This window comes from Sparus aurata, chromosome 9 (genome assembly GCF_900880675.1).
Source record: "Sparus aurata chromosome 9, fSpaAur1.1, whole genome shotgun sequence".
NCBI classification, from domain to species: Eukaryota; Metazoa; Chordata; class Actinopteri; order Spariformes; family Sparidae; genus Sparus; species Sparus aurata.
The window spans coordinates 12,646,404-12,790,582 of NC_044195.1; the positions used below are offsets into that span (position 1 = coordinate 12,646,404).

The 144,179-nt window shown below is 41.8% G+C and overlaps 1 protein-coding gene across 10 annotated transcripts; it reads right to left on the reverse strand.

The window, feature by feature from the left end:
- Positions 1 to 9,074: 9,074 nt before the first annotated feature.
- dachd (dachshund d) lies at positions 9,075 to 109,323 on the reverse strand. Of its 10 annotated transcripts, none has more exons than XM_030428991.1 (12): positions 108,438 to 109,323; positions 58,916 to 59,031; positions 51,607 to 51,654; positions 50,519 to 50,671; positions 35,919 to 36,091; positions 35,259 to 35,406; positions 34,990 to 35,130; positions 21,866 to 22,011; positions 18,125 to 18,272; positions 17,304 to 17,498; positions 14,788 to 14,856; positions 9,075 to 10,731 (listed from the first exon to the last, which is right to left on the reverse strand). In XM_030428991.1, exons 1-12 carry the CDS (start codon positions 108,986 to 108,988, stop codon positions 10,694 to 10,696), a joined length of 1,926 nt encoding a protein of 641 aa, XP_030284851.1. In that variant the 5' UTR covers positions 108,989 to 109,323; the 3' UTR covers positions 9,075 to 10,693. The 10 variants fall into 10 exon arrangements, with proteins under 10 accessions (XP_030284851.1, XP_030284849.1, XP_030284853.1 ...); XM_030428989.1 differs by having other exon boundaries at positions 35,259 to 35,412; XM_030428993.1 differs by having other exon boundaries at positions 35,259 to 35,394; positions 108,438 to 109,322.
- Positions 109,324 to 144,179: the final 34,856 nt, after the last annotated feature.

Consider the following 144,179-nt stretch of genomic DNA (forward strand, 5'->3'; position numbering starts at 1 on the left):
CCCGGGCCATTGTGCAAGCCTGCCCCGAACAGTGAGTGATATTATGGCAGCTAATGCTAATGCACTCATTTCAGCTGATGTGCATCTAAAGAGAGCTGACTGACAAATTTAATGTAAAAGCAGGTGGAGAGGAAGGGTTGTGTGTGCCTAGGGAAGGGAAGAAAAGGAGGACACTGCTTTAGCCTGTGGTGCTTGTGTGTGTGTGTGTGTGTGTGTGAGAGAGAGAGAGAGAGACACAGAGGAGATGAGGGAGGGAAAGGGTGAGACACAGAGGAATGGAGGGGGAGAGCAAAAAAGAGAGAGGCCTTCCACTTCCTCTGTGTGCACATCACGTCTCCTCTCCCCGAGCTCAATTACAGGATTGATACTCAGAGAGGAAACTTCATCATGTCGTACAGATGTCTTCACTGGGAGGAAGAGGGAGACGACGCATGTTGTCATTTAACGTGACACGGTCGGCGCTCATTCAAAACAAACAAAATGAGAAACAGTTGGACTATAGATTTCATTATAGGCTAATAATAAATATGGAGCGGCGGTTAAAGAGTGGGAACTCACAGGAGGGAGAAAACGACAAACGCTCGCTGGCGGCAGAGCGAACTGGAGGTGGCCATGCCTGTTAGACAGAGAGTTTAACAATTCTGCTGAGTGAATTAATCTAAAACAATAACTTGTAAACAATAATACTCTTTCAGTGAGCCATTCAGCTCCATCATAGTAAACATTTTTTATAACCCAGACAGCTCTATAAAGTGCTTTAGGCATCATTGGGCACAACCGTCATTAGTCAGTGCCTGCGTGTAAATGTGAATAAAACCAGTGTGTCGGTGATGCTGCGCAGACACGAGCCCATATCTATTTTACACTGTTTTATTTCAAACGTGACACAGGCAGAGAACACACTCCACAACAATGGCCATGTTTTGCTTTAATTTGATTAGGTTTTGTCTCAGCAAATGCCAAGTCCTGTTTTGCCTCAAGAACATATCTCTTAATCACGTTCCATCCAGGCTGCGTCTTTCATCTAAATCTCACAGCCGTGGCTCACACCCAACTTTATTTCGCTGAAAGGTAGGGAAAAAAAAAAAAGCGCACTCGCGTGCATGCACACACACACAGGCACACACACACACACACACAGAGACACACAGACACACAGGCAAGCATGTGCACACACACACATCCAACAACAGGGAATACAATGACAAAAGCCCAGCTCTCATCTCTGTCACATGAAGTGATGTTTTGTGTTTAGCTGTGTGCAACTGAGGTGTGCGCGTGTGTGTGTGTGTGCGTGCGTGTGTGTGTGCATGTGCGTCTGTCTGCAGGGCTCAGATCCATGTTGTTTGGTTTGCTTCTCCATTAAGAGAGCTGTAAAGGAGAGGGAACAGATGGCTGCTGGCCCGCTCTGTCCTGCATCCTCTCACAACTGCCACACTTCCTGTGCGTCCATTAATCTTCTCTCACTACTCCTGCAGCACAACTTTATTAAAACAACTCAGGAGAGAGCGAACAACAAGCCCGCGCAGCTGTCAGGAGCAAAAGACAGAACCATTCGTCCACAGAAGAACGGCCTCGGATTTCTCGACGCATCTGTAAAACAGCTCGAGTAGAATCTGGTCGGCTTTGAAGCGGGCTCTGCAAAGCGCCCGCTGTAGTAGAGACACAATAAATGCTCATTAGAACGCAGCTGGAGCTGCTGTTGTTGCGGAGTTCATAGGCATAGTTTGTCAAACTTAAACATGTGAGGCCCCGAGCTCCCTGCCTGGGACAGACTACTGTTTCCTCCTGCTCTAGGAGCACGTGGGAACTGCTGCGTAATGCTAAAGTTTGGCCTGAGTACAGAGAGCCTTATAAACACTAAATCCACAAGCAGTTTGTCTGATACAGAGAAAGTACCTCGGATTACGACTCCGCAATTGAATCGGATTGTGCGTGTTTATTTTCAAAAATTTATAAAATGGCTCTCTTGGCTAATTAGCACGGGCCTATTAAAGAGAAATCAGAGGAACTTTTCCACAGAACACCACATAAACTGAAAAATAAATACCTGAAGCTTTATTCACACAAGGCCTAAATGGTGTTGCCCTACCTGATTGTTCTCATGGGATAGGATATATTACTATGTAGGAGGCCTGTGCAAATTTACATGTTGCGCGTTGTCATGACAAATATTCCGGGAACGAAGCACTATTTGGCCCCACGCTCTGTGTCCGTAGCAGTCAGCGGGTAAATTGAAAAATCAATTCCAATTTAAATTATTGGAATAAAGAACTCCAGGAGCCGGAGACAAAAAAAAAAAGAGAAAGAGAGAGAGAAACCCTCTTCTTCAAGATCCCCTTTAATTGGAAAGTCATTTCTTCAGGGTATTCTAATGGTTCTGAGGGAAGATTGCAAAATAAAGTTGATGAGCTGGGGGGGAGGTTAATAGCGCACGCTTGTGTTTGTGTGTGTTCGACTGACCCTGTGTGTTTTCTTTGCTCTGCCACACAGTGTTCAGTCTTCCCCTCCCTTATGACAGAGGCACCAAATGAAGACTAATCCGGTGGGCTCACACACACTCAGACACACACTCCCTCACGCCTGTGGTCACTTGTCTCATCCATCTGCTATCTGGGGGAGTGTCTGGGGCTCTTGGGTCAAACTAAATTAACCATCCCTCACTCACAATTGTAAAAATGTAATTGACTTAATATAACCAACCCTGGTGATTTGGAAACTCTGTGAGTAATTTTGTCGAAGCGTCCAGACGCCACTTCAGAATTGAAGCATCTTCAAAGTCCAGCATTGCATTGATGTATTGTGATATAAAGGGGCTGCTTGAAAATTCCTATGGTGTTGATACTGTAGCTGCACTTGGTATAAGCATTAGTTAAGTGGTAATAATGACCTTATTAACATTATTGTGTGAAAATAAGACTTGAAGTGTTAATAATAGTGTCATAAACACATATATTGTTGTATTACAAGACGTTTATAAACTCTTTTTTATATACCTATAAAACATTAACTAAAATTAACTCGTGAAAGAAACCCGAAACTTGGATGGAGGATGGGTCAGGGCCCAGAATAGACCCCATTAACTTTTGGATAAAGGGACAGATCCAGGATATGTTTCTCATAACACTGGGAGATAATTGACTAGGCAGTTCCCCAGCTGTAGTAGGTACTTGTCCTGGGTTGTGTTGTAGCTGTGGCATCAGTTCACTAATCGTTTGGGTTTTAAAGCCTTATTTACTGTCAGTGCTTTTAATAGACACCTTTTTAGTGAACCATCTCAAAAGACACACTGGTTAACGCTAAATACCACGAAACACCAGACAAAGTGATATACTAGCTGCTTAACACAGCATTTAGCTGCAAGAAAACCAATATTTACCTCAGAAGTTGGTGATGACCAAAAACAGAGCTAAAAGAGAGTGAATACTGGCCAGAGACACAACTTTAACTTCAACTGCTCACTAAAAGCAGTTGCCTTTACAACTCAAGAGTTGACTTTATGTCAATGTTCAACATGTTGATGTTTTTTATTGGCCCACAGTGGCCAAAATGAATTGGTTATCGCAGGTAAAACAATGCTCACAATTCCTGTAGCTATATGTAATTTATCCAATATGGCAGAGCAACACATCTTACAGAAGATACAAATAAAAGGACACAATTGATGTATTGGATGTAATATATTAAGACTTCTGTCAAAGACTCGGGCAGTCATTAGCATTGGAACAAGCTGGACATTGGTTTACCATTAGCTGAAAATAATTGTTATGAACAAGCTAGATGACCTGTTGAACAGTGACCTGATTCACAATATGAAGGACAATGGTTAAATCAAATCATTACCCAATGATATATCTAAGGCCTATCGCCTCTGCGTGTTTTTGCAAAGAGCTTTATAACCTCCATCCTTCCTGCTGTTTAAACCATTATCACTTCAGGATTGCACAAGTTTAAGCCTTAAATTGGCATGTCACAAATTTACGGAGATCAACATTGGTCGGTATTCTGCCTGCACCAAAAAAAAAACAGTGTGTCTTTCATTATATCAACAAGGCATTATATCATACAATCTTGTGTAAATCAATCTACCTTTCTGTCTGCCTTCTCTCCATCTCATGCCAACCTGGTCTGAGACCTTTCTGCACTGCCTTGTTGACATTAAAGGAGCACTGCGCGGAGACATTTCCATTCAAGAAACTTGTTGACATAGTTATCAGACATCAAAGAGCCTTGTGTCATTTCGAAAGGGCCTTATGAGAGTAATGGAGATGTTAAAGGGCATGTTGGCCCCCAAATATCACAAAAGGATGAGAGGATATGAACACGCTTTGACTGAAAGACTGAAAGGAAGGGAGAGCCCGATAAAAAAAAGGAAAACACTGAAATGCATTCTCTGGAGAGACAGAGCGAGGGAGAGGGGGAAGCGCTCGGCTCCATTTCCGCCTAAGAAGCGCAGAGTTAAAAGGTGGACCCTGTACAAATGAAACTCAATTTCACGCCACATTATCCCTCCCTGTTCTCTTTCCTGGCTTTCATTTTCATTAAGACCAGAGACAATCATAAATTAATAATTACTGCCGAATGTCTAAGCGCAGGCCGCAGTCCAAGCCCACCCCTCGCCTCTGTGGTCTTCCATGTTCACGCTTGCAAAATGTTAATTTAGGTAATGTGGCCTGGCCCTTGTCAGATAAAACTGTTTTGTAGTTTCGCTAATACATAATGGTCTATCTGATTAGGTGACATTAGTCCTATCTTTCAGACGATCAGCCTGCACCCTCCTAATGTCTCTCCACTGACTCAGGGCACCACTCAGTTATCAAGAGACGCGCAGTGCCGCTGCTTTCACTAAATGGCCATCTCCTGGTCGTAATGATGTGCAAGGAATCAGCTCAGTCGGGGTTAACAATGCAACCGACGCCATGCTGAAGTATGAGTTCAGCTCCAGGTAACACTTTATAACGACCATCAATAAATGGTAAATGTCTGACCTCCGCCCAGGGGGATATGTTCTCAGCTCTGTCTGTTGGTTGGCTGGTTGGTTGGTTGGTCTGCAGGATTACACAAAAAGTACTGGACAGATTTCCATGAAACTTTGATGGAGGATGGGTCTAGACCTAAAATACACCTCATTAACGTTTTGGCGTTGATCTGGTTAAACCGACGGATCCAAAAAACATTCATTCGCTTTGTCTATAACATTTCTAGATAGGATTTTTTAATATATATATGTATGTTTTATATTTTGTTATTGAAAAAAATGAAAAAACAATCTGCTGTATTTAGGTGGTTGGGATGTATCAGTGAGTACAATTTCATTTGGTTTCAAATGAACACCTGGATGTAGCAGATTTAAATATGTTTGATGTGATATTAGACTAGTCCTGATTTAATTAAAGGGGACTGTCAGGTCTTGGCAGAGGTATACGCTCTACTGAGTGCCATTCCACTGGTTAATGAAACTTTAGTTATTTCACCGTTACAGTGACCAACAATGAAATGCTTTATGAACCATTAAACACCTCCACCAAGGAGGCCATGTCCTCACCTGTGTCGTTTGTTTGTTAGTTTGGTGGTTTCTTGGCTAGTTGGCTGGTTATATTCCAACTCTATATTCCAGTATTGATCACCGTTTGAGAGTGTTTGGTCAGTGACCCATGTCTCTCCTCCCCCTGCTCCTGCAGTAAAGGAGAAGAGAAATGTTCGGTACCCCTGCCCACTTTATCCAATCAGGGCGGAGAACTCCATAACTGGTGGTGAACGTGCAGAGAAAAGAGCCCTGCTGTTTGCTGATGCGACTGGTGATTACCGCTGTGAGCTCGCGTGGTGATGTAGAGAGGAGGGAGGGGATTGCTAACTGCGAAACGGACAGGAAGTTAGAGAAAATGACAGCGTTTCTCAACATTTTTCGTTTATATTTCAGGGAACAATACATGGAACTTGATGGTGGCTCGTATCTACGAGTGAGTACAATTCGATGCAAAAAATCTACTATTCTCCCTGAACACGTTGGATATCTGGTGAGCATAAATTAAGCAGTTAGCAGCAGTGATACAAGCCGATCAAGGTTGATATTGGTTTAGGTTTGATTGAATTAAATTGGACTGTTTGGCCTTGGCGGAGGTATGCATTCTTCTGAGAGACATTGTAGTTTAGCAATCATTAAGTTGCAGTTGCAGTCGACGTTTATAAACCTTTAGAATCACTTAATAAACTGGTTATCAGCATTGTATTCTTTGTCACCAGTGAAATAACTATTAACTAAAGTTTGATGAACTTTAAATGTACCATTCATTATTGATGGTTGCTATACAGTGTTAGTAAACGTCATGTCTTTCTTGGGAACCTTAGTATCCTGCATAGCGCATAAAAATAATTCTGTCAACAGTGTTGGGATGTTTCTTCAGCCGGTCAAGCAAGCGCAAACAAAAAACAACAACAAATTGTGCAATGTGACGTAAGGCAAGCAGCAAAATAAGAGGCAGGATCATGCGGAATGATCACGTCTGGATGATGTCTCCATGAGCACATCTCAGCGTCAAGCCGAGGAGATAAAACACACGGCTCACGCGGCTCTGAGCGCTTTGAATATGCAACCGGCGCAGTGCTCTCCACACTACAGTGAAGTGAAATGTAACAACACAGCTATAATGCACATTTGGTATTTAAAGTCTCCGTGCCTCATGGTCATATTTGTACCGAATTGAATTTATTACAAAATGTGCAGTGATATGAAACATGTAGCTGCGGGGCCTCTCAGACGCCAGTGCAAGGGGGGAAAAAAGGCATCAGATGGAGAAATAAGCAGAATATCTGAGTAATAGCTGCAAACAGCCCACATCTCACAAGCTCATTGGAGGCGAGCGGAGTGGGTCTTTCACTGCCGCAAAGAGGAAGGAGCGATTGAGTCATTAAATGGATAAAGTGGACGTGATGTCAGAGTTTCTTTCACTCCAGAGCGGGCTCAAGTTTTTGAGAGTCTGAACTCGACGAGAAGCACGGCTTCATGATTGATTGCCCATTGTGTGTCATATTGTTCTTTCAAGGTTGATTGAAACTTTAACCTCATTTTTAATGTTAAAAAAAAAAAAAGAAAGAAAGAAAGAAAGAAAGAAAGAAGAAAAGCTTGAAATATTTCAGGCCTTGAATTTGTACAATGCAGCATTGAATTATGCAGCAATCAGTCAATTATTCATCTCTGTGGCTGTGTTGCGGCCATGCTTTAAAAAGCATGCAGAATGGGCACGGGCCAAGCGCGCTGTGTCAACACATTTCACTCAGAATTGCTTACTAAAGAGATTTGTCTCTCCGTGTCGATTTTGTGTGTTTTTTTTTTCTTCTTATAATGTGTTTTAAGAGCTGTACCTGTTACAGTCGCCATGAAGCGATCCCTGTGGATAAGTGCTGCGTCTCGAGAGAAAAACACAAATAATGACGCTCCAGAAAACAGTCAGCGGAAGTCATCATTAAACACACACAGAGAAAAATGTATGAGGGGCCAAAATTCATTTACAAAACAGGATAATCTGACACATGCAGCTTCAGATTTTTTTTTAACAACTTCCCCCCGAAGCTTAAGTGCTATATAGAGCGGATATTATGATGCACGACCCCGCAGCACGTACGGCTGGTTAAAGGGGTCTTGTTTATTTGATGGTGATATACTGTGAATTAGTGGCGTACACGTGGAAGTGTACATGAATTAATTTATCTACGGCGAGCTCGGTCACACCCTCATTAACATAGCTGATCTAGGATGAGCCTACGCTTTAAAATAAATAAATAAATAAATAAATAAAACACACACTCGCTTTCACACTCGGTGAAAAGAGAGGAAAACACACACAAGATATTCTCATGTTATTTTTGTTTATCTGCTTTACAAAGTGAAGACCAATATCCCCTTTTTTCCCCCACACATCAGTTAACATGTTTCTTTTTACTCAAAACATCTTAATATATCCATTATTAATAAATGATCAGTCAGGTTAATTAACCCTCAAAGATCTGGAGGCACCTGACTCTCCTGTATTTATTTCATTTTTCTCTATTCTGGGACTGTGTCATACATCATTGGATTCATGAGAAACTCGACTGTCAGGCTCATTTAAAGGCCCCAATTTACATTTGTTTTATCTGAGAACAGTTGAATTTACCAGAATAATAATGATTAAAAAAAATGGCAGTCAAAGCTTTGTTTAAAAAGATGTACTTGGACGTTTGAGACTTCTACCGTATATGATTTCGTTGGTCTACATGTGACCTTTCCCAAGCAACTTACAGCTATTTATTATCATATTATCTTGGGTCTTTTTCAGTGAAAGAAAAAAATCAATATAATCAATATGCTGGGTGTTTTAAGTCATAACAGAAGAGAGTGAAGCAAAAGTGCAGTCTTTAAGAGAAATATATTATCCACTGAACACGAACAACAAAAGTAGATTGGCTACAACCGTTGCCCTTTGACCCGGAGGAAGACGCTGTGTGGGCTTTACCTGATGAATCAGTGCTGCAGAACGTGATGTCGTAATCATGCCCAAACAAGACATGTGCCATGTCACTAAAAAACCTGAGAAACTCCTCAGCTGTTCAAAAGTCATTAAACATTTTAGAAACAATGGTTATCTTTTTAGCTGCGGGTATCTCAGTTAACATTTGTTTGACTGTCACTAAACATTTAAATGCTTTATAAACCATTTACTAATGAGTTGTAAAAGTTTTTAAACATCAGCTAAAACTTTATAACGGCCATCCAAATAATGTATATAGATGAACTACAGTGTTTTTCAGACATTTACAATGTATTATAAAGTCTTAAAGACTGGTTTATCAAGCATCTGATTGATCGATGAACGTCAAATACCTATAAATCAAAGTTTATTTAACTATAAATTCACCATAGATTAGTGATGAAGTGTTTGTATGTCATCAATAATACATCAAAATGAGTTGAAGAGGGCTGAAGTTCTCAAAAGTGGTGAAACGATTCATAACAATGAGCTCGTACACAGCTGACACAGAGTCAGATCAATCAGACGTGCACAGGGCGTGTGTGTTGAAACAGACAACTCACAGGGTTTATCATCAACATGTTAACTTTATTTTGAACTTGAAGTACAATGAAGAGATGATTCGAGAAGCTATATAAGTTATCAGTGACAACAGACCTAGACACTCCATTGAGAACATAAAGAACAAACACATTGTGAACATGGGACACTTCTCCTCTTCCTCCTCCGCCTTCTGATTGTAACACATAAGGTCTAAACTGTTTTGCAGTTAAAGGACTGACATCAGCGTATGTCTAGAGAATATACACAGGTGTTTCTCAGCACCGAAATTCAAAAGTCTTCGGGGGAAAGGAAACAAGGAAAATCATAACTTATTATGAGCTTTTTTTTTTTCTTTCTTTCTTTTTCTTTCAGGATATCATGAAACACTCGAAAAAGAAAAGAAAAGTGTGTTTTTGCGTAGGGTTCAACGGGGATTTGAGCAAATGTAGTTAAATGGCATTCAGTTTTTCAAAAAAGTTGTTTTTCGAGCTGATCGTTACTGGTCTGGATCCTTTTTTTTTTTTCTTTTCTTAAAAAAAGCATTGAGAGGTGCTGACTTCGAGTGTGTCTCATGACAAAAAAATGTACAGTAAATTCCAAGAAATATTACCTCTGTTACAAAGATTACAGTACTATTGACAGCAAAAGTCTTCATTTTTGAAAGTGAAATGTTTGATAATTATGTTTTCAAAATCATCTGGGCTTGAGTGAGTCAACCCTAGTATTTGTTCAGCACAATATAGGATTTTATTAAATATCATAATTCCAGGACAAACATTTACATGCCTGCATGCTTTCTCACCAAAAAAATGGCAGCTATAGGAAAGAATGATGGCTCAGAAATAGAACAAAAAACAAAAACTGTAGGTTTATATAAATGGTGGTATTGTTTGCCTAATAGCTCTACTGCATACACAATACCTCTTAACGTTATATACACATACCTTATCAATCCACTCGGGCTCGATAGAGTGAGTTTTTCCTATCATTATCATCAGATCTTGTATATACAACAATGGTAAAAAGGAAACTTGATTGTATTTGTCATCTAATTTAGAAAACATGAGAATCAAACATCAGTCTTCTCTTTTTCGATGAACACGTGGATCGATTCACTTTTTTTTTTTTCTCTCCACAGCATTCATCTTCCACGTTTTTTTTTTTTTTTTTTCTTTTTAGCGTCTTAAAATTCAATTTGAAATACAAAACAAAACTTCAGTCGGATTTCGTTTTTCGAAGCTTTCTCGCTGGCTGAGATACAGTATAAAAATCTTCAGTGCTGAGAATTTATGAGTTATTACCAACAGTGTACCACGGGTACATTTTTACTGTGCTCAATATATGTGTTTATCCTTCACGCTGGCCAACTCGCTACGTCAAAACCTGCCTCATCAAACTATTTAATGTCGGCCTCTTCTTACTCTACATTCAGACACAATCTCCTCCAGCATTTGGGGGTGACCACAGCATTTCCACTGAACTCCTACAAGCAGCTTGACCTCTTTCCTCTACTAAATCAGCCTGGATAAGGGCTCTTGAGAATCTTCATGGGTTTTTCTTTTTTTCCTTCTCTCTTTTTTTTTCTTCTTTTTTTTTGTCAGAATTTCTTTATTTTTTATTTCCTCCAGCTCCTCGCGGCCTTATCAGTACATCACTGTGGTTTTCAGGAACAGTCTTCCATCTGCAACAGAGGACACACAGGAGCCGAGAATTAGCCAACAGCTAACATCCTGCTGACGCAAATGCACTATTCAGGATGTGATCGTTGATGAAACGCTAACTTCAAAATGTTGCCCTCTAGTCTTCCAATTTCAGCAGTGTTACTATGGATTCAGAAACCGATTTAAGGGTGAGATTAGGATAGCAACCATGACAAATGTGATTAAAAATCATTTACTTCATCACATGCAACAAATATATATCATTCATTGGAGAATCCTGATGGTGTCAGGTAGAAAGAAAATAAAGACCAACCAACATACTTTCAGCTGTGTATTTAAGATCATACACTACACCAGTCAGTACATATCAATATAATTACACAGTCACATGCATATTTTATTAGCAACACTGTAAAAGCAGCTATGATAACACACTCCGGGCATGAGAATTGTATGCCACATGTGTTTAAGACATCTCTACTGATACGCTTGTTCGAACATAATACTGCACTCATGATGTTGTGCTCTCTAAAGTGACATTTCCCCTGCATGGAAATAGTGTTTATTGAAAACGGCAGACATCCCTCCGCCGCCTTATCTCTAGACACCTCCAACCTAACGAGCTTTGTCCATTTCCAGCGAAACGCTCTTGTCTGAGGCGTTCGCCTGAGCGAGCAGTGCTGCTCCGACGCTGAGCTGGTAAAAGCATCTGTTAGGCACAGCTCAGGAGCATGTTTGACGTTTATTACCTTCGCGGTTCCTCTCTGCCGGGGAGAATGCTACAGTAATGCCTTTAAGAAAGCACACCTCTCTATGGCAGGGCATCTAAATAATTCAACGTTAAAGAGGAACGCGCACAAAGACGTTTAGCAGCGCAAGTTGTCGGACATGACACAAGCGGCGCAGGACATCAGAGACACAGTTGACTCCGTGTGCACAGAGACGTAGTTACAATGTCTAGAAGGTGTATTCACCTCTGCTGGGACTTTGAGCATCAGGTTGTATTTTTCTATAATTAAAAACTTTTGTCCTTATTTAGCTGAATTCAAAATCTGCACTCATTAAATTATCAATATTCTATCAATTACTGCTCTCCCTCCTAGCCTGTGTTTTATGTACTTCCATGCATGGAGAGTGGAGACAACAAAGGCTTGTTGTGTGTGTGTGTGTGTGTGTTTACAGTATGTGTGTGTTGGAAGGGGGGGGAGGGCTGGGTGGCGTACAAACACACAGGCTAATTACCCGGCACTGCCGTAGGTCTCAAAGGCATTGCACTCTGGCTGCCTCTATTCAAGCAACAACCAGCGAGTTCTGTGTAAAAGTCATTACAGCATGAATGCAGCGCTACGCAGCGCAGACAGCCGGGGAGGGGGGCCGGGGCCGGAGAGCGCCAGGAGTGTGAGGCAGGACGCACAAGTTGATACACACACACACACACACACACACACACACACCCACGCACGAGCAGATGAAACATCACATGCTCACTTCACAGTCTGTCTACCTGCCTGCCCGTCCAGATTCACAGTCGGAGCAGTTTATAGGGGCGTTAATGAAAACGAAGCCAATTTGGTTCTATGACGGATGATGACATATCGTACGTCGTCGAGAGGAGGGTAAGACGTGGAGGCGCTTTTTTGCTTCCAATAGATCGGATCGCCGCGAAGGACTGAAGGTCTGATGAGGAAATCTCCGCTCTTCAAATATTGGAGCAAATGTCGAAACATCTGCTTCACATATGTGACTGGGACAATCTGTGACGTCCTGACACATTGTTCTATGAACGAGCGGCTCATTAAAATATGTTAAAACTTTAGTATTTTTATATTCAAATCAAGATGAAAAGTTCATTAAAGAGAATAAATATTTCATTAGATGCTAAATAAAACAAAGGGAATTTTTGGCTTCTCTCAGCATAAAATTCCTTTGAAAGATTAATTAATACATGTAAATTATGCAAATTATGCCCATGCAAATATTTTATGAAGACAATTAAGGGATCCATTAATTACAGTCTTTTTTGCTTCAGTGACATTCATTCATTTAATTTTAATTTCACTTTAACTGTTTTGATGTTTAATCTTGCAACAAAGAACTTTATCTCTGCGCACAGGGTCGTGTAAACTTGCCGAACACATCGAGTGGGAAGCGGCAGGGAACCAGAGGAGATACTGGGGGAAGATATTCGCGCGCGCACCGTTGCCAGGCAGTACTGGCGAGGTACTAGTCCCAGTAGCTCGCCTGCCTGTGAAAAGAGCCGCGTTCCCTCTTGGACCCGATTCAAAACACTGTAAAAGCAATTAATAAACACAGACTGTGTTAATATCGCAGAATTAGAGAAGTGTGACAAAAGACAAATAGAAATAATTAGTTCTCTAAAATTATGCCCTCATTATTTTTTTTTTCTTTCTCTCCCCTCTCTCCCCCTCTCTCTCCCTCTCTCCTTCCCTCTCTCCTCCTCCATTGGCTTCCCTCAGTTCGGAGTTGAGAATGTACCCACACATTTCTCTCGGCTTTCATGCGAGTGATAGGCTTGTTTTTTCCCCCTTCTGCTTGTGTAATTTATCAACATCATTTTTTGCCATTCGAGGTTAATTATACAGCGAGGCTCGCGGAGTAGAGCAGAGGAGACATGGGTGGCAGACAAATGCTTCTCTAATTGAACAAAAAACACAAAATGCAGCCTGTTATTCAGCCTCCCTCCTTCACACCGCTCTTTGAGGCAATGATCGGAGTGATCGAGAGAAATTGCACGCATCACACTGATTCTAACAGCGATTAGTTTAAAAAAAAAAGAAAGAAAAAAGACACGCTAAAAAGAAAAAAAGTCGTTTTCATTTAACACCAGACTATACATTTACGTGGGACAATGGCTGCTGTCACTGTAAGTGCAGAGCTCTAACACATTTAATTTAATACGATTAGACTACAAAAAGGGCCGAGCTCTTCACACGAGTGTAAAGAAATTAAAGTGGCTAAATATACTAATTTGGTATGAAATAGGGGGCTATAATTGCGCTGTATCTGGAAGTTATCTTCGTGTTTAAATGATGACATATGGATTTCCTTTTTTTGGACATCAAACCGTTTCAGATCCCCGCAGTGACTGAATGACATTTAATTAAGGAGGAGTCATCATTTCTCTCAGTACATTCTCTCTCTTTTTGCCCTTTCACAAAATATCAGTTCAAGTAGACTAATCAAACATTAAGGAGTTAAAAAAGGGAGCCAACTTATTCTCGCATGCAAAGATGAATATTTTCCACTTTCTCCACATCAAATTACACGGAGCATTTTTTTTTTTTTTTCCATCTCTCTCTCTCTCTCTCTCTCTCTCTCTCTCCGGATAAATTGGGACCTCTCCCACTGATAAGGGCGGTTCTGAGCAGACGCAGCTGAGGCGTATTAGAGGAAAGACGTTTCGAGTAATAATGAGGATAGTCAACCTCTGCAAGGTGTCTTGTATCTGGGTAAACACAGATAGCAGACAGTCTACAGAGGTTATCGCCGGAGCGCCCTTCCCCAAACACATACTGCACCCCCAAGGCTAACAAACAAACAAACCATTAAAAATGTACAAGGCTTATTCATAAAATGGATTGATTTGCCCCGTTTATTACTATCAAAGGGGGGATTCCACTGCTTTTTTGTGGTTTTACGACTCATTAATGCTTCCTGAGCTGTAAACAAAACCGCTTCTTTCATACCGTCCCCGGCTCGGCTGTTTCACTTTCGCATCTGCCGCATTGTGCGGAGTTTCGTCGCGACAAAGATCCGTTTCCTAAAAGCATCGCAGCCACTAAAAGTCAGGTAAAAGAACAATATTATTTCGGCCGAAAACCAATGATCTTGACCTAGTGCTGTGGCCCAGATGGTGAGCTGTATGCCCGAACAGCAGGCACAGAAACACTAATGTTCATAAACTGAAGCGTGTGTGTGTGTGTGAGGGAGAGAGAGAGAGAGAGAGAGAGAGAGGAAGCAGGGTGGGGGTAGAAGGGGGGCAGAGGGAGAAAGAGAGCAAGAGTGAGAGCCAGAGAAAGAGAGAGAGATTTATTGTCTCATCTGAGCCCCTGTACCTTGTATTGTCCTTTCAGCATCTGTTCTTCCACTGCTGCGGTCACTCTCCATCTCAGGGGTCAGAGAGTCTGGGAGAAGAGAGGGATCACCGCCGTTAAACATCTCTGACATCCACCTATCACCATGCCAGCTTCACAGCATCGTTCATTCAAAACAAGAGGGCTAAGCCTTCGAGCCGTATCTGCCCCGGCATGGAAGCGCCCGCGTGCGCTGGATGAACTGTGCTTCAGAGCTGCAACGATTAATCGATGTGTTGATAAAAAAAACAAACAAAACAACAACAACAAAAAAAAGCAATTCATCTGTCTTTTTTTTTTTTTTTTTACGCAAACATGTCACACGTCGTCTGGTTCCATAATCGTAAAAGGTTAAGGAAGGTAAAGATTGGTTGCTTTTCTTTGTCAGTTATGGCAGTAAAATGAAGCGTCCCTGGGTGTGGACTGTTGGTTGGACAAACGAAGCAATCTGGAGACGTCACTTTAGGCTCTGAAAAATTTTAATGAGCAGTTTTCACAATGTCTTTTTGACGTTTTGCAAACTAAACGATCAATCATTTTATCGTGAAAATAGTCTACGGATAATCAACATGGCTGGGAAAATAACTGATATTAAATCCGTATCATGATATGACGCTATACATCGTCTAAGACTGACATGGCATAAGTCTCCTCGAATAATTTAAATGCTGTGTTATAGTGAAGTGATGTCATTTTCTGAACTTACCAGACTGTTGTATGTGTCTTGACCAACTCATCATTATATCCACATCACTGATTATTTATGATAAATCTGATTGTTTTAATATTTTGTGGAAGTGCCGATAATCATCCCAACAATACTGTTCCAATATATAGGTACTGGCCCAAAATATCCTGGTATTTGATTTTGTTGCTCAGTTCTAGTATTTATAAATTGCATTAGGAGATTTCAGAATATTTAGATATATTTATAGCCTATCCTGAGATAGCATACAAATATTAAGGCCATATAGTCCAGCCTCATTAATCTGTAATGAATATAATGTTTAGTTGCAGCTCTGTTTGCTTCTCTGTGTGCTTTTTATCAGGGGTGAGTAAAAAAGATATTTAAATTTGTGATTTAACACTTTGGAATAATGATCTGTTAAACGTGACCTTGCACTCAATGGTTTGCTTAAAAAAAGGTGCGTGTGTGGTAAAATGCGCCACAGTGTCAACGCTGAAATTGTATTCATGTTAAATATTAACAGTCATTTTGTAACCGGTCTTATAACTCCGCGCTGTGTACCGAAAGTGGCAGACTCCACCAGCCATCTCGTGATCAATCACTCCACATGCACATTTGATCTGACAGATTTCACGTATGAAAAAAAATAAATCTGCATTACTCACTGACATATTAAAATGACATTTTCTGACTGGTTTAAACTCTGACAGTTAATCATATTTTATGAGCGCAGCATGTTTTGTATGCGACACCTAAACTCTGCAAGGCAGCGGCTCCGGCCAGATAAAAGAAATGAACAAGGACTGTGTTTGAGTTCAGTGCTATCAGTGGTTAGTAACTTTACACCTCCACCCGTCATTGAGGTGCCCTGCAAACATGGATAACATGATCTAACTCGGGATGGGATGGGCTTTGTGTACAGTGGAAACATTTGGTCATTTTTTAAAATGAACATGACAACTCTCTCTCACTCTCTTGCTCCTCCTGCTCTGTTTTCTATCATTGCTAACTGGACATTTTGGGGGATTTGGACTGTTTTTGGACAAAACAAGGCGAAGATGAAGATGTGACCTTAGGAGTGTAATGAGCATTTATTTGAATCTTTATCAAAATGTGTCATTACCTGCACAGGTTGGAAAACTGTATATAAGAACGGAATGCAATCGTACATTTTAACAGCTGAAGAGTTGCACTTTATAGAAGACAGAGTATCTTGAGGAATTTTTTGATGCTATATATTTGAAGATCATGGTGAGATACTAGCTGCGATGTGAGTTATATTATTAGTATTCTTATGGAATAATCATGAATCTAGGGGAAGAGCCATCTGTGCCTTCAAGATATTTGGCTCAGGTAACTTTAATTTCCTGAAAAGTCCTATCTGACCATGGCTGCGACTAATCATTATTTTCATTATCAATTAATCTGATGATTAATCAAATAATCGTTTAGTCTTGAAAATGTTTAACAAAGAGTGTGAAAAAAAGCATATAACAATTTCCAGAGCCCGGAGTGACGTCTTCACACTGCGTCTTTTGTCGGACCAGCAGTCCAAAACTCAAAGACTCTTCGTTTACCGTCAGAAATAACAAGGAAAAGCAGCAAATCCTCACATTTAAGAAGCTGGAACAAGCAAGTGTGTCTTCAAAATGTAACACCTGAAACGATCAATTGTTTTGACAAAATAGTTTGTGACTCGTTTTCTTTTGATTGACTAATAGACTAACCAACTAATAGTTGCAGCTCCCTATCACACACTGACATTTTCCCCACATTTGTCCCATTAGAAATCCACACTAAATGTCTGAACCTGTTAGATGTGAAATGTACAGTAACCGTGTGTCACTGTGGAGCGTCTGACCGTTGAGCGAGCGCATGCTGTCAGAGGGCGAGGGCTGCTTCAGAGTCTGCTCGACCTGCTCTCTCCTCTTGGATTCGTACTCCAGAGCCTCTTGGAGTTTCCTCTTGGCCTTCTTCTCCTTCTTCAGACGCTTCTGAATGATTGCTGGGATGGGGGGGGGGAGGGACCACAGTGACAATTAGCATCACCGTATTTTAGACTGAACTGTGATTACTGAGATAATAACCCCGTCTTTTAAGAATAGCGCACTGTAATATAAGAAAACGGGGAAATCAATTAAAATTTAATATTTTAAAATATATGAAGATCTCCCTTAATAAAAGAAAATATTGGCTGTGACTTAACAAACTGCTGGAGGGAATTAAAGCAAATTGAAAAATTTATTGGGATATTTTTCATGAATTTCTCTCATTTAACATAAACGACACAGTTAGCGTATGAAGCTGCTGCATTTAACATGAGCGGGAGAGTGAATTTCGCCAAGTTGGTGTGTATTACCAATTACGTTAACTGACTGAGAGCGGGAAAAAAACCAGCGCTGAGCCCATCACCGCATGTGTAAGCGAGGAAGCAGCTTATGTCACGGATGCAATAAGAAGCATTAAGCGTACATGCGGAAGTGTGTACGAACATTCAGGTGCTATCAGGCAACGTCTGCCCGTGAATTCTACAAAAACACACACATTTCTGCATGCCCGAACACACACACACACACACACACACACAGGGCTGATGGGAGGATTCAGTGCCAGGCAGTCGTCAGGCAGTACCTCTGTTCTTCTGCTCCATGGCGAGCTGCTTCTCCAGAGTCTCCCTGAGCTCCCTCTCTCTGAACAGCTCCATCTTCAGCTCTGTCTTCTCCAGCTGCACCTGCTTCTCCTGAGCCCGCGCGTTGTCAATCGCCACTTTGAGCAGGCCCTGCGCACACACACACACACACACACACACATATGAGTATATACACACAGAGATGTACAGAAGAAGGGGAGAGCGGGGAGCGGGGAAAGAGAGAGTGATGTGGGCTATTTAAGAGCTTCAAGATGAAGTGACAGCAAACCACACTGAAAGTGTGTCACGGCAGCTCTTTGTGCAGCTGCCCACAGTAGCGAAGCAGAACACAGGGCCAAAAGCTGACTGCTGCGACATGATTCCTTTCAGGCGTATTACCACCTTTGCGGGGCCTTTTATCTGTGAAGATGTCTTTATCTCTTAGCAGCTCCAAAGCTCCCACAAGATCTAGAAACATGAACGTGGATTTAGCGCTTAGGAGTTTTTGGAGTAATCGTTCCTTTTAATATAATGCATGATGATGTGAGAGTGCTGGGCACGTCTGACCCCTTTTGGTCAAAGTCGTGAAATACAAGTAAAGATAGACATTGCACTTCAGAGACATTTGAAGTGAACCAGAGAGCTGGTTTAATAGAGACAGGACCATAACATTCCACCGGTAATTGTAATAACAGGCCAATCAGAATAAAAAAGCCTCGTGCATCCACCTTAATTAGATGAAACTGATCCGATCTGCCCCGATATCAATGGATTTTCAATCAGATGGAGAGAGGTGGTGTAAACCTTTGATAATCCGTTCATAAATAAAAAATCTGCCCCTTATAACCATGTACAAGCTTCAGCAGACAAGCAGATGTCACATGTGTGGAACATTAAGTGATGCTGCTCCTGGGAGGAACAGAAACAGAACTGGTCTGAGGCTGACACAACTTTTTTTGTTGGGGTTTATCAAGACTGACGGATTGTGGAAAGCCTTTGAAAAGACTAATGAAGCTGGAATCCACCGAACCAGAAACACAAATATTGTTCCTGGGACACGATGTGGGTCCATCTTGAAAACTGTGTTAACAGGTGGCGTAAAAGAAAAAAAAAAGTTTTATTCTTCCTCTCCTTCTGTTATATCATGAAATAATTATACTGTGATTAAATGTATTAGATCAATTTAATTTGCGGCCATGTAAACAGTCGGATTTAAGAATTACTGTCCATGTAACCGCAGCTAGTTAGGGGGGGAAAGGAAAGGTTAAGATGGAGCCTCACCTCCTGGTCTATTGAGTGGATGGTAAAAGGTTTATGGGCGGGGTGAGCATCTTTACTCTATAGAGTTTCTTTCTATACTTCTCTGGCATCTTTCCCATTTACCCACACAGCTGATGACTGTAACTGGATTGGTATAAACACACAGAATTAGTCTCTGTGGCACAGTTTCAAGCACCTCAATCAGAAGAGAGACGAATCATATGAATGACAAGTATCTCGTCACGTATCAATTACATCACTGCCATTCCAAACACACCCCTGACAGCCTTCGGACCGAAAGACACCGCGCTCACGTAGAAAAGCCGCACAGCAGCGACGCAGTCATTTTCCTCACAATTATTCCCCGTCCACACGCAATTATATCAAATGCACTGGGCTATATCTTACTAATTGTTGATTCTTCTGACCCCAATTTATTCTAAGTTGCTTTATCTTAATTTTCTGCTTGGTTTCATTTTGTTGATTTGTATATAAATATTCAAGGCGAAGATCATTATCAAAGATGACTTAGTGGAGTGTTTGGGAGCTCGCGACGGGTTTTACTCGTGGCTTTCTAATTACCACGCGGAGCCAAAGGAGAGGCAGGACTCTGATGCCAACGGTACAAGTGCAATGAGAAGGGCAGCAGTGTGCACACATCATTACACTCAGACACAAGGCAAATACATTCATCTTTCTGACTGAGGGTGTTTGAGCTGAAGCCTAAACGGCACTCTGACTAGATGGGTATTGTTAAGGTATGCAGATTTACAGATTGGTCTCTCTGCAGTCCAAATGCTAATGTTAACGCTGTTGGAAAGGACGATGTGGACGAAAGCCACATTTATTGACTAATAATGAGCTTCGGTACAGTGCGCATCATGAAAATGACTTTTAACTGCGAAATTTAAGATTCACCTTGAGTTATTACATTTGCAAAGATCTGGAAAAAATACAATGAAGAAAAACACCTTAGTTTTCTTTAATATATCATTTTACTGTCCTCAAGCATTATTGAGAAAACAGATGCTATTGGACGGTGCCGTTAGTTGAGGGAACTATTACTACTAGGTTAAGTTAAGACAAAAACTCATCCTGCTAGCTTTATTTGGAGATTTCAAAAGCGTCTCTTCGACGAAGGTCTTTTGCAACGGATAGCTTTGTTCAACTGTCAAGGGCAGGAACGGTTTAACAATTTGGAAAAGAGCTACAGCAGTTAGTGGACCTTACTTTGAGATACGGTCAAAGCACTGTCTCCAAGGTCAAGAACAAACTGTCCTGCCCTACTTGGGTAATGTTTGGAAAAGAATGCCACAGTAGATCAATGGAAGACTTTCCATGATGGAGAAAACCTGTCTGTTGGGAGGTCTCTATTGTGTGAGTCATATAATCTGTCTGCCTAATTCTTCAACCTGAACTCAAAGCTCTCATCTAATGCAAGAATGAATCACTACTGGGTGTAAATACGGTGTAAGCTCTTTGAACAAAAGTCCTACAGTCTTGATCTAAGGTATATCAACAATATGTTCTCAAAATAGTGACAATGGAAAGAATTTAGAACTTTGGTGGCCTTCAGGGGGTATTAAGCAAGGGATAATGTATAGAACGGCGGTCATTATCGGGAAAATAAGTCGGGACTTATTTTCCCGATAATGACCGCCGTTCTTATTTTCCCGATAGTGACCACCATTCTATACATTATCCCACGTTTTTTTGCCAACACGAGAAAAAAAAACTTAACACAGTGTGTCTGTTCATAGTGTTTGTCAGCAGAGAAATATAGTTCGCTAAACCGACGCTGTTTCGCTTCTCCCTCTTCGCTGCTTTCCTCTCTTTTTCATTTCTTGACCGGTGACGACAACTCAGCCTTTTGCCAAGAGTTGAAATCACCGTATTTTCCAAAAATATTAAAGTTAATGTGAAACTCATCCATACTAGTGGCCTAAGAGTATGTTTTTTCCGATATGAAGTAGACTAAAGATCAGCTGACGTCGCTTCGTGACCGAAGACGCTGGGGTGGTAAGATACCGGACTGCTTGCGGAGCAAAGATTTTAGAGCGCGGAGTGCTACGAAATACGTGAATCAGAGGCAAAAACGCCCCATTTCCTTGACGACGGTCAAATATGCTTAGCAGCGGTCAATTATATGAAAATAACTGACCGCCAAACGTTGGGAAGGCATTAAGAAGAGCCGTGTCATAAAAACAAATACACTGTATCAGACACATTGTTTGATTATCTTAATTTTCTCTATAACATATTTCAAAAATCAAAAAATATTCCAAAGAGACGGAGCTTGGTAAGAGAGGATACCTCCACCTACTGATGGTTCATCTATTGTAGGAATACTCAGAGACTGGCATGTTGAGTACTAGCAGGCATACGAGGAGTTACCGGAGTGGGTAAGTACACCGGATGCAAGATGCGCCAAGTCAGTCAACTCTGTGTTGTTATGAGGGCACAACTGTGTCAGTGGACGTTACCTGTATGTTGGTGAGGAGAGTCTCTATTGACGACAAGCCGTCTGGGAAGAGGAATGGTGAGGGGAAGCCAGGGGGCAGAGCCTGCCCGGCAAATGACAACCTCTCGTAGCTATCTCTTGCTGTTGGGGTGCACATTGAGTTGTCCTCTGCAAAGAAAATAACATTGGAGATTGATTAGTCATCTGAAGAACATTATTTGTGAAACTTGCAAAGCACACTAAGTGGTAGAATATGTGAGTAGTTTTTGGCGATGCTGACACGTATCGACCCTGACTTGAATTGACCATCAGCAATGACCTGGTCCGTATTGATCTCCAGTAGCCAATCCTGGCTTTGCCCCCCTCCTCGCAGAAATTTAGTGGACTGACTGACTGGTCCCTTGGAGATTCCTTTGTATTGTTTCATCTCAAGGCCTGAGTGTGGGGTTAAACAATATCAACCAGGACATAAATCCAGCTTCCCCCATTTAAGAGATGTCATGTGGACTCCAAAATCAGGAGCAGGCACGCAGTTCGACCCCAGAGGCTCGGGCTTCCTTTGTGTATGCACGCACGGGTGCCTGTCAAACCTAAGATGACATCATCCTCCATTCATCACTGGCGGAGGGGTAGGGCCCTGCCATCTGCTGTCCAGCCTCTCCACCAGGCCTCAGAGGAGGGAAGAGGAGCAGAGGAGGGGAGGGAGGGAAAGCAGGAGGCAGACCGGCAGACACAGATACAGCCTGGTCAAACTAAAACAGTATGTCAGACACTGCCGTTTGTTGCCCCATCAGATCTGACACATGTTTTTGTCCAGCGAGCTTTTATGAAGCCAACAATTTGTAAGTGCTACCATCTTGCAGAGAGCGAGTTTATGAAACGCATCCAGTCTAAAAAGGTCTCGGCAGGAAGTCTGCACCATCAGCTGTTTAATTGTTAATTTAATGAAAGGGGGGAAAAAAGTTTTATTTGTAATGTGGAACCCTGGCTGTGTTGTGCACAGCACCTCTCTGCTCTCATCCAGTATTCATATCTGTTTATGTGGCAGGCTGAATCTTGTACAAACAGCGAGTGGAGCTGAACAGCCCTGCCTCTCCCTCCCATCAATATTCACCAACGCCAGCCAAGTGCTGGGAACAGCTGGTCTTACATTAATTAGTTTAAAGTATTTATTTCACCCATCCTCAGAGCAGATTGAGCAAAAACATTGGAGATTATTTCAAGCATCTGCAAATGCCCTGGAAACATCTCTGCGCCAAAAGTCGAGTGTTAGGATTCACAGTTTAGGTTTGTAATTTGAAGAACCCTTTTTTTCCTCTCTGAGAGGGGAAGATGGTGAAATATGCACCGCTGGTCCGTGGAGAGAGTAAACAACCTTTCTCCTCTTTCAGATGGAGTTCACTCCTGTTGATTAATTAGAATGGATGGTTGCCTAATGGATTAAAATTTGTTTATAATTTGACTTCATAAAAATAATGAATTGCCTACTTTTAAGAAGCCACTCCTGTGGTAATTTGTTTTGTTCGCTGCAGTCCTGTCTGCATTTTGAGGTGGGCGTCTGGGTGGAGATGTAAAAACGTACTCTCCTTATACAGTGGCACAACATGAAAGTCCCATTTTATCTCAATAAAATAACTAATCAAAGATCAAAAGCATTACAGTTGGCTCCAGCTCAGGTTGATATAGATGTATTGCATGCATTATATGCTTGCATCACCCACCTCCAATAAAATCACCATAACAACTAGAGACGTTAGTAGACCTCGGGGAAAGGTCTGCTGTTGTAGCTTTGTAATTGATTTGTACTGTAGGCACTTTGTCCCTTATTTAGTGTTGGCATTAATCATAAATCATTGCTTTAACAAACTCCGGCTTCCCACTCAGCAGGCCTCCCCTCCAACACAATGTTGGATCACACGGAATATTTGATGGCTTTGTTGCAGGGGAAACAACCTGTCATGCTCTGGGAAAAGCAAACAGCGTGTTTTGTTCGACAGACTCCAACTACCGTACAGCACCCCTTGTCAGATAACATTTCCACCAGGAGCGATGCATAAATACAGGCGTTTTCAAAGAAAGGAGCGGGGAAGCTAATAAGTGACTAATTTAATCAATACAATCAAAAGTGGCTTAATGAAACTCAAATGTAAATTCCAGCCGAACACGATCTAGATCTGTGGTTTCCGTGCTTCTAATGTTATTGCCCCCCCCCCCCCCCCCCACACCCCCCCTTTCTCTGTTCCTGGCTGCAAATGCTGGCATGTGTTTGCATGTTTATTTCTCACCATCGCTCCAGAATCATTGACTTCAACTTAATTACAGCGACAGGCGTTGGAGTGATGGGGGCCGGTGGAATGGAGTACTCTGTTTCCAGGTGATATTTCTCCACTAGCAAGGCTGCCAACAGCAGCTGTGACAGCCTCTTGTGCTTACCGTACGGTAAAGGTACAGTTAGGCCCCCCCACCCCCACCGTCCCCCACCGCCCCCTGACTATGAAATACTGTGTGGAAAAACACTCGCGGGTCACCCCTGTCACAAATAACATTTCATGCACAACTGTTTCGGCGGATAATAGGAGCCACAAATAAAAATGGGACGCTGTAAATACAATGCATTCTGAATGAAATGCCATAATTTAAAACAACGCCCCCCCCTCTCTCCGTCCTCCTCCTCCACCCTGCTCTCAATAGCTGCAGAGGGAGTCCTTGACAGTGTGCTAGCAATGATGAATCACCTATCCAGTTAATTTTCTCACTCCTCATGTGTTGTGCTGCTAAAACAGGGGCCCAGGAATTGACTTGACAAACTATGAATGTAAAAAATATCACTTGGAGGGATCTGGGCTTATCTCCAATTTACATGTTATTAGATTTGTGTTGCAAGCGGCACTTGGACCTAGCAAAGTTGAGGCAAAAAAAGATGGGGCACATGATAACCAGAGATAAAACATGTCTAAAACCCACTTGAAAGCCTTTGAAATATTTGACGGAAAGTCACAGCGAGCGGGGAGAAGCAGTGGAAAGTGGCCTGATTTAAAATGTGACAGACACACATTGCAATCTGTGGTAAATCTAGAAGAAACCTTGGGAAATTTAGCTGCAATCTCTGGATAAATAGCTGTAATTGACCTTGGGAGTTGAAAATGTGCCATATGTTTCTAGTTCCTGTGTTTGAAACTGGGTCCCTCAGGACATTTCAGCTGAGTCCTCACACCGAGGCAGTGCAAGCGGGGAGGAGAGGGGAAGATACAGAAAAGACGCACAAAGACAGAGAGAGAGGGAGAGAGGGAGAGAGAGAGAGAGAAAGAGGACGAGAAAGATGCCAGGACCGAGAGATAGATGGTTGAAGACAGAAGATGGATGGATGGATAGATAGGTGAGGCAGAGTCGGAGGAAGAGGAGGCTGGAATAGAATGGGTGTGCAGAGAATGAAAGACTGACAGAGAGGAAGAGGGATAGAGCAGAGAGGGGGTAAGAGAGAGGGAGAGCAGAGGTACATTTGGCTGGCCAGTCAGTGTGATATATTGACAGGTGAAGCCTTTGTCCTTGCAAACCTGTGTTCCTCCCAGCAGGAGAAGTGAATGCTAAACCTGGAGGTTGTCAGCGCAGCCAACACAAAGCAAAGGCGCTGCTTTTTCCGCGGCACAATTACATTTGATCTGACCCTGCCGGGCTGCGGAGAAACCGGCCTCCTTCAAATGGAGTAGTTATGACCTCTCGGACAGCCATTAGCAGCTAACGCAGCATTATTCCACCTGCACTTAAAGGGAAAATCTTGTCAGGGGAAATATCTGTCTTCTGGTGCGCATGCAGCGATGCAGAGCTGAGCAAAAAAAAAAGAAAAAAAAAGTGGTTGCATGCAATTTGAGCACTTTAAAAAAACATGAGCCTGAGCTTATCTTGCAAACGATGTCTGCACTCTGGAGGGTCTTTGAGGCGAAATACATTCAGAAATAACCGTGATAGTTTTAAACAGCTGCTACAGCATATCACAGGCTTATTTTTAATAACTGTAGATGTCTTTATAAGTCTCTTGTTTTCTAAATTGTGAGATATATATATTGTGATATATTTTAATTGCTTACAAAGGCTACAAATTCATCTGTTAAGAATATTTACACAAGTACTTGAGCTGCAATGATAACTCCATTAACCGTTTTTTAGTTGCGGACTAAACCAGACATTTGAGGACGTCATTTTTGGCTTTGGAAAATACAGATCAACATTTTTTTTTTTTACCATTTTCTGACGTATACCAGAAAAGACAACTAATTGATTGATTGAGAAAATGATTGAACGGATTAATGGATAATAAAAAATAATCATTAGTCACAGCCCCTGGTTGGTACATCCGACCGCTGGAGGGTTATATTGACTTGCAGCCACATTTCTCTTCAGCTAAATAAGAGCCTGCAGGACATACTGCGAGAACGCTTGTGATGTTCCATATAAGACAAATTCCTTCAGAATGACTATCGCTTGCATATGTTGTCCACATGTGTGCATAATGCCTTGTATACACTGAGCGGGGGGAAGAGAGAAAACACACGCGCACGCACTCGATGCAAACAAACCCTCTCAGACACCGCACACACTCATTAGGCACACGCGCGGCGCACACACTAATGTGCCCTCATCACATTTAAGCTAATTTCCTTTTCATCACGGAGAGAGGAAAATGAGTGTTTGCCCCATCCCTGCTGGGGGACAAAGTCAAGAGCCCCGGTCGGTTTGGGCTAGATTAACAGGTAACATTTGGCTCCCACTCTCTTATCACAGCATGAAAATCAAACCGCGTGTTTTCCTCTATCGCTCTCTCTTTTCTCCCCTCCCTAATGTTCCCTTCACTTAGAGATGAAATCGCTTGCTGCACAAACCCATTTGGAGAGAGGAGAGAAGGTGAGCGGGATAATCAGGCTGGCCACTGGGCCGTGTTTCCTAAATGCTCTCCAAAACATTACTGTGCACAGGCATAAAATTAGCGCCAGGACCTTAAAATGTTGACATTTAGCATGACTTTTTGGAGAGTGACACCCTCATATTTTCTTGTAGGATATCATTAAATTTCAACTGCCCTATGGCTGTGCCTTTCCATTAATAACCAATTCAGTGTGTCACTTCTCCCTCTCTCTCACTCCCTCTCTTGCCACCTTTTTAAAGTAATGAGTCCATTGCTTTGCCTTAATAAATTGAATCGTATTCTCAAGGCCATATGAAGATAGAGCCACAGATGGACAGGCTGCATGCAGGAAATAACCATAAATCCTTTACTGTCAGAGAGGCGGTCTGAGGTGACAAAAGGAGACAATCGCGATGCTCAATTGGGATCCCACCAAGATCACAAAAGACGGAGTGAAAGGCCGATTCTGTCTGTTAAATCTGTCGTCTGCTGGCGTGATTAGGAATATTTTCACCGCTTTTCACTGCTAAGAAAACACCCATTTGTGATTAAATTTCATGAATCTAATCACGCATGACGATTAGAATACTGACAAACGACTGTCCGTAATACGCTGCAAAGTACATTCATACAACACTGCCACGGCAGAGGGAAATTATGAACTACAAATGGTGCTTTTGGAGCATAGATTACAATATTATGGCGCAAAACAATTAACATTGATTTCATCATTTGTTTAACTGTTAGCCGGAAAAAAAGTGGGAGGGGGAGAAAAAACGAGAGAGAGAGAGAGAGAGAGAGAGAAAGAGAGAGAGGGGGGAAGAGAAATGGAAACAGAGAGAGCAAGAGGCAGGGGAGCAGAATCGTGTTGACTTCCATTCAGGAGGAAGATATCTTGTCTTTTTATGCGGCCCATGTCATATTTATTGCATAAAGGTCAGAGTGTTCATTTGTTCAAAGTCAGCGTTTTCCCTCTCTCCTCTCCTCCATGTAATAAATGCAGGGGCTATGTCATTATCGGACCTCTGAGGATTACAGGCTTGGCTGACTGTGATGACTGCATAAAAGCATACAGGACTTTTGTTTCTGCCAGCGCACACCTTCAAATGAGCTCTTAAAGCGAACAGCAGTGGAGACAAAATGGCATTTTGTAGACAGACGATCGCGGTTAGAGCGGTCGACATTGAAACGGGGCAAGGTGATTAAAGGTCAGGGATCGGAGTAAATCCACGACCTTCGGCTTTTTAGTCTAGGTGTGGGTAGGTGGGTGGGTGGGGGGGGCTGTAAGGCTCGGGTTGGAGGAGCGAAAATAAACTTGTGGCTCAGAAAAGAAAATGACTTGAATAGATTTCTGTAATTCACCTATTGACTGTGAGGCCCATACTGTCAGGAAGATAATACTGAGGGAAGGACATTAAGGTGAGGCACTTTGAAGGTGTTTAGATTGTCTTTGCATATTGACCTCCGTCGACCGGGTCCAGTTATTGACAGAAGAATCCCAGAGATTAAATTGGCCTAAACTATTGATTGGGTATTTTGCCCGAATCATTCCCCATTTCAGAGGGGGATCATTTGTACTGTATACCCCACTAATCTCTCTGACCCACTAATCATCGAGCCATTTATTTCTCCACTCTTTGTTTAGTTCTCCTTTGTTTAGCATTTATTAATTCATTAGAGCAACTTCTCATGCAGCTTAACTTAGACAGTGACTGGGGAGTCCTGTTTCTACCCGATAGCAATGTGCATTCCGGTAAAATATGCCACCGAATATGCACCCGACATCACAATACACATGCCAATTACATATTGATAATTAAGCATTCAAACAAACAAACAGAGAGGAAATCCCCCCGTAATCACTAGGTTTTAATGGAACAAGTATTAGCTTGGTGTGGTTGGCCAGATAGCCTGCTGCTACATCAGAGCTTCTCTGGGTTTGGGAGGGGAGGGGAGGGGAGGCGGGGGGTGCAGGGAGACACATTGGTGTCATTGCCTGGCATTGCAATCCTACAGGGAGAGGCAACGCCGTTCTGTTGCCTGCCGAACGAGTGTCGGCGACGGCTGGCGCTAATCCAGACTGGATATACTGAGCTGCTTTTAAATGAAGATGAAAGAACAAAAGAGGAAATGGGAAATGTAAACTTTAAAAGGCCTGGCTTAGGAGCACTTGCTCTATGGCTGCCTGCTGTGGAAGCTCAAAAATGGATGCAAATCCATTAGTAGTCCCGGTTTCACAGTTATAAAAATACTTAAGGGGTTTTAATAGGAGCGACGTGTTAAACGTGTGGAAATCTGTTTTGATAACATTATTCATAACACTGGCTTTGCGCTGTGTGAATTAATAACACTTCATTTACAGACGGAAGAAAGCTGGCATGGTATTTCCAGTTAAAGAGATTAATTTTTAAACACCTAATTGACAGGCTGGGGTTAGGCAGGATAAGCAACAGACTATAAGGCTGCAGCTGCAAAGTCAAGGTGACTGGAATACTCAGAGAAAGGCTTTCAAAAAGCAGAATAGAGAGCAGAGAGGGAGGGAGTGAAGAGAATTAGTCCTCAAGCACTTTTCCCTCCGCCCACTATTCTTCCGCTCTTTATTAGGAATGATTTACTTTCTCAGTGAAAGGATATAAAAGCTCAAGTATAGCGGCGTAATTATCGCAGAGTGAAAATTTAAAGGTTTGACTCACAATGTCCTCAAGTCAGCGAGTAGACTGCCAGACGATAAGAGTGACTGTGTTCGACGCTCGCCGTCCAATTGGTTGTGTTTTATGGGCTTTGCCAAGGAAGAGCACACAAACAGCACTCTGCTCTGCAAGTCTGTAAACATGATGGACTGTGGCAAACTACTAGGGCTGCTGTTTACCTTGGCAGAGCCTGGCCCTGGCATGTCGGTAGCATCACTTAATTACTGTTTACATGTAAATATTAAATTATACAAACAACCCCGCAGAATGTCTCCAAAAGTACAGAAATACATATTCAGGGTCAACCTTATCTGTCCGCAACAGTTGCCACGGCGAAGATACGAATTGTTTTGAATCGCAAATTTCCCGCATTGTACATAATCTTCATAATTGTTTAACGCCGTTGTCCAAGGGCATTCGTGTAAATACGTTGCCGCAATCTGCATAACAGCAGATGCTCAGATATGTAAAACGCACCTTGTGCTCCGACAGAGGGAGAACAAAAAAAGGAAGGTTATTGTTCCAAACAGTTGTATCCGGAATAAGGACTCTGATCATTAACGTCTCCAGTCGAGACCGGGGAGATGATTGCTTTGATTACGGACCTGTTTTCCTGACAGTCCGGAGCAGCGTATATAGTAGAGCCACCGGTGCCTACTGTGCATCTCTGGTATGGCTGAGTAAAGCACTTGTTCATTTGCAGTGAAGGGTAACATGAAACAGGCCTCAGCCTTCTGATGGACAGGGAGATTTCACCTTCGCCAGTGAATGATAATGCATTATTAAATTTGCCTCTCTGCTCACTAGATACACTTAGCTGACCACAGCATATTTATCTCCCCATCCGAGGCTCACGTCTTGGCAGGAGAAAGCATTCTGTCACTTTTGAGGCATTTCAAAGATTAAAAAGAACCTCTCTCTTTTCAACGTCCCTAAAAGCATCCCCCCTTTTCAGTGAAATGTGATTAGCAGGAGATGGTGTCACGCAATGGAACATTCATGAGGGGGAGAACAAATATCCAAATGAACTCCCGTGTCCTCGAGGAATAGCCCCTCTCTGCACCATCAGCAATCTCTCTCACATGGGCCGGGGAAAATTTGATTGATCCTCTATTGAATTATTTTTTTGCACTCTTTCATTTCAACAGGACGCACTGACAAGTTGTTTGATCATAAAGCATTATTGTCTGCCAAGTCACATTTCAGGGTTGTGATGGCTAATGATCTTGCCTCCTGACTTAGGGAAAGTCAGGTAGTCAGCATGTGTTTGAAGCTCGCAACGCCAAGGACATCGGGAGGACTGAACAAAACACTATGCATTAAAGTCAGGAAGATGAAGAGAAGGAGCTTACACCGAACATATCCAACTTTTAATGATACTGTACGGAGATACCATCAATGTCAGTGAAATATTTACGCCGCGGAAAGCGCGCGGGGAAACTGATGCCCAAACTTTTGCCTGACCCCAAGTCCTCAAACTTCCTTTTTATCGTTGCAAATGCTTATGCAAAGAAGGAGCAGCACAGAGACTACAAAGGCTCAAAATCACTTTTTTGTCTTTTTCATCTTTTCTTCTTTTTTTTTTTTTTTTCAAACCATATCCTCCTCTCTACATGAGTCCATCAGCGTCCACAGGTCCTTGCCCAAAGCAGCTGTACGTAATAGACTGTGACACTGGTACCTGCTCCACTTCATCATTCAGACGGTAAACTGGGACTGCAGACAGTGCAGCAGCCCTGAGCACATCAACTGGACATCTAGGCCGCATCCCGACAAAGAAAAAGGCGTGGCAAATCGACTTCGCCCATTGTGGTCACACGGGGTGCTCGATGCATCAACGATTTGCCCGGTTGATAGCAGGTAAGAACAAATGCCTCTCTAGGTGACATAATACACCACAAGCATCCATTTGTGCTCGGCAGGACATTATGAGTGCATCTCCTGTTGTGTCAACAAGGATATATAACGTTTGCCGGGGAAGTGCCAATATCATATTACCAGTGAATCACCCACTTTTAAAATATGGTTTACAGAATCAGTTTACATACTGTAGTAGCCTCCGAATCTCCTGTCAGGCGTTTTAGCTCAGCGTAAAAGAGATGTGGCATGTTTAACTGCAGAGGGAGGGCCGGGCTAAAGTGGTGAAATTTGTTGTTGGCAAAAAGCTGAAACTGCCACATGGTATTTACAGAAAACTCTTACACTTGGATGTACATACATATGGCTTGCGTTTCAAACACTTTTTCCCCGAGGAAATAAAATGATGTCAAGTGTTTGATGTCCAAAGTGAGTTTACAGCCAAAGGCTTCCGTACCTTTCAAATTTCCCCTTGTTTGTCAGCTACCTGCTGTTTCACGAGACAGAGGCTTGTCGGAAGCTATCGCCACAGACTTTCTGTTTGAAGCAATTCAATTAGTCACATGTGAGATAACACTTAGCTTTCTACTAGCCTTTTTTCTCCCACATCATCTAATCTCGCCTCCTCTTCTCTGGCAAAATTTGGACACAAAATAACCAAGTTCAAACGAACGGCGCCCGACAAAATAAAAAAAACAAAACGGAGTAACCATCTGGTTGCTCTGCTCTGGGTGACACAACTTTGGGAAACAGTCTTTTTTAGACAACAACAAACAGCCTTTGTCCTTCATCAGCAGAGATGACATGAAAAAGATGAGACATGTTCATAGGATATGAGTGATGTGACATTATAGTGGCTGTCTCTGAGGTGTCTGGCTATTTAAATAGCCTCCATATGAGCCGGGGCACCGCACCCTTCCTGTGCGCCCACTGTGCTCTCTTCTAAAAGTGCATTGCGAGAGATTAATTTAATGCTCTGCCAGGATCATAAAGATCAAACAAGTGGAGAGATATCATTAAACCATTGGAATGTTATCTCATTTATCTAAACAAACTGATGCGATGAACAAGCCTAATTAAAAAGCTCACCATAAACAAAGCTCCGGATGGTGGTGCCTCTCCCCTCCTTAACAATGGAACACATTTATTTTATTAATCTAATGCATCATGTATCATATCATTACAGTTCAATATATCTATCATTAATTTTATTCCCTTCACTTAAAGCTTTTATTGGAATTACTTTGGTTATTAGTTGGTTCTAATGTATTGGTTACCTCTGAATCTGGCTGCTACAATCTCTCTTATCTCGCTGCATAAACCTGTGCATGTTATTCAAATTGCCTCATTTATTATGATAGCTTCCTCATGTAAATTGTGCTGACTGCTCGCCCTTGCACAGTCCTCATTAGACTAATGAAAACCTTCAAACGAAAAAACTAAACAACCTGCCAAATAAAGGTCTGGGGTTATTATGAAAATTACAACTGTGGGAGCCGGGAGAAGCTCTCTTCATTAATTCATGCTCAGCAAATTGGTAACTAATTTAGTTGCACTCCTCTGCATTAATGGGTTATTTTATAAAAATGTTTTCCACAGCCCGAGACCTCTGGTGCACACACTGGAGAGCTCAGAATCCTAATCAAGTCCAGTGACATATTAGGAATTGACAATCTCAAAGATAATACAAGCGTGTGTTTGCGGCTGGATGTGTGTGGGTCAACTAGCCAGAATTGGTGTAGATTGCTGGGTCATTTGATTTCTCCACTAATATTGCAAAGAAATTACTGTCCATTTGTGTTGATTATCTGAGTGTGGAGGAGGCACTTCAGAGGAAAGAGTAAGATTTTGCCGCTACTGAGGAAACATTCAGTTGATTCGGTATGTGGATACTTGGTTAATTCTCCCCCCCCGTTCTCCGTTTGTGTTGCTCTGTTTGCCTGACTCTTTTTGTCTCACATACACACACACACACACACACACGCTCAAACACACATGCACACATAGACAGTTAGACAGTTTGTGACCCATAAATTCAGCTCATGATCCCGCTAATTATTACTATTCACTGCTTCACACCCTGTGAGTGAAGGTCTAACACTGATCTTCACGTCAGCCCGGCCAACTGGGAACATACAGCCCAATGATTTCCATAGTGGTTTTAATATCATTATCAGCCTCACCCCACCCTGTCTCACCCAGCACAGAACAGCACAGCACCGCACAGCACCGCCCGCCCCTGCTCTGCTCAAAACCAACAGAGAATACTAAAATCTATTATTTGCTTCATTTTGTATTTAATCTGCCTTGCTTAGTAGATTTCTATCTTTTTTTTCTCTTTTCTTTTTTTTTAACAAGCGCTGCAAAACTCCTAATGAAATAACGCCAGCTATTAATTTAAAAAAAAAAAAAAAAACATTTACTGAGGACAATGAGCTTGGGGTTCTGCATTTTGAATATTTTACCCTCCGAGTTCAGTGTTATTGGAGATATTTATGCACTGATGTCAGAAATAATTTGGTGTATATAGATATGTATGTTTTTAAAAAAATAAAATAATCCAAAATGTGTGTGAACGTCTGAAACCCATTACTAGTGCTAACAATCAGTAGCTGCACTTTAATGTATTTGTAATCACTAAAGTTAGCTTTTTAAGATACGTTTTTTTAATGCTTTGTTAAAATGTTTCCTTCTGTCAACAGAATATTGTGAGCTTTCCACACTTGTAACTGCAGTGTCCTATTACAGCAGAGAACATGGTGATATGTGAATGTCAAATCTGGGTGAAGTAAGCGATCTGACCCTTTCAAAATAAGAAAGACAGTTAAAAACATTGCTGTATCTCTGTATAGCTTTATTCAAATAGGCTGTCATTAAGTGTCATCATATCATGTGCTGTTTCTGTGGATGCTGCTCCAACTGGAATGGTATGTGCTGGTACATTCAAACATTTTTACCCATCCACACACATTTACTCTTACACAGATTATCTCTTCTGAAGTGCACATTTGAATTAGTTCTCGAAAAGTTTAGGATTTTTGTTATGGAGACATGATCTCTAAACCGACGGTTGAATGCAAATCCCATCAAAAGTTTAACATTTATGAAACCGTATTATAAATATTCAAGGTCTCAACTCTGAGAAATCTTAAGTGTTTCTTTTTGTGAAGGAATAAAAAAAAAAAAAGAATATTTTCTGGTGTGTCTGCAGCTGAAATTCCACTTCAGTTGTTTCAAAAATGTTCCTTAATCAAAGTTCGTTCACACTTGACAACCTGACCAACAATCGTCTCACAGAGCTGTTCTGCTTTTTGTGACACATAAGCCAAACGGGCTCGTTGTCTCCTCTGTTGGCTCAGTTGGTCCTCCTGCCTCTAGTGACATTTACTGCACACAACAGACCTGCTCTGCTCTCCACGAGGCCTTCATCTTTGTTAACAGACTTAATTATAAAAATAAAAAAAACAACTTATTACAGGCTCCTTGAACAGAGCCTGTCATAACACCTGTCCTTTTCATACACTGTGAACGCTGAATAGAGGGGAACTAAAACCTGACTTAAGAGTCCTGAACTTCCGATACTGCAAGTTGAAAGAACAGTTTTTTCAGAGGGTGTACTGAAAACCCTTGTCGGCACACGGTGGAACATGTGGGCCGGAACACCATATCAAACTTCCTTTTAAATGAAACCTGACTCACCTTTGTCAGTGTGCATCCTCTTGTGTGCAGCTGCTTCATGGCTCATGTCGTGGGCCAGGTCTCCCTCTTTAGGCCCAGGGGGGATGTTGGGGGACAGGCCTAGCAGGGCGTGGTTCATGGACAGGCCATTGTGGTGTGCGGCTGGAGAGAGGATGAACAAAAAAAAAAGCAGTGACATTGGGAACATCACTCAGAGGACCACTCAGAGGTATTTTCTTCACCATATATTTGGGCGACTGGGTGTGCTGTGAGGTTGAGAAGAGACGTACGTATCCTGTCTGAGGAGCTTTCTGTGTGGGCTGGGGAGCTGGACACACTGCTGCTGCGGTGGGACGATGGGTGACTGCCCGGCCTCCTGTGGTCTTCTAAGGAGGGAGCAGGGGATGGACTGTCCGGCACTCGCTCCTGCAACCCCAGCAGCAACAGAAACAAAAACAAACGCAATATAAGTATCGAGCGCAGGGGCGGGAAGCACAGAGCGACTGATGCGGTGTGATTCAAGACATGGTGCCATGTTGCCAAGATATGTGACAGCATCACATTACAATTTTTGTACATTTTCCCCGTCCGTGTGATCCGTCATTCTAATGTACAATAGCCATGAACTGGCACCAAACTGTTTAGAGGAATTATGGCTATGGCTTTTTCAATCCATGTCAATACATTTGTCAGAAATGTACACCATAGGGAGTCATGAAGTGGTGACTACAGTAAATCACATTGGCGGAGTCATCTGCTTAGAGCACCTGCATGCTTTGATAACAATATTGATAGTTGGTGCCAGTGTATAAATAGGCTTATCTCAAGAGAAAGGGATATGATCTATTGACATTTTGTCCCACCCCTGGTGTAGACTGAAACATTACACCACATGAAGGAGAAACTGTTTAAAATATTGTGATATCGCTGCGTTCCGTATTAAAATTTACCTTTATAACAGAGGTGACCATTCTGGAGGGCAGGCTCTGGCCCTGTGCTGCGGCGGCCATGTTGGCGATGGTGCTGAGGTGGTTCATCTGGCTCATGGCCATGGTGACAGAGGCTGGGGGCAGGCTGACTGGGATCAGGGGGTGTGGCATCATCATGAAGGGGAGTTCCAGGCCTGAGACACATGAAGAGGTCGTTGGTTACTCAATGATGCGTATTATGAGTGAGATAGTCACAGGGGAAACTTCTGCGGGTCTGGCTGCAAACTCAAAACCTGCTGCTGTTAATTCGGCAATCAGTAATTCCCACCACTGAGATACCCTTTAAAATTGGTCTCCAATAACACTAAAGCTTTACACTGCCATCCATTAGGAAGACCCAAAAAAAAAAAAAGTGGAACCGCTTCTCTGGTATCTTTCCATGTTAACATAATACACATAAATGTTTTACAACACACGTTAATAATAGATACTACTGCAATAATAATAAAGAAAACCGGGGATGATAACTATATACACAGTCATTCAAAGACCAAAGTTTACACAGCAATAAAGATGCATCAATTATTCTGCGATGAATAAAAAGGGCACATTATGGAAATTATCTCAATATTTACATATAAAGAAATATCTCTGTAAAAACAAAGGCAATCTTGAAAGCCATTACCCAAATGACTAGTTAAATGTGCTAATGACAAACAAGTAGCGTCAGACCACAGTATGGCAATGACTTTTAGCTAATTATAGCAGCCTATATTCTACACCGGAGAGAGGGAGAGAGAGAGAGAGAGAGAGAAGAAGAAGAAGAAGAGAGCGAGACTAAAAGGAGTGAAGTCACTTTCAGCTCGCACAATAATGGGGGTTTTTCATTTCTTTCTCTTTTATATGCACTAGAAATTATTCCATTACAACATCAGAGATATCTTACAAATGTTTTAAATTATTCAATTGCAGCGCAGCAATGGGCGCCTAATTGGGAAAAATTGAACCATTAGTAGTCGGAAAATGTAAAGAATGTCTAATAAAGATACCATAGGGGGTTCGTAGTTAGTCAAACTGTGGCCGTGCACCGCGCTTCTGACTGGCTTAATGAAAACAAGCCAACTTTCAAAGGACATGAGCGCAGACAGAAGGTCAAAGCTAGGTGTCTGTACCCCCTCCCAGCCACGACACCCCCTCCCTCCACCCTCTGCTCTATGGGGACTTTGAACTGGCAGGATCAAAAGTGACTGGGAACAGTTTGGTCTCATTCCTCCGCCACTCAGATGCTTTCCCCCCCCCCAAATGCTTTAAAGAAAAACCTCATAGACACTATTGGATCTGATTGAGCCTCTCTGTTGATTTTTTCCTCTCTTTTTCTTGGCAGCCCAGTTCAAGGTAAAAAGAAAAAGAAAGAAAAAAGCTGTGTGAAAGAAAGAGGGAAAGAAGAAAAAAAGAAAAAGATACCGCACTACAGAAAGCTGATCCACAAAACAACTCCACTCTTCTTTTCTGACAAAACATCAGTAGCCAAAGGGCAAGGAGATCTGCATGGCGAAGCCTCTAAAGAGAAGGACACTGGTTGAAAATGAAAGGACATGAGAAGTACTCCTCTGTGTCACTCCCCTCCTTCCAAAAGAAGCATTGATTTCCATAAGAAAGATGGCATGCAGTTTCTCAGTGGCGAGTATTCCCAAACAATATAAAGCAGGGGAGATTAAAGAAAGGCGGAAGCCAAGCAGCACCTTGTATCAACGCCTCTGCTGTAGCTCAGACTGAATCAATTACCACTCAGCAGGCTAAGCTCAATTAAAAAACACCACAGAGGGCCTGATTGCGGGGGTACTTACTGTAGGACAACATGGAGAGGTTTAGGCTACCTATCAGCCTTTCAAGGCCACTCAAGGGCCAGAGTGAAGAGACTTATTCTGCCTTTGAGGTGGATACATTACACCCATCCAATCAAACACAGCTACCTTCATAACGCACGTTGACTTTAAGCAGCCGAATTTCCACCAGATCAAGAAAAATATGAGGGGGGAAAAAGAGGAGGGTCACGTCTACTTATGTCTCTGTGGTATCTTGTCTTCGATGCCGTATGAATTTTAGTGATGTGTCTCCACCTGACAGACAGCCTGGTAGGGGGGGAACACTGGACCTCTGTTCGCTCTAAGAGGTATTAGTCTCGCTTTCTGTGCCTGTCCAGCCCCTTTCATGTCACCCCATCCCAAAGCGGTGTTTCTCCCATAAAAGCCCATTCAGGCCACTGTAGGGGAATGTGCCACGGACCAACAAGGGTCCACCAAATCCCTTTATTTGTCGCTGAAAGGAGCCAGGTGAGGAGGATATTGGTTTATTCAAGGAATCTGGCATTTTCGCCGGACAGTCAAGTGTTTTTCGCTTCATTCATATGCAATTTCGTCCCATTTGTTAGACTCATTCCTGCTAAATGAAAGGATCATGAGTAACTGCGGTCCACAATCCTGAACCATTTGTAACTTGGTAACAATAATAAGCATGGATTTTTGTGTTTTGCTTTGCCAAAAACAGAATCAACAAGCCTTAGTCAGACTCATTAATCACCTAGATATTGTGTAGATACTCCAGTGGGCGAACCGTTAGAAACATATTTGTCAGTTTGTGTTTATCTCCAATACAGAAGTTCAGACTTGATGAGAGGTGAATTCCCACAAGCCCCCCCCCCCCTCTCTCCTGAAGGGCATAAACAATGCATTTGGAGTAATTTACCTGAAGTAAGCCGGAGGGACCTGCAAAGGTGAACTCCTATTTACCATCATTAAAACTACAAATCACTTAATACCAATATAAACAGCTCAGCTATTATGTCGTGCAGTGCTTGGGAGTTCACGCATGGATAAGCAAAGATCTGAATCACGGAGGATGAATTGAATGAATTAAAACAGCCCTTGGTAACAACATGATTAAAAAGCTGTTACATCAGACCCAAAACGGCACGGCTGACGGTCGGTCCGATACCTAAAAGAATCACACCGCGGAAGAAAAGATTGAATGTTGAATGTTTTAAAATGATTAAAAAAGAGGGCAGTAATTTATTTTGATGACAGAAATGATAACCTGCAGTGATTTGTGCAGCAGTTAATCTTCATCTAAACAGGACTCCAGCCTTTTCTGGCTGTCTAACCCTACGGAGGAAAATAAGAAAAAAGGAACTAAGCCATTGTCATTGAAAATGGTATGGAGGTAGCAGCCAGCCCCTTACCCTTAACTCTGTTGTGGACAGATTTCCCCTGACAAAAATTAAACTAGCTCCTACTTGGCACTTTATTATCTCTTCAACTGAATGATTTATTGTTTGTGGAGCGAAAGAACCAAAGAGAGGGGGAAGATTACATTTCCAGCCAAAGCTCAGGCTTGATCTCGTTTTTTACTCCCTCTGTCCAGGAAAAAAGCTCCCGACAAACAATAATGTCAGCTGTAATTGATCGGAGGTCGCCGGCTGGGCCTGCAGTAAAAGCGCACTATTTAAGCGACAATCGGCCCTACGCTCTTCAGACGCTGGCTAATGAAGCTGTCTGTCTGGGCTATTTACCTTCTCTTAAATGGAAGGGGAGAGATGTACTGTAGGAGACAGGGCTGGAGAGGATCTGCCTCTCGCTGCCGTGAAATAGGACCTGCACATGCCTCAGGAATGTATAATTGGTTGGCGCAGCCAAAGCTGGGGATCCGGTGCTAATTAAATGACTTGTTTAAAGCCTATCTGTCTTTGTTTGGGAGGCTCTGGGCTTCAGAACAATGCATTGTAAATGCTGTTGTCAAACAAACATTCCTGGTTATCCTTTGATTTGAATTGAACAAGACAAAGGGCTGATTTGCTCAGCCCTAAGGCTTTGGTTTTCGTGGCGTTGAGATATTTTTTTTCCTCTTCTGATCTGTCAAACTGAACAGGACCATTCCAGTCAAGCAGCTAAATGAACTGACTCACTGCACAATGCATATGCAGTCCGCCGCTGCAAAACTAATCTCGGTTTTTCCTCCTAATTGCGCTTGTAAAATGCCCCCATGTCGTGTATGTGTTTCTCCAACAAAGGTGAGGCGGCGGTGCACACACACGGAGAGTCTTTGTTGTGGTCGTATCGAGGGTTTGCACACCGGTCCCTAAAGGAAATGAATGGCTCATGACAAAGTGTCTGTCATGCGGGCAAGACATTTAGAGGTCTCTCCGTAGCGCTAATCAGCTATTCATCTTTACCATAACTGTTAATCTCCCCCCAAAATCTGAAGCCCCTGCCATGTGAGATGGAGGGGAGCCTCGCAGCCATTAGATCAAACATACGACACAGACTCCATAAATATGTTTGCCTGGCATCGCGGTGCCACTTTACACAACGCGAGCACATGCTTCCATATGCACAGAAAACACAAATGCTTCCACGTACATGCACGCACGCGCGCACACACACACAACCACACACGCGTACGCACATGCAAACAAGGAAAAAATAAAAAAAACAGACACACACAGATGGCAGGTTCAGTCAAGGCTGGTGAGTCCTGTTTCTCATTAAAATGGGGGGAGAGAGGAAGGTATTGAGCTTTGATGTAGCCACCCACAGCCCCTCAGTGTCATTGAATGAAACTTTGAAGCCTTTTGTGTTTACGCAGTTAATGTTGATAATAAAGCAAACATCTTGCCTTTGTTAAATACCTGCTGTACACTCTCTCACACGGCGCACACACACAAACGAGCAAACAGACACATAAAAAGAATGTATCTCGTGGTAACGGGGGAGGTAAACATGAAAACATACGGTACGCAGTCAAGACAGTGTGATGCCGTATAGATAATTGTGCACAGGTACGTGTGCGCATCAAGCAGGCCAGACATAGGAAAAAAAAAAACCAAAAAAAAAAAAACACATGCCAAACAATTTCTTTTTTACGTTCCAAGAGCCGCGATGATTGGACACATTTCAATCTAATTCGCATCGGCAAACACAATGTGTTTTGCATGCGAGGATAAAGAGATACACTTCCCAATGATTCAGGTGGGCAAAGATTTCCTGCCAAGATGCCTAATGTAAGAGAAACCATGATAAGAAAACATTTCTGGTTTGATGAGGTAACATAATTGCTTTCCTACCCAAACCACTGGAGTGTAACATGTGGTAGAAATTATCAAGGAGACAGACAGAGGTGTTTGTCCTTTAAGTGTACAAAATCTAAGGCATGCAACTTTTATAGGATAATTTAAATCCACGGCTCTAATGGCACGCATTCCTTATGAAAATTGAAAGATCAATCATGTCTGTGGCAGATCTGTTGCGGAGACGGGAAAAAAAAAGAAAAAGTTCTTCCTATCTTTGAAGAGAAAATGCTAAACACGTTTCGCCGTTGCCCCACCCGCAACCAGCCCCGCTTTTAGCTGTCTATTTGTCTCTTTGCTGAAAATGTTAACGAACAGGGCAATAATCAAGCCATATGCTTGCATGTGGCAAATCTCATTACAGTAAATGACCTTTACCAACCAATGCCAACATCCTTGTGCTTGATAACACAGGGCGTATAGAGTGGGGGGGGGGAGACAATGGTGGGCTTAGTTAACGCAATCATGCACATGGCTGGGGGTGGCCAGGACAGCCAGGCCTTCAGGACACATTAGCTAACGCGGTTCGCTCCTCTAATTTGGGTCGGAACCAGGCTCACTTTACATTTGTCACACATCACTCTTGATGAATACGGCAACATCGGCGCGAGTGCAGCAACATCTGATCGCTGACAATACGGCGCTGCACGGAAAGTGCTGCGAGCAGAAGACGAGAGCAGAAGGAGAGGAGAGATATTGCCAGCAGCTGTTACTACTGCGGCTGCAATATATTCAAGCCCAATCAATAAAGCTCCTACAGACAGTGACACCCAAGCAGACAGAGGAATCATTTTCATCTGATACTTAGCAAAGGCTCCCCTTTTAAAAAGATTGCTTTCAGTCAATGACAACCAGTTGTCATTTGACCAAGGCTCCTGAAATGAAATATATTGACGAGCGTTATCAATCACGGCCCACTCTGCCGTCATATCACTTCGGGTGAGGGAGGGACGGGGGGGATCAGTTTGCATGTGGTCATCAGATCATCTGTTTTAATTACAAAATTAGCATCACTACTGCCTGTACTCTCACATCCGCCATTACAATCGCCTCATGAGAGAAAATCAGTAATGCGGTGTATAGTTTACAGTTTACAGCAGCGCTAATGAGTTCAAGGTGAACTGACTGTAACACGGAAACTTTATTTTATCACTGCAGTCTAAAAAGTGTCATTCGTTTTGGATTGGATTACATTTAAGTATAAGAATAAAATAAAACAAAATAAAAAAAACAACAACAATACTGCGTAGAGGTTATTTCGATTTTTTTTTTCCCGGGACCCTAAACACAACGCATCAAGAAATACCTTCCTCTGTTTGTTCGCGCTATGAAGGACATGCTGAGATTGTGAAAATTCCTTAACACTGTTTGAACTTGCACACTCTCTCCCCCCTTTATCTTGGTCCCAGAGGAGAGGCTGTGCGATGGTGAAGATGTCTGGGCTCAGCGTGGCTGATAGCTCTATTTGGATGAGGGTTCCCATATCATAATTGAGAAGAAACACCTTTCGGTTCAGGCAACCGACAGAGTGCCTTCGTGGAACAGAACCAACTATTTCGATCACATAAATGCTCTTCGATTCCCGCCCTGATTGCGGCACGGCCGGGCAGTGGAACATTTCTACGGGGTAATCGCAGTAAAAGAGATTGTGGTTTTTGTTGTTGTCATCACTGTACTGTCATTACTGTTCCTGCGTGCACGGCAATATCATCACTCTATGCTAATGTTTCCTCTTAGACGTAATCATGGCGAAATGAGAGCGCGCGATATTCGGGGCTCTAATGCCGCGCCACCTTAGCGGTGTATGTCCAAAACTGCTCCGCGTTCTGTGCAATTACACGCCGCGCATATTTCACATTACTCCAACCTGCGAAAGCTCATCATCACTGAAAGGTTGAATGTCATTTATTACACGTATCACATTTACACCAAGTGACATTGTCTTTTCAAATTGTGTTGATCTCTTCACTTTCAAAGGTCAGCCCCTTCCCTGGCTAAATTCAACCTGACAGAGAATAGTGAGGAGGGGACAGCCGCAACGCATGCATCACCCCCGCATCAAAGCGCTCCAAATTAATCTATCCAATTAATGAAGAATGAGGCCTAATGTTGATGAGGGATGACAACTCGACTGGTCAGTTGTTTTTTATAGCTCTGCTCCTGCTATTGTGAACTAACCACAAGAGACAATCAAACAAATATTTCCATGACACGAGGTTTGTCTGGTCCCTCCTCGTGCCTCTTCCCCTCCGTGAAGGCTGCAACTCCGCCGCCACTCAAAGATGATAGGACTTGATATGGATCATTACGGAAATAATGTTTAATCAATTCCCCCTGTTATTGTAATCTATTTCTGCAGTTGTCTGCGTTTGTGTATTTTGTAGCTACATCAGTGTGCCTCACAATTTCCCAATCATGCATATTCAAGTGTTACGCTGATGCTTAACAGCCGACGCAACCGGAATTAGAACGAGGACATTAGACTTCATTAAAAAGAGAAATGATTATCAGGTTTATCTTTTGAAATGTCTATTAAAATGTGTGTGTCGTTCTTCACTTATCTGTCACCTGGCTCCCATGAGCCTGGCAGACTAATAGAGAGATGGTGAGGGCCAAAGCCCAAGAGAGAGACAGAGACCCATCAAGCTCTTTACTCAGGCTGGAAGGCTGTCTGTCTGCTCTGCCACTCTCTTGTCTAGCTCAGTGTGTCGGATTCACTTACTGCCACGACTCCCCTCTTTTTTTCCCAACAACCGCAGCTTAAAGGGACCCTGTTATGTCCGGAGCGGCCTCGATGTCGGACTAAAAGTAAATCAAAACAAACCGCCTTGTAATTTGCGTAAATCAAGCGAGACCGTAATCCGTCGCAGTCAAAGAGGTGTTATGATATGTTCGTGAAATGAATTCCATTCAGCCCATGGCTACAATCTAGTCTCTCTCAAGAGCTTCGGCTGACAAAGGCTCCCACAAGAGAGCTAGAGAGGAAGATGGATGAAGTTGCCCCTAGACACTCATATCAGGTCAGTATGTGCTTTATCCCCTAATGGTTAAGGTTAGGATTGAGTAGGGGGTGATACTAGATCTGAGCCTGAGGGCCATTGTTCCGTCTAGAGGAGCAGGAAGTAGCCACCATCCTCCATCATGGCCCACATTTAGCTACGTCGGGCCACCACCAGCACTAGTGCAGCTAGCAGGTTGGGGCGCGCAGCTAGCTAGTTGGATGTGTCCTTCCACCCAGAGAGCTTTATTATTAGAAAGGACATAAACAGACTAATTAAATCGCAGCAGTGGAGCTGGGCTGACAGCTGGCGCAGAGAGTGTGACCAAACAGATCCCTATCAAAGTGCAGGAGCAGTGTCTCTATATGTGTCCTGCTTTTGTGCGCGCGGCTGAGTCTGTCTGACGACACGCATGCCTCTGTGTTCTGTAAGTATACGTCCGTGCACAGCTGTTAATTTCGCCCATTTTTGGACTCGTGTTTATTTTGTAATTGATGACTATTATTTTTTTCCACTGTAATTGCATTCACGCACACTGTCACCGTAATGTCTTATTTATCTGTCGAGCGCCGAGCACATTGACTCGCCGATATGATCCAAAATGGTACAAATGCTATCCAGCAGAGCAGTAAACACTACAGTAATTAGCGCGTGGTCTCCAGGCTGACTCCACTCAGCTCTGCAGCGTGGCCAAGCACGGACCCCATATAGAGAGGAGCCTAGTTATGCATTGATCTTAGAAAATTAAGGCTAACTGCCCCAGATTGCGGCGTCTTGATGTACCTTCTGGATGAGCAATGTACTATACTTGTATTGTTTGTAGAGTAAACAGGATGATTTGGACACACTGTGCTTTAAAATGAATACATCTTGAATAATTAATGGCGGCCCCCTTAAAGCGGTGTTATCTGTGTGACCGCGAACGCAAAACCACTGATGATGAGAAAATATGGTTTTAACAAGTCAATAATGGTGAGTGCAACAAGAACAGCCTAATCAATGAGGCTGCAACGTTTGCAAACAAGGACTTGAATTATAACGCCAATAATTGATCGCTTCCATTTTTTTCCACCCTCCTCCGTGTGATGTCATTGTTTATTGATTGCTTCCTGCCAGTGAGGGATGATGGGAAGTTTCAGAATTTGTTTTTTGCTATGACTTTTGCCCCCCCCTTCCTCTCCACCTTTCCCTTTCTTTCTCCCCCCCGACTCACACCCCCCTCCCCGTCTCCATTTGAAATTTGCAAGCTGTAGCACCAGCTTAACCAAAAAGGATTAAGTCCCATACCCAACTGAGAACACAGATAATGCTCAGTAATTGGTAAAAAATGAAGATGAATGGGACAGCTAGATAAGGACCAATTAGCTGCTGGGAGTGTACAGCTGTGGTCTCCTCACAGAGCGCTCTCAGGGGCCAAGGCCCCCTCTTTCTCTCTCACGCGAGCATGCACACACGTGCACACGCTAACACACACACACACACACACACACACACACGCCCCAAAACACAAGCGTTAGGGTGGGGCTTGCAGAAATTAGCCTGATGACCCTGGGAAGAGAGAATGATGCCTCCTCATCATCTCACCCAGAACCTCTTCTCTCAACTCTCAGTCAGGCAACACTCCAGGTACCTGTCACCATTCGTCCAGCCTCAGCCTAGCACGCGGCTCTCGGCTCCCCGTTGGGGGCGCAGGCAGCCTGGACCGAAGCCGCAGATGTGATACAGGGGACGGTTAGGATTTGAAGTAGCGTTTGTGCAAAAATGTCACCGCTTATACTGCTAAGTCGTGGTGGTGAAGGGTTGAGGCTTCATTTGAAAAACGTTCGGTCGAATCCGACAGTAAGCAGTGGCTGTTGTGTCTCCTCCGTCTACCGCTCTGTCTGTCTGCGAGTTATTTGGTCGGCATTGTAGAGGCATCATCTGGCTGATGACAGCGGAATTCCCATATCTAATTACAAACAGGATTTCAGCTCCATTAGAGTTGTGTGGTGAGGAGTCAGATGAGTGGCAGGGCAGCACCCAGTGGCCAGAGAGAGACAAGAGGGCGAGAGACGGAGAGGCAAGCGAGACAGAGTCCAAAAAAAAAAAAAAAAAAAAGAGAAGAGAGACGGAGAAAAGAGGACAAGGGTGAACGCCGTCTTATCTTTTCTTCCCACTCCTTCTCTGCAGGTCGAAGAAACACTTTATTTTCCTTCCACGGCTGAAAAAAAAAGGCAATTCCTTCTCTTGAAATTGGCAGGTGTTTGTTAGTGGGCAGCTGACAATATTTTCTCTCCCAGTAATGAAGGTTGTGGCTGGGGTCAATGCACTGGGAGGGAACGGCGGGCTGTTTATCCCCCTCAAGGCCCAGCGCCACACGTGTTTTGCTTGGTCTGTGATCTGTAATTGTGGCATTTCCTGAGAGGCGCAGCAACAATCCACATTGTGCTTTGAGAGGGCTCCCTCTGCCCGACTAAAGAGTGCGAGGGAAAAAAAAAAAAAAAAAAGGCAGCCCCCCCACACAACTCTGACTCCGTCTCTTTTTATATTTTCATGTCACTCCATCCACATTTCTCTCTTTGACAGCCCTTTTTTATCCGTCTCTCCCTAAGCATATCTGCGTCTGTCTCACCTCTCACTCCGGCTTGTTTGGTTATTTTGGCTGTTTTTCCCTTATAATTAATAACACTGATGCAAACAGGAAGGTCTAATTGTGATGAATATTTAATGCGAGGGAGAAATATTAGCCTGTTCAATTTACATCAACACAAAGGCAGCGACAGGCAATCCAACTCTACAAACAGAACAGAGTGTCCTTCACTGGCTGGCTCCGGTTTGCTTTGCTTTAAGCGCTTCACAAAGATCTGCTTCAGACAAACACCGAGATGAGGCACCTGTATTTTAGCCCCGAGGAGGATTTTTTTTTTCAATGGGTTTATGTAGTGGCTCTTTTCTGATTAAATGGATGCGTGTCCTTAGTGGCATTATCAGAAGCCCGCTCATTATCATATCAATTCCTGTCGTGGTCGGTAACATCATTTGTGTAAGTAAACACATCCGTTTGTTGAGTCTCAGTTTAAAGCTGGGTGATTATAAAGCTCCGGTCCGTTTCCTCGGAGCAGCTGTGGTCTGAGTCTCTTAAAAAACAGCATGAAGTCATGCCCCAGTCAGCACTGGGAAACAACAGTCAGTCCAGTCCCAACAAAGCTCCGGCCAAACGCAGTTCCCCTCCTGCCCACTCCATGCTATATCAGTGAAGTGATTTATACGCTCGGATTGCTATTGGATAACATGGATATATTCGGCATTCGCACTCCAAAATAGTTTGCATAAGCGGGCCAGTTTGAGACACTCGTGAAATGTTAAATCATCTCGCAATCACTCTTTTCTCGTGAGTCAGTTCATATCTTGTGAAATTCCAAAACGCTTTCATTAAAAATAAACATGTGAGTGGAAGCCCAGGGGCTAGATGAAGAAGACAGCATGCTGCTAGCTGTGTTTCATGGCCCCGCCGTGCCGAGCAGGCCATATTTCTCCGGCGTATTATCAGGATGACTCCTGCTGGCCACCCTGTCACAGGAGAGTGCTTGATATAAACAAGAGATTGCTGCGACACCCAGTAATCAATATTAGGATGGTTTCAGTACCAAACATCATTTGTCTCGGCGACCATTCCTTTGACCAAACGAAGCATTAATTCAAATCATAAATCTGAGCTGATTTAAATCCGAGGAGAGTGAGGGAGAGAGAGAGGCCCCTGTCTGACTGCCTGCCCCTAATGATTTATTTTCTACATTTCTGCGAGCGAGAGATTTGTCCATACTCACTGACAGGTCACCTTCAAACGCCAGTGGCAGACTGTTCATCACCATGCAGACGAGCATCTCATCGCTGCGAGTAAATATTAAAGGAAAAGAATCCAATTGATTGTGGATGGGGCCGAGAGGCGTCACTGCCATATATTTCACTCAGAGAGCTAATGCTGTGGCCCATGCACCCACACCTAGAGCTGCTCCCCCTTGCCAGAATTATGATTCTACTGGGAGCCTGTGTGGCTGGCTGTGGGCTCAAGGTTACAATTTAAATTGTAAAAAGATAAAACAGTTTCTTATTAGCTCCACTGCCATAGCCTTGCTGTTGGTACTCACATTTATCTTTATTTCCGTGACCTCGTTGGCTCGTATTCTCCTTTTTTTTTTTTTTTTAACATACTCCATTCTCTTGGAGTGATGACCTCACACTTTATGCATTTTGCATTGTTAAATCTGCTTAGAAACGCATCCTGTTTTCATCCCGCAAACCATAAGCTCCATGGTGTCAAGTATTACTGATGAAATGTATTCAGGAGTCGGGCCATTTATTACAGTAAGTGAATCAAAACCTCCATTTAGCAACCAAAGCTACAGGGATTACATTTGGTTTATAATTTGGAATGGCCTCATGAATCTGCACTAACATACATTATCATTCTCTTTAATGCACTAAGTGGTTCTGTGTGATATAACCCAAAATCCTTCTGCATTTTAGGCCTAATAATTAATTGAACTGGCACATAGTGAAAAACCAGTGCTCTTACAGCAATTCAATTAGACCTTGTTAAAAGCTGATAGCTTTGGGAAACTGTGTTCAGTTTCACTTAGCTATTAAGAATTTTTTTTTTTCCCTTTTCAACACCAAAGAGTAACACTTCAAGGGAAAACAAGACTTACCTCACCGCGGTGAATATTTACAGTGCATACACTCTGAAGAGAAGCAATATTTCACCATTTTATTAAGAAAACAGCAGTATAGTGGAGTCAGTTTTGCAAGTCTTAGGTTGAACTCAAGCTGTACTTTAAGGATTGTTTATTAGCTCTGGCAAAGAGGCGATACTTTTTTTAGTCCTGTGTATCTAATTTGCTGTTTTTTAAGCAGAATAAATATAAAATCTTCTTAAAGGTACAGTGTGTAGGATTTAGAGGATCTATTGGCAGAAGGGGAATACAATATTCATAATCGTGTTTTCTTCAGTGCTTAATCACCTGAAACTAAGAATCATTGTGTTTTCATTACCCTAGAATGAGTCTTTTTGTATTAACAGAGGGAGAAGGTCCGCTTCCACGCTGATGTATATACAAGTGTCCATCACTTCCGATAAGTTTGGGTTTGAAATGTTTTTTTGATGCTATAAAAAGGATGTAAAATAATATGTTTGACAGCAACTGAGTGGGTGGGTACATGGACAGATTCGCTCTGGACTCTGGCTCCAAATGACGTCACAGGTGCAATATTTCAGCATGCATATTTCCTGCAACTTTCTCCTCCCAGCTAGCAGCGACATGATGTTTAGCTGCGGACATGGCACAAGGATGTTTGTTATTAAGGGGACATAGCATAGTGCTTTATTACTAAAGAGCAGCATAACACATTCTTATTTACATTTGACTTTGTAACCTTTCAGGGAGGAAATGTTCCCACACTGAGCTTCCTTTAGCGTGCTTCATGAGCGCTCTAGCAAAGTCCTTAGCAGACACTGTGTCTGTATGCAAATTAAGCAACCAACAGACCGACATGCTCAACCGGTCAACAATATTCTCAACGTTTAACCGATTAATGGTTAACCAGTGACATCCCTGGTCCTTTTTACTCCCACATACTTGGAGGAGGATAGTGGTTGATCATGGCTAGATGGCACACAATCCTTGACACTGGCCTTTTAAGAATAAGTTCAATGAACTTTTAGAACAAGTGGTGATTTGGGGAAGTTTACAAAACACTTTTGCCTCACAACTATTGAGCCATTGACTGTAGAAACAATTGTATTTCTTTATGGATGAATCTATCAGGAAACACACATTGCCCCCCCATTTGTTAGTTCATTACACATTTGCATGAGCCCTGAAAAAAAAAAAAAAAAAAAAAAAAAAGACAATTTTTATGATACGCCCTACCATTTTCCAATAATTGGTTGCCAGTTTCTTGTAAGTAGCCTCATTAACAGCAACTGCCTTAGCCCTTCAACACAACAATGTATTTGACAGGCACACACATTTGCTCCAAGCAATCCTGCCAAATTTGACTTTATTCTGTCCATAGGTGGCGCTAACAAAAATTGGTTTATTTAAAAAGCCCTAACTCAGAAGTCACGTGTCAGGTGTTTTTTTTTCTATTTTTTAAAAAAGATTGAAGATTTGCTCACCAGTCATTCTGCATTATTTCAAATCAATATGTGTATTTTGACACAGATGCTGGTCTAGATGCAGACACTCAAGTGTCTAAACATTTTCCATCTATTATTAATATAGCACATAGATAATCTGCAGCCTTGGAGGAGCTCTGAGTGTGTGTCAAAAGGGTGATTAAGTATGCAAATCTTAGTGTGTGTGTGTGTGTGTGTGTGTGTGTGTGTGTGTGTGTGTGTGTGTGTGTGTGTGTGTGTGAGTACAGGCACATAAAATACTTTGCAGTGGGCATTTGTCTTCTGTTCAAGTGAGTGCGGATGTGTTTGTGTTTGTGACAGTGTGCGTGAAGGGCATCCTCACCGACGCTGGAGCTGAGGTCTCCATTCTCTCCGTCGGCCCCATGGTGGTTGGCGTTGCTGTGGTAGCTGCTCATCGCCTCCAGCTTGATCTTCTTGACCTTCATGGCCTCTGCGATGGCTGCGTTGGCAGCTGCTGCCGCCGCTGCTGTCAGGCCTAGAGAAAGGAGGCAGAGGAGACAGAGCGCTTACAGACCGGCTACATGTCTGCTGGGGCTGAGCCACTGCACCTGCAAAACCTTTCAGAAACCTGCCCTGCCGAATAATAAAAAAAAAAAAAAAAAAAGGGGGGGGGGAGGACTTTTGAAATAATAAAACAATGAATAATTTTATACACTATGGGGAATAAGCGCCTATGAGATCACAGCTTGGTTTTTCATCTTCTGACAGGGGATATCTTCACAGCAGGTTATCATGCTGATGGGATGGATCCCTGTGTGTGTGGCAGCATATGATTTTTATGAATGTTTCACCGACTCCGGTATCCCCGGCCGCTATATTGATGTATTTGTACCTTGATGGGAACAGATGCAGTCAAGATAATAGTGCATGATGCAAGCATTTTGTGTGTGCAACTTGTAACACAGAAAGTGTGTGCGTATTTAATACGAGGGAAGCGTGATACAGTGTGACACCAGAGGGTTAAGGGAGCAAAAAAAGTGAGTAAGAAAGTGAGACAGGTTCAATAAGTGAACAAGTACACACAGAACTGTCTCTTAAAAAAAAAGTCTTCTCATTGAGGGTATTTCAATGATACCCTCTAATGTATTCAGAAGATCAAACCGTTCCTGAATAATGCCTTACATTTGTATTCAAATTCTTCTACAGCTACTGTATATACTGTAGTGTCTCATAATAACAGGACTCTTACGGGAGTCAAGGCCGGTCATCATGTAGGATGGTGGAAAACTATAAACAATGGAGCAAGGATTCAAGTCATTTAATACTCGTAAAAGGCTTTGAGTGTATTAAATACTTGAGGGGGCCATGTGTCAAAATGAAGATTTAAAAAAATACATTCCATAAAAATGTGTGCGGTATCTAAGCAATTCAATATCATTACATTTAAAAAAGAAAGAAAACCCAACATACTCAGGATCTCTGAAGCAGGATGGTAACGAGGCAGCAGGCGGAGATACCCTATTGGGATGTGGGGCACCAACGAATTCCAATAAAAAATGAGGATATGACATAAGGTGGTGTTTTCTTGTTTCGTTTAGAAGACATTACAAAGACGAGTGTTTTTCAGCTGCACATTCAACATGAAAACAGTTGACAGAAATAAAACAGAAAAATAAAAGAAGGTTATGTTTGTGCCATGACAGTGGGGCTGTAGGGGAGACAGGTAGATGCCTCATTGCTACTGTAATATGTGAAGATATGTCGCATTGGATTCGAGTGTTGTCTTTCCCTGGCTTTAAGGGCTGCATTTATGTAAAGTGATGGAATTTTCCAGACTTTTCTACTAGTTCCAATACTTTGCCTTTATCCAAGCAGTCTTTATATCCACAATCTTATTAATTATTTATTAAAACTCTAATTGTGTTAATACTTTATGAAAGTATCAATAGTTAAAAAAATAAATTTTTGTTGCATATCGTGTCCTGCGTATATCCTAAAAAATAGTGCGATGTTATTTTAAGGCCGGGTTGCCCAGCTAGAGAAGACAGTCTTTGCCTCTGCACTCTGTGAGGCTGTGCGAATGATGACGCTAGTTCCGATAATACGGTTATTCGAATACATTCTTTAGTATGCATATCACTTGAAAAATTCTGACAACATGCCAAAAATCTTTGAGAGTTTTACATGGATTCTCCTCAGGCCCACGGCGTTTTCATGAGCAGACTAAACGGTTATTGACATCACATTTGAAATGATCGTTCACATTTCCCCTGCAATCTCTGACTATATACTGGAATAGCAATATTTAACATGTCTGTCCACCTCCATCAAAACGGACTTGATGTGATTGATACAGTTAAGTCTGAGATTATAGACATGCGTATGCTGAGCACACTGCAGAGATCATAAAGCATTGGTTTGTCATTGTGATATTTCCAGGGTTCTGGTGTGTCGAACGTGACTGAAATCTTTATTCATGAGGCTGGTCTCAAACAGCAGGGACAGATAGTGCTAAAGCTCCTCTAGGCCTGGCGTGTCTCCGGAGAGTCCCGAGACTCCTCTCGCCAACCACAGCAACAAAATCAAAGAGGCAAGGCGAAAAAAAGATGTGTACCTATTAGTGGAATCACTCATAACCACAATATGGTGTATCACCTGCCCTTTCACAGCGGCTGCTTCTAGTGGATATGCAGGTTTGCCTTACGTTTGACGCAGAACAAGGCAGCGTCTGCGTTTATCATCACTAAGCTGTCACGTCTCCGTGATGGGACTCAAGAGCAGCTATTAGCCATGCATCTGAGGGGAGACGTGAGTACAAGGAGAGGTAGAAATCGAACATGTGGCTCTAACAGATACATGCGAGCATGTGCGCACACAGACACAAACACACACACTGACAAACATGCGCGCAAGAGCGTACCGGCCTGGGCACCCCTCTCCTCTCATCCCCAGCTGATAGGCAGATGGCGAGAGTCACTCTGAGCCACTGACATGGAGGTGCATATAATTTAAAGCCTTGTTTGCATCTTAAAATACATCAGGACCATATTGACGTACAGTATACATCATGTCAGCCAGGTCCCTCTCGTTTGCAGCGGGCCCTGGCTGCTGTTCAATATGCATAGGCAGGGCAGGGGGAGAGAAAAAAAAACAGCGCCACTGCCTCATAAGAAGGTGATACTTCTCCACATAATGAATGTGGCCTCTGCCCAGTCTGAAGGTCAGCCTTCATTTGTGTATAATGGGCAAGAGTCAACTGTTTTCCAAATGAGACGTATGCAGAACAGACTGCCGAGTAAATATTGAAATCACCTCTGGGCTGTTTGTGTGATAAATTCCCCCCACAAATCAGGTGCCGCTCAAAGGAGTGCCGCAGTGGTGCCTTCTGATGCTCTCTAACTTCAGCTGTGGGAATGCTGTTGTTTATTGCACCGCAGCCAGTGTGTCCTCACCATTTCTTTAGCGGGGAACACACTGGACCACATTGTTAAAAAAAAAAAACGACCAAAACAAAACATTAAATAAAAAAAATAAGTAAAAAAGGAAATGAATGCATAAAGGAGAAGGTGGCAGGTTTTGATATAATGTGTATTAAGTAAATAATGGCTAAGAAATTGATTTGCACTGTTGTGAAACAAAAGAAATGATCACTTTTCCATTTTTCATTCATCACTCCGCTCCAACCTCTCCCCCCTCCGCGCGCCTTTGACTAAATGACACGCACCATAAATCGAAATCTTTGTTCTGATAATTGTTTCATCTCACCGGATCAATTGTCATATCCACATAACACACACCTCACTAGAGTGGATGTAATAAGGAAGCCAGGGAGATGTTGGCGCCCAGCAACAAGTCTATTAAGCCACTAGAAGTCTAAACGTCAACAGGACCAATCCCACTCAGTGCTAATCTGCATTCATTACTATGCAAACAAAACAATCCTGCCTCATATATTCTTTCAAAGTCACCTTTAGATTCACGCACTTTTCTCATATAGACACGCGGGCAAGTCGGAATCCTCTGAGTGCCGAACAAACAGCGCATCGCGGCCGCATGTAGAGAGCCACACCAGTCAGAGAACAGAAAAGGGAACATTTCAACAAACAGAGAATAGCATGGCACTGTCACATGGGGAGCACAAAACAGCAAATAACAGAGACAAGGTCTGATGGTAGCCCTTGGAGCAGCTGTCATATTAAATAATAATGAAGGATCTATTAATATGCAAAGGAAGCAGCAGCCGACTGGCTTAACGCTGTCATGCCTCTGCATATTGTCAGGATCTTCATCATTAATTAACATGCTAGCTGCCCCATACCTGCGCCAATGTCAGAACATTCTTACAACAAACACCCCAATGCCTGTGCCCTCCGCAACTAACTGGTATAATTAAATTAAAATCAGATTAACTTCACATCAGCACACAAAAGACTGACTTTTACGACTTTCTCTAGCAGCGATTACGAAAAAAAAAAAAAACAGGGGAGAAAAATAACCAGAGCTTATCTGTTGTGTCTCTGTTCTGTCTCTGTTAGGGAGTGCACCATGGGCAACAATGAAAACACACTTTATTTATCGCGGCGAGCAGGATAAGTAGGGAAGAGACACTCCATGTCAATGAGCATGGCCGCCTAATTTTATGCATGGACTGGTGGCAGCACAGCAATGACAAACTGGGGTTGGGAACAACGCGACTCTTAGGTACACTGCACCACTTGAACTGTGCTATCCACATCATGACAAATTTAGTATCAATTACACAGCGCGCTAACCTTATGACAAGCAGCGGACTGAAAGAGGAGGGGGTAGAGACACAAAGAAGTGACACTAAATTACCTGGTGCATACTGGATCTATTTTAGAGCAGCTTGAAGTGGCACCGGATTAGATGATCCACTCTAGAAGCTGACGTGCTAATTGTACATCAAAAGGACATAAATATTACAATATGTCTCCACCTACAGTACTCGTACGAAGAACCAGCTCTCTGAGGCGCTGGAATCCACACATGCACACACACACACACACACACTTGTGCAGTAAGAGCCAGACAGCATTAGAAAATATTGTTTTTATCAGTAAAGTACAGGATGCACCCTGGTTAGATGTAGGTGACATTCATTTCTCTAATGGTAAATGCAGTACTCTTGCGTTATTCAAAAGGTTGAAGCCATATCCAGGACATAAATGAATTATATTGAAGCTGCTGCTTAAGTAGTGGCCAGAGTGTGAGTGGAGGCCCTCTCCACTTTAAAGGAGATGTCATCTCAGTGTGGTGTCAGTCCACAGCAAATAATCCGATTTGGGGGCCAATCTGCCTGTAATGCATCAGCAACTGGAAAGGCTCCAGCGTGAACCCCCACCCCCCCCTTTTCCCCCCTCGGGAGGGGCATGAATGCGTTCAGCCACTCACACATACACACATGTGCTTTCACACACATATGAGGGTATTTCCTTAAATGGAAACCTAAGCATATTAAGATGTCCTTTTCTAAATGGAACTGGTGTCAAGGGCAAAGATACATATGTTAACAATGTGTTTCACATAGGCCTCACATGGTCCTGTTAGAGTGTGAAGAAGACATCTCTCCACTGTGTTGTATATGGTCATTGATTTGAATCTAATGTGATTTGAGTCACATATGAGATATGTTTCATATCTTTGGGAAAAAAATGAGCCGACTGCAGTTAAACAAATCAGACGTTCGAACAGAATTCCTAAAACACAGTTAAATGAGTGAAAAATGCCTCACTGGTTGTAGGGATGCAACTAACAATTACTGTCATAATCAGTTAACTATTTCAAACTAATCATTTATTTTATAATACGTTAAAATAAAAATGCTCATCACAATTTGCCGTCTGCTTCTTTTGTCCGAGACCCAGAAACGTTTCATCGACCATCATAAATGACAGAGAAACATAATGAATTCTTAGGTTTAAGGAGCTGGAACCAGCTGCTGTTTAAAATTTTCGCTTGACAAATAACGATTAATCAATCAGTCAAATTGTTTGACAATTTATTTCTACCATAAAGTGAGAACCTTTGCCGAGTGTGAGCTGCAGTCAGCCTGAGTGAAAAGGAGGTAGTCGAGAAGAACCAGCATTGTACATTTGCAAGTGTAGCACCAGGAGAGATCTGACATGCAACTGTGTGAACAAAACATTACATCGAGTGTTGGCTCTCTCTCCGCTGCCCAAATTAAATGATGCAGTGGCTTTTTCGTGGAGACTTGGAGGGATTGGTGATGCCTCGGGAAAGGCCGTCTGCCCACATTCTGCCTGTGTGTTCAGGCGCTAACTCATCTGCGAAATGAACTAATGCGACATGACATGATAGTGTAACTATTTAAGACGGTTTCTCAACGTCGTTTTTTTAATCATCAATCAGTACATCTGAACATGACAGGGCGATCAATTATTCGCCTGCTTGGATGCTAACTTATGTGTGGTCAATTGTACTTAATCATCAATCTGTCAAAATCTGTAAATTCCTTGACGTTCAATGCTTAACGCGATCATCGAAACAATAAACGGTTTAATCAGGACATAGAAATTGATGGCAAAGTTCTGTCTTGCCACAGTTGGGAAGCTTAAGGCAGTTATGAGAACACCAAAAAACCTCAATTACTTTATCTCTGCCCCCCGAATACCCTGACTAAATGTCAAGATCATAGAGTCCCTCTGGGCTGAAAGGGGATGATATCAAAAGGCTTTTCTGTTGCTTTATGTTCCACTAAATAACACGGCTCTTTCTCATCATTGTCCTTCTCTGTGTTCACTCCGGCCTTTAAGTTCGCCTTCTATATACTACGCCGCAGATAGCCAGTGACCTCACCCTATTCCCAGAGTTCAAAGCACTAGCCTGTGAGCCTCCATTGTACTGAATCACAAGGACGGCCCAATCTGTGCCTAATATTGAATAAAAAAAAAAAAACTAAAAAAAAAACTCACAGACGCTGCTTTGCTGTCTCTTGGAGAAAAAAACAAAAAAACACTTGCAGACTGTTTTTACAGAGATGGTACGCTGAAGTGAAGGCGCAAATATTAGCCAATTGGTCGATCGAATAAAAATATTGACTGCCAACCAGTCCAATAATGAATGGATCATTTAAGCAAAAGTGTAAGAACATTTGCTTATTCCAGACTCTAAAATGTGGGGATTTGCTGCTTCTCTTTGTTCTTCTTGCTAGTAAATGATCTGAAGACATCACTATGCGCTCTGGAAATACGCATTTTTCACAAAATTCCCCATTTTACAGACTACATAATTAATCATGAAAACAATCAGCCGATCACTTTATTATGAAAGTAATAGTTAGTTGCATCCATTCACTGAAGTTGGGTACATTGTTGCTTACATGTGTGGCTATGCGACAGGGCAGGGGGTTTCTATCTGACTGTGTCTGGGTTTTTTTTTATTGCTGCGTGGTATATTTAATGTATGTTAGGTCTGTGCTACAAATGCATGTACTCTTATATCTATTAACCACCACTGAGGACACAAAAAACTACAGAATGGATTTCCATAAAACTTGGATGGAGGATACGTCTCAGCCCAGAATAGACCCCAGCAACCTTTGGGGACTATCTGAGAATTTTTGCTCATATTCTCAGTTGAATAATACGTAGATCATGTCAGGCTGGCTGGTATCTGTGAGTGAGCTCCTAATAAAACAATGAAATTACTGATCTACAACCCAATGGAGATTATGACTCCAGCCTAGTTAGCTGCTACTGATATGGTGATCTTAAATAATGGTTAAGCGGTTGTGGTTGGTTTAAAATTTAGAGTGATACAGGGGCGATCGGGGTTGATATTGGATTAGGCTTGATTGAATTAAAGGGGACTGCTGGGCCTTGGTAGAGGTATGCGCTCTACTGAGTGGGACTCGAGTGTTTCTTATGCTTTCTATGTTCTCATTTATATATCTATGTCTGTATATTTTGCCTTTCAATGAAAAGCAGTGTATTTCAATGACATGTGCTATATAGATAATATTACCATTAAGGTTAAGCGTGTAAAAAGAAAAAAACAGCTGCGGCGTTTTATCTCTCTGTGTACTAATTCAGTTAATACTCGATCAACTCCGATGTATACTGTACGCTGGATGAGCATTCAAAGAGCTCCGTTTCGACAGCACAATATCATTAAAGACATATCAAGAAGGAGAGCACAATATGCAAATCAGAGCACTTACAGCCACCAACATCAAAGCAGTCACAATGAAGCCAGCCACAAATAGAACAAAAGCATTAGTTGCAATAAGACTCGGCCCAGGGCTAAGTTAGGGCACAAACGGTTGTTGTTGATTCTTGTGGCGATAAGCTTGCTTTAGCATCACCACTGCCTATGTACATATACCAGTGGAGTGGATTTAATCGCACTAATTAGAATGCACTCACGGCAAAATGCAACATCTACTGGAATAATCTGAGAGAAAAGATCTCCACTCCAATTTATTCTCCACCCCCCAACCCCCCCGTTGGTTTCCGGGGGGTTGAGCAGAGGATCTGTTTTTGGTAAACGAGTGAGCGGCTGGTGTCTGGTGGTTGGGTGCATGTGTCACTTTGGACTGGCTGCCATTTCGAGGACAAGCTGCGGGGAGGCCACTGGTGGTGGGGAGGTTGTGTATGTGTGTGCCTGAGTGTGTGTCTGTGTGTGCGCGCCTGTGTGTGTGTGTGTGTGTGATAGAAAGGAAGAAAGGGAGAGATAGAAAAATACCCAGACACAGTGAATCAGAGCCTTAGCAACAATGACAGAGTGCTACCAAACATACCTGTGGGTGGCATCATGCCAGGGGACATGAGGCCGGGGACTGAGTGGGGCATGATGTGGGGGTTCTCCGGCGAAGTCACACTCTGGGTCCTCTTCGGAGGCCGACCGGGTCTGGAGCTAAGACACACCGGGCAGAGAAGAAGGAGGAAAACGTGGGTGAGAGACTAAAAGGAGATTGGCAGAGGGAGGAGGGGTGGTGTGGGTGGTGTAGGGGGGTGGCGGCGGCGGGGGGGGTGTTAACATTTGAAGCACTCCAGAATGCAATTCCATTCCAAATAGCTAACATGTACTGTAAATAAATTTCTTTTCAAGGACAGTTGCTTTCTGCAGCTCAACATAATAGACTTCCATAACTAATTAGATTACACGGTGAATTCATTTCCTTTATTGAAGATCAACCACTTTTTGATGCATAATTCATAACCCGTACCTCGTTACCTGTTCCTCCGTATTAATATCCCCACACTATTTGAATTGCCTCGTTTGCATATGCTAAAATCCAGTGCGCGGCCCTCGGCCTGGAAATTACATGTTAACTTGTTATAATTATTGCAGTCAGGCCACTATTGATTTATGAGACTTTTAAAAACCAAATATGTGTAGTTCTGGTAATGAATGATATTTTAAGGTTCTTCAGGAAATTAAAAGGCAATGGCTGCCTTAGGAAATGTTCTGCTTGCTTGATTTAATGCGTGCCTTAGCTGGAAGGTGGTGTGACAGAGTGATTCAGACCTGTTGGACGGTTCTGATGGGGGAGTTTTATTACACCAAACGAGGGGCACAGATCCAGCCGTGATAAATGACTGTGCCACCTTACTGTGGAGGAGAAAAAGGGCCTTCAAAGCAGACACACACCTGACTTTCCTCACATCTTACTCATTCGCTTATTAATACAGCTTGGAGTTGCAATCGATACCTACTTTGCCGGCTTATAGTTACAAAGAAAGGCCTACAGGGTGAGAGAAAAAATAAAAATGCAATGAGGACATAATGAGGGGGCCAAGATCCTATGGAGGTATATTCTTTATGGACAAGGAGTCTCCGCTGAAGATGAATTATGGTGACTTGACACAGGTGACATATTGGCTTCATACATTATTTCACGTACATCTTCAAGCTTTACCAGGATACTAAGTTCTCTCTAATACGAACTGAGTTTAATCCATCTTTAAAACACCAAAGGGTTTCTGTAACGTGCTGAACCCAAAAGAAAGGACAGGGCCGGAAATCAAACCTGTGGTCAATCACTGTGGTAACAAGAAGCATAAAATGGTATTTTAGAGTTACACTGTCATGATCCGAATGTTTCTAAAATGATATAATAGGTGTGTGACAAAATATCAGTAGATATATATCGTATTGAACCACAATTAATTTACCTAGCCTGGCATTTATACAGGTTTTAGTGAGCCATATCTGTGACCGTCATTTAAACATTTTAACTCCCACCTGCTGTGCTTTCAGGGAGTTGGCCCTTTTTTTTCATTGGGCATGGACAAGTTGCAGTCAGTGTGCGTGTTAAAGATACATTTGAGCTGAGACTGTATGCACTTTTTTGTACATTGTTGCCAAATTCTGTGAAACTACAGTAGAATTAATAAATAAGGAATTTCTGTGCGTTTTTCTTTGGGGTACTTTTTCTTCTTAGGTCACAAAGTCGATGTGACGTAGCTGATCCTCTTGCAGCGCATCAAGTATCACCAGGACGCTGTTCGGTGATACCGTCATTATCGTCGGAAACATATCGTGAAGTGTATTGCATCGTGAGTTACCCTGACTCCTGTCCCTAACTTTGATGATTACTGATTTATCTTTTTTTTTTTAAGAAAAAAGTTGTTTACGACCAACAAATGTTGGAAACGAAAACGAATGTAACCGACTGATGAGCTGCTCCGAATTTGTCAAGGCTCATTCTGGACTTTATCATCCAGCGCAGTATATGAGGCTGTTTGTGTTACAGCACATTTCACTACATTTCCCAAAGGCGGTATCTACAGAGCGATGCAGCGTTTTAGTTCAGATACCACACGGCCTCAGTAGTTGAATTTATTCAGCCGTGTCTTGTGAGGTTTATTTACCTCAGTCCTGCTAATAGAGTGCACTCGCTGTATCTGTCTGAATGTGCTGACTCTTCTCATATACCGGCTCTGGAGGTTTTAGGACTAAAAGCAGACATCTACCCAACTGTGTCCCTTTGGAGAGAAAATACAAAAGTGATAGAAAGAAGTGGCGAGAGGGAGAGCGAATGGCAGAAAGTGAAAGGAGGCAGAGAGAGAGAGAGAAAGAGAGAGAGAGAGAGAGAGGCAGAAAGAGAAACGAGTGCCGGCTCAACCCAGGAACGTCTGGAAATGTAATTCCTATTTCTATAGAAGCACCTCTTTGATCTTATGAGAGGGAGAGATCGCACACAGTTTTGCTGTCATCACTTTCACTTGTACTCTGGCTGAATTATTTATGAAAGACCTCAATAGAGGGTATGTGATGGGTAAAAGGCTTTTTTACCAACAATACTAAAAGCAAAAAGGCCCTTAGAATGGACAAAAAAATGTCACATCAACCTTAGATCATGTCAAAGGATGTGAACCCAGGTACAAAGACCCAGTTAAGTAAAGGTAATGTTTAGATAGGCTGCAAGGGAATCTGTCTGTGTGTTTGAAGGGATAGCATTTCAGCTACTCTCCGCACACAAATAACACTGGCTAGCCATGAAAGCAATGCGCCAACTGAACAGGAGCTTTGAACTGAGGAACCTCCGAGCAACAGGAAAGCCTCTCAGAAATGAAGGTTATCGTCTCCTTTTCTTACGACCAAGCGGGTGTATGCGTGGACTTGTATTATGCAGGGTGTGCCGTTGCTGTTTTAATCTTTTATTCCGTGTTTTCACAGCCCGGCGATTCATTTAGTTCAGCCTTAATGTCTCTTTACAATATGTTATTTAGCTCCTTGAAACGCCACAGCTGAGGAATGCATGCTAATGCTGGTCAGAGCCATCCGGGCTAATAAGCTGGGTCCAGAGAGGAACTGAACCTGGCCTCAAACAAAAGAGCCAGGCTATTTATCAAGCAGCAGATGCTGATTCCCTAAATAGCCTGGCACAGAAACTGCTCCAAACTAGGCCATTATTGCACAAAAAAGATAGCACAACTGGATTTATGATTGGAATTTTTGGTACTTCTCGTGTGTTATCCGCTGTTGTTCTTTCTAATCTCCTTCGCTTTCTTTTCATTTTCTCTTCTCTACTTTACGTGTTTTGAGCAAATAGGAACCTCAGGGTTTTTAGAGTTGGACTTATTTGGACAATATTCTTTCTGTGTTGGAGGTCAATCATGAAAGAATTTTATTCCCTGCTTTATTTATATTTACTCTAAAGATACCCAGGGCCCTCATAACTCTGGCTTCAATTAGGGAAACAAAATAGGCCCCACCAGCTTTGGGCTGGGGCCACAAATATGTTACACATCTATTCTCTCTTTTTTGTTTCGCTACCATGGTGAAAAGAAAATAGCGGTGAACTTTCCCTGAACCAGACTTCCTTTAATGGCCCGCCGTGTGTTGACCCAGCAGAGTCGGCTGGAACCTGATACTATCCAACACACTACACTGCGCAGGCAATCAGATTACACGGGGCCCAACAATACACTCCACACGAGTCCAATTTCAGTGCTACAATGCAATAAAAGCACAATAATTAAATTCACGTTCTCACCCCCGTTTACAGGAAGCCAGCGCGAGGTGATAGGTATAATAAGAGGTATAATATCGCATGAGATATCAGGACGCTTTCTGATCTCATGGCAAAATTCTGACATCTCACTATCAGACTCCTTTCTGTCGACGGAAGCAGTGACTGAGATCTTATTACCCAGAACGCTGTTAATGCAGTGATTATGATCTGTTATAAATCAATTGAAACCACAAATGTAATGTTTAGCCCAGTGAGCACACTCCCTTAGTGGATTTAGTTACACACAAAACTCGTCTGCTCCTCCCATCTTCGGATATCTTTAGGAATTCAACCTGATTATGTCAATAGCGACTCCGGTTTGCAGAGAAAGAGCATAATATTATTTCCTGGTGGTTATGATTGAGCCATTAACCTTTTATCTCAGTCTTTTGTTTGACGTTTCTAAAAGGTAAGGATGAAGATATTTATTCCATTTCCGCCCAGTCGGCCAAAACAAGCGAGTGAATCATTCCGTCTGGGGCTTGTGTAAACAAAAGGCCTCTCCAGGTCTCTGCCAATCAGGCCTTATAAAATATTAACCCAATGTCATTGCCCTTTTAAAATCTCTCACCTAGAATTCCCTAATTGTTCCTTTTCTTTATCTCTCCACTGCAGAGAGTAAATAAATTAACAAAATAGCTTTTATCGCCCTGAGTAACCTTTTAACTGAAGGATTATCTGGGGTTTATTTTTCATTTCTCTCACAGCGATAGCAGAGCATGCCCCATTGATTGGTTTGCCGAGGTGGTGACCAGCCATGAAAACAAGGTCTTATTGATAAAACAAAGCAGCTTCTTACCTTTTTAAGTGCCGGGTCAGGCAGAAATTCAGAGGCCTCAGACCATCAGGGGGCCCCGAATATGCTGAGTTTATAGTTTTTCTGCATTTGGTTCAATCAAACAGTTTAACAATATGCGCGCATCTCCCCCGAGAGGTTAACTATGTTTGTTGAAAGACAGGGATAACATGGCCGCGGTGTATTACTACCAATTTAAAATCCCCACAGATAAGACGACGGGGGACGGCTGAGGCGAAAAGATGAAATGTTTAACTTGAATTCCTGAAATGAGTTGTTTCTGTTTGTTTTCCCTGCTCCGAAAGACAAAGCTGCCTCGTGGCATTCAAAGGGAGACTGACGAGCAAGCGTACGAACGACATTACAGTCAACAATCAACAGATACTGATTCCCCCACTGTGGATCTGTGGCAATAACATATTGTCTAATTAATTATCGGCAGATTTGAATGTGATCTCAGTTCTCTGATTCCCACCTTGCCTGGAGAACGCCATGTCAGCAGACACACGAGCACAGATAACACCCGTGCTCATGCAAACTAACAGATGAGGAACTAAGAAGTACTATAAATAGCAAACGTGGTTCCTTTTGAAGAGGATGTTTTCCGTGAAACGTCTTGCAATAATAAACACATGATTTATCGTTCAATTCAAACACACTTTTTAGTATCCCTATCCCTAACAATTGATCTTTTGGAAACTTTAAAGTAAAAAGGTTTGTACAATTTTATAATAGGAAAAGTCAAGCTCTTTTCAAGTCTTTTCAATTTACCTCAACCAAAAACTTTCTAGACTATTGAAATCTGTATCATTACATCCAAATTGTTACTAAAAATGCAAATGTTAAACTGTGCAGAAGTGTACACAACACCTTTTGTTTTGTACCAGCTGTTAACATTACCTCTGATAGTATGTTTTGATTACAACCTTTTAATTCTCACTTATTTAGACGCCAGGAGACAATAAACAATAGGACAACAGGAACATTTCACTTCAAAATGCTAAAAGATTTTTGGTTTACATGAGTGACTGTGTAGATGAAACTTCATCAAATCATGTGTTTTTCAAGGAGCACACTCACATTCAAGCATATTCCCACACTTGAAAGCACAATGGTTAAAATTAAGCATTTTCCAAACTTTTAACACTTTGTGCAAACCCCAAGTAATATATTTTTTTATTTTATCTGAAATACACCAAACAATTATTATCTTTTTTTTTTTTTTAATTGTCATAATTGATAATTGATAATGCAAATAGCTGTTGCATAATAGCGAAGACAAATCGTGATCGTAATAACAAAACCAAACCACTGGAAATGACAGGAATATATGTTGCCTTCAACAAAAAGGGGAAAAAAAGATGATTTATACTTCCTGCTGACCTTGGCAGTCTATTGGTTGTGATGATCATAATCTCGGAGTCACAGTGTGATACATGGGAATGTTTTCACTCATCCATCTTTTTCATGCATCCATCTATCCTCGGCCCCATCTTGTATCTGTATTTGCATTGAACCTATTCTTGGATTATCTCAATCAGCTTCCCCTTGCACCTGTCAAACACCGCCTCGCACAGGTAGCCACATCGCTGCTTATCTGATCTAGATAGCTGGATTACAGCGAGTTTGTGAGTGCGAGGAGAGAGAGAGAGAGAGAGAGAGAAAAACACACTTTTATTTATTAGGGGTAGGAACAGCTGCATCCGCCTGCAAACTGGGAACCTTTGTTACGGAACAATATATCACAGATCAAATGGTGTGAAATCAAAGGAGGGAGAGAGTTAGCATCAATCCCACTAAAACCCCTTTTAAAGTGCTGTCTGCGCTCTGATCCCTGTGTGGACTAATGTGCAGGGTTGAGATCAGTAGTAGTTGAGAGAGTGGGTGCCTTCCTGGTGCCTTTTGTCTGGGCTCAGACCGGACTAGAACCACGCTGGGTGAGGCCATCACAGAGTCCGATTGGCACCGAGGAACCCTGAGTCAGTCGCACTCCTTCCGCTGTCCTCAAGACCGCGTCATGAAAAACCGCAAGCCGCGCTCCGAGGGAGAAAACCCGCTGTTACAGTAGCTACAAAGAGCTCACTCTTGTAATCACATTCTATTAGAGCCGTTTGAAGCCTCTCAGCTGTGAAATAGAATCTAAAAAAGATCTAAAACACGATAAATTGCTGATTATTCCCATGCATCATTAATGTTAAAAGCTGATTTCATAATTGTATGTCCCATAACTACAGAGTCCAAGATTGTTTAGTATCACATCAACAGGCTCTGATAATGAGTAAGCAGACTTGCTACATCGCGGGAACTGATGAGGAAAGCCTAATTGGTTGACTTTTCCATGCCTAATGGATGATTCTCTTAATTAAAAAGATACTGTACCAAATGTTAGAAATCAGATAGCGCTTAAAGTAAATGCAGTTAATCAAATGTATGAGAATGAGGAGTTCCAGGAAAGCCTAAATGAGATTGGCAGATATGATTTTGCTCCAATATTTATTAATTGCGAGTGCCTTTGGTTCGCAAAACAGAACAGGTCTTATCTTCAAACTGCGAGGAAATTTCATCTAACCACTCTCACTGATCTCTCTTTTTCATGAACTGCGATGCATATGAAACAAGTCTTCAAAACAAGGCTTTAAAAACTTACCCAGTCAGGGTGCCTTTGAGGATATTTAATTAAAATCTAATCCTGCATTCATTAAGGCTCACATAAATTAAGCTGTCATTCATAAGATTTATGGATTCTCATTTGCATATTGCATACAATTCATCAATTACTCAAGTATGAAAGGAGCGCATTTCCCTTGGAGCTGCCTGCTAGCCTGCCAACATTTGAAATGAGAGAAAGAGCACGACTGTCAGGCATTCACTGCAAACTTTTCCCCACAATGTCTGTGCACTGATTAATCTCATTTTCTAGGCATCCCTTACAAGATTGTACACAGTCCAGCTGCACTTTTCAATTATTTCTCCTGTCCTCTCAACTAACTTTGAAAGCAGGACGGGCTAAATGTGGACTGGGGGCTACTTTAGTCTTTATGTATATAACATGTCTCTTTGCCAGGGTAATCATAAATTAGAGCGAGGGGTTTTAGAGATCCTAATGGAAAGGAAATGTAGTAATTTTATTGCAAATCCCATCAGGCAAATATTCTGCATGCTATAATAGCATATTTCCTGTCACATTTAGAGAGGAATACATCCAGCAGGCATTCTGACAGAGGGAGAAAGAGCGAGAAAAAAGACAGAGGGGGGAGGGTGGACGGATGAGAGAGAGGGAGAGTTGCGGAGAGAAAACAAAAGAGAGGGGGAGAATCTTAGTGCTAAACACATAAAAACTCCCTTTTTGGACGTGAGGCTATGGGAAACACAGTATGGAGTAAGTGCTTAAACCAAGCGAAGCGTGAACGCATCTAAGATAAAAGGTCAGGCGAAAACAAACAGACCACTCGCGAGGACGAATGGAATTAATTGACTCATTAATATGCATGGCTAATAAAGCTCAAAATCCTAAAACAAAAATCATTGTCAACCATTCCCTTTTAATGGCTCTTATTTTCAGCTTGAGAAGAGCTAGTCTACAGGGTGTATCAATCTTAGGAGGGGTGGAGTTCCTCCACCAAACAGGCTTGGGGTAACCTCGGTGTTGTATGCTCATGTCCTCCCCAGCAGACAAAGGCAGAGTTGTTCTGGTGGAGGGATTAATTGAGAATTAATCCCAGTTTCTGGCAGTGGAACAGACCGGCAGTTAGAAGTGAAAGTCATCCTGAAGGGTAGTTAATTGGTTCCCCATAGCAAAAGCTTTGGAGAACAGAAATCAAGCTGCATTTTCATTAATCCTCCCCATTGTTTTGTGAAATTGTTGTGGAGAGTGACTTCAGATAGAGTCAATAGTTAAGGCTTTTAATTTGCTTTTAATTCTGCCAGTGGGGTGACAATTAACAAACCCCAAAGAACAATAGCTGTGAAAATTATGCGTTCGATTGACTCTAAATGACTCTGAAATCAAAAACCGATAAGCAATTAATATACTGTACTCTACAAATGGTAAGTACCTCCAACATGCTTGACGCGCTCCATCTCGCCCCGTCTCTCCCTCCAGCTTTCTCTCTCTATCACTCTCTCACCGCTAAAGCTTTTGAACTTTGGGAATAGCACCACCAGATTGTCGGATGTGATTAATTTCAGGTCTAAATGGACACAACAGACAGAAAGGGTGATGTAATCATAACACGAGGAGACACAGTGACTAACAGCAGAGATGGAGGAGGGCGAAAAAAAAGAGGAGGGGGGGGGGGGGGGTGGCGTGAGGGCCCAGGCCAAAAAAAAAAGATGTAGACGAGAGAGATACCAGCGACTCGCAAACACACTCGGAGTTCAAGCTAAACAGGAAGACCGTGGTGATTAGCATTAATTGCACTGAGGATTGGAATCCTGTGTGAAACATTAAACAAAAATTATCTACTGTTTATTCGCTTTTTTTTTCACCATTTTCTTTTTTTTTTTTTTTTTTTTCAATAATTAATGAAAAGTAAATACGTGGAGGAGTCCAAAAAATGATCTGGGGAGGAAAAGAAATGTTTACATAATCAGAAAAAAATTTTCCCGTCTTCCCTCTCTCCCTCTCTCTCCCTCTCTGTATACACGGAAAGGTTAGGGCTCGAGCCTGTTTTCTCACTGTTTCTCACTGTTTCCCTCCCATCAGAAGTAACAGTGTCTGTTCCCCCGAGTGTCGACTGCTGTGAGAGTGTTTGCATATTTAGATACAAGCGGCCCTGTTTATGCAGCCCCACTCTCTGCTGCTCAAGTTCACTCCAACGCAAGCCCTGATCAATTTGGCCAGCTGTGCTTTAAATGCTGTTTACAACAATAACATCGCGGGCTAACAGAGCAGAGCCTAGCGTGCAAACACACGCACACACTTCCCAGAGAGAGGGAGCAAGAGAGGGAGAGAGAGAGAGAGAGAGAGAGAGAGAGAGGGGAACTTCAGAGGAAGCCCCCAGCCTGCACATTCCCAGACGAGCATTTGTACTGAGTTAAAGACGAATCAAAGTCTGACTCCTCGGCGAGACACGGAAGAATTGGATTCCGTCTGTGTACATCTCTGTGATCCTCCCGGAAGCATCTCTGACTGCGAGAGAAAGAGAGGAAATAACAGGAGCAACAAACCGGAGTCCCACCCTGAAGTGGACCAAATTGAAGGTGGCATGTACCAGTTACAGGCTTTATTCCTGATGAGTGACTGGCATTGAGCACTGAACATAATGTCAGGCTCACTGAAAATCCCCGCATGTATAACAATGGCTTTCGACAGGCTGCCGCGCGATTCACAAATAACTCTGTTTGGGTGAGATACTGCATTCCTTCAGACTTCAGATTTTCTTTTAAAAGCTTCATAAGAGATTGGAAAAAGAAAAAAAAAAAAGAAACTCCATTTAAGCCTGGCAGGAGAGCAAATAGGCCTGCTCAGCAGATAGCAGTGAAGCCGCTGGTGTCCTCCTGCTTGATGATATAATTCTTAATGTACAGCCTGACTAGACATAAATCTTTACCCAAGCATCACCTCACCTGAATTCTTTTCTCTCGCCCTCTCCCTCTCTCCCCCTCTCTCTCCCCCCCCCTCTCTCCCATGATGAATTGTTTGCTACATCTCGGAGACTAAAACCCTTCAACCTCTTCAAACCCGGGTTTCTAATAACGCGTAGGTGTTGGGGAGAGGTGACAGCATGATGAATATCACAACAGACAGCTCCAATATGGGACAATTTTACCAGATCGATATCTCACTGCAATATCAGAGAAAAGGAGCTGATATTAGTCTACACAGTGTATTACAGATGGGGTACATTTCTTCTCCCTGCACTCCCAGTGAACCTAGGCTATATTTCATCCATGTCGGCGATGGTTTACACACTCACAAACGCTCTGGAAACTAATCATAGCATGGTAGCCACGCCAGATGCATCTGCTTAAAATTATCCATATGTGTGACGCGCCCATAACCCCTTGTTCAACACGGCGATGGACTTGCAAATAAACTGTGAATCACATTAGACGATGTTACAGACCATTATTTCTGGTGCGAACAAATGTTTTGTCACATTCTAATAGAGAGATGGCGGGTCTCGTGTGGGAGAGAGAGAGAGAGAGAGAGAAAAAAAAGGGCTTCTCGCATTTGGAAGATATAAAGTGTGAAAATATATGATGTTGGCCTCAGATGTCGGTGGCAATTCAATGCACCCGGTGACAAATTCCCATCACAATATCAATTAGAGATTAGAGACGAGAATTTCATCTCAGTCCAATTTTGTTTGACAAAAAACAGTCAGACTTGAAATGCAGCAATTAATAGATCAGCTGTCAACTACTTAATTAATCGCCAAATAATAATAATTAATTGATAATCAATTAATCAGTTGACTTTTTTTTTTTTTTGGTTCGAAAATAATTGTCAGATTTCTCTGAATGTGAATGTTTTTTGTGGTTTCTTTTCCCCTCCATGACAGAGAACTCGAGACAAGACATTTGAGGGTGCCACCTCGGGCTGTGGGAAACGACATGTTATGGAAAAAAACAATTCACATCGAAGGTATCGCTCATCAATGAAAGTGACTGTTAGTTGCAGCTCTTAGGTCCACAGAGAAAAGCACGGGAATAAAAACCTCTGTCATTATCTCGCAACACATTCAGGTATATCTCTCCCGGTGGCTGCAACTTTTGGGCTTATTAAATCCTCGGGATAGATCGTCTTTTTAAAATCGGATGACACGTGCACACATAGCCGTGCAATTAGAGGTCTGAGTTTAATTTGCAGGAGACTATGGTTCAGGGGATTCATCACAGTACAAACATTTGTTGAGCCCTAGATGAATAAATCAATCACAAACAATCTCTGACAAATTAACTGACACAGCTCTCTTTGTCAAGCTCCGCGCGAAACAAGCTGTGGTCAAGTGACGTGTGCCTGAGGAAATAGAATGAGACACCTTTTACTTCCAGGGGAGACAGATGCATATAGGGGGAGAGAGAGGGAGAGAGAGAGAGAGAGAGAGAGAGAGAGAGAGAGCAGGAATGACAGAGAGACTGAAGGAGAGAGTGCAGACGTTGCTAATATCTTCCCTCTCCAGGGGGCCGGGGCTGAGGGCCCCTCTGCTGTCAACTGCAATAGGACCGGTCTTTTTGTGAGTGCCCAAGGTTCCTTAAGCGCTATTAATGGAACACAGTATCCCTTGTGCAGAGAACTTGTCAGTGTTTCATTAGAGACTGATAAACATATAATACATAAGTGTCAAACATTATGTGTGCAGTGCGATGCCGTGGCGGGAGGGGGACAGGATTTTTGGTTTCCGGTGCCGCCGTCATTCCAGTGCTCCGCGCAGACGGTGTTAATTATTTCACAAAGAAGGAAGGGGATGCGCGGGACACAGCGAGACCTGCGGAGCATGAAGTTTACAACTGGGGTGCAGCGTTGGCAAACATTGAATTGCATTATGGTCTTGAGCGGTGATCTAAGCAAAGAGAAGTATTGTCGGGTCGATATCTAGCCAAGATAAGACAAGCTGGCATATCTCTGTTGTTCCCTTCTTGCAGACTGGGACCCAAAAGTACAAGAAAAAGAAATACATCATATTCAATTAAATTTCTTTTTTCGCCACTACTGAACAAATCAGCCCACAGCTGGGACTCTGGGTCTAGTTCACAAAGTCCTTTTGATCATTTTGTGGCAGTAAGAGAGTTTGGAGTCCCATGGAGTACGGGACCAAGCCGATCTTATTATGATAATTGGGATACATCAACTTCAGATAGGGCTAATGGAGTGAGATTTCAGTGATCAAGAGCGCATATTCGACTGTAGAAGCAAGTTCACTTTTTTTTTTTATTATGCAATGCTCCGGTTGTGTTCCCAGTAGGCAGCTACTGAGACCGCCAGCACAAACCGGAGTGTGCTTTTAGCTTTCGCCTTTGCAAGCGATGCTACGCGTTTAGCGCCGGAGAGAAGTGTTGCCGCGGAGGGTGAAGTTACATCTATTTCCCCACGAGTGAGTAATTGGTTACCATGACCATTAATCAGTTAATCTTCTCTTTTTTTTTTTACCCCCTCTCTTCAACAGAGAAATATCAGAGGTTCAATAATTAAAAACGTGTCAGGTGAAAGTCCAACGTGCTTCCTCACACTGTATGTTCTCACATTCCCTGCTTTGTTCATCTTATTAACCTCCTCTCCGCTCGCCGCGCCTTTAAATGAAATCTTTAGCCCCTTACATGTGAAATTAAAACTGCCCTCCCTTGAGCGCTTTTAATTATTCTTCTTCGGGAGAAACTTCCACTTCCACTTTTGTCAGGGCGGCCTTCTTTCTTCCCAGTCGCCCTTTTCCTCACTCCCACTCACTGCCCAGGTCTGTCATGCTTCACTCCTCCCTCCAGCCCGTTGCTGCCCTTTTTTTCCTTTTCTCTTCTTCTGCGGGTCTGTTTAATTCTCACCTTGCTCTGCCCTTGTCATCAAGCCGTTGAAGCACAAAGCCAGGAGCAAGGGAGTGTTTACTCATTTCCCCACTACATTACCCCTCCTATTAATCACCGCATGGAAACTTCTGGACACTGAAACATCTCTGCAGTCGCTGCCCCGGCTGCACCCCCCCCCCCCCATGCTAACAGGGCCAACTTTAAATAACTGGCATTCTGAAAATCATCTTGTAATATTTTTAAAGTTACCAACACAGTCGGGGTCCACTTTGAATACCAAGTCGTGGAGCAACTTGTGAACTCCCTCAAGCCAGGGCTGTCATTACGCTGAAGGGTTCAACAAGTCAAATACGTGGAAATCAATTTTTCATAAATGCCTCGAATTATGTCTTTGTGGAAACCGGACATAATGATGGCTCCGGATAAACACAAAGTTGGAGTAAACATGAGTTGGTTGACATTGAAATGCATGATACATTATGTGCACACAGGACGGGCAGAGGTTAGTGTCTCTAATTAATCAAATTTAATTGCATGTAAATTGTATTTTAAATGCAGATGAGCAAAGAAGAAAAAAAAAAAAAAAAAAGGCAGTATTTTGAGGAGGAGAACGCACCCTCTTGTTACTCCTCACTTGTTCTATTCGGTGAGATCAGAGAGGAGAAAAATGAACAGTTTGTTAAATTAAGCCCTGTCTGTAGCTGCTTTCCTATTAAAGGTTTCTTTTTAAAGGTTTTTTTTTTTCTTTTCCTATTAGCTCTTTAAAAAAACAATGGGGGAAAAAAAAAAAGAACAATATTAAGAGAGAATTTGATTGAGAGCCCTACATGTTCACACTGCCCCTGTGAATGAGGCAAAGCGGCTGCGAAGGATTCTTATGAAATTCAATTAACACACCAACAGCTTTCCTTTTCTTTCCTGCCCTAATTCCCACATTCCCGCTGAAATGACTGCATTCCCAGCGATTATGCTAACCGCTTGGAGTGCACCATAAATTCACAGGTCTGGGAAAGGCTGTAACGAGAGCTCCTTAAATATGGGAAGGAGACGTTTGAGAAGATGGATCGCCGTGGGCTAGCGGTCGACCGGCAGTGGGCAGGGGGAACTTGTTTGTGAAACACATGCTACTAGCTGCCATAGTGCCTCTAATGAGGCTATGGACATAAGCAACATTATCATTAATGATTGAACCCCTCCTTTTCCGGCTTTCTCTTCATTTTTTTTTCTTCTTTTTTATGCCACAAGCCCCCTGTCCCTTTTGCAATTACTGTTTTACTGGATAGCCCAAGGCGTCAGCCTGCATGTGTGTCGGCTATATACGGGAGAAAGAAAGAACCCAAAATATTTGAAATTCAAATAAATGAGTAATGTAAATACTTTTGAGAGAGTTTACCCAGTGAACAATGGGCCCTTATGAGACACAAGTGCGACAGAGGGAGAGAGAACAGGACTGCTGGTGTGGGGACCGGAGCGGTGGGGGTTGGAGGGATGATCCAACACAATGTGGCCCTTCTCCTAAAGCAACTTGTTATCAGGCGCTACGCAGAGCCCCCCATTCAATCTGCATTTAAATACATTTCAGTCCACTCACTCATTTGCATTCATTTCTCCCATTATATTTGAAAATGGCCAAATGTCTAGCCAGCACAATGTGGGAGCCTATCACCGGCCAGGGGAAGCCCACACCTGATGCCAATTTAGCCCGCTTGGATCTATTCATTGCCATGGCCTGATCTGACAACTCCAGCTCTTCCCCATCCAGGAGACTTTTCAATTGGATCTGCTTGTGGTGACAAAATTGTTTTGCTCATTGAGTATTTCTTTCTTCTTCTGTTACCCACACAACCCGCCCCCCCCCCCCCCCACCACCACCACCCCCTTTCCGTCTCGCTCTCCCTCTCTCGCCTCGTCACTCCCTCCGTCTGTGAGTCTGGGTGTCTATTTGGGAGCCATGGGAAAAGGAGAGGCAAATGATTCTCAGTGGCTTCTGATTTCCACTATTTGTTCAGCATTAGGCCCACTTATCTCTGAAAGAAAAAGCAACATGTGGAGAGAAAGTGACAGGCAGAAACTCAGCCTCACTAACAGGCCTATTGTGTGCTGAAGATCTGCATTCAAACATGAGGGGCCCTCTAACTCTTTCTCTCTCTCTCTCTCTCTCCCTCTCTCCCCTCTCTCTCCCTATAAAATGCACACATACTTGTGCATGGACCTCTGTCGCAAGCAATTACTGCTGCTAATCTGTACTGCAATGGAGAGTAAATATTTCATTACTTTTTTCAAATAAACAGTTGGTCTGAGCCCATGAAGTGTCATCTATTTTATGAAAGGAGCGCTGACGTTCACATTCAATTACACCCAAAAAATCCGCCGAGCTTCTGAAGTGGAGATTTTTTCTTTTCCTTTTTCTGTGCTGAGAGCACCCTACTTAAATCATTAGACTTGGTCGCAACATCTTGAGATGAAAAGCTGAGTGGAGAGCCCACCATTTACACTACGGCACCTTTTCTTCAGCCCAAAAACATTGTGCAAGCGTCCAATCCCCCCCCCTCCCCCCCAATAATGCCCTGCTTTTATGCCTCGCAGAAAAGTTCATCGGAGTTGGTGTCTACTATGCGGCGCGACCGAGACACGCAACGGCGTTCTTTCTCCACGACATCCTAACTAAGTAGTGTTGTGTGAGATTAGCAGATGAAATAATGCGAGGAGCGGGGAGGGCAGGAGGGGAGTGGGGGGGGGGACTGGCGGGGGGTTGACAGAGAGATCCCAGAGTCTACTGCTCATTAATCACTGCAGCGTCTTTGACCTTTCATTTGCCAAGGGCGCAAAAGGAGGAGGAGGAGGGTGGCCGCGGCTGCGAACGCTGCCCAGGAAAAAAGAAGGGAGGCGAGCGCGAGCGAGGGGAGCAGGCTGCAAAAGAAGAAACAGATGACCAGGAGACCAAGAGAGATACGCTGAAGTCCAGAGAAGACACCACAACACATTCTTAATGAAGAGTGAAATTAATCAGCTTCACGGGCTGTTAGATGAATCAGGCATTTCCCAGCCCCTAGGTGGTATCAGCTGCTCTGCTCCGCTCGCCAGGCCTGATAAAGACCGATAGGCCCCTTGCCCATTTACACATGTTATTAAAAGAATTACAAAGATGTCTGCTCGGCTCCCTCCCTTCACACCAGCCCGGGCTTTGGGAAGCGGGTGCTAGAAATGGCAAGGGGGTGTGACAGCAGCGTCAGGCGTATTTTTAGCGTCTGGATGCTCAGCTCTTAGTTACCAGGTGGGGATGAGATCAGTGACGGCAGCCGGGCGGCAGTAGTGGCGGTGGTGGTGAGAAAGGCTTGACACACGACTGCTAAGGAACGAAAAAGAGAGAGTATGTGTCTGTATGTACAGCCGTGTGTGACAGAGAGAGAGAGAGAGAGAGAGAGAGAGAGAGAGAAGAGTGACGGAGGGAGAAGTTGCGCGGCTGCAGAAAGCTGGATTGTGACCCTGCCGTCAACACTTGCGCTGATTGATATGTACAGCGAAGCCTGTTATACATCATTACATCTCTATTGTCTGTTGTAACTTGGAAACACACTCCTGTAATTAGATAATGAAGTTTCACAACGCGAGCGCTATAAAAAAAATTAAAAAAAAAACACTCTGGTCTATATAATTAAGCTGCGAATAAACACGAGAGAAAATATCTGATAATGCAGGCTAATCAGGTGAAAATAATGACACTTAAGGAATCAATACGGGGGGAAATAAGCGACGCAAGTGGAGGATAGTTTAGCGTCAAATATGGTGGGCAGTTATTAAAATACATTTAAAGCTTATTTTTAACCCTAATTGATGTTCAAGGTTAATCTAATCAGACCAATTGTACCTCTGAAGAGCCTGCTCCACTTTAATTGGCTATTTTTATTGCCTCAGCGAGATTTTAATTGAAACCAAAGGGGATCTAACAACAACTGTGACATGTTGATGTCTGGGGGATAGTTATAAATATGTGACAAAATATGTGCATTATTAATGTGATTTCTTAATGCATTATTGTAACGTGTCCCCAGAAACACAGAGATATTACTTCATGCAACAAGGAGAGGAGAGGAGGAGGAGCAGTTTGGGGGGGGGCAGAAAAATCATTTCATCCTGAATATGTCAACAAAATAATACGAAGACATCTTCCTCAGGCTGCAGGCAATTCTACAGATTTGAATCATTAACATTGCAAAGAAAAATGTGAATTAGTCAAAAGGGAAGCTAGAGGTTACCCACAGTGCCACGAACACTGTGGGGGCACACGTCGACTCTTTAATGTACACCCTGAGACCGTTGAGTTTGTGCAACGTCTGATTAAAGAGTTAACTCAGCTGTCAGCACATCTAAAGCCTTTTTTTTTTTTTTTTGAGGGTGATTCAAGAATAGTGTTACCATCTACGTTTTGGAAAAGCGATGAGGCTATTAAAAAAAGTGCCATTGATTCAAAAGAAGAGATTACATTGTGTCTGACACAGGCGTGAACATTAGCATGAGCCTCCTGGATCAAATTCTGCACAGCAGCAGTAGCCATTGATGATATCGATCAGAATCAGGGCTACCACGGCTGTGCATGGGGCCATCAGTTGGACCTGTGGAAATGTGCTTCCTGTGCTCAAAAGAGACGTGCGGGATTCTTTTTCTTCCATCTGTGTGAACGTCTCTTCATTTTTTTCCCCACTTGGCAGAGCTGTGATATTAGAGGTAAAAGGCTCATTAATTGCACGCCTGCTTCCTGCTGACAGATCCACCGAGAATTTAGAGGCACGCAGGATTCAACGCCGGTGGAGTGTTGTTATTTGTCCTCTAATGGATGACAGTTACACTTTACCAGTGCTTTAAATATCAGACCTATTTCAAGACCTGCAGTGACAGAGGTTAAGATAAGGAAAAAGATAAAGGGAGAGGCAAATACGGAGACGAAGAGTGAGAAATCTCCGTCCTCTGTGGATAAAAAGAGGCTACAGCGGGGCCCGTAGTCCCACAGAAAGAGTGGAAAACACCACCTACTCAAGCCTGACATCTGTATAAAAACAAAAATAATCTGCTGTCAGCAGAATGTTCAATGACTCCTATCACCCGGGTGCTGATAAAGACTCTGGCCGCTGTAAGGATTGGGCTGTTATGCGAGGGGCTCAGTGGATCGGAATGCATGCTAATTGCCATCAGAAATATGTGGTGAGCCTTACAATTTCTGGCATTGCTCCGCACCTTGGCGAAGGACATGCCAGAAGGGTTCTAGCAAAACAAAGATTAATGAACAGTGTTGAATCGCTGTAATGCCATGTCAACAGTACCATACATTTCATTACAGAGGTCACCAGTGCTTCTGTGCTACTGCCATGCGAAAAAAATTTCCACAGCACAAGACTTAGTCCCTCCAACAAGCTGAAAACAGGAGATAAACATTTTACTTGTTGGATGATATTATACCGTTGATGTGATTACACGGACCCAGTTGCAGTGGCCAAATGCACATTTACAGCCAGCCAAAGGTATAAAAAAAAAAAGAAAAAAAGGAAAAAGAAAGGGGTGTTGAAAATGGAAAGTTCACAGCATCCCTACAGTGACCGCAGAAAAATATATTCAACGTGTCACTATAATCCAGTGTGTCAGTAAAACCTGATGCTCTAAACAGGAGCAAACCTCCCCTTTTAAATAATTGATATTTTCTGATTAAATGTGGCAGTTTGGAGATAATGAATTCTTTATAGTGTGCCTTGAGCAACTCAACAGCTTTGCCCTGCATGACAGCTTTATGGGGCGTCTTTTTGCCCAAATTTTGAAAGTTTAACCTATGTAGATCAATGTGCTTCCTTAAAAGAGTTTAATAAATTAAAGTGCAGGGGGCTTTTTTTCCTCAGCGAGCAGAAAAAGCTGATGAGACAGGTTTAGTTTAATCTCAGGCAATAGAAGTCATTAACCATTCTCCCAGGAATTAAAATATAGCTTGCCCTTTTCTTCTCTCACTTATCATTAGCATCACTTTAATCTCCCCGCGTTTCACACTGCTATTTTAATCATTACTTACTGCCTTTTGACAACTGAAGAACATGGCTTCTCCCCGCTCAGGCAATATCCTGATTTTAGCTGACAAAATGTAGGACATCATTTAAAAATATCTAAATTTCCTCTTCCGTTTTTATTCTTCTAACTTCCACTCTTCAGACCCCTGAATGTCTGACTATTTATATCAAAGAAAGCACAAAAGACGAGGGGAGATTGAGTGGATGACATTAAAAATGTAATTTGACTTAGCTGCAAGGGTAACGAAATGTATAATACACTTTATTTGCGTCTATCATGTTATTTTAATGGAGGGTGAAGAGCACATATTGCTCTATGTGGGTCATGTAGGGTGTTGGGGGTATATTTGTCTGCCCTTGAATCAATGAACATTTACAACAGAAACCACATATCTCCAGAGCAGAATATAAATAAAGTATTATGGCCAGTCTCTCAGTGACAATGACAGATGTAGGGCAAAGCAATGTCTTCAACTTTTGTTTCTTTATTGTTACTGGTAACAGTAAGATTGAACAATAGCAGTGGATCTGGAGCATGATTAATTTGGAAATGATGAAAAAAAAAAAAAGAAAGATACAACAGCCTACAGCTGATTGTTTTATATTTCTAAAGTTGGCATTGTGTGAAATTCGTAGTTTGGGGATTTCACGATCCAAATTCAGCACGCACTGTTTTATTTTTTGATCAGACAATAACGCATCACCATGGCTACTGTTTTTAACTGTGACACAGTACAGGCAGCCCACATGATTCCCATGATTCAGTTTCTGCTGCTCATTTGCAAAGTTGACACAGCTGCCTGTTTATGCAAATAGATACATTTTTGCGTCATTACATTTCAATTCACTGATTCAACAGTAATCCATCTAAGCTAGTGTAGTTCTCCCCTAAAATACATGAAATTGAACTAATCTGCTTTTCCCTCAGTGACTCAGTACTCCACTGCCTTTTCTAAAACTGTGCCAAGATTAAAGGCATTACCAAAGAACAGAAACCTCAAGTCTTTTAGATTAGTGTCCAATTACTTAATCCTTTAATAGAATTTGAGTTTTGTCCAAAACAACAAAGTACCTCAAATGCACATTATTACTGCTGTCAAAAGCAACAAGCAGATTAAGTATAACTGTTACAGGAAGGTTTAATTTCTTGGATTCCGCGCACGGGCATTTCTTTTTACAAGTGGGAAAACGAATGCAACGATCATCTGGCGAATCGTATGGAAAGCATATTTTCCTAACAAGCCACACGAGCAAATGTACAGCTCGAGACTTGAAGTCTGTATCTAAGAACTCTCCTCTGCTGAAGGGAATAAAAGCCGCTGTTTCGCTTCCCTTGTCATTGGGAGCACGTGAACATGAAACCAGCACCCTCCCTCCTTTCCTCTCTTCAACCGCCCCCCCCCCCCCCCCCCCCCCCCCCCCCCCCACCAGCCCTGACAGCGCCTCCCTCCCTTTCTCCTGCCTCAATTTAAAAATCAACACTGAACTTGTTCTCTAAACGGTTGGAAGCAGTTTATGAACATTTCAACAATAAAATCCCCTCCTCTTACATCAAAAAGGAGCTCGATTCATTTCTGATCTCTATCCAAGTTCAAAGGCTAAGTTAAAGTGATACTTCAAAGAGGCGTGTAATCAAAGACGCGCAGCTGTTAAAACAATCTTTTGTTAGTTCATTGTCTTCAAACCAAACTCTTCACAAAATCCCCCAAATGAAGGGGAAGCAGAATCAAATAAGTTACATTCAATCATTCTGAGTGGGAGGCTTTGGTGTCATGCTAGAATAAATGCAACGCCGGAGATTTACTACTATTTACAGCAGCTGAAGCAGTACAATAAGGCTGGTATCCTGCCGCAGGAAAAACTACCATGGTCCTCTTAAATATGCCAAGGGCTCGAGGCACTGTAAAATATGCCCTAGACAAAAGTGAGGCATTTTGACAAATTAAGCACCTAGTTATGAAGGCTACATTGTTATATTTGATGTTGTATCCTTGCCTCTCTACTTGCAAGGCTCCGTGGCTCTGTGTGAGCGGTATAATGTCCTATCAGTCTTTTCCTCTGTGGCCTGCTGCACTGTGTCATTTGATTTCCTCCACAAGGGCAAGTTTGCGACTGTATTAACAAGTCGCTATCACTACTTGATGCCATTGAAATTTTAATGTCAGACCATCCAAAAGGAGGTACATGGAACGGAGTGGGGAAAAAAATGGAGGGGGGAAAAAAAGGAGCTTTGCCAGTCCACTGGCTTGGCTTAATTTTTTAATATGCGTTAGCACCTTGCCTTAATCCGACTCTAATGTACATCGTCAGGGGTTACTGTTGAGATAGAGAAAGGGGCTGTCAATCAAAGCTTGGTCAAATTATACCCAGACTCCATTAGATTTAAAATAGAGCGATGAGGTCTAGCGTGAGTCAATCAAATCATTTAAGGATGGCTGTTACGGTTATTACGTTCCACTTGTTATGGAACCTGCTCTTACCTTTATTACCATGGCTGGCAAGTGAAAGTGAACGATCGCTGGCTTGCACCTGTTGTTTTCATGTTAAAAACCTTATTGTAAATTTTTCCTGGAACCCTGCTTCATATTGTCTCTAATGCAGAGAAACTGAAACTGAGCACTTGCAAGCCATCTGTCTCTTGCAAACATTCGGAGGACATAATGTACATATTATATTGTGAAATGAGAGAGCCTTTTTTTTTCATCACAGCTCTTGTTTAGGCAGAGGCTTATGAAAAAGGAGAAAGTATATAATAAGTAGTAGAGTGAAAGATCGATCGATGTCTGTCTTAAAAACAAATTGATGAAATATAATTACTTTAAAACATAATAATCTGAGAGAGTTAGGTGTAGGTGTAGTAAGTAGTACTTTATCTTCTGGTATAGTGTGAGGACTACTAACCTGTACGTCCCACGATCCAAACAGGAACAGAGCAGGACGCCACATGGAAGAAGAGAAAAAAGAGAGAACAAACAAGAGAAAAAGTCAGTATAATGATGAAAGAACACTTTTTTTTCCGAAGCGTATAACTTGGTAACTGTATTTACTTAGTGAACGAGAGGGACCATAATGTGTTTCATCTCCAGAATAAAGAGTTCCACGTTGTGTTTTGCTTTTTTGGGCATGACTCCTTAGAGGAGCGTAATTGCCAAATAAGACAAAGCGCGTGCATCTGTTCTGCGAGGCGTCCACAAATTTGTTGGAGAGAAAAAAAAATCCGTAAGTGAATAACAGACTGTCCGTGGAATATGCGTAGAAACAACAATACTGTTGTGAAACATTTTCATTTTGACTGTTTGTAAACATGACACGGGCTGTGTAACTGCCAGGCAGCTCTTAACTGCCACCTTTCCAACTAACAGAAAAGTGGAGGAAAGACAAATTGCCAGAAATGACATTATTGTTTCCGTATATGTCACAAGGCAAGTAGATCTATGTCAACCATTGAAAAGAAAGTGTGTGAACCTGCCTGTGTGTGTGTGTGTGTGTGTGTGTGTGTTTGCGTGTGTGTGTGTGTGTTTGCGTGTGTGTATATATGTGTGTGTGTGTGTGTGCGTGTGTGAGTCTGTGAGTCTGTGTGTGTCTGACCTGCTCCATCTGGAGGATTCGAGCACTCTGGGGCTGTCACACAATAGGGAGACGAAAGCCCGCTGAAGGATAACAAATGACTTCATGGCAAAACAGCCATTGAAATTCTTTCAGTATGTGGCATTAAAAACAACTGAACAAATAGAGATAAGAAGGTGGGTAGGATTTGAAATGAGATTTTTTTTTTTTTTTCTCGCTCTCCCCTCTCCCTTCCTCTCTCCCCCCAGCTTAAAAGCTAAACAAAACAAATGGGGCTTATTACTGCAGATTACCTTACACTGGACAGATTCACCGCATGAGGCCTAGTGTAAACAATGTCTTTCTCTCCGTGTACTAACTATGTGCCATTTATAACAGTGAGCAATCATATCCACAGTGCCCATAGATAAAGCAAAATATATCCTGGCCAGCGGTTTAAAAATATAATTGTTTAAGGGGCTGTTTCCATGTGGGTTACCATAGCAAACACTGATAAACCAATTTGAGTCTGTTATACTATTGCTTATATTACCTCTGCATAAACAGCGGCTGCCATAGGAGACTGACTGGGTGTCTATTAGCCAAGGGAAAGGCTGAGCTCTCCGTCCCTCTCAGTGTCACTCAGAAGGTGTCAGGACACGTAGTTAACACAGCCAAGAGCCACTCTTTTCTATTTCCATTTACTAGTTCATTATTTAAAAATAGGTTTAAGTTCACTATATTGTCTGGAGTAACTGAGCTCGATATTGACATTTTTTGTTGTTATCAGATATTCCAGTATTTTCAAACTCAATTAAGCATATTGCTAATACTTGTATATTAAAAATATTTTAAGATTTAAGTCCATCCTGTAGTGGAGCTAAGACACTAGATGCCTACAGCAATGCAGACATACAATGTTGGGCAATGGTAAGAAAACTACTTAGTCAACAGTTCACATTGCGTGTAAATCAGGCACCATCTTATCGGCCTGTCACATCGACAGAAATGTTCAATTTCAGGCCAATATTTAATTTCAAAGCCTATGCCGGCCGATACTGGTGACTATCCGATGCTATCGTGCATCCCTACATTTAACCATAGCCGTCGACTGTAATAGCCGAGTTTCTATCCTAACGGAAAGAAATGATAAATTATCGAGAGAGGATGCAAAATAATGTGTGTGCTATTGTTATATTAGGAGTTAGGCAATTCAAATGCACACCGGGTGGCGCTACAAAACTGGATGCAGTCTATTAAGGACGTTTTGGAGGTGGAGCCCCATTCATTCCTATGAAAGCTGCTCAGCGGTGTTCTGAAGCCAAAAAAGCTTGACATAACAGCTATGAAACAAACAACCGAGCCAACTAACTTCCCGTTTAGCGCCCGGCTAACTTGAAGGGGGATGAAATAACGTAATTGTGCAGTTCTTCTAGACTTTCCGTTTGTAATTGGACTGAACTGCTCAAATAATGATAGTGAAATTAGTCGCTTCGCGGGGGGTGTGGCACTCAAAAATATTTATCCAACGGTTTTACAGATGCTTCATTCACAATGGGTATATTGTTGTTTTCTCTTCTGTTACAACTGTTTCCGGCACATTCATGGTATGAAACATGAAGTCAGTGACGTACAACGTAATGCATCAGTTAAAAATCGCAGGCGGACTGCCTTGTCCGCAGGAAGTGGGAATGAGGTCAATATTTTGCCTTTTTTTTCTTTTCTTGGCTCAAATATCAAGCCTTTTTGTTAATTTTTTTTTTCTTGAATGTGCAAAACTGCTGGATGGAAACCCTACTTCTCTAGTAACGGCCAAAAGATTTCCTTTACATTTCTCCAATGGAGCTTAAATGGGCAAAGGAGTGGAGTTTAAAGGCTGTGTGATTCACGTTAGATACAGAGGGCAACAAACACACAGCTATTGCCCAGAAACAACCTGCTCAGAATTTATCATGCGACCTAGTCGGCCTAACAATCAGGCGTTAAAGAGAACAAAAGCCCATTCCAAATAAATTCCCACTGTATTTGTGCTGGGATTTGATTTACTGGCCTGTGGGGAGGCACCATTTGGTAGCACAAGAAGAGGCGGGGAGAGGTAGGTGGTGTCTGAGAGGAGATTGTGTGCGTGTGTGTACATATGTGTGTGTGTTTGTGTGTATGTGTGTGAGGGGGCTGGGCACCAGGGGATGGTGGGTAGGGGGGTGCTCATGTGCCAGAAGTGTTTATTGTGTCATGGTGATTTATTGAGTGAGCTTCATTTCACTGAATGTTCTCAGATATTTATTTCCCTAAAGGCCCCACAAAGATATGAACAGGCCTGCATCCACATATGTCATCATTGCCCATTTTACAGCGTCAGGAGATTTCTCTCAAACTAAGAGGGGGAAGAAAAAGAGAGAGGGAGAGAAACAGCTAGTGGCGATCAGGGCACCTCTCCATCAAAGCCCTGTAAACAATGGTACCTCAGCAACACGGAAATGGCATTTTGGAATATGGCTGATGACTTCGCAGCGTTCATCCCTCCGCCTCTCCCCACTCTTTCCTGCCAAATACATACTTACAGAGCATACATAATTTAAATCAAGGCTTTGAAGGTCCACTCAGCAAGACTTGTTCAATGTTAAAGAACTCCTTTAAGCTTTAAGTTTTTCATTGCGTTACAGTTTCTGGCTCCTTGAGGAGAACTTCTGGTTTCACTAAAGACTCAAATTTAATATCTTCAAAGAATCGATGACAAAACCATCACTGAGTACAGGAAAGTATCGACAGTGGAATGATCCATGGACATGACTATGATGTTAGAACTGTCTGGAGTCATTTATAGATAGCAATCCCTTAAATCATGCACAGTTGGCAGGCATTGATCTCCTTAGAAATGTAAGTAAATCATCAGCAAATGAGCATTTAATATGAAATCTCAAAACTGGAATATGATTTTTTTTTTTATCCGTTATTCTTTGTTATAAAGCATGAGGGCAGATTTTAAATACTCGTGTCATAGCTTATAATATACACTGCAGATTAAAACAAAAAAAAATGAATATGTTTTCTAAGCAGGTGTGAGATTGATCTAAAGCGCAAGACAAAGATGGAATTACTCGACATTAGGCTCGGCAGCAGAATGAGCATATGTTCATTTTAAAGTCTGATTTTAACATATGATGGCTTGATGAATGAGGGTCAGTTTTCGTATCTCATTGAAGAATAAAATGAGGTGTACACACAGGCAAATCAAAGCCAGCTTTCTTTCCCCGGGTTCATGAATGATGACAGCCGGCCGTTTTCCTTCTTCTTTTTTTTTTTCATAACTTGAATGTAGTTTTACCTGACTTTATTTCCTCCAAAAGGCCAAGGAGTGTTATGGCAAAGTGCTATCTGGTTGATTCTTATTCTGTGGGGGTAGAGAGTGGGTGAGGCAGCCAGATGGTAGGAGTCTTTGATTCTCCAGATGGCTGTTCTGTGTGGTGCTCAGTGACACTGGGCAGGCTCATTGACATGCTGCCTCCCTCCCCTCCATCTCTTCGCCTCCTCTTCCTTCACCTCCTCCTCCAACATAGTCACTGTTACGAAGATGGATACCAGCCCCCTGGCCTCTAGCTGCAGATCTTGAGAGGATGGGATGGGACTTTCCACTTAGCCCACCAAAGAAAATGTCAATGTTTGGGATCATATTGATGACACCCATTTGCCACTGTCAAATCTGCCTAAATTGTCTATGGGAGGTGACTGCTATTGAAACCAGAATGATTTGAGGGATGAGCAGGCTCTGATCTTAGGTCAGCTGCAGCATGTCTACAGGGAAAGTTTTGTATTGGGGTATAAATACAGCTCTCGGTTCTGGAACTCTTCAGTCTCACGTTGCAGCATGTCAAGGAACATATGTTCAGGCTCTCTGTTTATTAAAAATCTGAGAGATCTGGTTGGTGTTTATGTGATTATTAATCTGGCAATGAAACAGTGTGTAGTACACTTTCCCAGTTTTATATGAAAATAAAACACTGGCTAGCACATTATCATGAGGTCATTTTGTCGGAATTTATAAATTATCATATCAGGCCTCGACTGCTGACATAGAGAAAATTGTCATTGACCCTTATCATTATTTTTATGGAAGGAGAAAACACACCCAAGCCATGCTCAGTGTTGGAAATGAATCTACATTCATGCACATCTAAATTAGCCAGTTAAGAAAATCTTGGCCTAATTTGAATTGGACCAGTTAAGACTGTGTTTCTGCAGATCAGCCAGGCTCTGGCATTAAACGCTCCCTGCTTTTATTCTCTGACCCCTGGTGCACCTCTCCTTTTGGGGTCATATCATCATTACCATAGTGCAAGCTCAGAGACTGTGTTTCTGTGTGCCTTAATTAATGTGTGTTTATAGGGGGGCCACAGGAGTGAGTGCACTTAATGAAACATTGCTACGGTAGCCTCCGGGGTCCAGAAGAGACAGCTTCTCTATTGTGCTGCTGATTCTTACAGGCTGTAAACACTTAATTGATCTGAGGAGCATATTTCACCGCACATTCTAGGGAAATCCTTTTCGAATTGGGACCGTTCATGATTACTTTTTAACGTCTCTTTACGGGGGGTTGAAAAAAAAAAAAAAATCATCACTGTCTGGTGTCTGTTTATTTGTGCAAAGCAAGGGTTAATTAATGATAACTGCGCACACAATGAGAGCTAAAGAAAAAAAAAAAACAGTAAATAAAGATACAGAAAGAAGTCATGAGAGAGAACGTGGGTATCTTTCTGAGTGCGTGTGTGTGTTATGATGATACCACTGAAAATGATCTCTGATTGTTGTGATGTCACGTCTGGGAGTCTGGGGGGGGGGGGGCAATTGGTGCTATAAAAAGGCCTGGAGGTCCCTCTCCTGTGGTGGATTGCTTTCCTCTTGCAAAGAGTGATCCCGCGTGTGTGTGTGTGCGTCTGCGTGCACGCGCGCCTGTGTGTGCACTGGGGCCGATGACAGGGGCCATGGCCTCCACACCCGGGGGACCGCCAATGAGAAAGAAGCATTTCCTCTAACATTCCATGGGTCACAAAAACAATTTGCCCAGAGAAAAGTGGCTAAACAGCCGCAATGCTACTCAGTGGAGCAGAGGGGGGGGAGAAAAAAAAGGCTAAAAACCAACTGCCGGGTTTTCTTTCTCTCTTCGACTTGAACAGGAAGAGAGGAGAGGCATGTGCAATACCTTACAATTAAGCAGACAAAACATGACAGCATTTAAAAATATTATTCTGCTAGCTCAACGGCGCTGTATAATTAATAAGTTTGCTCTGTGTGTGTGTGTGTGTGTGTGTGTGTGTTCTGAAGCTGTTCTGCATTGGTAGAAACAAATTCATTTTTCACGCTTCAATTGCTTTGTGATTACTGTTAATCGAGAACACAGAATGATTCCCTACTTCATTACCCTGTACACATACCATGTCTGCGGCAAAAATTTAACTACGTGACTAACCCCTCTGAAGTGTCCCCGTCCCTGCAAATCCTTCTCTAAATATGTCCACTTCAGTTGGCCGTATCATTCTAAATATAAACACAGACAATCAGCGGCTCTCTCTCACACACACACACACACACACGGGCGCATTCACGTGATTATCTGCTGTCCTTTAATCAGCACAGAGTCTCTGGACCCCCGGAGAATGTTCATGATGACATAACATCGGGTCAAGTGAAACCCGGAGTATATATGCCAGCTAAACCCACCACAAATAAGCCACGGCTGATAGAGAGACACACAGCCTGAATGCTGCTGGAGGAGCACACAGACCGCTTTCTCTTCTCTTCTGCACACAACCCACATGGGCCGACTTCTGGGACAGGTACAGGGAACAGAGCGGACATTCCTCAAAATACTCCCGATCTAGGACAAGTGAGAAACAGACAGTGACAAGTGGCTGGTGCAGTGTTACTAACACAGTAATCTGAGAACAGGAGAGGGGGGGGTAAAAAAAAAATAAAATAAATAACCTTTGTCAAATGACCGTGAGGCTTGCCCATGATAAACTGCGCTGTTGTGGGACACTGTGTGTTTAGGGAGAAAAAAGAAACAGCACAGCTCGGCTTATCCTTTTCACTCATCCAGATAAAAGTTGGCCAGAGCGTGAAGTGGAGTTCTCTTGCTGGCTAAGTATGGAAATGTGTTTAGCAGCAGTCTTAAGAGAAGTTGATTGGTGGGGGTTGGTGGTGGTGGTGGTGGTGGTGGGGGGGGGGGGGGATTCTCCCTGAACACAGTGCTTTCCCTGGGAGAGTGAGGCCAGGTAGTTAATAGGGGTCAGAGCCAGGGCTGAAGTGTAAATTGGCAGGGGTGCATCAATTAGAGGGTGGCAGAGGCTAGGAGAAGGAGAGGAGAGAAGAGCTAGATGGAGCAGGAGACAAGCATATAATCTTTATCACCGCTGTGAGATGCTGCAGGAGGTCTGGCCGGAGGGAAAAAAAAGACAAAGAAAAAGCTAAAAATATTGAACAAATTAGCACCTTTAAAGCTGGTATGTGACCCACCGACAGACACAGGGCAGAAGAGGAAAGAGAGGTGCCTGACGTTGCGCCTATATCGTCAAACTGACGCAGCGTACACTCGAGAGCCAAATATGCCGTTACTGGTGTGGACGGTTTTGGTTCGAAAAGGAGCGAATAGTCTATGAGTTGTAAGGCGACAAAACTTACGACGTCTATGGAATGTTAAAAAAATCCTTCATTCTTCTTGACTACTACTCCTTACTACACACTACAGACTTCTTCTTTTTAATGTACAAAAAATTGAAATTATTTGAGCCCGACCAATACGTCAGTTAGCAAGTTTTTGCAGCTGATATTGGCCAGTCACACATCTATCAGTATTGGAGAATATTTTGTCCATTACGTGATGATGTGTAGACCTTTGAGGAATTATAAGGCATAACAAGACGCTCAGGGTAATTTGTAATCGTTGAATTCCTCGTGAAGTCTGCTGTTTCGGTGCACAGACCTCACTCTAGACAATCAAGTTTATAGTTAAGTTGTAAATCTGTTATATATCTTTCTCACAAGTATTTGATATCAACATGTGAGATGTTGCTTACTCCCTAATATGGGCATTGGCATCGGCCCTGAAAATCGAGTATCGGTCGGGTTTTAGAAAACGACTGGCTATCTTATCGGTATTGACCATGAGGAACAGGTCATTATCAGTTACTGGTATAGTCTGAAAGAAAATCCATTATCAAACTATCATGTGTCTCTCTCTCAAGAAATAAAAATGGCTTTTCTGCTTCTCGAGTGTTGGCTCTCTATTTGCATGAAAGGGATGGAAGCGACCACCCTGCCCACCTGGGTACGGAGGAAGCACTTCAGCATATGTAGAATTACTAAGGCACCCAGGAGAAAAATAACTCAAGTAGGGCTCTTTTTCTCTTGTTCAGCGCAACTGAGTGGGTCTGTTTGTGTGCATATACATGTGCCACTGTGTGCCCTCTTGTCTGCTAACATGCGTGTCCTTGAGTGCACGTGGCGAAGTTATTCAAAAGGAGAGATATTTGATTATATTGTGTTCACCTATCCAAGTGATCCAAATGATTTGAACATTGAGCATCGGAGCAGACGGGCACTACGGAGCTTACATTTGCAATCTTATACCGTTTAAGTGTATATTGGAAAAAAGACAATCTCGCTTATTGAACACATTCACCCTGGAGGGCAAACTGCTACGGTAATGAACACCACACTCTCAGAGAATTACAGTGTCCTTTATCCTGCTGTAGTGGAGGATGAAAAAGGATCTGGCCCGACACGTAGACACACAAGACGCGCACGCACACACACGCCGAACGAGGGAGAGAGAAAAGAGTGAAGAAAGACAGAAGAGAGGGAAAGAGAGCAGAAGCACGCATTCAAGACCCCACATAAACCTGTAAACAAAATCTGTGGAGCAGATAAATTATAAACGCCACAATGCAATTAAAGCCAAATTCAATCTGAGCACACACTGTCCATCTGTCACGGTGAAACAAAAGCCGAGAACCTCCATTATTACCAAATCCCTGCTCCCGTTAATTTGCTTGCTGGGAGATTTTTAGTTTCTAGGAGCGGGCCCGTACTTAAATGCCAGGGTTGCTCACTCAGGGCTGCGTCCTCTGAAAACAGCCTCCAGATGCTCCCAATCAGCCGTCATCAAACTGCCACCTCTTTTTTTTCCCCCCCAATAAGAATATTTTTCTTTTTTTTTCCTCCCCTCCGATCCTAATGAGGTTTTTTGTTCGACAACAATACGACAAAACAAGGGTACCTCTGGAGAGCGACGCCACCATCTAAATTCTCCCGAAATGTCCTTATGGTGCGGCAGAAATTAGCGACGAGAAGCACAGAGAGGAAATTGAAAACATCTAAATAGGAGTTTGCTTTTTTTTTTTTTTTTTAAACGCTCTTTTGATCAGCATACCTTGCAGAGGATGCCTAAAAGCCCCTGTAACAGGTGAGAAAAATAACAGCTGATACAGTCACAGCGTGCATCTAAGATCTTTAGTCAAGCTCTGGTGAATCATTGTGTACGCTTCCTTGGTCTTGGGTGAAATAGAAGCGCTCCTCTTCCTAATCCTGTTTGGCCACTTTAGAATGGGAGATAGAGATCTGCGCCCCAGAATCTGAGAGCGGGGTTCAAGGGACCGAGCTTTCGCTGCTTTAAGCCAGCGGGGGGAAGAGAGGAAGAAAAAAAAAAAAAAATCATCTTCAAAGGTGCGAGAGTGTGTCAATTTAAAATCAGAAATGTATCTGGCATCTTTATGCTTCTTAAACTACAATACATCTTGGCTGATTAAAGCACATCAAAGACGGCTCATTCATTCCTCAGAGCAATGAGGGGAGATTTTAATTGCAAAATGTTAAACCTCACAATTAAAGGCTTTGTGCTACTCAGAACTAACCCAAACACAACCATTAAGGACAGCATACAAATTAGCCTCAACACGAATTAGACTCAGGGACAAGGATAAGAGTGCTAAGAAGTGTGCTGCACAAATGATAATCTTCCATCAGAACTATCTCAAGGCACCGTCCACGCTATTAGAGACTGAATATACAGCTGGAGACGGGCTTTTCATGCTCTCTCCTTTTTCGTGACACTTTCTCTGAGGGGCAAGTCTGCTAACGAGGGGAGAAAATCTCTTAATCTTTTTTTTTCTTAGAATAACAGATTTTTCGGCAGCGGACATAAATACAAACAAAAAAAAGAAAAAGTGCGTACACACATCGCGGTAATTTGTAGACGCAGATGTATGCGTGCAAACAAGTGCGCGCACACGAGGATACGCACAGGCGCGCGCACACCATTGAGGTGTCAGTGTGTCAGAAAGGGCTGTGCCTGCCATGATAAGAGGCTGACAATGATGCTGTACAGCTATTAGGCTGGAAATAGGCTGCCAGTACAAACAGTTGTCGGGCCAGCCCATTGTCAGCCTCTGGATTTACAGTGAAGCCCAAAGAATTTAGTCAACTGCACCTTTGTAGGTAGTTTCCTGAACCTGTTAACGACATTGTTTTGCTTCAAATTACTGGAGCATTAATAAAGGAAAAAATAAACACACTGGAAAGGTGTGACAGTAGGTGAATAGATGAAGCTCACAACTACACACACACACACACACACACACACACACACACACACACACACACACACACACACACACGCGCGACGCACACACATGCCTCCTTGTAACAAGCGCAGAGCCCCTTTTACAGCCCCTCAGAGTAACAACCGTGTCTAATTAAAATTCACATTTCAACCAAAAAGGGAAAACAAGCCATCTTTGAACAATCCCGTCCGTCCTCGCCCTGGTCATGAATTTCAGATAAACACTGTGATACACAGAGAGTAGTGCCACATTAATTAAAAGCCTTGATAGACACGGCTTCCATCTAACAGACCTATCAGGAATTAAATTTGTATCAGCGGCAGAAAGAGCAGTTGAGGGGTCCCTCAGGGGGATTAATGAAACAGACTTTCATAGAGGAGTCATCAGAGCCCCGGACGGAGGGGAGGAGGCGGGGAAGAAAGGGCCAGCAGCAGGATGTCATGTGTGGGACCGTCGCGTCACTGACCTCTCATTTCATACTTTAATAAAGTCGCACCCAGGTGTCCTTGATGCCTTCCAGTCGCCTGGGGCTCTGGGAAAAAGCTAAACAGGAGGCAGCCATAACATAATTCTGAACGCTCGCCCCCCCCTTTCTGTGTTCCCTCTGTGGTGTTATGTTATACATCCATGGGCATGCACACACAAGCTCTCCTGTATGCGCGCACAATGCAGACACATAGATGTGCTTTGTGTTAACGTTGATTGTACAGATTTCGGGGGCCTTTTATCAAGATGAAACTGTGCTCGGGTTGAGAAACACAGGAGCATTTCGCCACTGAAGAATTGAACTTGAGCAATACAAAGTAACGGTGTTACATCAATTTCTGCAGAACAAGCCTCGCATTCTGTGGAGTTGGCGGTACAGCGTTTGCCAAGTCACTTCAGCTTCATGATTTACTATCATGTGCAGTTGGTTACAGGAAATTGGAACAGCGCAGACTTGCTTTTGAATTGCGGTCGGGACAGTTTTCTGTTGAAAACAGAAGCAGATTATCTCGATGGGAAGGCAGCAGATTTAGAGATGTACAGTATGCAATATGTTATCACAACACAGTCAGCCCAGACAGCTGCTATCTGTCATAAACTCCGGCTATTGTTGGCCACACTACACAGCAACATGTGACCTAATCTAGATGAGCAGCCACTGAGCAAATACAGAGTGGAATGGTGTCATTTTTAATAAAGCTGTTTTATGGACTCCAGTCAACAGAGCCAGAGGAACAGGCTGAAACTTCCTTGTGCAAATGATATGGCAGTAGGAGTTTCATAACTTCCTCTGCTCAGACAAGCCTGTGGCAAGTCTCCTAACAGAGCACAGTGCAGCAGTCGGAGGGAGAAAGAGAAAAAAAAAAATAACCTCAGCCTTATCAAGATTTTACAGAGACATTTCTTTAATTAGTTTTAATATTTCTTGTTTAGATAATGTCAGCCAATTGACAATTTGGTCCCAAACGGAACAGGAGGGGGAACTCTGCACTTCTCTGATACAGAGAAAATGGCTGATTAAAAAGATTGCATACTTCATTCGATTTAAATGCATATGCATATTTTGGACAGGAATCAAATACCTTTGCATGCGCAAACTCTCACTGCCGATCTTATCGCTAATGTCTGAATGCTATCGCGCCGTAGTATTTGTTGAATTGGAGAGTAAAATGTAACAGAAAGAAAGCTATCTCCCGAATCATTAATTGTGCAAACACGCTCACAACAGCTCTATGCTTTCCCAGCGTTACGTGCTCTATTTGCTGCCCGGGAGGGCGATGTGGACGTGAAGAGTTCTCACTGGTGACGGCGTGGTGATGGAAAAATAATTAGCGTTGCCGAGGAAAAGTTTCCTCTCTCCGAGATCTCAGACAAACACGCTGGGCCTCAACCCCAAAACAATGTTGATCAAAGCACGTAAACATCTGGAGCGACGAGACTACAGCCTTCGGAACAAAGATGTCTATTTATATTTTTTTCCAAGATTACCACTAAAGATAACCAGACTGTGCGCATGAGGGAGCACTTAGAATACCGAAGGTTTAGAGTGTGATACTGTAGCCTACCTGCATATCCTCCCACCTGTCTCTCCTCTAATCTTTGTATTTTCACAATCCTCACTCCCACATTAACACATTCTCAGGCTTTTGTACTCATGTCGCCTCTCCCTAACCACCTATCTCTGCCCCCCCTCCTCCTCTCTCCCTCTCTCCTGCACACACCTTTTCTCTTCACCGGGCAGCAGGTGTTGAGTGGTTGTGTTTACTCCCCCCCACCTCTTTCCTACCCTTCCCTCTCACTGAGGCTCTCTTTCCCTTTCTCTCTCTGTCTTTTCTATGTGTATGTGTGTGTCTCTCTCTCTCTCTGGCAGCTGGTAAGAGGAGGGAGGATGCTATAACAGCTGCACATGAGGGCGGGTGGAAAAAAAAAAAAAAAAGCGCACAAGGCAAACAGCTCCAATCCCCTCAGGGTTGTCAACTCCAATCCCCCCAACCTCTGGCGTTTTTTAACCAGGCAAACAGAGGGAAAACTGTTGCAGTCGGAAGACATCAGGGTCTCCGTTCCATTAGCCCTACCTGGTGATCTCAGCCACAGCGAGCAGAGCTTACGCTCCCACAGGGCGTCTTTGTGGAGCGGTCTAGTAGCCTGCATGAGAAGTATCCACTTAAATCCACTTACTACCATTTAATAATTTCGAGTTTGAAAAACATGTCACTTCCAAATGGAAATTTTCGCTGGAGGTACTTACATCTGTTGGAGCAAAACACAAAACAACGGACACCATCAGGCTGCTTTTTTTTTTTTTTCCCTCTCTCGCTCTTTTTTATTTCATCCCTCTCAAAGTCTGAGCCCTGTGTGTGTGTGTCGTTTTCACAAACAGCATCAAAATACATGAGATCAGCTCTCGGGCTTTTGTTTGGCCCTGGCAAGGTTAGGCCAGCCTCATTCCAAATTTCCTGAGGGGGAACAGAGAGAAAAACGATTCCATGCAGATAAATCACTCGCACAGATCAAAAGACAAATCAGTGGCAAAGACAAAAGATGCTGACTTGCAGAGAACAATGGAGACAGGGAGACGTAGGTATCAGAGGAGCCGGCCCTAAGATCCCCGGCTCCGCTCAATCAAACCTGCTAACCAGGGTTTGCATACTAGGTCAAACAAACTCTGCTTCAGCATGAGAGAAAGTGTATTTAAACTGATCTTGTTGAGGATTTTTTTATTTTTTTTGGGGGGGGGGGGGCTCCTGAGCTCTGAATGTTCTTTTTAGTTTTGTAGAAGTCAGACTGAGATTCTGGCTTTGCAAACTCATCATCTAGGTTTGATTTAAAAGCTACCCTCCGAATGGGATATGCCCTGGTTTGAGAAGAAAAATGGGAAGGGAAGAAAGAGAGGGGGGTAAACTATTTGATATAGAGCATCGGTGCGTGTGTGTGTGTGTGTCTGGGTAGTTGTGCACACACACGTCTGTGTGGTTTGATGTATGCGTTCAGCCTGGCTCTTCTATAGTTCTGCATCTAAGACAAGAAGTCCTGTCCCATGCAGCCCTTCACGCATCGCAGCCCCACGGTCTTCTATTAACTTCTTCAATACGAGCAATAAATAAATATATGGAATCCACAACTCTTTATCATCCACTCATCGCTTTAGAGAATCGAGGTGTCACAGAGAAAAGAGCCCTTTGGGAAGTAACGTGCAGGAGACACAAACCAGCAGCGCCCCTCGCCAATATTACCTTTTGATCAAACTGCTTCACAGAAATCAGAGGAGGCAACATATCACTTTTACAGCTCTGTTCTCTGTTTAAAAAACAATTCTCACAAAAGGGAAGGGTCGCATGAAAATCACCTTGTGATTTGGCTTTAAAGCATATTTTATAATGTAGAGGACCAAATTATGTTCAAAAACACAGTTCACTGTGCACGGCTGACAGCCATTATTTGATCCCCTCCTCTGAGATCCATGTATGATAACACATCAATTTAGATTAAGGTGATATGAAAGAGAAATGTAAAACAGGTTTCAAGGGGGAGGAGCTGATGCATTTGAGATGAATAAAATGATATTAAAATTAACATGTTGAGCCGCGGCGCGGTCACAATTGACCTATGAAGTGTGCTTAACAAGAAAATATTTTAAATTGAAGCGCTGGGTCCGCATAGGCTGTAATAGCTGCCCATAAAATCTGCTGAACTCGTCAGAAAGTGTCACACATGTCTTGACATGCTGCTTTATTCAAATATCAGGGGACGGGGATAAGGACCCGATAAGGTCAAAGGATTTACCTAATAGATTTGGAGCCCCATTCAGGTGTCGCGGGGAAAAATATAAGCGCTAAAGCGAGTTGGGTCGAGCCCCCAGATGAAACTAACCCACGTTCCACACTCAAGTCGCTATCTCCAGTCCAAACAAGTGAGATTTGATACCGCTGTTCAGGCCTGGAACAGAGGGAAAAAACAAGCCCACTGCCACAACAAAGACAGGAAATTCAGCATAGATTCCTACTTCTCTCTTTTCTCCTGCCTCTCTATACCTAACAATGCTGGTAATGGAGAGAGAACAGTGCCCGGGGCTGGCAGAGACACCTGCGACATATTTTCTCCCCCACACCAACCCCCCTCCCCTGCACCCCCGTCCACCCTCCCCGCTCTTCCCACCCCCTCGACATTAAAGTCCTTCACAGAAATCAGAATTTAATAAATCACCCCAGAGCCTGACAGAGTTTATCTCCGGGGGTCGCCTCCACTGTGCAGAGACTCACAGACAGACAAAGCCCGGCCCGATAAGATGTGAAATTAAATACAGTTAGCAGTTTGAGACAAAGGAGGGAGAGTGTCACACCGAGCTTTGTACGGTGTAAACGGCTGGCTGCTAGTCGGGGCACATACGCGCACGCTCGCACGCCGACACACACACACACACACACACACACACACACACACACACAAACGCCACGGAGACAGCGGGGTGATTCATTTCAGGTTTCCTCTCACATTTAGCCTCATTTGCATCATCCACTGTCAACATATCGCCTCTCCCAGATATGTTCAAGAGCTTTCATTAGACGTCCAGGGGATGACATCCTTTTTACCCAGATGCACCATTATTAATCACTCGCTCTACTCCTATGTGGACTCATCTCCATCACGGATCAAACGCTATCTGCCTGTGTTTCCTTTCATTCAGCAGACATCCCTGACATCAGCCATCACTACAGCTAAAGGAGACTTATGGGAGTGTGTTGGGGCTCAGACGACCTTATGAATGCGGTACATAAGCATTTAGTACTGAGAGGATATAAATGTGAGGATTTGTTCGACACTGGTAGGATCTGTCAGAGCAAACCTCTGGCAGCCTAGCGCACATACTGCACAGCATACCAACTGGAGGGCTCGGGAAAACAATTAGAGCTGCTTTAAAATATGAAACACGCAATATGAAATTGCTGCCTGGCGTTTTAAAGGAAGCATGATTGCAATGCTCTCATATGAGTGTACAGTTATATTCTTTTCAATTAGCTGTGGTCTCCAGTTTGCATCAGGATATGGCCGACCTCAGCTGTTCAAAGCTGATTTTTTTCCCCCTGCTCGGTAGTTAAGAGAAAGCGCAGTCAGGTTTCCAGGAAGAAGCGGTGCGGGTTGTTTAATAGGCTTAGCCTGGTCGTAGGAGCTGACCTTTCCCTTTAACAATACTGAGGCCGACGGGCTCGGGCCTGCTCTGGGAACACAATGACCCGCGGGTGAAGCCTAATCTTCTCCAACTCCATTCTCCATGCTGACCAGACGGCCTTCGTCCACGGCCTCTGTTGCTCCAACTGATGTCTTCCTGCTGAGACAACAGTGCCAAGGAACTGTCAACAGGCCGGGCCCAGCAGGGCCCCGACCGGGCCTCTTAAACAGAGCCCTTCAGGGTCTACAGGCACCGACACTCCACGCTCTAAGTGCGAATGTCGCACGGTAGAATGTTGAGAATGACAGGAATGCTGGGTGCCATCATGGATTCTGATAACGTTCTACGTCTAAGAGCATGATTACCACTCTCTGAAGTCAACCCGTCTATGGACGTGATGAGAAAAAAATGGGTATCGTAGGCATGTCAGTACAATGGAGCCACTTCAAATAGCCCTAACCTGAACCTCCCACGTCAAACCTACAGCGATCAATTATAAATTGTGACATGTAGCCATATTAAAGCAAAAGTGATTATACGTGTAATTTGAGTTCTGAGGGAGGTATGTACAGCTCAGAATTCATCTAGAGCTTTACCATCCTTTGCCTTGTGAAAGGCTTGCTGGTGTGTCATCTGGAACAATGTTAACATAACATGCAACTACATGAAAAGCAAACGGCACAGCTGTGTGAAAAAGGTTCCTATAATATGTCAGTGACATGTAATATAAAGAACAACTCACACTGTACTGTAAATGCATGTGAACACACATTCAGGAGCTAAGTCCCCGGTGACTCACACAGAGCCCATTCCTGTGGCAAAGAGCACATCAGATAAAGGAGGTAGCAAAGAAATGCCTCAGAACCTGAATGTATGTCGCTGCACGCGTTACTTTAACTTTTTCCAAGTGTGTGACGAGTGCAGGCGCTGACACGGCAGTTCATTCTCTTCCAAATGTTTCTTGGTTTTATTTTCTCCCTACGTTCAAATGATGTGGCTGTGAAAGGTTGTTCTTTCTTCTCTGTGCAAGTAAACCATACAAAGAGGTGTTTGATCTCCGAAATCCGATCTGTATTTCTAGCATTGTCTCCAGTTCCTACTGTGGCATCTTAAAGGTCAGGAGTGAAAGGCCATTTGATAACTACAGAAAGACCTTTTGGCTTTATTACACTGCCTTTCATCTCCTTTCCTGCAGAGGTTAAAACAAAGCATTGCATCCTTTGAAAAAGAGAGGATAAAATGGATCGCTTTGGAGCCTCAAGCCTTTATTTTTTGTCACTGGGGGAAGTCTGGCATCCAGTGTACAAGGGGAAAAAAAAAAAAAACTCTGGTGGGATGTGTTTTCTGAGAGAGGCGAGTCTTCTCAGGCACAATTAGCATATGTCCTCTCAACCTTCTGCCGAACCTCTCGATGAGACCCTGAAATCCTATTGAGATATTATTACCACTCGAACAGGGCATTACACAAAACATCTAAAGCATCCACGCACACGCTCGTACAGGTGCACACATGCAGACGCGCACAATCACAGCTCAATGACACCCACTTCCCACTGAATATTCCTTTCTTTTTAATGGTAACCTTGGGAGACGGGCTGCACCGGCGCAACACTTAACAGCCACTAGTCTGAGAAAAATGTTTTTGATATGCTTGTGTCATTTAATCATCCACATTCTGCCGAGGCCGTGCAGGACAATTTTGCAGGATATTAACTCCCAACTAAACCCTGGCTTGTATCATTTGTGGGGCCAGTCAAGCAGGAGTCCCAGGAGGTGCAGAGACTTCCTCCTCACAGTCGTAGTAATCTAAGCTTGACTGGGCGCACGCACACACACACACACACACACACACACAGAGAAAACACAGCTAATAGACAGGTAGAATGAACCATAAAGGAATAAAGGAATCAGAAAATGTGAGGCACAAATGAAGCCCTTCACTGACAGTCGCAACAGTAAAACGATGAGTGTATTTGTGATTTGGGTGATCAGGTAACAATAATAATAATACAGCCAGTGATACAGTGCAGTAAGTAGTGATAGAAAATGGCCCAGCGTGTGCTGACGATACCCACAGACAGCGAAATTACTTCCCTTTTTCTTTTTATTTCCACACCAAAGTTGGAGATTGAAGAGCATTCGTAAAAACGTCACTTTAACGTGATCCATTTGGACAGCTCACATTGCTTAATGGGGTAGGAAATTCATTTTTTCTGCTGTGGAACAGACACAGTGGATGATGTGATTCTATGCAAAATATATGAAGCCATTACGAGAAAAATGCACGAGTTTCAATAGTTAGAGGGGGGAAAAGAATTTCACTGCATGGAGGGCTATCCCTATTCTTTACCAGGGAGCGTCACATACGCACACACAATGCAAAAGACAGCAAAGGCAACTGATGAAAACCATTTTTGTTCCATCACAAAGAACTAGGTCACCCTCTCATAATTGTCAATCATGCAATAAATCTCTCTGTGGCACAAATGAATACGGCATTGGAAATGAGACAAAGCTTATTGGCATGCTATGTCAGCTTGACTCAATTCATCCTCCTTTTCACACAAGACCATTCATATGTGAAGTAGTGCGAGGGTGTCTCTCCCTCTCTCTCTCTCTCTCCCCCCCTCTCTCACTCACTCGCATACTCTCTCCCTCACTGAGCATCTCACACACACGCACACCAGAAAACACACTCGCACACTCCTCATGTGAAAGTTACAGAGGGTTAATGTATGTGGACATTTCAGCCAGGGGCTGCTTTATTATCATAACCATGTTTATTTCCATAGAGAACGTGTCTCGCTGTATTTACTGCACTACTGTGGAATTACTCGGAACATATACTACAACACATTGCTTTTAAGGCGATGGCACCAACTAAGTTTGATGATTTAACATCACGGCGAGAGTGATTCGGTTACATTTACAGGTCCGTAATTCCAATTTGTCTCTTAAAGACGAGCGAAAGCCGCGTTTTAATGCGTAAAACTGAACCTACTCCTGACTTGTCTGCTAACCCCCCCGTCGCATACCAGGTGTACAGTGCTCTGTCTCGTGCTATCTGATTGGCTGGGAGCATTGGCTTGACACAGCACTACAGCTCCATCCACACAGGTTTGTGTCACGTCTCCGAGGACCCGACTGTCACTCTTTAAGAGGAGGGTAATAATAGCCGGGCGCCACAGCAAGTGGTGGCACAGGCGATTTTAAAGAAACATCAGGGAGACGGTGACATTTGAGTCTACGAGGGGAGAAACCCAAGCGCTGCAACCAATAAAGACTCCCACCAATATTCTCACTAGGCTTAGAGGGAGAGAGACAGAGAGGGTGAAAGGCAGAGAGAGATGTCAGTGTTAGATGAAAATGTGTTGACCTGGTGATATTGATACCCCGCTCATAACCTCTACAGGTGTGCAACGCTGTCAGGAAGCAGCTCTGGGTGTGGCTATCTCTGTGGATAACAGCCAAAATTGCAGACCTTATCATTTTACAGTACACCGAATGAGCTGCTTCGTTCACTTTGAACTGCTGACAACTGAGATGATTCTGTATTGAAAATAGCAACGCTGCTCTCAATACAGCCATACGCCATCTTAAACACATGTGTTCCTTCTGTTATTTTAAACCAAAAGGTAGTTTAAAGAAAGCTAATATATATTTGCTAATAAAAAGAAATTAAGAGGAACTTATTAGAACTTGTTACTTTTTTCTGGATTTTTCTAATTTAAGAAACATTCAGCTGACAGTGACCTAAAGATTAATGACTGAGTTTTTTGATTGAGTGGATTTCAGCAAGGTTACACCGATGTCTGTCTTTTTTTTTTTTTTTTTTCCTCATTTGAAAGACAGATCTGGAACAATCTGCTGATCAGTGTCCAATGCTGCAGCTCCAACCAATCGTCTACATATGACCCATAAATGTATTACGAGAACAGTCTCGTCTAAACTGGTACTTTAAGCATTTGTGACAGACATCGTAGTACGCGATCATTCAAGAAATTGTAAAAAATGAAAAGAAGCATGCTGCTCGGAGTGAATCAAATATGAAACACTTACTTTGACATCAGCGTTGGTTACATTATAATTATTTACTTATGCTGATACACTTTAACTTCATTTATTTACTTTGAAAATTCTTTTGTCGCAGATAATCTAAAACCTTGATTGAGCAGCAGAGCCTCATAAGCTCCAGAACCATGCACAGGAGAGCAGCTCAGTGTCTAGCCTGCTGGCTCAACAGGAACTCATTTTATGCACGTTGTTAGCTATAATTCAATGCAACAAATTGACTGCATAAAGTGTTTCTGGTGTTTTAAGTGAATTCAGACTTCACATAAATAGCTGTGGGGCCATTTTTCTTAGTTTTTCATCAGAAGGTATTGACTGAGCAGATGCTTTGAACCACCATAGAATGTGCTGCTAGTCTCAAGTGTCATTAGCTTCGGGGCTTTTCCAGCTAGCGCCAGGTAAAGATTAGATAACAATCAGCCCTTTAATAGATACTGTTGGAGGCACCGGAGCCTTTCCTGTGCTGCGCCGTTCATCTGAAGCTAACAACAGAAGAAGAGAGAGTGGAAACCGATGTCATTTCCTCCCTGATTTCTTCTCTGTGATGTACCACTGAGCCCAGCAAGGAACACGGCTGTTGTTAAATTACATGTAACTGTTGGCTCAAACTGGTGTCACTGTACAGTGAGTCTGTCCATGTGTGGGCAGGTCCAACAAGAATTTTAAAATGGCATAGTCTAGTGTGGGGTTTATCAAATGGGAATACACTGCAATTTATTGAAGACATTTTGAAGATGTATTTGATGTATTCGATTACTTTGGTCTTGAGGAAATGGAGTCTTTGCATGCATCAACTCTGCAATCGCCGGCCACAAACACTAACCACTAACGAGGAACTGACCGATGTTTTTGTCAGGGCCGATCCCAATACTGATTATCAGTAATCACAGAAACCAATAACCAACATTTGCATTTAGATTTACAACAATTAGCTGAGTAATTGTTTAGTCGATTGAATGACAATCTGTTATCGACTAATTAGATAACTGACATACTGTCAAAAGTCAATTTTTTAAGCAAAAAATGTCAAACGTTTGCTGGTTCCAGCGTCCTAAATGTGAGGATTTGGGTTTTTATGTCATTTGCAACAGTAAATGAAGAATCTCTGGGTTTGGGAATATTGGTTGGATAATTCTGGGAAACTGTGATGAGCATTTTAAATAACTATTTTTTTTTTTCAACTAAATGATGAATCCTAGTAATCCTGGGAGTAATCGTCAGTCTAATCGATAATGAAAATAATAACATGCAGCTCTGCTTGAACCTATATACATTAGCCGCGAAAAATGAAAATCTTGTCAAGTTTTGAATAACCATTGCTGAAATGTAACTAAGTACGATTACCTCAAGTACTGTGCTCAACTACAATTTTGAGATACTTGTACTTTGATTCCATTTTCTACCTCTCTGCTAAATTTTGGTGGAAAGTATTGAACATTTATATTAAACGATATCTATATTAGAACTTTAGTTTCTAGGATTTTTGGCAGATTAACATTATACATTTATTTTATCTGCAATCAGACAAAAAAGAACATTGATTCTGATAACTGGAAAAATTCTTACCATCAGATCTGATAACTGGCCACACCTATAATGAGTCTCTACTCCTAACACTGTCATATTAAACATGACAATAAATGTTATATCATTTGCATTATGATAAGGGACAAATATTTACTTCCTATAAGTGTAGATGCATCAGCATACAGTGTTTTTCACTTTTAGTGAATTAAGAAAGTTATGCTATTGTAATATGATGTGCATTGCTTCACTGAAATTCCAAAAGTACAAAGGGCCATTAAGAAAGCACATTCCTTTCTTAATATACTTCAATTATTAGGGGGAGTCATTTGTATTGAGTAGAGAGCTCCAAAAACATCGACACTGGAGGAAAAACATCTGCGTGTTTACTCAGGAGAAGATTCATCCCTGATAGCCTCCACGAAAAATGAAGAGGGGGAGAAAAAACAAGTGGAGGAAATTTGTGGAATCCCATCTGAGATTGCTTCCCTGATGGATTCCTTTTCCTGTCAGCTCAGACGAGAAATGAAGCCGGGGAAAATTAACTCCTGATACAGTTACGCTGAATTAGACAGAGAGGGGAGAAAAAAAACCTACACACTTTTTAAGGATTCCAGCCTTGTCATTTTCAATTTTCTGCTCTTTGGACATGCTTGTATTCAGATTCCCCAACATCTATTCGCCATATCAATCCTAATTAGACAATCTGGGCCCACGAAGGATGGGAGCGGAGTTATTTGCATAATTTAATCATAAATACTCAGTGATACATATTTCCAAATGCATTTGTACAATTATCTTTTCATCCTTGGGGCAAAAGTATTAATATGATTAGGCAATAATTCTTTAAAAAAGGGGGAAAATAGGAAACCAGCAAGTGTGCACTCTTTTTTAAACTCCAGCTTTGGGCTATATGAAAAATTAATTAATTTCTGAGGAAAATCAATTTCTCTATGTGACCATATTAGACAGAGCCAGGCGAGGGCCTGCATTCCTTCTCCAATCAGGAAATCTCATCTGCTCCCTCTAACTTCTGTCAGTAGCATTTAACATCCTGGTACGAGCGTCAGCGACTTCCGCCATGCTCCCTAAATGTGCTTTAATGTGAAGGAGCCCGTGAGTAAAGACAAGCAAGGGAGCTCTGACTGGGCAGAGGGGAGAGCGGAAATCGGAGTGACCCAAAATCTATTGCTGGCCTGTCAGGCAATCAGTCTCAAGTGCAAAATCATCAGGTAAAATCACTCCTAACAAATCTAGTTTAATATGCCAGATAAGTCATATTGACAGATAGATTTTAAACAGCTTACGTCTGTTGTCTATAAAAATCAAAGCTAATACTCCTTTACGGTTAGTGAACACAGTAAAATTAGGTCATTTTAATACACTGATCAACGTGGAGGGACCTGATGTCGTTGTGCGATTCTGAACCATTTCATTTGGTCGGAGAATTAATTGGTAATTCAATTGCTGTTGCGGATCCAGTAAAGGCATGCAAATAAGATAGGAGCTTGGACAACTAATGCTTCCACCAGGCAAATTAACAATACAGGCCTCTTTGCCATGCAAATAGCCTCTAAATCCACAAATGACATTAGACAGTGTCAAACAAAGCCTCTTTAACAAGTGAAATCTGTGATTTCCACCGTCTTGGCTCAGCCTCATTGTAAGCTGCAAACTAACTCCTCTTAAAAGAAATGAGGAGAAAATTAATGTTACTTTAGTCCACTGAGCTGGGGTGTGGATTTTTCACAAAAAATGTTTTAATTTGCACTTGTTCCAGCTGAATGAATGTCAAGTCAATAAAGCAATTCTGATTTTCAAGGAGACTATTTGTTTGCTAAAAAAAAAACAAAAAAAAAACAAAAAACACCTTGCCGCCATCTGCCAACTGCACAGTTGACTTGAGCACATGTACTGTACCTAATCAAATTTAGCAGAGCCTCACTGAAGGATTAAAAATGTAAAAAAAAAAAAAAAAAAACTTAAAATGCTTTTTTCTCCCTTCAGTAAAGAAACAACACACAATATGAGGGCCAATTTGACTTTCAAGAAAGTACTTGAATAGATTTGGATTTTAAACAGCTTTGTATATCATTCTCTCCTCTCTCTCTCTCTCTCTCTCTCTCTCTCTTGCTCCCTCTCTCTCTCTCTAATCAGGCATCTGTCACTCTGTTTTTGAAGTTATTATCGCCCAAGCTCCCTCTTGGATGTGGTTGCTGGGTGACGGGTATCTTAGCACCCACTCTGACTGGGAATGATTTGAATGGAATCCAGAAATCTCCCCTGAGTACCTGTAAACACATCCGTGCCTTGTAGAAAACAAATATATTATAAGAGAGCTCAGCAGAGGAGAGGAGGGAGAGAGACAAGCTGGCACCCTCAGTGGCAGCTCACACTGAGCGCTAAACAAAACAATTACCGTCATTTGCAAATATGTGTGTTTAGGCATAAACACTCTTGAAACGGGAACAAAAGAGGTGATAGCTCTCGTAGCACTCTCTGTCATATCACTATCAATTAAATATATCTTTTAAAGAAAAAAGTCGCTCCACTGTGACCTGTCACTCGCGACGTTTTTTTTTCAGAGAGTCGGATCTGTTTGACTGAAACGAGCCGGGGAAAATCTATTTAAGAAGGGCATGTAAGTGAAAAGCCGTCCCATTCCCAGTGGTGGGACATTGTCTGGGGCGTGTGGTTAACCTTCAAGGGTAGACAATGATTGTCAATTAACTGCTGCGTTTCTGCGCCCCAGCATCGGATAGCCTGCCTCCACAAAAGCAGACCAATGAGAGATATGCGATATCTCTGCACCGCCCCCTGTGTTATAATAACCTTTCAGAGAGTTCAAGTGTCACAAAGCAATAAGAACCTTTTCCATCCCACCGCAGGGAAAATGAAAAGGAAAACAAGTAGCTGGAACAGGGGGGCTCCTGGAGGGTTCCTGGAGGGCCAGAGTCATAATGTAGGGGAGATTACTGAACCTGGATCAGTGCGGGAGCGAGAGTGAACACTGCTAATCTGGCACGAGAGTCCTTAAGAAAATGAAGGGGTCAAGAATGACCGTACTCCTAGTATCTTTAAAGATGAACTGTAATTACTTAAATACTGTGATGCCTATTAGACGAGCACACGCAGTTCAACCGCAGAAAACTATGTCGAAGGCATTTTAATTATAAATTCTCATTTTTGAATCCATCACCACAGCACCAAAAACTACCCCAGACTACAATTGTGCACCTCTAGTGGGTTCAAATAGTGTTATGCAAAAGTAAGCATGGTAGGGAACAATTTGGTTGGAGCTTTGTTTGTGTCCACATCAAAACTAAACCAGCGGGATGCAGCAGTGCTCTGTGATGCTATTCACATTCACACTGTGTGCAAAATGAGAGTAGTGTTGTTTTAACACAATAGGCCGCGGGAGGGGAAAAAAACAGCATGTGAAATAGTAAGACCCATTGTACTCAGTATTATTCACTTCATTGTTACCACTCCGCCACTGTATAAAAAGAGTAGTGACATTGTGGTAATAGGGCGAGATGACAAGCTAAACTATCTCAGGCAGCAGGCTGTTGTTGTGTAACCTGAGCGGGTTAACCGCTGAACTCAGATACTTTTTCCCTGACAGCGAGCCGGTGCAAAACGGAGCATCGACTTTGGAAGAGGGAACTCGTTTTCACCTACAGGGCAACCTGCGTCCTGTTTACTCAGACTGATCATTTTGTCAGCAGCAATTCAATGACAGACGGTGTAAAGCACACACATCCCCGCAAATAAAATCAACTCTTTCTAAGTAACAGAAGCCTTTTATCCAGCGGATGCCTCACTGTTCCATGATGTAATTCTCCAAATGGGGCAGGCAGGCGGGCAGGCCGGGTCTGAGTGATTGATTTCAGCCCAGCACCGGGAGTACCTGGCTGCTTTCAGAGACAATTACAGTCCTGTCCATGTGCCCGTAATAGCCCAGCACTTTAGCGTCATTAAAGCGACGCGAGGCACTGCATTATCCTTTAACCCCATCGCTGGCCATCCCCCCATTGACAACCCGGAGAGTTCAACCACATACTTTGTCACCTGAAGCCCCACGCCAGGCTTGAGAGGAGGATCACCGCACTGTATGTCTTTCTCTATAGAGAGAGGGAGAGACGGGGAGGGGGGGCAGCTCCGTTCCCTCGATGCTTTATGCAAATGACGCTTAAGCACCAAAGTGCACAGGTGAGTTGTTGAGACGATTGCCACCGCGATGGAAATATGGAGCTGAAGCATATGTATGAGCTTCAAATATTGTACGTGGACGTGTGAGACTGACTGTTGCAAAGCGAGCACAAAGGGAGGAGGAACTGTGTTTGCTGATGGAGAAAAATTGCAGGCCACAAAAAAATTTTAACAAAGCTCCAAAAAAATGTTTCATTGTAATTACATCCATGTCAAAGTCTTCCTCAAAATGTTCTGTGAGTTGTCCGATTTTGCATTTTATCACCAGGCCTAATAGAGCACTTTGCAGATCCTGTAATATATATATATATATATATATATATATATATATATATATATATATATACATACACACACAATCTTAATGGTACATAAAAATGTCTGTTTCCAGTATTTAGGTTTGAGTGTTTTAGCCAATTATGATACCAAGCATGCACCTAAAAGTCAGAATCAAGTTTAATCTCGCACTATAATTTCCCTGTGTTGCTTTTAAACCGAGATAACCAAAGTGACTCAAAGTGTTTATTGCTATTCCCCACTGATGTGAGGCTTTCCATCATATTTGCATTTCCAGCTCATTTCTGGGTAGGAGATCAATATGGAATCAATCATAGTGACAGGTAAGATGGTAAATTTGACCAGGCTGAACCATCCTGTGAGACTGAGCGATACATCAAAGCCAGGAGCAACAGGACAGCAAAAAAAAAAATGGCTTTTAATCAAATATTGATCCTCACTTAAATCACTCTATATTAAAACACATAAAGCTCAAAATATTTGATCTGGCGATACGTGTTTTTAATGCATTCATTTTTCGCACGTGTGGTTGTTTGCCTCCCTCGCTTATATTAATTTCCTTGACTAACAGAAATCAAGGATGTTTGATTAAGGCACATCCTCTCGTGTGTGTGTGTGTGTGTGTGTGTGTGTGTGTGTGTGTGTGCGCGTGTGTGTGTGTGTGTGACAATTATCCGGAGCGTTTACAGTGTGGGAAAAAAAATGGCTCCACACACTCTCTTTTTAAAACAGGAGCCGTGTTGTGTAAGCCTCCGTAAGAAATGTGCTGGCTGGTTTTAAAAAATAAAAAATACAAAAAATTAGAAAAACAGTTAAAAAATTATTCCATGTCATCTAATTATGATAATCGGGGTTTTTTCCTTGTTTACTTTCTGAAAAATCAAAGTTGTCATAATTGAAGTTGTGTTCCCCCTGTAGCAAGGGCATTAACCAAGGCATAACCTAGTTTTATTCCAGAGAGATTTAGCAATAAAGTTGAGCTAAAAGTTTCCTCAAATTAAGGGGGAATTACAGAAAAAGAAAAGGCTGGCAATAGATGACTGGGCTCCTGTTTCTGAAATTGTTTTTTTTTTTTTTTTTTTTTTTTGGAGTGGCACCTCTACACCTGAAGTTTATTCAACAGCGTGGTGAAACTCAGCCGAGGTGTAGCCTACATTATCGATTCATTTGTCCCGAGGCAGACAGGCTATCCATCATGGCACAGCTTTTGCCCTGCACGTGTTAAAAAACTTTCACTGAACTTTTTTTTTTTTTTTTTTCCCCTGATGTTGCGCGCTGGCCTCTTCCCGTCCAACTCACACAGCTACCAGCACACCGCCTTGGATGTGCGCTCACGCATGTTCTCACGCTCACACAATCTGTTCACAAGCGACAATTAGAAGAAAAAAAAATGGCCTGATCAAGTTCATCACAATGTCTGAACCACTTGTTTAATAAGAACAAAAAAAAGAAAAGGGAAAAATGTCTCCCCCTTCCTTGCTCCCGCGCCTTTACGCACGCCTCTCCGTAAAGACATTTAAACCAAAAAAAAAAAAAAAAGAAAAAGAAAAATGCCGCACAGAGCTTCTGCACTAACCTCGCATTGGTGCAGTCGTTGTACAGAGTCTCGAAGTCTTTTCTGGAGATGAGTTTACAGCGGTTCACCCCGGGTTGGATGGCGCCGAGCCCTCTGAGGATGCGGACCTGCTCCACATTGCACACCACCGGCGTGATCTCCAGCCGCTTCAGCTTGGTGTAGACCGTGTGCAGTCCGCCGACCAGGTGCTTCAGGAACAGGTCGAACGCCTGCGGAAGGCAGATGAGCTCGCAGCCGTCCACGGTGAAAGACGCCACTTTGGCACCGCGCAACTCGACCATCTTGCACTCATTGTTTTGCGGTATGTTTTCAACAGGCGACGGGGTCGAGTACACGGGTTTGCCGGGGGGGAGACCCGCGGTCGGGATGCCCGGGCTGCCGGTGGCGAGGAGCTCTGATCTGAACAGGTTCTGCCCGGGTCCGGACGGGGGGGCCAGGGATGGAGACGGTGATGAAGTTGTCGACGGCGGGGACGTCGTCGCGGAGGGAGTCGAGATCGGAGGCGGTGGGACGAGAGGAGTTGAGGGGATCAGAGCAGCCGGTACGGCCATGGTCACCTACAGGAGGGGAAGAGAGTAGCCGAAGTTCAAAGTATAAAAACCCAGCCTGCCGAGACACCCCGAAATGAAAGAATCCACGAGAGTTTAGCTCCTCAGATAAGTTGGGAAGTAAAAAGGGCTGCCGAAAAAAAAAAGGCGTGCTGAGTGAGGGTTTTGTGGGGGGGCTGAGCAGCGGGACAATGATCAAAGATAGGAGGAGGAATGACAGGAGGAAAATGAGCTGAAAAGTGCAGCTCCGCTCTGTGGATGAGTTGTTGTTGTCACACGGTACAGAGAGGGAGGAGCTAGGGGACAGTGGGAGCCTTTGAAGAACAGATAACTGGGCTCGGACTACCACTGAAATGTTGCAGCTCTGTTAAATGTTGCATCGTTTAAATCCACACACGAGAGAGAGACCCAGTTGAGCCTGATCATAATCGTGTACGAATTTGCATATTTATTTTTCATGTGTGTGTGTGTGTGTGGTTAAAAAAAAAAAAAAAAAAAAAAAAGCACTCACAAGGTGTATGTGGTGTTTACAGTTAACAGTAGGTTCTGACTCCTAACGGGCAAACGTGTTACACCTGCTGTCTGACAGACCTCACTCAGGGTGCATCACTGTGAGAGCAACACAAATGCTCAGAAAAAAAACATTTGCTCTTAGTGTTTTGCAACAGTTCGAAGCGTTTCTGCAAGACTTGTAATTTTTTTTTTCTGTCATTCAGGCACTCAAACTGCAAAGCTTGTATTTTTAACACTGCGATGAATAAATACATGAATTACTGCAGGATGCATCGTGAAGTCCTCGTCCTTAACCGTTAAAAAAATGAAGTTACTGTTATAACTCTAATTTGTGTGATTATTAAACACATGATCATCAGTATTAAGGAACGTTAACACAGTTACTTCACACATGAATTGCTATACATCAGGTTAGCTGGATTGAAGTTACATTCAAAGTTCATTGATGCAACTTTTTATTGTTGGAATCTGATGAACAGTTTGATAAAAAAAAAAAAAGCTGAATGTTTCTATGAGAACTGGTGCTGTTCTGCTTTCAGACATGGGTCTGGTATAAAGTTCTTGGTTACTGGAATCCAGCTAACTTGTTTCTGTATTAATTAATATATGAAGTAACTGTGAATTAACATACTGATGATGGATTAAACGTGAACTAATGTAATCAAATCTTAGTAACTTGATCATTTGTCAGTGGTTAGCAGTAAGAATTCAAGATACATCCTGCACTAAATCATCATGAATCTTGCATTAGTTAAGCACTATGGAATAATATGATTTGAAAGGGTTACCTTGTTCTAAACGTTTCATTCTAATATCATATTTGTCACATTTTCTGACTGTGCATGCCTGTATGAGTCACTTTCCAAGTAATACCCTGTCTGTGAGAAAGGAAAATGTGTCTCATTTAACGAGTCCTCTCTGAGTCTACACAACCGAAGGGACTACAGCTTTTTGTATGAGGAGACAGCCTGACACAACATGAAACAATGGTTGTTATAGTATTCAAACTAAAACACACTTAATATTACACTGAGTGTATACTGCAAATACTATATATAAAAGTACAGTTACTAATTAAAGTTTGACTATAATTACTAATCCCCCAAATCTGAAAGAGTGTCAGTATTTGTTTTCCGCTTTCTGGTTTAATACCCATGATGGCTATGACTTTATTATATTAGAATTACAGGTGAGCTAGGAAACATGTCAAATAGGGTGACCTATATCGACACTGCTGAAAGTGTTACTGAGGTCAAAGTTGCTGTAGATAAAGAGGCACTACCTTCTTATACCTGAGCCCAGTACATTAAGGAACATTAACTAGGTGGGAACACTGGCAAATATTAAGTTAACAATAAGAACACTGCCCTCGAACATGGAAACTTTCATTTTTTTCGTGTGTCTTGCACAGCGATGCTTCTTCAGCCACTGTTACCAGCTTGTTGTTTTGTGGTGCTGAATACAGAACTAAGCTTAATCTAGGTAGAGGAAGAACTCTTAAACTTCCTCTCAATCTCAGACGGTACAGGAAAGGGTGATGAAGGAAGAGAGGGGAGGAGATAAAGCACTGTGTTTCACGGTCGAGTCCAAGTACAGTAAGCTCGTATAGGCTTGACATGAATTGTAATCAACCACTGACACACAGTGAATTAAATTACCTTCTTTCTGCTTTTCTGAACAAATCAATCGGTTTCTGTAAACACTGAAATATATAAATCTAAATAATCCTGATTTAGACAATTCACAAATAGACTGTAATAAGGATTTATATGTGTTGGATTTTAGAGGTAAAAGAAGAAAAAAAAAGCTTTATGTGTTACTCAAGGTATGCAAAAAAAAACATAAGTGGACCTACAGGAAGCTTGTTTGAAGTTTTGCAGAGAATGAAGTGATGTTTAAAAATTGCTTTGAGTCAGCACAACTGTAGGAGTTTTTACCAGCCGTCCCCCAATTTGGGAGCACTGACCAGATCAGATTTGATTCACAAATAGCCAGTGGATCTTGTTGTCGTGTAGAAAAGTGTATGCCACAGCTTTCTTAGCTTTCACACACTGTTTTGCACGGTTTCCATCAGGAGTGTCTGTCCACTGTTAGGTGTATCTTTATCACCTAAACTTTGGAGAACATCAGCACTTGCCATGTGCTCTCCTTAGGCTGAATAAGTGTGTCGCACACCAACAAGAGCGTCGCTTATCAGGGTCTGTGTTCACCTTAATATTCTGTATATTCGTGTTGTCCTGTTGTGTCAGATCAGCTTTAAGATAAGCAGTATGCCATTTCAAAATTATCATTCAGGGAAAGAGGTAGCTTGTAGTGTAAAATCAATAGCTGCTTAAAATTCATTGCCAGGCAATCCATTTGCCCTTTATGTTGCTAACCTTTCACTTAAATATGCACCATATTAAGATTTCATTATATACAATGAATGTCACAACAGTTTGCCCACTATTTCTCTTGTTTGCATGGGTTAACTGCAAATCATTGTGCTTGTTATGTCTGAAAAATGACTTTCATTAACATTATGCAGGAAAAAAGGGAAAATATATGAGCTTGAGTGGCCTAATAGGTATTAAAAGGCACCACAGGATATGTATGATGTTTGAGATACAAAGGCCTTTCAACAGACTGGGTGGGCTGCATGTGTCTGACCCCAGTTATGAAAACACAGTGCAACACAAAAATAACATCTGTACACTGGTGCTGTATACTACACCACAATACTCAGTTCAGCACGGATGCAAAAATCATTGCTGCAGCTAAAACTTATACCTTGAGAAAACCTGTCTGTTTACTCGTGACCACAAATGTTATTTATTTCTTGAGGCACAGTGGAGGCAAGTAGTGAAAGTTTCAAATTGTTCATAATAGCTGGTAATCAGTGGCGCGAATGAAGTTTCTGGGGTGAGTCGCCCCAGAAAAATGAACAGTTTACAGAGTTTTTTCCTGAAAGTCCACAGAAGTACAGTACATGTGGATGAGATTGCGGTAAACAAATGACTATGTCAAAATGTAATCACCCAGGATGATGAATGGCATCAGGAAAGTGTTTCAAAATGTATGGATATGGGACAAGACTTGTGTATGATCAATGACACAGTATATTGTTTGATGTAATAATTTATTCACCCCATAAAGCTTTGATAAAACAATGTTGAAAAGCAATTTAAATTGAATTCATTTAAATGTCAATTCTCATGGTTAGGATTTTTCTATAATTGGCTATTTAATTAAAATAATTTTCATAGTCATTAATACAGCCAGCAACTTGTAGCGCACTGACGTGTTTTAATTACATGGTATTAACAAAATTGATATGCTTTAGAAAGCATGGTGAATAAGAAATAATTAGACCAATCATACATCATCCTCTTATGGACATTAAGTGTATCACAATATAATTGATGAACTTAAAAAACAAGAGAGATAAATAACTTTAATTGAACAGAGTTGGTGTACAGAGCTTGGAACAAAGAATCATACTCACGATGTATTATATTTCAGAGGCAATTCATTATCCGTAACATCACTTAGCTCTCCGTGCCCGGCCCTCTCCCCCTAACCTATGATTACATGACATTTGAAAGCAATGATACTGTGTAGTCTTTTAAAATGTCCTTTTACCTAGTCCGCATAAATCTTCAAACTGCTTTTCCGCAGGGGGGGAGAAAAGCCACTTCGGACATAAGAATCATTTAGATGCTTGGAATAAAGCACTTATTGATCATGAATATTTGTTTCTCCAAGGTTACACTGCCTTGACCCCATCTATTCTTAGTCACCGTCCAACACAAACATGCCACTTGGGGTGAAGGGGAGGTGTCAGAGAGCACGCTGATGGTGGAGGGTGTATGATAATGTTCTACACCGGCCACATCAATTTCTTGTTAATTACAGATAACTATGGCTGGGCGATATGACAAAAAATCTCATATCCGATATACCTGTGGGTTATTTCACTTTCAGATACGACACATATTGCTATATACAGCACACATTCGTGAAATTCAATAAATTACTAGTTTATGCAGAAGAAGCCCCTCTTTTAGGTACCACCTCCATGTTTTTGTCTTGGCGGTCAGAGTCCCTTACTTGTTCATAATAATTAACCCTGTTCACTCGCCTCCAGGTTTGCTCGTGTTGCCTTTCGTGCAAAGTTCATGCATGCATCTTTGCCAAAAATGCGAGGTGTTGCAAAAATGGGGTGTAATTTGCAACACAATGTGCGCTATATGAAATTATGTTTTTTTTTTATCGATAAATTGTCATATTGCACAGCCTACAGAACTACTATCATGATTGTCATCTTGAGTGTTGAGCGTATTCTGCTGATGACAACCACTCACATTTTGTAGTCACTATCGAAATGTGACAGGCAAGTTGCAGCTGATTAGGTGATCGGCAGTAAAAATGTAATTTCTTATTAACAAACTCCAAACAATCTTTGATTCCAGCTTGTCCAATTAAGAGAATTAGCTGTTTTTTGTATTTCATATAATGTAAATTTAATCTCTTCGGATTTTGTACAACACTTAACTCAGCGCCAGATTGTTTGCTACTAGGGTAGTAGGGATAGACCGATTATTGGGCCAATATTCATATTTCCAATCATCAGTGTTGGTGATTTTTCTGTCACATTGCGGATACAAGGAACTAATTTAAAAATGTGATGCAGCATCATCTCAAATAATGTCCTGCACAACAAAAGATCTGATTGGTAACACATCACAATTAACAACATATATAAACAGAGAATGATCCAAAAGTAATTAGTAACTAAATGTATCAAATAAATTGGTGTGGAGATAAGTAGAGCGAAGACCAAAAAGGAAATACTCAGTAAAGAACCTGAAAATATAACTAATAACAGTAGTAAGTTGAGTAAGTTGTACTAAGGTTCATTCCATCACTGGTTGTTCATAAATTTGACACAAATATCTGACACGTTTTTACAGCAAATGAATATTGGTTCAAAATATCTGTTATCGGTCTCTTTGATTTGTAATAATCGTATCTATGTCTGCCCTGAAAGAGTCAGTTGACCCGTATTTGTTACACAGTCTGTCTATCACCATTTGCCAAGAGTCAATGTTAGCCCTTGATAGGCTTAACTGGTAGGGCAGCAGCACCAGCAGAGACAGCTGGTCCAATCAAGCTCTTGCTGAAGTCAGTCGAGAAACGAGCGAAAACATCTTCCCATCGAGAAAATCCTTCAGTCATGTTCTTCAGCTCTTTTTCAATGAGGAAATACTCCCAAGTTATTTTTTTAATAGAAGCTAAAGCAGTCTCTACGCTAACCTCCTTAAGCTGCTATTGTTGTTTTCAAACAGACAGTTCTTCTTTCCCTGGTCATTACACCCAAACCACACCTATAGCTGCCAGTAGTGCCTCCTGATTGGTTGGGACTACTGTGTTTTGGCCAAAAGCGTCAAGCTTGAAGCCTGGCAAGGTGAATTCACAAGATCACATCATCATGTGATCCCTTATCCCGAGTTGCCTCCGAAGGTATGCACAGCACAAGGTATTTGAAAACACCACCCTGGACTCTAGGACAATTTTATCATTATATTATAATAATAAAATTTTATAAACCAAATGATTGATCAAGAAAATAAACAGCTGATTAATAGCTAATAAAAAAAGAAATGATCAGTAGATGCAGCAAAGGTCTTTGTAAAACTGCATTTATGCTTCATAGTTGTTGCTTATATATAATTTCCCAACTTCTTTTGACCAGTTTTATGAAAAAAAAAACATATAGTCAGGTCGCCTCATGTGTACTATTATTTAAAGCATCTTACATTGACCATAGCAACCAATGATCTCAGGGAAACCGAGGTCTTTGGTCACTGTTAGAAAAGTCAGAAAAGGAAGAATTCTGGGAAATGAAGTCTATGTCAGCAGAATCTTTGAGGTATGGTACTACAAGCAAGGGGTGGATGATCTTGCCAAAAAAGATAAAATCACAATCTTTCTAATCGTAATCTTGATCCAAATTGTAAATTGTATAATTTTGTCTCAATTTCAACATGCCTCGCAGACTAAACCAGACTTGAAATAGCTGTTGCCAATTTCCCAATTTGCACCAATGAAACACAATACTTTGGCACAAGCTCCCCATCTGCCATGCCACTTGCTAGCGGAGCATAGCCAACTAGTTGGCTCCCTCACTCCATTTGTTTGTTTAAATAGTGCAGATATGCTTGTCAATGAGGTTCTGTTAAGTTTAAAAAAATAAGTAAGAGGGCCACAGTTAAATACCACAGTGTCTACGATTAACCTGAAAAGTAGATCGTGGATGTGTTCAAGATCAATCACAACCTGAAATAGTCATATAGAACACCCCAAATACAAACACAATGTCTTCAAGAGCAAACCCATTAAAAAGTAAGAAATGTAGTAGCAGTGGCTAGCTGCACACTAACAGTAGGGTTAACCTTCACAGACATCCACTGTGAATATGGGTGATGTACACAATCTCCCACCTCTTAATACAGCTGCTACAGGCAGGACTTTGATTCAGCAGAGCTAATAGAATGCTCCCTCACATAAAGTATGTAAAGTATGCAACAGCTTTCTGGTAATGTAACTGCTCAAAAGAGGAGCAAATGGAGCTCACTTCATTTTCAAATAGCCTGCCTCACCAATAGTCCCACAATTAGAGTAGTCACGGCCCACATCCTAGAGTACTTCATTTGATGCCACGCAGCTTCCAATATAACTGTGGTGCAAGAAACAGAGAGATTTGTGGATATCTAAATTGCTAAAGCAGAAACCTGTATAAACAGCGGTAATTACCGGGCCATTGACAGTCTCTCAGTGTTGTGCTCATTCTGCCACAGCCGCAGTGATTAAAATGAATCCTCATCGACTTCTCCATTAAAGCGCTGGCAGGAGCGATCCCGTGACCTTTCCCCATTGATTGAACATAACAATCACAATTCAATTGTAATGCAAAGAGAACATTTGTTATAATGTACACGAGATGCATGAGCCATTTCCTGGGAGCAGGGAAGGGTAATCAATGGAGTGACTCTTGGCGTGATGCAAGGAGAATGAGGCTGTGTTTGCAGGCCCTAATTCATACAGCCTGCAGTGTATGATGGAAGGCAATGATATGCATGTAAACACTCTGATTTCTCTCTGCTCATCGTTCAATAGGATAACAACAAATCCTGATTTCTATATCCATATAGACTAACAGCCCAGCGCTGCTATGATTGGCAGTGATGTGCGTGTACAAACAGCCTGATACACTTCTGATTCCATCTGAGATCAAAGTTTGATTCATGTATCATGTCACATGGTGATATCTCTTCCAAATTATCTTTCAGAGAGCAGCAACTGCCATCTTTCAAGACAGCACGCTCTACCATAACACTCGTAGAATCACTAAGCAGAAGACTGAGTACCCACATAAACCTATAAACCACTGGAAGTCTAAAATGCAGCCATGTATGTTGCAGTGATAGTCGAGCAAGGACAAGCTTGTAAAAGCGTAATTACTAATGATTAGCTAAACTCAAGCAAGTGAAACTGCAACTTGCACAATCCGCGTGCCACGGAAAAGAAAAGCATGATAGGCATGACAACCCATCACTGTTCAATCCCTCTTTAAAAGCTGCACTCGATCGTGTCTTTCAAAAACTGTCTTATGAAGAGTGTATGCGAATGATGTCCTTAAGGGATTTCTTTTTAGAATCAAGAGATTATAGTTTACACGGACATTAAACAGATTAAACCAGCCAGCTCTCTAAAGGCAGTTTATCTAATGGAGAAAATGTGGTATGCTAATTGAGAAATTCCGATGGTAAAATTATATTTAAACCTCCCTCTCTCGTTCTCTCTCTCTCTCCCTCTCTCCTGCTCTCTCTCTGCTGGAGGATTTTAGTCTGGCTTGATGAAATCAAATGGTTAATCACAGCCATAAGCTCTGAGACGTTAGCTGAGTGAAACAGTGTTTGCCATGCTAAAAGGTAATTGTCTCAGAAAACTTCATCGATGACAGATTCAATTCCATTTAGTAAATGTTTAATAAATGCTGTACAAACAGGGCAGGCCTATCTCGCTGTGCTTAGAAAACAAAGGGAAACTTTAATTGCTTTAATCATCCCTTGCTTTGACGTTGTTATTGGCCTTAAAAATAGCAGTTAACAGAAACTGTCCTGCTGAGGAAATTGAACCACATTTGGAGTATGATCCGTAATTAAGATAGGGGCATCCCGAGCAGTGAGGTCCAGGGAAAACTGTTGTGACTAGGAAAAACATTCCAAGTCATACAAAGCTATTCAATTAACAGAAGGACCCAAGGAAAACAACCTCCCTATTATGTATCACTTACTTTAATCAGATTGAAGGCGATTGTATCCCTTTTTGAAAATCCCCTAACACAAACACGTTAATTAACAGATAGGAGGGTGGAAAGATGTATTTTTCATTAGTGGGTAAAATAATGTTCCCCTTTAACATCAAGGAAAATCAACTGCTTACTGCAGTTAAACCAGTCAGCGGTGTAAATTCCCTGCCAGCATTTTTATTTAAAACCTCATTAATGTGTTTCAACCCAGCATAGCTGTACCTTTAATCTGCACTAAAAGGAAATAATGCGTTTCCTGCTTTATTTACCAGCCTTACTTAACAAGTGTTCCTGTACAATTAGAATTGTTAATAGATCTGGAAACAAAAGGACTTTGAAGGTGGGAAAGTGCTGACATTATTTCGCTGGGGAAAAACACTCTTGAGAAAAAAGATCTGCTGTAAATGTAGTTTCCTGGAACACAGGCGCACTGCAATGTTGGTCTCTCTCATTAGAAATGCCATGCACAGGACATAAATCAAGGCCCGTAAAACATTTCATTGCCACACCATACTAAATTACACACTTGCTGGTTTGCCACACTGATTGTGTTTAAACATTGTAATTTTACTTTATTCCCATTAAATCTATGCAGAGTTTTACAATCCATAAACAGAGTATCTGTAATAAAAGTTAATAAATGTCAGAATTTGCATTTGGCAAAAAAAAAAAAAAACACCCTGCTACATTTTTGCAAATATCAATCTATGAACCTTTCAACATTTCGTCAAACAAAATGCTAATTGTACCTTTAGGAATTTAGGGGACAAGTGACAAGAAATGAGATGCAATGTCCTTTAGAATCAGGAGATCAGCTAAGACGGAATACATTAAGTGCGGGGCCAACACAAAGTGGAGGAGGACTGTTTTTTTTCCCCAGACAATGACACACAGTATATGCATATAAAAATTGTAATCCATTATATGTTCAGCTGTCATTTAATTGTACTTGAGCAGTACACACACCGGTTGTTATTTCATTTTTTTGACTACTGTTTCTTCCTCCCTTTTTCTCTTCTTCATTTCATTGAATGATATTGACATGAGAAACATGGAGTTTTTCATGGTAACACTGCAGACACAATTACAATTGAAAAACATATCAGTAGTGTCAGGTTGACCTTTTGTTAGCTGTATTTTCAGACATTAATCTGTTATCTTAATTACAACTGATTGCTGAATGACCATGAGTTCTACCACTACTACTAGCAGTACTGTGCGACTCTGCGAACCTAACAACCACCAGTTTTTTATCTTCCGATACTGACTCCAATGGAGGTATTTATGCTGATCCAATACCAGTGTTTTGTTTTCATTTTCAGTCCAAAATATGTATTCCTGACTGTGTGGAACTAATTGATTGATTATTCTCTTGTATGTGAAATAACATGAAGCTGTAACTACACTTTATTTCTTAGCTACTGCAGGTTAACGATATAACATGTGACATATCTGCAATAAAATATCTCAAAAACAACTAAAACTTTGTTGAGTTTTGTGCTTACATTATTCCAAATCTTAATTTTACTCAAGGTAGCGGTGCGTTTCATACGTTTTCCTGACACTATCACTTTGTGGAAACATCAAATGATACATAAGAGAGTAAAGAAAGAAGTCGGCGAACATGACTAAACGTAACGTCTAACAACATTTCAGCCTGAGTCGCATCATATAGTTTTTCACCGGCAGTGGCGGTCATTTTACAATGAAGAAAACAATACCCATGATCCTGCGCTGCTGCACGACCTATCTTTTTTTTCATTGTTTTAAATTAAATGACCCCTAGTGGCAGAAATAAAATACTGTGCATTTAAGTTTGTGTAAATATGATCATATATATTTATTTTTTTTAAGATTTAAAAATCTGGTTGCAAAACAAACTGGCAAGACAACATAGTCCATGCGAATCGCACGTCAGACTAATACCTAGTTAGTTAATGTCAGTATCAGCAAGGATGCCTGTCTGGTAAATTGGATAATTGTGTCATTAACATTAACACAGAAAGACAAACGTCAAATGACTGTAATGTTAAGCGAGCCAAGCTAAGTAGAGGCTGCTCATCAGTCCAACAGCATCAACAGGCTGGTGCCTTGGAGGAACCAGTGATGCGTGACCATTATGTTACAATGGTCATGTTTATGTTAAGTTATCATGATCACCATATGATACTAATATTATGGCGCATGATACGATACTAAAATTTTACATTATGAGTTCACTCAAGAAGTCGTTCTTTTTTTTAGTATCTAAGCTGTAATACATCAAAAGTCTAGGCAGGGCAGCTCCATGTGCTATAATATCTCTCAGTTTGCAGTAGGTCACTATGCTCTGCTGACTTAATAAACTATGCATCCAACAACAATGATTATTCATGTCATTCTTCAAAGGTCCTTGAGTAGAGAGGATGCAGCAGCGATTCAACCTTTCGTATTAATTCAAGCTTGGCTAAGATTGTACCATCTGGGCCCTTGTACTTCATGATTAATGCCAAAGAGTTGATTCATATGTGCAATTGGAGTTTAATAAACAAGGATTTCAGAGTTAAATGGCACATACAAATGCTGGGGATGAACTCATTCATACTATCTAATTTGTGTTCTTGGTAATAAAGCCCACTCATAATCATCTCCCAGATACACAAATATGGGGATTTTGTGATTAACATAATGTGTTTCTTCCAGAGAGGAAGTAATCCTACAACTCAAAGACGCCTTCAGACATATGTACATTAAGATTCTTTATTTGGTCCAAATTAACTTACTACTGGAACAGCATGATTAACACTGGCACAAAAAATAATTACTGTTCATCATTGTGCCGATTAAGCGCCAACAAACTTTTCTCTTTTAAAACAGTGTTGTTTGTACCAGACATTATGGCTTTGCAAAACAAAATTAACATTCTTTTCTGGCTCACATTCTCTTGGTCTGTTTCAATGTCACAGTACTTAGTGCAGACATCATAAAGAAAGGCATTAGGGCTGCTGATAATATTCCAATCTGACACAACCACACAACAGTGACCTCTACAGGAGCACAGAACACATCAACTGCAACCCAGTTCATGCTCAATGTAACACTATTACATGCCTCTGCACGTCTGTTTTCAGGTCATGGACCCCAAAATGAGAGCATTAAGCCTTACATTTACAAGATTTTGTTCTACAAAAAAGGATATTTGTTTCTGATATACTATTACATTTTATTTTTCAAAGTGTGAAAGATGATTTTACTATAAAAGATCCTTGTTTACCTTTAGATCTCTCTGGATCTGGCTCAACAAAGACCAACTGGAACCCTGTGACAGATGAATTTCCCATATGGTTACAATATCTAAAAATAATACCAATGCTGAGCTTTTTTTTAAGTATATAGTCTAAAATTTTACAAACTGCAATACAGATGTCCTGGTTTTATTATAAGGTGCATAGCAGCAGATCAGGATCCAGACGGACAATATGGCAAGGTGTACTGCAAACAGGTGAGGCTGCTGCATATCAACAAGTAATGCCCTCACACACCCCCAGCCCCTCTGCTTTTAGTTGAAGACAAAGAACAGTGCAGAGCAGTGTCTTTAGTAGGGTAGGGGAGGAATGGGTGGGTGCCAAGCCACGCAGACCACAGCCAAGTGCAGGATCACGGAGGAGGAATGAATGATGCTTAGATAAGGGACAAAGTAAAGAGGGCAGACCAAACAGGAAAACTAAGAAGGGAGAATGTGCGGGGCGTTGCCTGCCTGAGCAGGAAAATGTCCTGATACGAATATGTTCTTTTTTGTGTGTGTGTGTTGAGTAATGTTGCGCTGTATGTTTGCTGTACGCTGTAAGCAATCACAGACGACATTCCAGTTTGGTTGATACATCCAAGAATTAATTTGCAAAAGCAGATGAAAGCATTAAATGAATAAACCAACACCAGTTTGATTGATACTGTCTGGAGTGCACATAAAACAAACCTGATTAAAGATAATAAATAAAAATCTGTTTTTGCAAATTAAGACAACAATCAGGACAGGGGTAGAACTATGAGATTGCTGGACAGTGCAAACCTATTTCAGTGTGGTCATTTAAATTTTAAATAATTCAATGAAGCAAACCTTTAAGGTTTGAAATCAGGTCTGTTTCACAGCGAGCATTAAAACATTAGAACTCCACCAGAATTTAATCCCTCCCGTCTTGGCGCAAGTCCCACCTGTCCACCAGATTTTGGGCAAATCTGTTGAGGATTTGAGCTAACTAGTTGATGGAAAGGCAGAGAAACTAAATAAATAGGCAGAAACATGATGTAACTTCTTCAGTGGAAGCATTAAACTGAATCTGAAAACACTTTCACTGCAATGCATTGTATCTGTAACAGCTCTGAGGAGTGGTAATGGATACTTTTAATAGAAATAAATTAACTACCACTGAAGAGCAACACATTTGACACTTTAAAGTGTGATGCTCGGAGGTAAAATATGCTATTCCTGAGCTAATGTACTCATGGCACAATTGCAGACTTTAAAATGCAAAATTAGGGTCAGAATGGAAAAAGAAAAAAAAACTGTAGGGTAATCTGCCTCTTTTCCCACACAAGGGACCAGGAGAACACAGGCTATGTTGTACCCCCCTTTCCTTTTTACCCGAGTTCTCCTTTATGTATTCAAATTCACTTCAGCAGCATAAAATTCTCCCAAGAGACAGCATTGTCCTCCTGCTTGTCCCTTGGGCTTCCCATCTCTCAGTAACATCTCTTCACTCCACACAATTTAGCCCTACACCTAGCAGCAAGACTTTTTCCACAGAACCCTCTTTTTAAATAGTTCAACGCAATTTAATGAAAATTAATCAAAAGGATTTTTAAAAGCCACAGACAAACGCATAGAATGTTTTAAAGCCTTTGTGCAAATTACTCCAGTTTTTCAGTGTTTTAATAGGGCGGTCTGAAACAAACGCTCTGAATAGCCTTTCACTGGTTTTACCCCCTGAATAATAACCACTGTTGTGTTATTATGTGTGAAAATAAAGGGTACACACATCTTTCCCACTCTCGCTGTCTGGCTGCATTCAGGAAACTCCGAATGGCAAATTTTACACTGATGGCTGAGCTGCAATTGCAGTTACAAATGTACGAACACTATACTTTCATAATAACGCGGTCCAAATGCTTCAAAAGGCGCGAAGGTCTGCTCTAGTGAACTTGAATATGTGGTCCTTGGTGCATAAAGTAAGCATAAGGCCAACTCTATAGCAATGAGGCTTTACTGAATGAAACGAAAAGCCTAAGGCGTCGGAGTTAATACATTAACACAGTGGAGGACTTACAGACAAAAACACTGAGAAGTGGAACAGAACAAATGACAGAGAACACCGCTGAAATTATAACTACGCTGGTTTATATTTTGACAAGTCTTTCGCACTGAAGTGGCGATCATGAGTTAGAGTGTCAAGGTGCAGCTCTGCAGTGTTTAAGGAAAAATAAATGAATGCATAACAGCGAGCTCATCTCTCTGATATCACGAGGGGCTCAGCCAGAAGCTCTCACTACATAAAAATCATCACATAAACCACTTTTGTGAGCGATTCCAAAGTATCACAATATTATCATATCTATTCACTGCTAGCATGATGCAAATAGGCTCAATGGCATGCTTGCCTCTACAAAACTCTCCCACCGGGTTCTAATAAAACAGTACAATTTCCCACTCTCTCTTTCTCCCTCAGTAGCGTACCAGTCTGCAGCCCTGTGATCTGCGACAGACAAAATGAGACGCAGCAGCTACAACAGAACTGAGACACAGTCAGTATTCCCTGCGCTCCTTGAATAGATAATGCTTTTCCTTCACATTCCTTTATTCTTTCAAAAAGAATGCATCAGAGGCCAAATATTAATTCTTCTCGTCATATGGAGGAGCTACGCAAGTGGCATACTAGGATGGGTTTTTGAATGATTAAGGGAACACATAAAGGGTTTCTTGTGGCGCTTTGAACTTTCTGCAGAGTTCTGAGAACTCTCCACTTATTCCCCACTCTGCAGGAGACTTGATGTTAAAAGACAACATTAATGAAAGCTCGGTAACAGGTAGAGACAGAGGGATTAATGCAATCTAAACACAGCAAGCCTCTCAGAACTGGCTCTGGCTAGCAGGTGAATGGGGAACCACTTTTCCTCACGTTTCCTCCGTCCTCCCACCATGAATCTCCTTTAAAGAAATGCCAATAGATCTGATTGCCTAATTCTCTATTCCCTCCCACCCTCCCCAGGCCCAAGTAGATGCACGTGTGGGGGAATCACTTCAAGGAATGACATTGAGTGGGGATGTGCTGACTTGCACCACTGTTTGTCTTTTGATGTGAGAGATCAAATCAATGTACACGGCGTTCTCCGAGCAATGTGCAGGCAGATTAGCATTAGCCCGAAGGTGCCTGCTTGCCCTCAATCATTAGCGTTTACATCTGACTCTCCAAATAATCAGGATTTACTCAGTGCTGTTGTGCGCTGCATTGATAGGTCCAAAAAACACACACACACGTACGCAAAAAAAAAAAACAACAGCATAGCATTTAAGATGAAGGGTAATGTAAGGCTGTCATAATGAGACTAACACCTAGATAAGCCATAGACACTGCCTGACAGTGACATTTGTTATTGGTGTGAGCTACGTTATTTGTCACTGGTCTGGTGTGCAATGGTGCCTTCACATGGAAAATACCACGATGAGATCTCCAGAGTGCTTAAGTCAGATGGATTGAATGCTCTTGAACACTGATAAAGGTTGATTTCAGGTTGTGCCAACATTATCGTGAGCAAACTAATGCAGAATAATTGTCATATTTTGCCCTGTCAAAACCCAGAACAATGGCATCTTTAAAGCTCTAAAGTTTGCCTTCGCATCGCAAGCGTGAAATTACAATATTGCGTGTATCTGGATCCTGGTTCGACACTTAATGATTTTTTTCACTGGCGGTGCAGAAATGTAGTTGCTTGCTGTCAATTTTTACTTGACCGATACAAATTGCATTGCTTATATAGCGTTTATCAAATCAAATCAAAAGTTAACTGTCATGTTTATTATTGTTGATTTATTTAGGTTCATAAACGTCTATCACCGCCGCCATTTTTTTTTTTTTTTTTTTCAAAAACAAGTTCCTGATTGGTACTGCGCATGGACAACTCTGACAAGGAAGCGAGGTGGCCCCCTCCTTAGCTACTTCCATCATTAGCAGCAGTGAAAATGATGTGTTTAATTCCTTTTTATCAATTGCTCTAAAATGAGTTGCCAGATTTACTAGCCTGACAAGGCATTTTGTTAGCCTCGCCCAATAAGGCAATCCTTATTGTTAAGCCCTGGGATTTATGTTTCTGTATACCTTCTGACAAAGGCATATCCTAACCGATCTGTCAGTGGTACTCAAACAATAATTGCATAAAGAAACTATTAAGGGGTTCAACTCAGATTAAGGAGGCGCGAGGATCTTGGCAGTGCATTTCTGCCACATTTGAATTCATACTGTTTGCCTGTAACTTCATGCTAATGATCAAAGTTGGGGGGGGGGGGGGGGGGGGATTCTCCTGAGTGCAAGTTATGAAGATGAGATGAGGAGAGAGAGAGGGAACGGGAGAGGGAGAGAGAAACTGCTTTGCTGCCCTGCTTTGAACACTTTTACACTTTCCAACAAGCTTTGTTTTTTAATTGGCTGAAATTAATCTTAGGGATGTAGATGCCTGATTTGCATTCATTAAAACCCAACCAAAAGAAGTCATGCTTAATTCCAATCAAATTTGCTTAATTATGCATGGCGAGATATTCCCAAATGAGCTGTGGATTTTTGTTAGACCCTTTTTTTTTTGTTTCCTATAGCAAATAAAATGTAATGAAGCTGTCTTTTTGTGTTTTACTGAATGTTGAGGAGCATATGAGGAGCACCTTGAGCCTGGCTGAAAACAATATTACTGCTAAAGTAATTATAAGAATCTGCATTTTTCATTGTTAATTGTGGATGTCAGCATCATTAATTTTAATTTACGGCAGGCAATAAAATTAAGAATACTTTGTGCTGATGTTTTAAATCATGCCTGTGAAGGGGACACATAATGCAACTTAAATCTCAAGTAGATATTGATTGGGGTGGATGGTCTTTTCTATGAATCTTAAATAGGCAGACGCTGGGAATCTGCTTGAGACTTCACTTTTACGAGTTAACTCCGGCACCAGATATCACAAGTGCAATACAATTAAAGAAGTGTCAGTTTATGCACACACGCATATGTGTGCGCGCGCGCGCACACACACACACACTTAATCAGCGAACTGCATAACAACAGAATGATGTCGAGCCAGATAACAGCCGTAAAAGAGCGAATGCAACATAATCAAGCCATGACTAACTTCATCGTGAAGAGTTTAGCGTACATATCCCAAAATGTAATAAATCTGCATCATGCTACCTTTTCTGAGCAGTTTTAAATTATCCATGTTTGGATATTTTTGACAGTCATATTAATTAGATTGTCTGACTTTGTAAGTCACTGTTTGTACAGAAGGCAGAATGGAGGAGCTTGAGGTGCAGCACTGTACAGTATGCGGTCTATGGGGGATGACATTATGTGTTTCTGCTCCAACACTTGATTTATAGCTTCATTTGGACCGCGTTTGTACGAAACACATCCTGCTGCTGCAGAGGCTTTAGTGCATTGTAGTCTGAAAACAAAGGAAGAATAAAATTGATCTTTCTGGACACACACAAAATCAATGAATGGCTATTTCCTGTTCCATGGCATGTTAGTCCAACTGACTTGGCTCAATCCTTGAACTTTCCTTGTGTCCTCACTGCAAGAGAGGAAAGGTCTTCAGGGTTCAGTGGAAACTTAAGATGATGTCATTGTGGATCCTTTGGATCAAAGAACTTCTGTTTTCTTACTCGCTGCCTTGACCCTGAAAAAGAAAATATTTAACAGGCATCGGGTTCATATCTATGCTATCATTTGCTTGTTTGCTTAAAGGGCTGGACAGGGACAGTAACGGTTGCCACTGGCACTGTCGGGGGTAAGACGCTACAAAATAATGCATTACTTTAAAAAGATTACATCTGTCTGTTCCCAAATTCAGTAATCACATTACAGTTACTTATCAGACAATTATCTGCATGAAGGGCAGATCAAAAAAAAAGCATCAAACATGCCTTTTCATGCTATCATGACCGCTCCTAATATCCATGAAATTCAACACAGCGATGCTGATGCGCCTGTGGAGACGCTCTTCAGCCCGGGCAGTCTTGCACTGACTCTGAGGAGGAAGAGACTGTCCGACAAACAATCTGAGAGACTCTTCCTCATGAGGTATAACCACTGCTTTAGTGATACACACTTCAAATATGATGGACTTATCTACTATAAAGTCAAAGAAAATCAAAAGAGTGTGTTTGGCCAGTTCAATACAGCTCACAGGCCATTTAAAAATAATAAAAGAGCTCTGGTATATGTCCAGGATAGGGCTTAATGTAAGATAATGTATTACTTTTTTTCAGTAATGAGTAATGTGTAATGCAGTTATTTTAATTAACCAGTAACGTGTAATAGATTACTTTTTTGGGTAATGACTCGACACTGGCCATTTTGAGCCATTTTGAGAAAATTCAGAGCCTTTGGGAGCCATCGGTGGCAACTACTTTTTAACATAAAAAAAAATAGATAAACATTTTCAATATTTGTTGCATTAGTGATATTAAATGTTGCTGTCACCGTCAGGACCAGAAAATGTTTCATGCGTGTTGGTGCACGTGCACCGGTATCTGTTATTGAGACAATGGCGAAGCAACCATTACCATAAAAGCTACTTGACAGTGGACACATTAACTGATAAAAGATAAAAGACCAACCTAAACAAAAAAGGTGTTTGCTTACTGTAATAAAGCTTTGAACCTTTTTTTATAACACATTTGCATTATGAGGTTGATATATAACTGCATTTACTCATAATATACAGGGGGCTAAAAAAGGCAACCATGTTTCAGTTTTGTCTACCAAAAGCTGAAGCCTGGCACTTAAAGTTAGTGTAGAGTCAGCTTATTATAATCAACAAGCTTATTCCATCTTGTAATATTGTATACTGTTCATTTGTGTGGTAGCCTAATCATGTGAGAAATTTAAATTGAGGTAGCAAATTTTTTATTGTATTTTTGTATATATTGTCTGCTGATTTAAGTGTGCTATGGACCTTCTTTTGTGTATTTCCTTAAATGTGTGGAATGATTTGTTTAAATTCCACATGCTTGACTATTATTCCAGAGGATGTGTTTGTACCTGTTGTACAATGCATTCTGTTCTCTAACAAGGTGATTGTGTTTCCAACACAAAAAGACTCCACAGTGATGTTCAATTGTTCTCTTTCAGGCTGGCTGTTAGCCAACAGCTCCTTCATGACACATGGAGCTGGTACACTATCAGCTCCCCTCTCCTCTTCCTGTCTGCTTTCCTGGCGGTGACTGAAGCAAGTCACTCTAATGCAACAATGATGGTGATTTCACTCTGCTTATCGAAGCGAGTAAGTACTTAAGCAGCTGCTTGTACTTTGATCCAATTTACTTCCTGAATGTGTGCTTCCTCATGCACAGTAAACAGGCTTGCCTAAGTTGTCATTAGTTCAAAGCCAAGGCAAATAGTTCACATGATTATTGTTTGCTCATTTTTTTGTGTTCTGCTTTGTACAGGAGCTCTGTTAGCAGAAAAGAGTTAACTTTAAGGTTAGTCCCTCTCCATATGCTGCATATTTCAGGTATCAATTTGTACGTTATGGCAATGGCTGTAATTCAATATTGCAAGCGGAGCTCTGGAGGTTGAATGGAAAAGCCATAAGTTGAATCCCGCAACCTTTAACATCATTGTGCGCTTGACTCATCCCCAAGGACAGAACAGATAAAAGATGATCAGTAAGAAAATTGATAGCACTGATTTAATAAACATCCTCAAAATGATCTCTGTGACCTGCAGGTAGTGAGGCAGTCACTCGTACTTCGCCTGGGTTAAAGAATCAAGTGAGATGATTCATTTGAGTGACTGAGGTAGTTGAGTTTGATGGATCATTCCTAAAAGCATCATTGCTAATCTTCAGCTCCTCTTTTTTAGGTTATTCACAGATCAGTGAGTTTTCCGGCTAATCCTGGACCTGACGCTGCTCTTGTCTGTGTACATGGTATTCATCATGCGCTGACAGGGAGAGTCCTTCAGACGACAAATAACCTTCAGAGAGGGGAGGCAGGCAAGCAGTAGGTGTGCAGTTATTTTGGATACATTTCACAGTGGAGTAGGAAAGCTGCATGGGGAGATGTATGGTGTCCTTGTTGGGTGCGGAGAGATGGACCCCTCTCCGTTTCCTAGCATAATCATTCTGAGCCTCAGCCATGCCTTCGACAACTCAATCAGACAGCCCTCTACCTGTAAAGTGGCTGGGTTGATTTGATTGCCATTTTTATTGGATCCCGGTCACATAAATCAAACCAATGGGGACGGCTGTACAGACGTGACCACTCGTCATTCGCTAGTAGCCTTGGAAACATTGTTTCGGGGGCCGCGTGGCTGTCATCGGAGGTAAATCAGGGGTCTGAAGTTTCTTTCCTCCAACACAGGAGCATGGAGTTAAATCATCTTGAAAATTGATGTCACTGTGCCCAAGTGTTTTCACCTATCCCTTGGATAGAGTCCCATCAACTGGTGACAATGTCAGCACTTTTACCCTTCTCAAAAAAAAAAGATGTTTCCTGTCCTCGGGCCTCCAGGCCTGTAGTGGCTGATAAGGGTTTTGGCTGTAAGTTTTAACTTTTTTCTGTCTTCTTGCTTAAAATGAAATTAAATGAAGAAGATATTGAAGAACACATGCCTGATGGTATGTGCAACAAAGGTATTCAAAGCAGGTATTAATCCTCTACTGTATCTCAGATGTGTTGTTCAATTTAAGACTGTACACTCTGTCCGCCAGTCCAAAGTTAGGTTAACTTAGGTTAACAGTCATCTTGATCCTACATGTGTTAACTGTCCTCGACCTCTTTGGACAATGTGTTTTAGTCATGTCTGAAATGAATACATTTTTTGCTAACAACTTTTATTTGCTTTTTTGCTTTTATTTTACTTTCTCAAAAATCATTGTACAGATGCTTGTTCCAACTTCTGTATATCCTTAGGCAATATTTTGTGTAACTCCTCAGGATGTTACCCTAAGCAGAGCTCAAGTTTTCCTCATCTTATGTAAATGGATGGACTCATCACCGGCAACATATTGAGACTGGACTAAAGATGTTCAATTGGACAATTTACAAAACATAAATGGTTTCGTCATGAGATCAGCAATCTGCTTTTCTACCACCTGGCAATTATTTTCAACTTAAGTGGCAAATAGAGCTGCTAACGATTAGTCAATCAAAAATAAATTATTAATTGGCCATTTTGATAATTGATCAGTTGTTTCAGTAATTAAAGTAAGTAAGTAAAGATAAGATTATCCAATGACTTCATTGTTGCTGCTTTTCTTTGTCATTGTTAATAGTAAATGAAGAATCTTGGGGCTTTGGACTGTGGGTTGGATGAACAAAGAAGTCATTTAAAGACATTATTTTGGGTTCTGGGAAAATGTGATGAGCATTTTTAAATTTTTCTGATATTTCATAGATTTAATAATTAATCGATTTGTCATGAAAATAATTGTTAGTTACAGTCCTAGTGGCAAATATGGAAGCTGAGGAGCTGAAGTGCATGTCCATTAATGTTATTTCCTTTTCTTTCTTTTTTTTTTTTTTGACTAGTCTGGCCATTTTTGTTTTTTGGAGGGATGTATTCATTTAAAAAATACCTTGTTTCCAGAGATGTAATTAAAAAAAAATAATTCTGCACATTCAAACAACTAAGAACTTTAACGTTTCTCTTACATGCAACGTCGTAAATTCGTTGCCTATCCTGATTTATATCCCGGCTCAGTAGAAATCGGAACAACTACATCAGACAGTAAGGTCATTTGTATCGTGGGAGCCATTTATCCTGTAAAATAAAGTAGGCCTCCATTCTTAATGGTAAACTCAGAGACCCTGTCTTTGAAACTTAATACATTGTTCATCGCTAAGCGCTGTCTGGTGAGCTTTTTGATTCAGTGTGAACTGATTAAGTCCATCATGTCCACCAGCGCTTACAGTGGGAACATATTAGATTAAATACAGGTAGCTAATTTCCTCCTCTGCATGGGTGAGTGGGAGTATGAACGAAAGTGATGTAAAATTAATTTAGACCTCTAAAATTTTGATCACGCCGAGGCTATTTTGGTTCTCATGATGACAAGTAATAGGAGGTTGTTGCTTTCTAACCTCACAATCTTACCACATTTGCCTATAGGGCTTTCAGGATCAATTTCATTCAGCATAAATATCACTTGATCTGTAAAACAAATTAGAAATAATAAAAGCAATAAAAATGCACCCAAGCTCTATTGAGATGTCCCTCCTAGCCATGTGTCAAGACTGAAGACATTAATGATACACGGAGGAGAGAAAATTACCATCTAGGATACGTCCGAACCAGTAAACTGGTAAACAAGCCGGCCGTTAGGAGTGGGGATGATTTGAATCAACAAGGGTGAACAGATATGGATACTCGGCGCATTAGTGTTAATAGGAATAGATTATGGAGGGATTTCGTGGAGTGACCTTCAGTGCACTAATTGAAATAGTATTCCGAGTCAGCAGTGGAGTAATCAACTTAAACACAGAATCATAAATCATCATGAATAGCGCTGTCACAACCAAGCCATTAGCCTCGTGTTTTTTCCCCAGCAACCTCATGAAAATATCTGCCACACCGATCCGTAGGTTAATAGGAACAGAAATGGCATTTAGAGTCTATTTGGATCAAATGTACTGTGAGCTTGCAAGTAGAACTTTGCTAATTTGCAGGTAATGTGAATTGATGTAGTAAGGGTTGGAGATAGTTCAGGCAACGAGTCAACACAATAACTCCGTGGAAAGACGCGGGAGCTAGGTAAAGCCTCGATCGTGACGCTGCTTTGTGACAAGACTTCTCTCTATTGTACGGGGCACAGCAGTGGTTAGATATGTTATCAGGCAGAGGTGGGATAATCATGTTGGCTTGGTGTGACCTTTGTCTTTTGTTATTAATTATGGCTGACAAAAACGCAATAAATTATGGGAACCTAGAGCTGCACTTTCTCCCTCCAAGAATGTGCAGGGAGCAACTAGTCTGAACATTGCCCTGTGCACAAAAACACTGTTTGAGTGTCATATTGCAGGTTGTTCTGTGACCACACTCTTTATGAGGTCTAATCCACATAATGCGAGTTTATTCACTCATTACCACTTAATGCCACATTTGCTTCAAGTATAAACACAAAGTGCTTTGTCAAAGTTTACAACATCTATATTAATATCAACAAGTGCTCTCGGAGTAAATAGCTTTTTAATTGCAACTAAAGTGAGCGAATTAGATTCTAAACAGTCGGTTAGTGTCAGTAAAACGTCTTTCACACAACAATACCCAGCAAACTTGTCAGAAATGCTGATAAGAGGGCCGATCCTGAGCGCTTACACGGCATTAATCAAATAGCAGGTCTAATTAAAAGCGCTTTAAACAAAGCTTTTTTTCTAAATGTTGCTCAGGTATGGCAATAATTTTTGATCAGCCAAGCCTGGAAGACAAATAATTAGAACTGCCACAGCGGCCTGATGAGTGATGTCAGCATCTCCGAGTGACCTTCCCCTGCTAATTAATTTTCATTCCAGGGAAAAAAGACCCCGTTGTTGCACATTATTAATTGAGTTCATGAAAAGATGCACCTGATTAATTTTTGTTGATAATACTTGTCATTCTGGCCGCGGCTCGTAATCATTTTATGGGTTTTCATCTTAGTGTTTTTCAAAGTTGATCTAAGTCATCTTTACTGGAGATTAATTTGTCCAAAGTAGAGCTGCCCTGTCCCAACAGACAGCAGGGCTTCAGTCTATCTCACTTAGACGCCTGCTGAACACATGCTTTCTCTTTATCAGCATTTGTTTATCCTTATTTACCCTAACACATTTATAGTGGGCACATTGTGAAAGTAAGCGAGAATAATTAACCTACCGATTAATAATTAACTTTTATCACCAAACCATGTTATGAATGTATAAAAAGGACCCCACAACACTAAATTCAAGTTAAGTGGCTTTATAAACGAAAACTATGGCATGAAAAACATTGAAGTCACTATCCAGTAGCAATACATCTGGATTTTTTATCACCAATTTCTAGAAAAACTCACAAGAATGGGACAAATAAGAATGCTTTTATGTTATGTATTCTTATTATTATTATATTGTATGTTATTATTATAATCATCACCATTATACTGTACATTATATATACTATTGTCACAGGTGACGTAATCGCTGATATGTGATCAAGTTAAAGAACTCTCTCTAAGTTTTTAATAGGTGGACCTGTCTCTCAAGACCCTAACACTGTATAAGATTATAACAAAGACAAATGTTAAACTAGGGCTGGGCAATGTACACAATATATATCGTTATCATGATATAGGAACTATGTAGCGACTTAGAATTTGGATATGGTAACATCGTAATAAAGCATAAGTGCTGTCTCTTCCTGGTTTTAAAGGCTGAATGACCATAAAGTGATGTCCTTTTCTGAACTTACTAGACTACTTGTTCTAATACTTGTCTTTACACATGTAGTCATGACACTCACATAACTGTTGATTATTTATCAAAAATCTCATTGTTTTATTGTTTTGTGGTCACACCAGTCATCCCTACAACATTGTCAGGATATCAATTCTTTGTGTACACTCCTGATATTTGATTTTGTCGCTCAATCCTAGCATTCATGATGTGCTTTTGAGGACGTTTATTAAAATCATGGTACATATTGTGTATCATGACCAAGGCCAAAAATATTGCAACACAACCAAAATTCACAAATAACATACGACCTAGTATTTACATTTTAGGTGCGTCTGTACAATAGCTTTGTATAAACTTTTGCAGACCATTCGCAAATACGAGGTGTGATTGTTCCTGGAATTTTGTGAGATAAATAAGGTATCAGATGACCTGGGCAGTACAGCACTGTTTAAGAAAAAAATGCAAGTGGAAGAGAAATACAATCCAGGGAGCCCAATTGGATTCATAGATCAACGAGTGTAAAGGCTTCTAAGATGCCAAAACACTGCACAGTGGTTAATAATGCTATGAGACTGTATTCTTACAACTCAATCACAATGTAAATTTTAAAATTACCCCGTTCAGTTTACATTGCTGGACGGTGTTGCATTGCATTGTGGCACGAGCTGGGCCAGGTTCAACTTTTCTAGTAAGACGACCTCGCATTGTCTCTGCCGTGCCAACAAAGTGGCCTCGTTCTGGCTGGTAATATGATGGAGTTCAGGAGGAAGCCAGAATCATGTGAAACTGATGTGCTGGTGCAGTCCACAGAGCTTCAAAAGCTGGCAGTGGTCCCTGCATCTCCTGTCATGAGCTCGACTATTCGTTAACGCAGCAGCAAAGGTTCTTCCTCAGAATCAGTACCCATGTATGACGGTTGGGTTGGGGGTTGATGGCTGTACTGAATACAGTATCTACAGTATCTAATCTGCTATACTGACATTGTTGCTCCCTGAAGTTAATAACCATGAACTTATGTTATTGCCTTAATAAGTGTTACCTTGACTTGGAGTCGACTTGTCATCGTTTTGGGGGATCAGCGCAGCTTGCCAACATTCTGGGTCCAGGCAGAGAGGATGGACTGTACTGACAAGGTGCAGCAGCTGCTCTGCGCAGATAATCCCAAACGCTGCAAATTTAAGGCATGTTGTCCCATTAGGTTGTTGGTAAAAACTCATATCAAACACTACACTGTAATGCACTTACGCTCACTGTAGGTGGGTTTTCATTGCCTTTACTAAAGTAATTTTCATTCCATAATAGCAAGTCGACAGAAAGTAAACAGCATTACCACAGAGTAACACAACACTTACAAATATAACCATCACTAGCAGACATTTACAAGGGAAAAGCATTTATTTACAAAGCAAAATAAAAATGGCTAGATCAATATTTACTTTTTCACCAACATGAGGAACTAAACATACAAGCTAAGACCGTGATATCCTTCCCTTCCCTTATATGACATGTTAATATTTCTTCATTTTGTGGTGGGTGTGGAACTTTGACCCTTATAAAATCCTCTTCCCTAACCGCTTTCCTTAATAGAGCTGCAAACCTACAGTAAATATGTGTTCTTTGACGTCAATAAATCCCACAACGAAAAAAAGAAATCAATTTTTCAATCAATCACTTTATTTGTATCCCTCTATGAAAACCATGAGCTTACATAGGCTTGAACCAAGCAATTGAACCCAATAATATCATGACAGCCTCTCGTAAATCAATATCAAACTGTTAGTAATACAGAGATGGGATTAGTTTGTCAGCTAGCTAGCAACAGCATGGTACAACACTGCGTCTTTAGGTGTCACCTCAAACCTTTTTGCCACAAGAGTGCTTTGGAATGTTTCTCTTTCTTGAAATAATCTGCAGTAATTGGATTAAATGTAAACATCATTACTTCATTACTTACTTATCAAAATTCAGCTGTAAGTTCTAGTCACAAAATGGCATTTTAGTAAGTAGTACAATATTCTAACAGTACAACAGTAAATTGTACCAGTAAAACAGTACAATCACAGATGTGCCATTACCATGCCACTGTGTTTCCATGGTGCAGCAATACAGTGGCACTTTACCAATAATGACTAAGTTACAATTAACAGGTTGCCAAAGCAGTATCCCTGCAATATTGGAAAAAATGTCACTTTTAATAACTTTTATCCTGACAAACCTTCTATGACCCTGAAATCACTTATTTTCCCCACAGCAAAAGATAACCTGTGATGCTGTGAAGGAGTTGGTGGTGAGGTCGTTTAATCTCATCCAGTGAAAACATAATCACCCAATAAAGTATCATGAGCCGTAAAGGTGAATCAACACCTCTCTGACACAATCTCAACAAAAACGTTACATTTTAAGTTTCACCAAGTGAGGATTTATGACAGGGCTTTTGTGCTGCCATGGCATTATATTGTAAAAAGGGTTTATTTTCTGGTCATTGACAGTAAAATATTTTTTATTTTGTCCCATGTTACATCACATCGATGTACATCTTATCATCCTGAACAGTGAATTTAACTGTATAAAAAGACTAAGCTGCCCTGTTCCCTAATATGACTGTGAACAGGAGCAGGGAACAACTGAAACTGTGAAAACAAACCCAACTCTACTGTGCATCACCTAACTTAATACTTCATACATACCAAGGTTTCAGAATTATGGCATGGCAGGTCCTCCTTCATTTTGGGCTTTTCTTCTGCTCTTTGTGTTGCATTCATCACAGTCCATTTATTTATTTATTTTTACCTAATCTTGAGGTAGAAAGTCAGACTTTGTGGAAGTCAAATAGGACATAGGCCACCACCTGAAAAAAAAACAAAGCCACTTTAGGTTTACAATATTCAGGGCCTTGCATTACTCAAGTTTGACAACTTAATGAGCTTATACAAGTGTTGGTACCCTGCCTGATACAGTATTGCATGCAGTATCAGCCCTTTCACAACAGGTAAGGTTAGCTTTATCCACCCAGCAGTGTATCTGCAAAACAGTAGCCTACCTTACATTTCATCTCAAGGTTAGCGGGAAGCTAACCATAGCCTTTAGCCAACTAATACTTTCTAGTGGCCGACCTTTTATGCTATTTACTAGAGGATCATTTTAAAGGTAACACAAGCTAAGGCTTCTAAGATAACGTTTATTCTTCCATTAATATCTGGATGGACCAATAGAGCGGTGAAACGATGACGCATGTTTGTAGGCTAACCCGGAAGTTAGCATCGCACTGGTTCCCTTGTCAAAAAGCCTGTGAGATTTTTGGGGGGGATTTTTGATTATTGCCGAACATAAACTCGATGGCAAACACAGGTTTATGATACTTACACGTTTTGTTCAGCAAGAAAACCTTCAGAGATGAATAACACTTCAATATTTTCGAAGCGTAAATTGACATAAACAGACAACAAATTGCTATAAACAGACTACATATGTCACACTATTTAAACGTAACCACCACTAAACGCCTTCATATACGGAACTAAATCGATTATTCTATCATTTCTTAAGTTAATATTAAATGGTTTGTTACTGAAGTCCGCATGTAAAGAAGAGGTACTCATTGAATTAGTGTCCTCTGTGTGATGACGTTTGATTTCTGTGACAACTTCTGTAGTCTCATTTAGCCACTTGTTAGAAAACACCGTTTTTAAGACACTAGAGCGCTTTATAACTAAATTGTGGGACATGTAATGATTTATTTCATGTCGTAGAAGATAACATGTAAATGTCTTAAGCCTGTGGTAACCACATACCTTATATCAGGCACAAGAGACGAGAGAAGCGGTTGTGCAAAAACGCAAATTGATTTCCGGGTTTTAGGACTACAAGTTCTTACCGCACGCGCAAATGCGCATAACCTAATACTTAGTGTAATTTATTTTCTTTTGATAAATCTTATGACATCTGAAAGTAAAATAACTCATGTATCTATCTTTCTATAATTTGTACAGTTGGAACATTTATGATATATTTAACTCATATTGATAAGCATTTTTTGTGATTGTCAATATGAATATGAGAATATGTCTTTTGAAAAATCTGATTGCCAGGGTGGTGGAGTAAAACACTTGCCTCCAGATTGGAGTTGAGTGGAATTTTCGCAGAAATTTTAATTATGAGTACAAGTACCTCAAAATTGTAATTAAGCACTGTACTTTAGTGGCTTGTAAGACAGGTTATGGACATGCACGCAGCCTAACGTAAAGTACATACAGTATGTATTTAATGTCAATGTATCAAGTCTGTAGTGGCCCTGGTGTCATGCTATATTATTTTCTGTTTACCATGGCTAAATCTTTGAGGCTTATTTCTATCTCAATATTGTGTGTAAAAAAAGTGTTGTAGTCAAACTTAGTGAAAGGTTGGCTGGATACTGACAAATAAAGTAATGAGAAATTTTGTACAAATTTATATTGTTGGACCTTTAAAGCTGATGGAGTGCAGGCAAAAAGTTAAAACTTGTGAATCAGTTGACTAAGTTAGTTTAATCAGTGTCTATATACACAACACACAAAGATAGACTACATTTCCCTCACGCGATAATCCAAAGAGTTTAGACCCAGTGCTTACTTGTGTGTAGACTCAGAATATTAGTTTGTGTAATATAGATCACCTGCATGTATCTAAGGGTTCAGCCACCAGTCAGGAATTTTCTGTTCATCTTGTGTTCATTTATCACCTTGTAGAACTGTTGAATAATAATAACACGTCTCGGGCTTTGTGAAAGGTTTGCTTGCGTATTCCATGTTAAGTGTCAGGATTTTCTTTTGTCATTTTATGTTGTATCCTTTCTTGCCTTTAGACTGCTGCAACAGAAACCCCAACAATGCATTGCAGGGTGTGTTTTTTTCACCTTCTTGGTCTTAATGGAAAATACCTCTACAGCCACAAAAGCCTGCTATTGTATGATAAGCTACAAATGTAGAGAGGTGTCTGAAAACCCATTTAGAATTAATAATACCCAAAGCATTCTGGTTAATGAAAAAGTGTAATTTATCTGAAGAGGCTCAGAGTTGTCTTTGAAATGCAAGATGTCACTGAGCTGGTATAAATGCAAGCCTTTAATGGACACACTGACAGTGGTGCAGCACGGTTCTTGACTATAGAAAATCATGTGAATGGCTTTGCTTGTCATTGTTGTGAAACTATTAATAGATCTGTAATTATGGTGGGCAAATTGTTGATATTTTTTTTTTTCCTCTCTGGTATTTGATATGCTCAGCACAACGAGGAGATGAATTAGGACTAATAAACAGGTCTCATGATTCTGTCTCTAATTGGAGGATCATTATATTTCTTCCAGAGAGATGCCCACAGCTAAAGCCTTTAACAGCACTATTTCAAACAGGACACAAAGGCCTTAATGAATACTCCTGTGACTTCGCACCATCTCTCGCAAAGGGGAAGCACATATTCTGTTTTTATCTTACACATAGTTTCCTGTAATTGTTGGACTGAAATGCGAGATCGGCGCAGCTTCCCTTGGAAATCACAATAATTACACCAAGGTTGTATTTAGGTTAAAGAGCTAAAAGATCGTTTGAAGATGTGTTAGCAACTCGAGATGGCAATGGCATCATACTCTTTCCACTTTAGAGTACATCTGGCGTGTCTGTTGCTGAATGTGTGAAGGCCTGGTATTGCTTGGTGTAATTTCAAATGTTTTACAATGTCCTTACATGCATACCTATGCATAACCATTACAACACAATAACGAAAAATAAGGAGAGCAAATGTAATGCACGCTCAGGGAATGCGTTGAAATCTCTGGGTGCCATTTGCTCCCATCAGTGTGGCTGATAGAGTCATTAGAGAGCTGCCGCGGCTCGGCTCTGGGGCCTCTCTCCTGTAAATGGCCCTGTTGGATGGGTGAACAACCTTCACATGGCTCCGCGGCCTCAGAGCACTTCACTAAAGCTAATAGGTCATAGCTGCAGAGATGGGTGACAAAAGCACGAGTGTTAACAATGGATAATGTGGGAATGGATTGCAGTTATCTAGCGCTTTCTCCGTGTGACAATTCAGAGTGTTTGACATTGCATCGAGTGAATTTTCGAGTGTAAGTCACATTGTTTTTTTCTCTCTGACTGCAATGACAGCAAGGTTTGAGATTTTTTTTTTACATATGACCTCCATGCTAATGGGGGAGCCTCTTCTTTATCTATTAGTGACTAACGTGATCACCCTTGGACGGCTGGAAAACCAAAAGTGCTGAAACCGTCTAAATGATGAGCTGAAGGATCTGCGGGTTTTTGCATATCACACCTCCTCTATGGCTTTAAGAAAAAAGGGTGAAAGAGGTCAGCCCAATATGCATATAATTTGGGGTTACATTCGAAGTTTGGGTTTTAAGCTTCTTGATGAAAGACAGCTATGAATAAATGTAATCTTTTCTCTCACATATGGTCATTTGCTGAGGGCGAGGAAAAAAAGGCATTGTATGCGCTTTCACTATTAATATTTCTTATTACTGTTCCTTGAGCTTCATTGTCCTTCTGAAACACGCGAAATGATTGAGCAATGTCACTGATTTCAGATTTGCAGAGGTTTTCACCGACTTGTGTCGTCCAGCACACACAGGACAATATTGTCCCTGTCATGTTTAGGCAGTCAGTTTGTCACGGATGAACGTATGGGAAAAGTTTAGGCCACACTGGCGAGGAACTTATTTGTTGAGCAAGGGAAAATACAACGATACGAGGGCAGACTGTCAAAGGACTGAACGCCATTCATCTGCTAACCTGTTCAAGGTGTGCCTGGTTGATGTCCTCCTCCTTTGGTGGGGAACATATGTCCACAGCAGCTGTGCCACCGTGAATAGGCAGTGATTGTGTGCTAGCTAACTGCATTCCTGGGAGCTAGGCCAAGTCTGAGTGGAGTGAGCTGTCCCATTTTTGATACGAGCGTCTCCTACATTCCACCTGATTTACATGTCTCTGTTTCCACGGAACTGGTGGCCGTTCGCTCCGGCCAAAATAGCATCAAGCTTGGAAGATCTTGTTTTTTTGTTGTTTTTTTTTCAGAGGAAAGATGCTGAAGAGGTGATCCTGAGACATATTTCAGATGAAGTGCCCGAAGGAGTCTGACTTAGAACAGGTGTGTTACTGAATCTTTCCAGTGACACAGTTTTCAAGAGCTACGGTACAGGTTCTAGTGGTGTGACTCTCGTTCAGATGATGTATGATGGAAGTTTGATACTCGCTAGGTTGTCCAGTCAGGTAAAGCTATTCCTGTGCATATAAGTGCTGCATCCGTATTTTTTATCAACATCAATATTTATGTTCATTTTTTTCAGAATGTTGCGTGCAAGTGAAAGCTTTGTGCAGGCTATCATGATTAGATATTCAACTCAATCGTGGGAACACAAGTAAGCTAAATACAAATCTGCAAAACCACAGATGGGTTAATCCTTAATGATTTCTTTTTTGTTGCTTCATTACGTCGGGTAGGTTCAGTTTTCTTTCTCTCTCTCGTCACAGCACTGTGCTAATGGCCTGCTTAGGTTAACGCGCAATAATCGGTTAGGGTTAAGTATACATCACAGTTAGGCTAAAAATAGCCAACCAGATTTGGTCGCTGCAAAAACGAATGGAAATCTCCTCACAGAGTCGAACTGCTGTCACCTGCTCTGCAGCCTAAAGTGAGCATGAGACACAAATATCAGCCTTGGATGTTTGGACATTCCTACTTCGGTTTGTGGAAACCTTAACTGCTAACGTTACACCTGGGCAGCTGGGCTGAGGTACCTAAGGAAACAACACTTACATGGCTGAAAGGATGAGTTCACCCCAAAAATAGAATTCACTCACTCTTACAGATGGAAAGTCGGGTGAAGTTTTGCAGTCGCAAACAAATTGTGACGCTTCACAGAAAAAACTGCAATGCAACATTTTCCTGAACACTTGAAGATTTTTTAAGGTAAAAAACAAACAAACGGCAGAAACAAAATATGAAATGACTCCATACAGCTCATCAGGGGTTATCCAAGTCCAGAGATCCCAAATTCTTTTGAAAAGGCGTTATTCACTATGTCTACGAACAGTCAGATTTGTGCATCCACTTTAGACAGGGTGGCCTGCTCACACTAAGCTTAGCGACTGCAGTGCAGGTTTGGGCTTAAAACAAGATGTAAATATTGTCTTTTCAAATCAATGTGGAATTGAGGGGCTCCCAGAGACTTGGATGACACAAGAGCCAAAACACGTTTCCAGCTACTTCAATTATTGCTGCTGCACTGTTTTGCTGTGAAGCTCCAGAAATGTTTGGAGGACTACAAAACTTTACTAGACTTTTCATGAGTAAATAATGACTGCTTTTCCACATTTGGGGGCGGACTGTCCCTCTAAGAACCTCAAAAAGTGCATGAAAATAATGGGAGCAAGGCAGTGCTCAGCTCTTTATTCCTGGTCGCAATCGTTATTTTCAAATATGGCATCCGTCCCCTCTACAGTAAACTCAAACACCTGTAATTGTTATCAGACACCCGCACAGGAAGCCAGAGCCTGTAAAGGCAATCTAAGTGTAAACATTAAAAGGCAGTCGCGAAATGGAAATCTCATTTCTGTCCGGGGCCGATGTCTGATCACAAACAAACAATAGACATCTGCAATATTTCTCCGTCCTATCACAGGCCTCCATCCCATGAGGAGCAAGGTCAACAGAAGCGCTCTGAATGGGATGGTGATCCCAAAATAACAATCCCAAGCACCAACGACAACCCCCCCCCCCCCCCCCCCTCTTAAACAACACAATCACACAATCAAAGCCCCACTGCCTTTCCCTCATTGTTTAATTTCTGCTGGCTATCTTAGATATCTCTGCGGCAGTTCTTATCTTTGACCTTCAGCTTGTTGCTTTGTCGTCACCCCCCCATCGCCACCCCCCCCTTCCACCCACCTACCTGCTCCCACCCCCCACGCCAGTGTGCTGCGACCTTCAGAGGGGTGTCATTACTCCCTGACCCATTTGACGATCCCCTCATGTGGAATGTGCATATGCCGAATCGCTGCGGATCTGCACAGTATGGGGTGAGGTGAAGTACTTACAGAAATATGACTTGACACGCTTTATCAAATGGGGAAAGATGAAGACGAAACAGCTGCTGGTGCTGTCGTAAGCAATCTGGCCGTGATTGAATAAAAGTGTCAGGAAAAGGGCCGCTTGATGGTCTTTTGTTCTCCCCCATCCAGCTTGATGTTAGTTTGAGCTGTCAGGAGGGAATCACAGCTGGGTGATTTATCAATACTTGGAGTGACCTTGCAGCCACACTGCTGCGTGTGTGTATGCGTGTCTGAGAGTGTGTGCGAGTGTGTGTGGAAGGGTGTGTGCGTGTTTGTGCACACAGGCTCGTATCTGTGTGTGGCTCTCGTGGATTAAAAAGACACAAAGTGGAATATTTTCAAAATAGTTGGCACACACAGACAAAGACTTGGCTTGACTTGGAACGAAACTCTCTCCTCTCTTAGACACAGTAAGTGGATTGTTCTGCCAACACGATAAGGGTATTTTTCTCAACATCAGAGCACTCAAAGTACCACCAGCAAATGTTTGGGAGAAGTGCTTCTCTTTTAACTAACGCTGCTTTTGAACAGGTTTTTTTCCCCCCCTAAATCTCTTTACTATTTTTCTTTTTTTTTTTTTTTTTTCACCTAACCCGTCCACGCCATCTCCTCACCTCGGTACTTTCTTTGAGATGTACTTGGACAGGCTGTTTTTTCCGCAGCAGCCATTGACTGTCTCTGTTGTGATTAAGCAGATGTTTTATTGCAGACTGGAACAGTCATTACTGCCATAAACCCATCTGTGGAATTGCTTTTTATGCAAATTTACAAGGCATCTGCATAAATAAAGTTCTAATTAATACCTTTCTGCAAACCTCTGCGCTCTTTGATTCCTAAGTGTTCTTAATTGTGTACAAGCAGGTAGAAAGTACGAATCGATGCTCGCAACATGAGAGGGGGTTTTGTTCTCCGTGTACGCCATTTGCGTCCGCTTTTAGCAGAGCGAATAAACAACAAATAAATGTTGAATGGTAGACACACTTATAGATTTCTAAAAGCACGCTGCTCAGCTTTTATTTAAAGAAATACGCCGTAGTTATACAGTATGAGGTTTTGACAAGCCAACATGGTTAATTATTGACAAATCTTTGATTGGGAATGAGCTTACAGCAATTTCAATCAAGGATTACATTTATGTAAAGATGCAGTGAGTAGCATTTTTAGCCCCCGTTGTGGGTTACAAGGGAAATAAAACCAAATCTGCTGCTACCGGTTGATTGGGAACTACTGAAGAGTAAAGTTTCCCCGAGAACATTAAGGCTGCTTTATAGATCCCTTTGTTGTGAGGGTGCCAATGGAAGCTCATTAATTTCCCCAGGTTTTTAATAGGGAGTGTTGAACATGTGGCAAGAGTTGTCTTGGTCGGACCCCTATGAGTTTGCACCTCCGCTGTTGAAGGGATGCCATGCTTTTTAATTGTAAAGGTGCCCCTTTGCTAAGTAATCAAGTACATTTTGTTGATTTGAAAATGATTTAAAAAAAAGAGCTATTTACTCAAGCAGGGTGATAGGATGATATAGTTTAAATTCAGATTTTTGTCACCTTCAACATGCCATATTATGTCACTAAACTGACCG

Bases quoted from the DNA above. Each gene is read 5' to 3' on its own strand.
- dachd (XM_030428989.1), bottom strand. From the start codon at position 108,988: ATGGCCGTACCGGCTGCTCTGATCCCCTCAACTCCTCTCGTCCCACCG. The intron at 59,032-108,437 runs GTTAGTGCAGAA...GGTGTGTCTTAG, and splicing joins AACGACTGCACCAATGCGAG to CTCCAGACCCGGTCGGCCTC. The intron at 35,131-35,258 runs GTACGTCTCTTC...TCCTCTCTCCAG, and splicing joins AAGCTCCTCAGACAGGATAC to CCGCACACCACAATGGCCTG.